Source organism: Gopherus evgoodei, chromosome 2 (genome assembly GCF_007399415.2).
Source record: "Gopherus evgoodei ecotype Sinaloan lineage chromosome 2, rGopEvg1_v1.p, whole genome shotgun sequence".
NCBI lineage: Eukaryota > Metazoa > Chordata > Testudines > Testudinidae > Gopherus > Gopherus evgoodei.
Window position 1 is genome coordinate 218,652,866 of NC_044323.1, and position 121,896 is coordinate 218,774,761.

Here is a 121,896-nt window from a genome sequence, read left to right on the forward strand (position 1 = left end):
ATGGAGTCTTTGTCACCCACCTACTACATGAAGGTGGGTTTGATATATAAAGAGTGCTAAATATCATAGCGAAATGAAAAGGTGTGTGTGTGTGTGTGAGCGTGAGAGAGAGAGAGAGATGGGAAGAGTCTGTCTGAAGATGGTAAAATATGTAGTGCTTTGAAACTACTTTCACACTCTTTCTTTGTGGCTTCAGTTTGATGGCACAAGAGAAATTAGATTGGGAGAGTCATTTTGTACAGACTCAGAATATTTTTGTGGTTTTAGTCCAACAATTCACACAACAGTTACTGAGCGAGCACTGCCAGATTAGGCAAGAAACTGCATGCAATGCCTTGGTTGCTGTCCAACTATCTAGTAGGCACCATATTTAAAAGAAGAGATTATATTCCCAGTAGTACATGGACATCAGGGCTCACTGCTGCCACCATGATACTCTACTCATGCTCACTGAGCCTCGGTGAGGCTAACAGACTAACATAACTGTTTCACTAGTGCTCTAATACATTTGGTCATTGCTCTGCAAGGCCAGTGTATGGGGTTTCCCTAACCCCCTCCAAGCAATGACATAGATTGAGCCATTGGAGCCATCTTAGTGCTGCAGTACAGTGGATTCAAATGGAATGAGCTGGGTGAATCTTTCTTTCTTTCTTTTTTCTTTCTCCCCAAAACAAGAGAGGCAGTTAGGGGACTAGGGACCTTTCCCACCAACTCAGGAGGCATTTGTGGAGACATGTCCTCTTCTGGACTAAATCTGTAGTTAGAGTTCTGCTGAATCCCACAGAGACAGCTTGGAAGAAGGTGTGCCCCTCTCTCACCAGACAGGCAGCGAGAGGTGGGAGGCCAGAGAGCCAGTCGGGCTCAGAGAAGGGGCTAGGCAGTCTCCTCCAAAACAGGTGTACAGGCGTGGAGGAGGGGGACATGTCATGGAAGCCAGCCTTGCTAAATGCTTACTGGTAATCTCACAAATGGCTCAATGCACATGTGTGAAGTACCATGGTAACACTGACACCTCATTACTGATATAGTACATATGTGCTATTGGGCACAGGGTGTTTAAACAGAACCCAATCGCAAAAGTGCCTTGCTTCTTTAAATCGTGAACATAAAGAGAGAGATGACTTCTTCCTTCAAGTATCAGAGGGTAGCCGTGTTAGTCTGGATCGGTAAGCAGCAAAGAATCCTGTGGCACCTTATAGACTAACAGACATTTAGGAGCATGAGCTTTCGTGGGTGAACACCCACTTCATCAGATGCATGTCTTCCCTCAGTTATCATCCAAAGCATGGAGTAAGTCAGCCATGCTGGCTGCCTGGTATCAATGCCACAGCTAAGGTGCAACCCTTCTCAGATCAGATGCCTTCTGCCAATGCAGCTGATTACCATTCCTGCACTGAATACCGGCCCATCTACCCATCCTTGTTCACAGAGTACAGGTCAACCGGCTCTCTAAGGCCTTTTAACTGCATTCTTTTCAAAAGGAACAGAAAATGTTTTAAAATAAATGGGGATTTGAATGCCATGCTCCAAATGCTTATGTGCATTTTTGCACTGAATTTTATAAGTCTGACTAACAACTGTGATCACCTACATGTTTAGGCACTGCAATCTTTTCAATTAAAAATCTATAGTCATGCAAATAGGAAGAAGTTGTTCCCTTAAACTTCTGTGAGTTTAGACATGCATTTGCTGGCCACATTTTCCCTTTAAGATCTGTGGAAAGTCCAGCAAGTTAAACATTTGAGGTTTATTATGGGCTCCCATGTAAAAGAAGTGATCCAATAATATTCTGCTAGTCTCATGAAGTTATGAATGTTCAAATCTGCAGGATGGATCCTGCCCTAGATCTCGCTGCTTACATGTATAGACCTAGGGCAGTATGTGTGTCTGCTTGTCCTCTGCCCATCGTGGCAGAACTCCAGAGGGGTGTGTGAAGTAGCAAAACCTTAAGATAATCATACATTACTACTGAAAGAGGTAGAACTTGGCTTGAGCCAGTATAGTGAATTTAAGTTATAATTGCTATTGGAAGGAAAATATATACTCTTTGGTCCACAGAGGTTTCTGTTGTTGCCCTAAGCATTGTAGGCTTGAAGCTTTTGGGTTTTTTTGTTGAATTTTTTGTATTATTATTTATATTTTAAACAGGGCTCCAAAGCTTCTACAGCTGCCGCAAAAGTCTGAAGAAAACAGAAAGGCGGTGATCTCTTTCCTGAAGCCTAGGAAGAGTTGTCTTCTTCATTTGCAAAGCTTAGAGAGTGAGTTAAGGGAGGCAGTGGTCCAGAAATAGAAGGGAACTGGATAGCTTTGCTCATAGCTGGGGTTCCTGCTCATGGAGAGGGATTGACCATTGTCAATAATATATAATATATGTAATATACTGGCTTGTGTGTGTTTCTCTTCAATGTGCTAGATGGAAGGAACTTCATTTTAGAGACAGGTCAAATCACTTTTACAAGCTTTGGGTAATATATTATCACCCTGCAGCAGTAGGGTAGCAGGAAAAAAGTTATGGCTCCATGAGATACAGTTCCTACCCTACACTGCCGCTAAGTATGGACTAAATCCCTGGGACATAATTATAGAATTGTAGGACTGGAAGGGACCTCGAGAGGTCATCTTGTCCTGGTCCCCTGCACTCATGGCAGGACTAAGTATTATTTAGATCAGTGCTTCTCAAAGTTGGACTGCCACTTGTTCAGGGAAAGCCCCTGGCAGTCTGGGCCGGTTTGTTTGCCTGCTGCATCCACAGAGTTGGGTCGATCGCAGATCTCACTGGCTGCAGTTTGACGTCCCAGGCCAATGGGAGCTGCAGGAAGTGGCATGGGCTGAAGGATGTGCTGGCCGCCCTTCCCGCAGCCTCCATTGGCCTGGAGTGGTGAACTGCAGCCAGTGGGAGCCGTGATCCACCGAACCTGTGGACGCAGCAGGTAAACAAACGGCCCGGACCACCAGGGGCTTTCCCTGAAGACGCGGCAGACCAGCTTTGAGAAGCACCAATCTAGATCATCCCTGACAGGTATTTGCCTAACCTGATCTTAAAAATCTCCACTGCTGGAGATTTCACTACTATAATCTTGACCATGTAATTGTGGATATGGTTTAGATTATTAAGTATCAGAGGGGTAGCCGTGTTAGTCTGGATCTGTAAAAGCAGCAAAGAGTCCTGTGGCACCTTATAGACTAACAGACATATTGGAGCATGAGCTTTCGTTGGTGAAAACCACTTCGTCAGATGCATGTAATGGTAATGCATCCGACGAAGTGGGTATTCACCCACAAAAGCTCATGCTTCAATAGGTCTGTTAGTCTATAAGGTGCCATAGGACACTTTACTGTTTAGATTATTAATATATCTGTGTACCTGATTTCTAGGCACATAGCAGTACTTTCCAGAGATATGCAGATGACATAAAGTGTGTCCACAAATAGTGGGAGCAAAAAGGGAAGACATGTTTGGAAACTCTCTGGTTTTGTTTGTTTTGTTTGTTTTTGTTTCTTTGGCTTTATTTTGCAAGAAAAAATGTTGACTTTAGATTGTAAAAGCCTATCTAAAACTGCAAATTCCTTTTCTCCATTGTAAACTCTTCAGGGCAGGGACTGTTTGTTAATACATGGTTTTACAGCACTTAGCATAATGGGACCTGATTGTGATGGTGGCCTCCAGGTGCTATTGCAACATAAATGTGTATGAATAATAATAACAACCTCAATTTGCTTTTGATGCTCATTATAATATTAAAAATATATTATTTTAAAAAATATTATTTATTGTAATACTAAAACAATAGAAGTATTTATTACAAGGCAGCTTTCAGAGCTCCTGATGCTCTCACTAACAATTTTGCCTCTGTAATCCTGACATTATTAATTTGCACCTTAGCTCTTATATTTTGGGCATAAACATTACAAAGACTAACTCTCTGAAAGCCTTTGCTAAGAGCAGTTGTTGATATAATACTGTCAAGGATTACAGTATTCTAATACCATTATCTTTATTTTCACAAAAACTCCGTTTCATCTTTTCTCAAATTGTAAGGTCTAATCCTATGAGAAGCTGAGTTTTCTCAACTCCTGTTGAAGTTGGACAAATGGGAGAGGTCCTTCAACCACAAACCCACTCACTAGTATGCAATACAATGGCTCAACTGCATACCTGGTATGACTCTGTCTTTTAAGGGGTTTATGGCAGGGATTGATTTAGCCCTTTGTCTTCAGCTATATATGAGAGTAGTAGCCCTGGCTGGATCACCTCCAGAAGATTTCAAAGTACTGACAGAGACTGCTGTGGAGATAGCACAATGTACCTACCTCACCACATCACAGAGCCGGTCAGGTAAGTTATGACAGTTTATCAAATGTCTTGATCCTTCAGCATAATATTGGAATAGGTGTAGCTGGCCCATATATTATCTGAATAACCAGGGTATACACTGCAAAACCATGAAAAAAACCTGCATTTATTTTGCACTCATATGTCCTCCATCCACTAGTCTAAATGTACCATGTCTGTTTTTCAGATTCCATCAAAACAGTTACTCTTTTTTTTTTAATAGAAAGGAAAATCACAAAAAACAATTATTTTCATGTGCAGCAGCCTAGATCTGTAACAGCACGGAATGAAACAGAAACTGTGCTCTGGGTTTTGCTATATTTAATCCTGGACAAGTAACTATTGTAAAGGCCAATTGGTATTGGGATCCATTAGGGATAGAAATTAAAATTGTATCCAGGGCAGATCATCCCAAGAGCTCCTTTGTGCCCTAAATTGTGTGTGCGTCCCACTCTTACATAGTTAACTTTTTAGATGCAAAGCTCCATTCTAGAGATCAAAGGCATACTTCAAAAGGCATGTTTTCATAAAGCTGGCTCTCTTAGCCTGCCTCTGTAGCTCCTCCCACTGGCTCAACTCTCATCTGCCCCACATCCACTTCACTCTGCACTCACTAGTAAACACACTAGTTCTGCCAGCTATTCCCTGACTCTCTGGCTCTTTGATGCTACAGCTGTTGCTTCCACACCTATCTGGCCCTCCTAAAATGGCATCCCCAAAATCACTACTGGCAGACCAGACCTCGTGAATCTGCTGACTAATGTGGACCTGGCTGCCATCACTGAGAATTCCAATTTTCCAGTGATATAATGCAATAGTTGGTAGCCTTGGTAGTTCATGAAATACTCGCTGCTGTTACCTGCCTCCTCTTCTTCTTGGTTTCACTAAGAACTCTCACCCCTGTTTGTAATGTATGAGAATGAGTCCTCCTGCAGCTCTCTCCTGGTTGGAACAGTGGACCAGTAACAAGAGACAGTTCACCTGCTAAAGACAAAAGTTCTTTCACCCGCTGCAGAAGCAATAGGATCAAAGAGGAGTGCAGACAAATACCAATAGCTCCCAGATAGCTGGGGATGCCCAGGATTAAGATTCCCAAACTCCAAGTTCTTACGAGTGGTTGTGAGCCAAGAATGTCACCTATAACATTCCTGGATACCAACCAATCAGAGTGGAAACAGACAGGCCATTCTGAACTGAGCAGATCTGAGTTCAGACGCCTGGTTTAATAGATTAGGCAGATCTGCAGGCACTGTCATTGTTTCCCCACCCCTATGCCTTATAAACTGACCGACCTCTGGACAGTTATCTGTGCCGTTGGATTTAAGGGGGATGCAACCACTCTTTCTATGTCCATCTCTTGTTATGGAGATCTTGGTTCAAATCCCAGCTTCACCTGCTGTTAGAATTTGGAGCTCCAGCTGTCTCTCTGCTACAGATCTTGCTTCTCTTTGCAGAACTTCTGCATTCAGCAATTGAGCTGCCTTCTGATGCCACTGCTCTGCTGCTGCCACCATGGGGGAGTTCCAAGGGGCTTGCCCTCATGTGTCAGCAGCAGCTGTTTTGTAGCTATGGATATGGGTGAAGTCCTGGCTATTGAAGTTAATGAGAGCTTTGTCAGTGACTTCAGTAGGGCCAGGATTTCAAGCCGTGGCATTATCTACAGTGAATCATGGCAGGAGCATTTAATATATCTGTACACTCTGCAGGAGAAAATCTGAACAGCTGGCTAGATGGTAAAGCCTTGAGTTAGCAAGCGAGGCTTCACCAAAGGGTAAAGTACCTTACCTATATATAATAGGGAAAGTTATAATGCATGTGGAAAAGGTCAAGGACATTCAGGAGACACCGTCCCAGAGGAAGAAGTAGCAGGCCATAGCTTCCTAGGGGCTGATATCAAACATATCTTACTTATTTTTCCTCCATCACTGCTTACTTCAGAGATGTGATAGTGAAGTAGGCGTCCTAAAATGAGTAACTGTGCGATCATATTGCTGTAACCCTTCTAATGCCTCACCCCTCCCTTTTGTTCATCACCTCCCATACATTGTCATGTTTGATTTCTGCAAGCTCTTTGGGGCGGGGACTGTGCCTTTCATTGTCTACTCAGAAACGCCTAACACACCTTCAGAAGCTGAAAAATTATTATTAATAATAATTATAATCAGCTGGAATGGAATGAGGCCTGCAAAGAATGTCTAGAAATTGAAAAACTGCCTGTGTGATGGCCCAGTCTTCAAAAACTCCATCAATAGTAGGATATGGGGGGTTTTTAACCCCAGGGGATATGAAGAAAAAACCTTCCTTTGCTTGAAGCTGTTTTGGTAGGCAGTAAATTGTGCTAAGGTTGAAAAGACTGACAATGAAATGGGCACTTGACAGCTGAACTATTGTCAGTTGGGCTAACTGTTCGCCCAAGAGAGATTATTGGGCACAGCGCAACTTTATTGAAACAATAGTGAGATTCACAACAACAAGGCAAAACATACCATGAACCATGCACCTCAAGTACTGCAAACTTTTCATGTGCCATAATGGTTAAATAATACTGAAGAGACCTGTAACTCCAGAGATGTAAAATAATGTGTACCAGAGGCCACTTTAATGGCAGATGTGCTACTTGCTATGTCCTTAAATGCAACAGAAAACTACAGTGAGGTGGTATTGCCTAGTAGTTAGAGCATGGGATTGCGCTTCAAGAGCCTGGGTTCTATTCCCTGGCTTTGCCACTGGTTTTCTTGGTGCCCTTAAGCAAGTCATTTCAGCTTGCTGTGCCTCAGTTTCCCCATCTGCAAAGTGGGGATACAGATGCTGATCTTTGTAAAGTGCTTTGAGAACTACGGATGAAAAGTGCTATGTAAGAACTAGGTGGCATTAGTGTTATTATTAAACCATCATATAGTTATGGTGTTCGTGATTTACCATATGTAGGGTTCCCTCAGATATGGCATTCACCATGGGTAACAGACTTCCTTCTGAGGCACTCTCATCAAGCAGTGATTAAGTTACTTTCATCTGTGTTTCTGAGTGCCTTCTTGCTCAAAGGTGATGCTTTAGGAATTTGTAAGGGTGGGATCTTGCACCACTGTGCTTTACCATTGACTTGAGTGAGAGGAGAACCAGGCCCTAAGTGCTGGTATGAGATATTTCCTGTTATCTAGAATGAGACATAAGAGCTGGTATACATCTTTCACAAATGGAAAGCCTGATTTTTATGGTGTCATATAAGACATGTCCTCCAGGGAGGACCCACAATCTGTTTGTTTGAAATTCTTCATCAGTACTGTTGGTTTGATCTTTACAATTATAGAACAATACATGAGCAGGCTGTAGATATGGTCAATCAACTTCCTCATGTGTCTACATCCCCTGAACTCTCTAAATGTGAAGAATTTGTTTTCAATGAGACCTGGGAGTCATTTTTACAAATTTGGAGACCTTTATAATGTATTCATTTTGCATTGAGCTACAGACGCCTCTCTTCATCCATGCCACATAAGCTTCCTAGAGAAACACTGGGGCAATTTGGATGTGTTACACAGATTATAGAATTGCCTATCTGGAGACCAAAGTCCATGGAGAAACCATGATTCTGCATTGTAATCACAATAAGTCTGCTGCTTTAATCACAGTCACTCAAAAATGTATTGCAAGTGATAGCCATAAGGCATAAGAATTCAAAGTATGTCCAGCTGGCCAGAGGAATAAGTCACCACTGCAGGGAGTCACAGAGTTCACTACATCTATTGCCTGCTAGAATAATTAAAGTTGAGACCATATTTATCCCTGATAGCAATACAAAATACTAACCAAAAATAAAGCCTGAAAGTGATATGGTGATATACTGGGCTAGTTTTTCAAACACTGAACTCATTTTTCCCCACCTAACATTTTCAGAGCGAGTTAGATCATTTAGATGTCTCATGTCTAAGTTTTCATTGTACCCACAAATCTTGTATTTAGATTTTTAAGGAGCCTAAATTGTGGATGTGAAGAATTATGAGTGCAAAATTGTGCCAGGCTGAATCCAGAGTGCAAATCTGTCTCTTTAAGTACAAATATTCAGAATATTTAGTTTTAGAAGGCTGTGAATTGGATCTCATTCTAAAATCCAATTATATTGAACAGATTATATAATGCTGATTTATATTGTGCTAGCAGATAGCCTTTGGTGCTTTCAAAAATTTTATGTCTACATTACAGAGCCTATCCTGGCATAACTCCTTAGAGTAGACACAGCCGGAGATTTTCTGATAGGATAGGAACACCACCTTCCCAGCTGGTGATAGCTATGTCAGCAGAAGCACTCTTCTGTCTGCAGTGGGGGGTGAGCTTGGCATGGCTGTCAATCTGAGGGCTGGGTTCTTTCACACCCTTAATCGACGTAGCTATGCCATTATAATTTTAAAATGTAGTCCAAGCCTAAATAATTTAGGAGCTTAAAATCCTATTGGAGGTCAACATGACTTAGGAACATTGAAACATTAACCTTAGTGATGGGAAAGACCTACAGCACTGGCTCTCTATGTGTGGGCCATAAACCACCAGTGGTCTGCATAGCCCTTTCTGGTGATAAACAGAAATAAATATTTTGAGATTCAAGGTGGGATTTGGAAGAGAGGTGCTCCCTGAGAACTGTACAGCCTTTCCTTAGTACATGCTCTACACAACAACTAAACAGATAGAGATTCACTGAACCACAGTAGCAAGTTACCCAGTCTGCCAACCTCAACTGGGCTTCCCTACATTTTGTTCTCTAGTGTTTTTTCCAGTCTAGTGTTAAATTTCTCTCTGCTGAATATCAGGAGACAATTTCTAATCATGAGGACTATTAAAAACTGCAGTAAGGCTCCAGGGGAGGTAATGGAAGTCCCAAAGAAGCATCCAAAGAAGTGGGCTGTAGCCCACGAAAGCTTATGCTCAAATAAATTTGTTAGTCTCTAAGGTGCCTGACAAACAAGTACTCCTGTTGTTTTCATGGATATAGACTAACCCGGCTGCTACTCTGAAACCGATCTTTAAAGTGAGCATAATAGGTAAAAATTTCAAAAGCATCTAAGTGCCTTAGAACCCTAAATTTTATTTTCAAAATGACTTAGGCCAGATTAAGAGGCAGATAGATGCCTATTTGGACTTTCAAAAGCATCTGAGCAGGTTAGGCATCAAACTCTCCTTGAAATCAGTAGGACTTAGGCTGCATAGAATATGGAATCGTAGGACGGGAAGGGACCTCAAGAGATTATCTAGTCCTGTCCCCTGCACTCATGGCAGGATTAAGTATTATCTAGACTATTCCTGACCAGGCGTTTGTCTAACCTGTTCTTAAAAATCTACAATGATGCAGATTCCACAGCATCCTTAGGCAATTTATTGTACTGCTTAACCAACCTGACAGTTAGGAAATTTTTTCCTAATGTCCAACCTAAACTGCCCTTGCTGCAATTTAAGCCTATTGCTTCTTGTTCTATCCTCAGAAGTCATGTTTTCTCAACCTTTAATCATTTTTGTTGTTCTTCTCTGGACTTTCTCCAATTTGTCCACATCTTTCCTGAAATGTGATGTCCAGAACTGGACACAATACTCCAGCTGAGGCCTAATCAATGTGGAGTACAGTAGAAGAATTATTTCTCATGTCTTGCTTACAACACTCCTACTAATATGTTTGCTTTTTTTTTTTTTTTTTTTTGCAACAGTGTTACACTGTTGACTCACATTTAGGTTGTGATCCACTGTGACCCCCAGATCCCTCAGTACTTCCTTGTAAAGCTCACTAGGCGCCTATCTGCATCTTTAGACATCTGAATATCTTTGTAAATCTGGCCCCAAGTCACTTTTAAAAATGAGACTTAGGCTTCTAAAACATTTGACCCAATGAGTATAATTCACTCATCAGCAAATATTCTGAGTTGCTATTGGTATAAAATATATATATGGCTAGTAAAACAATGAACTGATTACTGTTTTCTTCAATTAGAAATACAGTAACTCCTTACTTAAAGTTATCCGGGTTAACGTTGTTTCATTGTTACGTTGCTGATCAATTAGGGAACATGCTTGTTTAAAGTTGTGCAGTGCTCTCTTCTAATGTTGCTTGGCAGCCGCCTGCTTGCAGGAAGAGCATCCCATTGCAGCTAGCTGGTGGAGGCTTGTAATGTGAATGGACCCACAGCTCCCCTATCAGCTCTCCTATCAGCTCCCAGCTCCCCTAAGTTCCCTGTGCTGCAGCTGCCCAGCAGGCTATCAATTGCCAGGCAGTTCAGCTGTCCCTCCCTGCGCTGCCGTGTGCTGCTCCTGCCCTCTGCCTTGAAGCTGCTCCCTGGAGCCTCCTGCTTGCTGGGAGGGAGGAAGGGGAGGAGCTAATGTCAAAGTGTCCCCCTCCCCCCTGCTCCTACACCCCACTTACTCCTTCTCCATATAGAGCAGGGAGGGGACATGGACGGAGATAGACAGAGAGAGCTTGGGACAGCAGCTGCTGTCTCTACTTCCTGATCCACTTAAAAAGACAATGCACTTAAGAGTGGGTCAGCTTACTTAAAGGGGCAGTGTGCATCTCTCTCTCTCTTCTTCATACACAAGGTGTGTGTCTGTCTCTGTTTGCTGTGCTGTCTCCCTTCTCTCGCGTTCGTGCTGCCTTGTGTGAGAGGCTACAATAACAACGATGTGTTAACCCTTGAGGGCTCAGCCAAGTGCTAGTTCATCATTTAGTAGCAAGGCATTCCCTGGGAAGTATCCCTCCCTCTTCCACCCTCTAACTTCATCACCTAAACCAAGCTTCACAATCATCATAGCTGTGAACAGTATTATACTGTTTGTTTAAAATGTATACTGTGTGTAAATCTATATAATATGTATATTTTTTGTCTGGTGAAAAAATTTTCCCTAGAACCTAACCCCCCTATTTGCATTAATTCTTATGGGGAAGTTGCATTCACTTAACATCGTTTCACTTAAAGTCACATTTTTCAGGAACATAACTACAACGTTAAGTGAGGAGTTAATGTAAACCTAACAAGGAACCCCATGCAAGTTTGCCTTCAGTGAAAACACTCCACAAAGAGAAAGGAGTGTTTTGGTTTTTTTTACAGCAAGATAGTTTATACAAAAGTATTTGTATACATTATATTGGGGTCATTCCTGTGCTGGTGCACAAAGGACTGAGGCAGAAAGCATATGAAGCCTTTATTCCCTATGCACTGAACAGGATTAAATGCCTTTATAGCAGTAGTGGGCAATCTGAAGAAAATCTGGGACCTGCGGGCTGCACATGGCACATCAGGATAATCTGCTGGTGGGCTGCGAGACAGAATTTACATTGACCGTCCACAGGCATGGCTGCCCGCAGCTTCCAGTGGTCTCAGTTTGCCATTTCTGGCCAATGGGATCTGTGGGAATCAGCATCCAGGCCCCAGGTAGCCCGCCACTGCTGTATTGCACAAACAAGAGCACTAAGAGATGAGCCTGACTAAGTACATCAGCCTGTGCAACATGTCCCCAGGGGGTAGTGGTCAGTGAATTAGTGGTATGTCTATCCCAGCCCCTATCTCTTAGTGGATAGCAGGTATGCTGCAGTCAATAGCAAATGCTGGTTGACAGCAAGTAGGAACATAATTTGCTTTCGCTCTCGGGGCTTGTTTACATTACCACTTAAGTCGATGTCACTTAAATTGCTCATGACAAAGAGACACGGATTGACCCTTTTAGATACGGCCTACGTAGGAGGTGGTGTGGAGCAGCAGCGTCAGCATATAGTCCAAGCTATAGATTATGTAGTAATTATATTGATTACTTAAGAATTCCCAGTTATCACCTTTGAGTGTTGATGGTTCTTGTCCCAAGATTAGGCCCAGTATTATGTGCACAGTTGCAACACTCACACTATAGGAACCCTTCTATATTACGATAGTTTATTCCTACATTTAGCAAAATCACAAACACTCTAACTCAGTAAGGTAGATAGAGATAATACAGAATGTACATCTGAACATCTATATACTCACATGCAAATGTTAGCCACTGAAACCTGAAATGGTAGCCACTGTCTTCCTCATCACCATCACCTTCATCCTCATCAACAATGGCCATCATTCTAGCATCTGCTGGGGGCTACATCTCTCTACTCTCACAGCCAGGCTGGGATACAACTTTAATAATGTTACACTGATGCTGCTAGGTATAATGCATATTCTGTAGAGGTTTCTCCCCCTACTTCCTTATTTGTATTTCCTCACCCTAATAATGTTGGGTTGCCCTTACCCTGTAGGTTGGTATATGAATTCTCAACTTATTATCATATACATCAATTCATTGCCATGGCACTCTTGTGATCAGATATCTGCAGACGTTAGCTCATGTTCCTGGGATTGGCTGGTGTCATTATGGTAAACTCCAACAAAAATCCCCCCTTACATCCTCTATTCTCAGTTCCCCAAAACTTGAAAGTTTCTTTTGGGCTGTTTATCTGTGCCAGAGTTCACAGGCTTCAAGCCTGATGCTAACTGCTGTCTTATAGGGTACAGACCTGTAGGTTCCTTGCATTACTGCTGAATATAATAGAGAGAGACTATAATGAAGGCAAGACAGTAATATAATAAAGACAAGCTAGCCCTATGGGCTACAAGCAAGAGCATTCACTGGCACTGGGAGTGACTTCTACTGGTGCTGGGCAATTCCTGAGTGCTGAGCACTCTCAGTTCCCATTGAACTCATCTCAAAAGATTCTTAGCACATTGCAAATCAGGCCCATTGTGCCTCAGGGAGGCAGACTACTCCCAGAATTCCCCAAGTGCACAGGGGCACACCCATTGCACCTCCCTTAGAAAACTGGCTGGTTTGGGGATAAGTTGGGGCTATTACCCCACCTTCTTCCTGTCCATTTTGGGGTGGCTTGTGCACCTGGGGGTGAAATCTCTTCATTCTCTGTATTCTCAAGTGCAATTCTGGCCCATCCTAAATTGGGTGTAAAGAGAGGAAAGCTCCTTGAGGACTTCTTCTCTTATACACTTCTGCAAGGGCCACTCAGAGTCCGGCCCTAACTGAGTTCCACACCAGATCTCCTTGGTCTGCCATGAGAGATCTAATCATGGTCAGTAGGATTCCTGTTTCAGAAGATGTACTCTGCAGCATCTCTGCTTCCAGTTGGTAGCACCAAGGAAGAGTTGGCCCATGGCAGGAAAAAAGATAGTGTCAAAGCACAGCAGTTAATAGGATCATAAGGGCTTGGTTTCTTATCCTAGATACTTCTGATGTTTTTATAACCCAATAAATAAAGCTTTTTTATCAAAATATTGTGTGCTCTTGCTTGTGACAAGTTAGTTTATTCTTCCTAATCGCACATATTGTGTAAATGGGCCTGGGCTACATCTGACCCAGAAGACAGATATTGGTTTTACTCTTCTATAGGAAATGGATACGTATTTTCAGATGCACTACTCAGTTGTTAAAGTTCATTCTCTTTACAATAATATTCCTAAATTTAATTATGTGCCTTTAGTCTACTGGCAGTAAGGAGAAATCTTCTAACTGCATTTGAAGTGATCAGTTAACATTTTAAATATTTATCCTGCTGTAACTTATAATGCACTCGGTATCTTCCCAGTAAAGCTTGTCTTCTCTCTTTAAAATGGGCTCTTTGGTATCCAGCAAAGGGTTTTGTTGCAATAAGAATTAAGGTGTGTCTCTAAGCTTTTACCTGGGAGCAATAATGATGTTGTCAAGCGTTTCAGTTGCGACCAACCCAGGATTTTTGGGTGGGGAAACAGACTCTGTTATACACCATCTTCAGTGCTTCCTTCAGAGGGAAGCAGAACACCTCCAGAGCTAGAGTGTAAGAACATCTAGTGAGTGTCTTTTTACACGGACATCAAAGTGAGGGGGGAAAGGGAACAGCAGGGTAACCACAACTCACTTGGACTTGTATCTAAGAGTAATCAGATGCAATGGATTGGCTCCCCTTCAGAACAACTGCTGTTCTATTCGTTTTAATGGTAAGTAGAATTTTAAAACAGTATTTGTAAGCTCTTTTAATGTATGTCAAAATCCTTTTCTACAGATGATTACATTTACTGCTGCCTCTACTTTTAACTACATTGAAACTCATATTAATCAATAAGGCAATTTTAAACATTGTGCATTAGAAACTAACCATTGCTTGTTTTCAACTGAATCTTTTAAAAAGCTTCTGCAAAAACAGCCCGTCTTTAATTTTAATGTTATCAGAATTATTTCTTTTGAGTATAACTGTACCCATTGTACCATTCTGATTATTAATGCGTGATTTATTTATAATAATAAATACTTCTTAACAAGCTGCTTTCTTTCTTTATTATTATTATTATTATTTTATTTTATTTTTATTATTTGGTTGTACGTTTGTCTTCATTTGTGCAATGTATCAAGGAGGGGGAAATCCAGCATTCTTTAAAAAAGAATGGCTAAGATTACTTCACAATAGATCAAACCCTATAGTCTATTCAGGCAACCATCCCCACCTCCCATTTCATTAAATTCAGTGGAGGTTTTGACTGAGTAACAATTGCAGGATTTGGCCCATTATTTAATATTGCAAGGAACCATCACTACTTGGTACATTAACATAGTAGTATTAGTGTATAAAAGTAGAGAATAAAGAAATCCTTACATTGGAGGTGTTATTCTCTTACTGTGTTTTATATTATTGCAAAAAAAGGAAGCGGTGCTTGTAGTAAGGCAGAATAGTTGTGTAAGATGTAGGCATCAGGAAGCTGAAATTAACTAAAACCAGAGAGAGATAAAAGGAGATCACAGAGGATTCTGTGACAATCTGTTCTGGCATCATATTCTGTTTTATTGGTTTGGGATCTGTTTTTCATAGTTTATCTTGCTTTTCTAGAATTAAGGACACTTATAAGGCCCTAAAACCTAACAAGAGTAGATTCCCTGTACAATGGTTTGTTTTCTGGAGTTTGTTTCACACAATCTATATAATGAAGTGTACACCTATATTAACTTTTTTAAATAATACTAGTAACAATATCTAACAGATTATTGACATAGAATTAAAGAATACTGGGGCTTATTTTGGAAAGATTAAGCAAACCTTAACTCTTAGCTTTGCATTCAGTAAAGTAGAACTAATCGACATGGGCAGCGGCCAAGTAAATAATTTTAGGGCTTGGCAAAAACCAGACAAGGTTATAATTCAGATTAGTTTCTGCTTGTTTAATGCAACATACAGGTCTCTTCCACGTCTGGAATACTGTGTGTCATAATAACAATTTTAGCCTTTTATTCAACATTATCAGCATTAGGTAAGATGAGGTTTATTAAATCACATGGTAATAAGTATTCTTCATGTTTGGAACTTCAGTGAACATAAACTAGTACTGTACTATAAATTACTGTCCATTTGAGTGCACATTTTACTGTAGAAAAATAATCTCTTTCAACACTGTGGAACTTTAATTTAAAAAAAAAACACCATAAATGTCACCATAGTTTTGTGACTGAGTCAGGATTTCAGTTTCAACTAGGAGAAGTGAAAGCTTATATAAACACTAACCACATTTTGGCAGGTGTTAGCTGTATGGATGGTCATTATGCAAAGATATCAAGTACAGTCATTGGAATATGTTTTTCTCTTGTCACAGAAGGACTGGTCAAATGTTCATAGCTGGAATTTACCGGGATCTTATTTTAATTCAGTCTCCGTCCAAATGGCTAAGAAAAAGAGGCTTTTTTCTACATATAGAAGTAGAGAGATTACCATATATACTTGTTTATAAGTCAAATATTTTTGGTTAAAAAGTGACACATGAAAGAGCAGAGGTCAGTTTATAAAGGGTATACACCAAAATTTGATGATTTTAAACTATATTGACTCATTGAATTGAATATCTAATACATTGTCATTTTGTTTACCTGGAGCGTTCACAGGCACGGAGCCCCTCAGCTCCCAGTGTCTGTGGTTTGCCGTTCCCAGCCAATGGACCTGCGAGAAGTGCTTCCCGCAGCTCCCATTGGCTGGGAATGGCAAACTGCGGACACTGGGAGCTGAGGGGCTCCGTGCCTGTGAACGCTCCAGGTAAACAAAACGTCCAGACTCACTTAGCCTAACAGGCCAGGAGCCAAAGTTTGCCAACTCACCCAAAACTCACATTGATTTAGAGGTTAGGTTTTCCATCTCTTTTCTTCCTTTTTTAATGAAAGACACCTATGTGAGTGTATATTTGATGGTGGATTAGCATATTTTTAACAAATTAAGCTAAATAAAAATGCTATAGAAATATACTCCCTGTAGTATTCTGAATGCGTTCTGAAATGAAAACCTTATTTTACCAGAAACAGACTGTGCTCTGCAAGTATGAAACTTTTAGTGCACATTTCCCCATTCATGCAGCTGATTCTGCAACCCTTACTCATATGACTTCAAAGGCATTACTTGCATGAGTAGAGGGTGTAGAACTGGATTTTGTTTGTTGTACTTGTCCAGGCATGTTCTGTGGAAATTGTATGTTTGATTCAATATGACTCATCTCTTTCCAGATACCATGTGATGGTCAGTTTATAACAATCTTAAATTCACCACCTGTCTTGCTTGGCCACTTTTTTTCCATATATTTTCTTCACTTTCTCTTCTAATTGCAAAGATATGGGTTTCGTTGTCCACTCATAATTTGGTTGGATAATTACAATATGCTGCAGGGGCCAAACCCTCCCCTTGGATATGCCTGTAGAACACCCACTGACGCCAATGGAAGCTGCAACATGTATCTAAGGGAAGACTTTGGCTTTAGGTTAAGTACTTAAATCTATATTTAGTTTCCTAAATAAAAGTGGACAGATTTTCAGAGATGCTGAATGGAAGCTGTGGGTTGTAAGCACCGCTGGAAATCTGGAAAATTTTATTTAGGAGCCTAAATATGGATTTAAGTACCTAACTTACAAAATTGAAGTTTGAAAAACAATTGTCCTTAGATCCTTTACTTGGATTAGTTCTCCATTCATTTTTCGGATGGGTAATGTCAGTTAAGAAATGGAACCCCACAGAATTTCTATGGGATTTGGCCTGTATTATTTATCAGATAGAGGAGAACAAATCCTGATGACAAACTTGTTAAGGTGTTTAGTTCCATGAATACAAATGTTTAAAAGTGAATGAAGTTTTGGGCCTCATTCTGCTCTCATTGCAGTGGGGAGTATAACTTCCATTAACGTCAGTGGGACCAGGGTTGGGAAAACATAGCATGTATAAGTGTCACCTTCAGCTTCCAATATATCATGGAAAGCATCTGGCCATTTTAAAGTTAACATCATCAACAACATCTACCAGAAAAGTCATCGTACAAAGTTTTCGCTTAAAAATGAAACTGTTTGTTAATTACAGGACAATGAGTAAGCTAACGGCAATGAGAAATATGCTTTTCTGTTTTGATTTAGATGATATTATGTGGGTTAATTAAATATGTAGGGGGAAAGTGCAGTCCTAAGCTTCAACCCTATAGCTCAGTATTTAGCATGCAGTGGTTTGGTTTTGTTTGGGTTTTTTTTATGGTTGAGTTACAGAACTCTGGAAATAGAAATTCATGAAAGGAAGAGTTTGTTCTCACAGGTCTTTACTCAGTGAGAGTTTTGGCTGAGTAAGGAGTGCAGTATATGACCTAAAGTGCTGACACAAACATAACCACAGTGGCACAAGGATGACTAATATATTGAGTGTGAGTGCCCAATATTCCTCCCAACGAGATCAACAAATACTCCCCTTGACTTCAAAGAGAATAGAATCAAGCCCTTTAAGAATGATGTTGGGAAACAGGGCAAAAAAGGAGTTATGGGCATGTTCAGTCATTTGGATGTGAGTAGGTGGAGCAGGGAGGATTCCATAATTGCGTATTATAATATTGCTTGGCAGTCAGCTAGTGATTAGTTAATGTCTGTACACTGCTTTGAAGATGCAAAGCACTATATAAATGCTAAGGGCCAAATTCTGCTCCCAGTTACGTCAGTATAAATCTGGAGTCGCTCCAGTGACTTTAATGGTGTTATTCCAGATTTTTCTCCACTGCCAGTGGCACAGGTTTTTCATATTATCCAATTGAATTGCAAAGCTTTGAGACAGCCTAAACATAAACATGTTTAAGATTGTGCCAATAAAGATATTTTTTTCAGCCTCGCATCCCCCACCCCAATCTAGCAAATACTTCCCTCAAGTGCCTACTCGCTCTTCTATGGACTTCCCTTCAGCAGGAAGTCTCACACAGGCTCATGATCTGTGAAAGGACAAAAATCTTGATGGCACTCTGAAGGGAACCAAGGCTCAACCCCTGAGCCTTCCAGCAAAGCTATCAAATTTTCCCTTTAATCAACTTCCTACCTGCTCCAAAATTCCCCACACCTTGTACCCTTTCAGAGGTGTCTGTTGCTGAACATATAACAAAGCACTGGCTGAATAGATACTACAGCACTTAACTCTGTAGGTGTTTGGTGTAATAGACCAAATATTGATATCACCACAGACTTCCTGTGTGACCTTGGGTAAGTCATTTAGCCTCTCTGTGCCTGAGGTCCCCATCTGTAAAATGGTAATAATAGCACTTCCCTACCTCCCAGGATAAATATACTGTGAGGATAAATATACTAAAGACTGTGAAGTACTTTGAGATCTACTGATGAAAAGTGCTATACAAGAGAGCATCATTATTATTATATTGTATACAGACTTCACATTCATCAGCTCAATGTGTACTTGTAGCATGAGGACTCTTGACTCAAAAAATAAACATCTCCTAAGTAGGAGATCCTCCATTACCCACAAGTAGTGTCAGGGTTTTTTTTCTTCTGTAGAGCAGCCACTAGAGGACAGTGGTGAAGCTAATCTTCCCATTCACAAACTGTGAATATGGAGTTTAGTTGCGTGAAATCCTTCTCTTCCCCCCAACAGTTCCAAGCTGCACGTTCAGAATATTCCCAACTAGTTGGGGGCCCAAGAGCAAAGGAAAAATCTCAAGTGTAAAAGTTGTATCTGTCATGACTTGCCAGCTGTGTTATCTACAGGTCAGGCAAGGCTGAAAATAAAGATTTTATGAAGATTCATAACCTTAAAAATTAGTACTTAAGATTTCTTTAGTAGCACAATTATTGTGCAGTGGTAATACTGTATCCTTAACACAACCCTGTGATTATGCATTTTGAAGAAAGGAATTCCAATGAATAGCTTAGAGTATGTGAATATATGGAATATAAGTTACAGTGTTGTGTCTTATAATATACACCAATTAATACAGACACTGGACAAGATTCACTAACTCTTGTACACCTTTCTGGGCCAACAAGGTTGCTTGCATGCAGGAGGTGATTTCATCCTAAGGAAGGGGAAGCAGTGAGGCTACCAGCACTTTCTCTTAGGGTTCCATTTTAATTCCCAAATGGGGCTGCACAGGAGCTCTGCCAAAGGAAGCAACTCCTAATAGGAGCTGAATCAGTGCCATGTTTGGCAGGGTTTTTCCTCATGCCCTTTTCCTGGTGGTGGGTGTAATTTGCTTCAGACTCTCCCTGAGTTGGGTCAACTCTGCATTGCCATCGAAGCAGGCTTGTGCCTGTCAAGCAGACTGCAGCCCTTTGTGGGTAGAGTATCCTCTCCTTCTCTCTCTAAGTGGGTAATAATTATGCCTGAACTCAAATCCCATTTCATAGCTGAATGTTTAAATTGTCACCTAGTGTACATTTTTAGATTAAAAGCGAGGCTAAAACTACTAGCCCATCAGACCCATAGCTCTTTCTTTCTAAAGAGCCAATCCACATTTATAGTTATCCTTTCATGAGAAATACCTGTCTAGCCTATTTAGGTCTAGATTCTGCCCCCCCCCCCCACCACCTCACAGTGAATAGTATCTTATTCTGTGAGTAGTCGCTTTGATTTCAAGGCGCTATTCAGCTTAAATTCGGGTAGCAAAATCTGACCCATAATCAATTCTCATCATGTACTAATAAATTGGGGCTAGACTGTACAGCCTTACTCAGTGGTACGCGGTCACAAAGGCAACCCCACTGATTTCAGTGGGATTACTTGCGGTCCTATTACTTTTGTAACTGGCCCCCCACATTCATAAATGGTTCACAATATGGCCAATTAGAGTCCAGGGGACAAAACTGCCATTTGTGAACCTCATTGCCATTGGAGATGAGTGATTTTAAAAAATAAATAAATAAAGTGACCAGCTTCTGACAATACACTCATTCAGTAAATGGTTGGAGAAAAATGTTTACAGGAAGGATGCATGAGTTGAAGTTACCATGGGCTACATAGTAACTTCTGTGGCAACTACTATTTTTTATCTTCCACATTACTTGGCATAAAATCCATTTGTTTAAAATGCAGAGCAAATGAAACTGTGGTGACTTACTGCACAGTAGTACATACATATGTACACTGAGAAATGAGCTTGGTAGCAGGGCTTCAGGGAAGAGAAGGCTATAAAAGATAGCCAAGAATGGTGAGAAAAGAGAAGGTCCACAACTCCATTCAGCCACTCATATTTGTGGGCCTTTTCAATGCCGAATGGAAATCAGGCTCTGATCCTGTAATACTCACATTAGAAGTCCTTTTTCATGAAAAAATATGCAGAATCAGAGCCTAAATTCATAACTGATACTGTGAACTGATAATTTTACTGTATACATTGCACTTGTACACTATATTTAAGTGCATAGTTAATTTGTATTTCAAATTTTATTTTAAAAAATGGCTCTTTCCTCCTGAGCTTTTTGTCATCTTAAAGCAACTTTACATTGGATCTGATCCTGCAATCTTTACTCACATGAATATTTTCTTACTCAGTTAGGGCTTGATCCAAAGCCCACTAAACTCCATGGGAATCTTTCCATTTCCTTCCCTGGGCTTTCCATCCAGAGCTTAATCTCTTTGACTTCAATGGAAACATCCATATAAGTAAGAATTTCTCATATAGTTGGATATTAGGAAAAACTTTTTCACTAGGAGGGTGGTGAAGCACTGGAATGGGTTACCTAGGGAGGTGGTGGAATCTCCTTCCTTAGACGTTTTTAAGGTCAGGATTGACAAAACCTTGGCTGGGAAGATTTAGTTGGGGATTGGCCCTGCTTTGAGCAGGGGGTTGGACTAGATGACCTCCTGAGGTCCCTTCCAACCATGATATTCTGTGATTCTATGATATGAAGAGTGGCACAGAGTATATCCCCCTATACTTAAACCAAGCCAGTATATTGGCCTAGGTATAAACTTTGGAATGAATCTAGTAAGAACAATTGCAGCCTTTATACCAATAAATCTCTCTTATAATGAATCTGGGACCTTGTCTTGTAGTCCTTTCTTTGAGAAACCCACTCTGACAGAATCAGATCAGGTCAGATAATTTTTATTTAATTTTGTTTATGCACATTTAAAGAAGTGGTTTAAATGATGGTTCAGCACTTCTTTCTCACAACCTTAAAGTGGATCCAGGCAAGATAGAACCGTAAGTGACTTGTTCAAAGTCATACAAGACAGTAGTAATGCCAGGACTTGAACAGGGGTTGCCTTTACTCAGTCCTGTGTTTTTTACAAATACTGTAATTCACACCGCCCCTGTTATGACAAACATCTAAAACGTGATGAATTATTGAGAAAATTAAGATGGTCAGCTCCTTGTTTTTATTGTAAACTAAAGTTTATTTATCATATTTCTTAGCAGCACATTTTACAGAGTCGAGGTCACTAGACAGTTCCATTCATGCCTATTTATAAGTCAGTTATTACAATGTTGAAAACTTTTTTTTAATTTTAGAATCTGAAACTAAAAATCTGGTATTGTCCTATTTCTAGAAGAAATATTATGTCTAACCTACACAGTGTGTAAAAAAGTATTTTGATATATATTTGACATTTGATGGAACAGTCATTGTTTAGGTTATATAAACCCCAAATTATTTTAATATGTAAACATTGGTGAGTGATTAAGTTAGGTAAAGGACTGAAATAAAGATGTAAAGAAATGGAAAATATTAATTGTTGTGTTATATGTTTTATATGTGTGGTGGATTTAAGGCAAATTGATGCATCAGGAGGAGGGAGGCTTAGCATATCAGGCAAGTCCCATAATGATTTACGCCCTATATTACCCATAGATGTCAATGATGTTATAGAGGGTTTAAATCAGTGAAATGCTTGACCTTTGCTTTCTATTTTATCAGAACATCTTCCATAGTTAAGGGAAGAAAAGGAAGAACTTGTGCAACTCCTCCTTTTCCCTGCAAAAACCACCATGATCTATTGAAGGGATTCATTTCCCATACAGGAAATAAGCCATACTCGACTCTTTAATTTTTTTACAGAAAGAGACTTTGTTGAGGAGTTTCCTCTTGAAGGATGGAATAAACTGTCCTTTGCTTTTTCTTGTTATTCTCTGATAAGAAATGACTTCCTCAGATCAATTTAATTTCTTTGTTCCTCTTGGCTTTGTGTTCCTTTGATTATTTTTTTCAACAAAAAACCTAAGCCCAGAACATTGTTTGTAGCATTAGGACAAAATTATGCTCACCTTATCCAGCCAAATATCTCCACTGAAGTTCCTGTTCCAGTTGAAATAAATGGCAAATCTCCCATTGACTGAAATGGGGGCAGTGTTGGGCCATTGGTTGAATAGCTTCTCTGGCTACATCACAGTTCTTAACTGGAGTATTTACATTCTGAAAATATTACTATTTGTGAACAAAACATTTAACACATGCTCATAAGATATCTATTGTGAAATTGCTCCTTTAATCCAAACTTGAAAAGAAATCTGGGTAAAAGTCACACTGATGTGAGGACTAACATAAAGACTTCCATACCATTTAAGCTCCACATTGAAGCTGTACAAAAAGCACAGAAAGCAGTGATGGTAGCAGACAGGAGAGAGGGCATGTGTCAGGGGAATGCCCAAGCATTGATATCAAGTATCAGAGGGTAGCCGTGTTAGTCTGGATCTGTAAAAGTAGCAAAGAATCCTGTGGCACCTTATAGACTAACAGACGTTTTGGAGCATGAGCTTTCGTGGGTGAATACCCACTTCCTCAGATGCATGTAATGGAAATATCCAGGGGCAGGTATATATATGTGTGCTAGCAAGCAAGCTAGAGATAACGAGGTCAGATCAATCAGGGAGGATGAGGCCCTGTTCTAGCAGTTGAGGTGTGAAAACCAAGAGAGGAGAAACTGGTTCTGTAATTGGCAAGCCATTCACAGTATTGCTAAGCATTGATAGCAATTCAGCAGCCTCCTCACAAAGTGTCATGGGTAGCACATGAGGGATGGGCATTGCTGCAGCCCTGTGCCCTAATGGCACGTAGAGACTGCGTTTTGCTTTCTCAATCCCACATTTTACCCGCTTAAGATTATTCAGGCTTTTTATAGACAAAAGAAATTTCATCATCTGTGCACATCTCTTTTCAGGATATATCTACTTATTTCACACGCAGAACTCCTTGTGTGGAACACACAGATTGAGTGCCTAATATGGCTCAGTACATTTTTCTTAGATTTGTCAGTGAAAGATACCCAATCTTTGTATTTGACTAACTGTATTACTGTATTTGCAGGTGCTCTTGGATTTCAGCATTGGATTTCATGTAGAGGTAATATATTTATAAAAATAGTTATTATTAAAGAGCAGACTTTCTGAGCAATGAAAATGTAACTATCATTAAAAATGAAAGAAAAAATTGAAAGGTTTTTGTAAGCTAAGATATTTTTGGACCATAAAACCTGAAAAAAATACTTAAATGTTGACTTGCTAAGGAAAGAGATTTAGTCCTGCAAACTCCTAATTTTATTGAAGCCAGTGGACTACTCACATGAGCAAGAACTTGCAAGAGTAAGGATGTGCAGGCTTAGGCTCTGGGACTATAAGTTTTATAAACAGATCATTAGTCTATACTAATGTTCATACTGTTTACTATCCACTGTCTTCCATACTTTACACTGTTAAAATCCTACCAGTCTATATTCGTTACAACTGTATTCAGACTGCTTGTCATAGTGACCCTGGAACTCTTTCTACCTAAGGTGAAAGAATGGAATGAAAATGGTGTGGCGCAATGGAAAACCTTCAGAAGACAAAAACGGGAATGGATTAAATTTGCTGCAGCTTGTAGGGAAGGAGAAGATAATTCAAGGAGGAATCCAATTGCCAAAGTAAGTGTCGTTTATTGATTAGAAAGTATGTTGCAAAGAAAAACTGATAAAGCTAGAGACCTAACTGGTGGAGACTTGGAAATATAAATTTTGCCTAGAATGTCCAAAGAAAAAAGGTAGAATAGGAGAGGGAAGGTGCTCTAGATTCTATTGAGATTACCATACCCACATAAGATCAGAAAGTTGTGGACTAGACTGTGGTACTGAGTGTTCTTGGGGCAGTATGGAGGCCTCCTAGAGCACAAGTGAAGCATGAATGCTGCTTCATTTTTTGGGAAGGGCAGCATACATTCTGTCTGATGCCAGCTACACTATCACTTCATAATGGTTCTCTCTTTCCCCATCCACTTTGAGGAATCCCTGAGAGCAAGAATTGGGATAGTGTCTGACTAGTGTGCAGGGAGGCAATGGGGCAGAAGAGCAGGAGGGTCCCAAAGCCCAGGCTCCAGCCCAAGCCCAAACGTCTACACTGCACTTTTGTAGCCCTGCAGCCCAAGCCCCGCAAGTCTGAGTCATCTGATGCAGGTCAGCCATGGGTGTTTAATTGAAGTGTAGACATATCCTGAAAGAGCAGCACTGGAAAGCTCTCTAAGTGGCTACATTCAGCGCACCATGTTAAAGAGAATTGTGGCATAATGCAGTCTGCGGGGCCCATGAGGAGAGTAACTGAGAATTCTGTAAGACTTTGTGAGTGGAGAAGCCAGAACTTGTGTTCTCAGTAAACTGTGATAAACATAATATTTTCCTTTTGTTTATTGTTATAGATTCGATCAGATTGCGAAGAAAACCAACCAGTTATATACAGCATCTCTGGAATAGGGATTGATCAGCCACCTTATGGGATCTTTGTTGTTAATTCAAGAACTGGAGAAATTAATATAACATCAATAGTTGATCGAGAGGTGACCCCAGAATTTGTAGTAAGTGTTGTACAATCCATTTATTAGCACAGTATATTCTCCTTGCTTTTTCACTTCATACCTTCTTTTGATGAATGCTGACAGAGAGGGAAGCGAAGTTTCAATTAATAATTATTTTCAAAATTTGAGTTTTTCTTCTTCTTTTAAATTATATATATTTGTAACCCTCTTTATCCAGATTCGCTGCTTTGCTAAACATGCACTTACTGGTAGAGATTTAGAACTGCCTCTTGACCTTCGAGTCAGAGTTCTGGACATAAATGACAATCCGCCAATCTTTGCACAAACAGTGTTTGTCGGATCTATTGAAGAGAGCTCTATGGAGAGTAAGTAACTATTTTGTGCACATATTACAGCAATTGTCAGTAGCCTTAGCAATAGTGGAGACTGCAAGACATTTCTTTTCAGCTGCTCATAATGTTCTCAAACAAATTCTTTTCACATTTAGAAATTTTTAGGAAAATGGGTCCTTTTTTTTTCTTTTTAAGTTTGGTTACTTGTTTGTGGGGGTAAATATATGTATAAATAATACAATTTTCCCCATTTGTCTTGATCTGAAAATATGTGTTTGTATAACTAAAAATGTGGCTGACGTTGGCAACTGCAAAGTAACATCCTAATACGGCAAACCTTTTCTACTAAGTACAGAGCTTACTAACAAGAGAATTCCTTCTGACTTTACTCATTGAATAATCTTTGTACACATCAGTAGGATCATTGAACTGAATGGGATTATAAAGATTACTCACATAATTATACATTTGAAGATTCAAAGCCCTGACTTTGTGATAGCCAATACTGTGACTTAAAATCAAACTGATGAAAACCACTTACTACTTTTTAAATTAAGGACACTTATATTTGGCAGAGTCCAACTTTTATATTAGAAGAATTCCAAAACGTTTTTCTGTTAGTCCCTAATCCTGCAAGTTACTTCACGTGCCCTTAATTTGTAATGCTTTTTTAAGAAATCATTGTTTAAGAAGTAATTGCTTACCGTGACCAGGTTTAGCCATAAGTAGCTGATACAATGTTGACCACAACTTGTCCTTGTCTATATTGATCCCAATGTTATGGGAAGCATCATTTAGTTAGCTCAACTCTTCACAAGTCAGATTCTAACACAAGGCAATTTTGCAGTGAAGTCAAGCCCTGGAAGTCAATAAATGAAAGTAGGAGAGTCTGCTTCTTCTAGCATTCTCTCCCCTCTTATGAAAAAGGGACATATTGCCATATCTGTACCATGCACCAAGCAGGAAACTAGGGACACCTAATGGCTCTGTCAGTTCCCTTTCCCCTCCTTGCAATCCTTAAGTGGGTGAAGAGGATGGTTGAGGGCAAAGTGGTTGTTTCCCTTCACAGCTCCACACTATGTGTATAGGCCTGCTTAGGGACATGAATTCCTTTCAAATGCCCGATTCTTTTCCTCCTGCCTTGTCCCTTTGCACAAAACGATGCCATTTGTTTAACTATATGATATCAACATCCATGATAACATACAGCCACAAAATTAGTGAATTTCCCCTACTTATTGTCATATATTCATATTTTTAAAGGCTCGAATGAACCATTGTGATTATTTAGTCTGACTTCCTGCTTAACCCAGGTCATAGAATTTCAAAGTTCATCTACTTTAACCATTGAGACTAAAGGCAAAATTTTATCCCATGGAAACTTATAATATAGCTGTCCAGTTTAAAGCCTTATGAATAAAATTAACTCATTTGATAGATTCAAATATGGAAGCATGTTTTGGTGTACTTAATACTGCAAAGTAAAAATAATATACAAAATTCCAGGAAACCATCAACATAAATTACTGAATTACTGACGTTCTCCAAAAAAACTCAGCATGAAGTCTGATTTTCATGATTTCATTAAAACAAACTTTTAATTTGTTGTTACTATGTTATTCTAAACTTAAATAGATGTTTATTCAGCCTACATATATATGTGAGATCAGAATACAATTTTAAAAATATAGTGTGATTATATGTGCAGTATATCATCTTTAACAAACACGATACTTAATTCATTGTGAGGTTATTTGCTGGCATTTCAAAATACTAGAGTTGCCAACATATATCTTCATCTTTAAATAAAAATCACTTAATGTGGGAAAAATCATAAATAGTTACAATCCTGATTTTACCTTTTTAAAAATTCACTGATTATATCGGTTTCCAAACCCCTGCTTATCACATCTTGATAACCACTTCCATGGAGTGTGAATGATGTTCATGATCACAAATCTATAGATTTCACTTGGAATAAGTACAGCCACTCTTTTACTAAATTAAGTACTTTCTATTATTTTCTTAGTAAATGAAATTAAACATAGTTCCTTATAGGTAATATAATTCTTGTGTTTTGATGACTGCTTGTCTTGCTGAGTAGTTTAAATTAACAAAATAGGGCTCTTATTGCTGATTTAAGTGATATTGTCTTAATTCCTAGATACTCTGGTGATGAAAATAATTGCCATGGATGCAGATGAACCAAATCACTTGAATTCCAAAATTGCCTACAAGATAGAGAGTCAGGAACCTGCTGGTGCATCAATGTTTATTCTAAATAAACATACTGGAGAAGTTCACATAGCAAATTATCTTGACAGAGAGGTAAAAGCTTCAATATGTTAATATTCAGTCTGAAAGAATGTGTGTGTGTGAGAGAGGAGGGGAGAGAGAGTAATGTATTTAATGTTACAAAAGTGAAATAAAAGATTGAAAAGTCTTTATTTTTTAAAATACATTCATACATTATGGGTTTTTTACTGTACTATTGCAAATATTTGTATCTATAACAAATTGGTGTATTTGAAAAGAGCAGCAAGAAATTACTATTCATTATGTTTTAACTTGCAAATAATATGTTCATTTTTCTTTCTAATTTAGCAACATAGCAGCTACTCTCTTGTTGTGAGAGCCTCAGACCGCGATGGAGCTGCAGATGGAATCTCTTCCCTTTGTAATTGTAATATTAAAGTTCTTGATGTCAATGATAATTTCCCAACTCTTTCACAGAGTTCAGTAAGTTTTTTTTTTCCCCATCAAAAATAACATCACTAACATTTCTATGCCTAACATCACAGAGATAACCAGTGGAGCCCTTACTCATTCTCAGGAGAACTTTCTCCTATGAATAGTCCTATCACAAAGGTACTATTCACATGAACAAATGCTCACCAACATAGGTAAGCATTCCACAACCTGGCCAATGGTCTACAGCATAAGCACTGACTTCGTGGGTGCTCCGGGGTCAAGCACCCAGAGTTAAAAAGGAGTAGCTGCTCAGCACCCAGGAGTCAGAGCTTGAGTATGGAATGTGATGAGTTCTGTGCTGCTAACAACTTCTGCCCTTGGGGCAGGGAGTTTGTTTATAAACAGAGGCAGGGTGATTAAAATAACAAAAGGCTTGCCATTAAATTAAATTAAATTAAAGTAAGGATCATTAGATGATCCTGAAAGCATTCCCAGGCACTCCAGTTAAAACATAGGAAACAAAGGGTAGGAATAAATGGTCCATTTTCAGAATGGAGAGAAGTAAATAGAAGTTACAGCCTCCCCACCTCCCAGGGGCTTTTACTGGTCTGGGATCAGTGCTGTTCAACATATTCAAAAATGATCTGCAAAAAGAGGTAAACAGTGATGTGGCAAAGTTTGCAGATGATACAAAATTATTGAAGATAGTTAAGTCCAAAGCAGACTGCAAAGCATTACAAAGGGATCTCACAAAACGGGGTGACTTGGCAACAAAATGGCAGATGAAATTCAATGATAGGTGCAAAGTAATGCACATGGCAAAATATAATCCCAACTATACATACAAAACGATGTTGCCTAATTTACCTGTTACCCATCAAGAAAGAGATCTTGGAGTCATTTGCAGTACTCTGGAAGCACTGTTTCCAGAGTACTGCAAATTCATAAGAATCCTTTTCACTGTGCCTGTATAATCCTGAACTGTGGAATGCTCATTCTCCTACTTCAGAAGACTTAAAAATTATCTACAGTCATCGATGGATCAGACACAACAGAATAATGTAGCTGTCCTTAACATGTATCAAAATAATACCAGGGAACCTAGATGTAATTAAGATTGCTGACAGTTTCATCCAGAAAGCTATAGTAAAACATAACATCTTTAAACTGTTAGTGAAGACAGCTTGTAGGTGATTGCCATGATCTTAATATATGGTAAGTCATGGTAATGTAATTATGTAGTTCATAACAGTTGAATCATTATTAAAATAGTAAAGATACCAATGGTAGACACATTCAATAACTAGAATATGAAAGAAGTGTATAAATATGCTGAAAATAGCAACCCCCAACTTTCAGAGTGTCCCCCCAAACACACACACCTCTTCAAAAGCATCCACTAGCAAAAACAAAAGTCAGCACCTCTGGTTTACGCACACAATTCTGATGGCAAATGCACAGGTTCCTTTTGCATCTCATGAAACCAGCTGGGAGGGTGTTCATGCATATGAAGTGGAGGACAAATTATGTAGTCCATGTGCAGGATTTTTTCAGTCCTTATTCATGGAAAACACCCATTGACTTCATCCAGGATGATTTCACAGACATCTGAGGCAATACACACATTTGAATCAGCAATCAGAAATACACCCTATGTGGGGCACATGATATTTTCACAACTAGTATTGATTGTGAAGATAACATATTTCAGAAATGTAAAACCAACATATGCCTCTTTGTAGTGCTTCTTCATTACAAAATATCTTTTCAGTGCTTGTTAACAGAGTGTGCATCTGTCATTCTAGTATTCAGCAACTATTGTGGAAAATTCACTCAGTTCAGAACTGCTACGGATACAAGTTCTGGATGCTGATGAAGAGTTTTCGGACAATTGGTTGGCAGAATTTTACTTTTTATCTGGCAATGAAGACAACAACTTTGAATTCATAACAGATCCAGCAACTAACGAGGGTATTCTGAGGGTTATTAAGGTAAGGATGTCTAAGTATTATAATTCACAGATTTTAAAATGACATTTCCATAGCATTAAGGGCCAGATTCTGATGTATATAAAATGCAAGGGAATCCCAAATCATGCACTCCCTGTGTATAAATTGCAAGAGAATCTTATGCTGAGAGTAGAGCTGGATACTTTCTTTCTCCTAGCTGGAGAAGGGGCTATGGCCCCATAACCATCTCACACTGATTGACTGACTTTAAATTTCTTGGCTTGTATCATCACCCTAAGTGATAATACAAGCAGGCTGCAGATTCTTAAGGGGCAAGCTGCACTTGCTTACAGCTTGGAATTCCCAGGTATTCCATTCACCGGCTAAAGATCTCTTTAGCCTGGGTCCAGCACTACCTCCAGTTCAGTCTTCATTCCTCAGGTGTTTCCAGGAGTCTTCCTGGGTGAGGAGTCAATGAAGAACCAAGATGATGTCACTCCCCTACCTTATATAGCTTTTGCATGTGGTGGGAACCCTTTGTTTCAAAGCTTGCTTCCCATTCCCACCATCTCACACAAGGGATGCGCATGGTATGCCTCCATGGGAGAGCCTCTCATCAGGACTCTCCCTATAGTGCCAATGACTGTGTTCTCCTTGTCTTTACAGTTTGCTTTTGATGCCCCTATTCATGTTCCTTACCAGGGCTGTGGTTTACATAGCTACTGTATATTATTCATATAGCAGTACACATTGGCAAGAGCAAAGAAAATAAAAGTTAAGGCTAACGTTCCTTCCTGCCATTGTGGCAAAAACAAAGAGCTAAAAAGGGGATGTCAATTTTAACTTTATATTTCTTGGCTATTTTCAGCTTAATGTAAGTTTGTTTAAGCATAATATTTTGAATATGGATTTTTTCTTTAGATTCCCCCATTAATAGTTATATGTGCTTTGTCTTAAAGCATATGATATATCTATAAGAGCATAAATATTTTGTTAATTTGTTTTTAGAATTAGAAAACTAAATTTAGAGTGATACATAGAATACTAGTTTTCTGAGCAAAGCCCCGTATACTATGTGATTATGTGACTATGCAAATAGTCACATAATCCTCCTCTTTTGTAAAGCAGCCACATAAATCTCTCTTTTGTGGCACACAAAAGACCCACCAGACGCTTGGAGGAGTAGGATAGAAGAAACTAGAAGAGGAAGGAGGCTAAAGAAAAAAATATCAGCTGCAGAAAGAGACTTGAAGAGGGGTTCCTGCCCCTGTCAAGTCTGCTGGATCAGAACCCCTCAATCTCATAAAATGTAAGAGCTTTACAGAATAGGTACACGCCAACTCTCTCCTTCACAGTGTAAGGGTTCTACTGTCATGGAGCTGGAGCAAGCTGGCAGCAATGAGGCAAGCAGCCTGGCTTCTCCTGTTGACATCTTTGGAGTGCTGCAGCTGGGATTGTGTCTCCCCTGTTGGGTTCCTAAGATTTACTCTGGGCTGCGTTCTGGTGTAGTTTGAGTTCAGTGGGACAAGCATCTGGTCCTGGGATCTTGCTCAGCTTTAACTTTAATGGCTTCCTAGCTGTAGTCCCTTTCGCAGATCTCCCCCAGACAGCCTTGACTCTCAGAATACCTTCCCAGCTGAAGAGTAGGTGGCTTTCAAAAATCCTAGGCTTGCTTCAATAGACAAAAGAGGCCCTGCAGCAGTGAATCAGCTGGCCCCAACCACCTTTGCAGAGAACCAAAAGCAGGGGCAACCCCCATCCCTGTCATGCATGTGTTTTGGACTTCTCTCGTTCCCTGCTGTCCAGTCAAAGGACATCCCTTTCTAACAGCAGTAAGACAGAATCTAGTGGGAACAGAGGGGTGGGTGTGTTTTCATTCATCTAAAATTAATGAATCAACTGAGAGTTTATGGATTTGACTAAGTTCCTATTTCTTTGTTTCTAACATTTTTAGCCGCTGAATTATGAATACATGCAAAGTTATCCACTGAGTTTTGGTGTTAGAAACAAAGCTTCATTCCACCATTCAGTTGCTACTCAGTATCAAGTTATAGGAACGCCGCTAACAATAAAAGTGAAAAATGAGATAGAACCACCATGCTTTAGTCCATCTTCAATGAGCTTTTTTCTGCCAAGAACCTTATCAGTAGCTGCCATGTCTAATTACATGGTTGGAGTATATACAGCCACTGATGAGGAAACTGGAAAAACTGCATCAAATGTCAGGTAAGATTGTCTTTACTCTCTGTGAGTAACATCCTCTCCCCCGCATCCAGCTTGAATAATGATGTGAGCACCAGAGTACCCAGGGAGTGGAAGGAATCCTCTATTCTAGACCATGGAACAGAATCAGAGCCTGGGGCGAATGCACATTTCAAAACGAGAAAGATTTCAAAAACTAAATAAAGCAATAAATAACCATTTAAATAATTTGAAAATGTTTCATCATAACAGGTAACAGATACATTTTAAACAAAGCGCATAGGAAAGTCAGCAACAATATTGTCTCTTCATTTCTAAAAGATATTACACAGGAATGTATATTCCAAAGAGACAGTTTTGTATTCATCACATCCATGTATTGCCAAAGACGATTCAAATAGTTACATGAGTATGGGACCTTGCCCAGCCAATGTTTAGCTGGCTGGTCCTAATGAATATTAGCTGCTAGGGAAAAAAATGCTGCTAAATCAGTTTTAGTCACATGAGATTATCTGGTCTGATCTGATTGTTTGTCCTTTGAGGATTTATAATATATTACATTAAAAAACTACATTAAAAGAACATACATTCTGTGAAGTCAAGCACTCGAAAGTTAGAAAATGTCAGTGTTATGGTCACCTAGGAATCCTTAATTCTAGTTCCTTGTGCATTCAGTCTAGTCATTGAAGGAGGCTGGAGTCTTATGGGAAAAAAATTGTATGAGATCAGATAAAAACTGTATCATAACACATATGCACAAAGGGGTCAAAGTAAGTTTGCACAGGTGACCATGAATCTGGCATCTCCTAACTTTTGAGTGTTTGATTTTGCAATCTAAATAACTTTCTTTTTAAAAAGAGGCTTTTTTGTCATTTCCTTTTTAGAAAAATATAAAAACAAATTATTTTATGTGCAACTGAAACTGCCCAAGTCCCCTCAAGTATCATCAGCAGGTGAACCTTGGATTTTTATCTCTGCAGCACAGAATTCTACTACTTTAAACTACAAAAGGAAAAGACTTTTCCCCACATAATGTACTGTTGATTATATGCCCTGGATCCCAAGGGTGGTAATGGGGAACCCAGACAAATTTTTCTCACACATCCTGGAAAGTGAGAGGTGCCTTCCCCTTTCTGTGCCACAAGAAGGGCTGCTAGGGACATGTGCTGGGTCTGGAGCATGCAGTGGGGAATTTGGCAGAGGGGAGCCTATCTATACCAGGTATTCTTCCTACTTCCCTGTGCTTTGGCAGCTGCCAGGCATTCCCAGTGCATGCTTTGGTGGAAGCAAGGGCCTAGCTCTTTAGAATGTTCATGTTTAGTTACATGTTAATTTGCTAAACTGCCCAAATTTTCCTTAGACTTAAATCCAAAAGGGGGGAAATGCTAGTGCCTAACAGTTTATAACTGAGCTGAACCTGAATAGAAATTAATTAGACAATGAAAGTCTCTCATCTAGCCTTGGGTTTTCTCGCTGCCAAATTTGAAAGGTCTGCTGCAAACAATGTAGTTGTCAGTTTCTCAGTAATAATAATAAGAGGAAAAATTTTAAAATCACAATATATTTTTATAATGGAAAGTAAGAGTAGCTTAAATATAGAGGTCACTACCAGCTCATCCTATAATGTATTCCTATTGAAATCAGTGATAACTTTGCAATTTATTTCACTTTGTGTCTGTCTGTACATAGAGATTATCAACAGGATAATTTGCAGATGATTTCCATAGGAGCAGGATTAGTCCCTAGTGAATATATATTTATCTAAATACATACCAACTTACATATATAGGAAGAGAGAGTTTGAAAATTTTCCATAGAGCAGATGATAACATAAAAAGGCATATAACTATATGATGTGATTATCATACTGTTCAATGGGATTTCAGTGGTACTCACTGGTGTTAGGAAGGGTTTGCAGGATTAGGCCCTACATTACTATTAGAATGGGATGTCATGTTAACTACAGCATGGAGCTGGGGAAATATAGGGACAAATCTTCCAATCCATATTCAGATATTTTTCGGGCAATCTCCTTTTTGAAGCCAATGATATATTTGCCAGATTAAGGACTACAGAATTCACACTTTACTGTACATGGAAGTATCTTAAAGTGACACATATTTTAAAATTAACAAGTATGTAGCAATATATTACAATATAATGAGCTTATACTAGGGAATTCTGACGACAAATTGTATGAGGTCTGCTTGCAAGGTTTAAAATGTCACCAGATCTCCTGAATAAAATTATTCATGTATTACATGGCTGATTTTCTATCATGCTAATTCAAGGATCGGCAACCTTTGGCATGTGGCTCACCAGGATAATTACCCTGGCGAGCCGACCCTGTTTGTTTACCTGCCTCATCTGCAGGTTCGGCCGATTGCGGCTCCCACTGGTTGTGGTTCACCACTCCAGGCCAATGGGGGCTGCAGGAAGCAGCATGAGCCAAGGGATGTGCTGGCTGCTGCTTCCTACTGCCCCCATCAGTCTGGAGTGGCAAACCATGGCCAGTGGGAGCCGTGATCGGCTGAACCTGCAGACACGGCAGGTAAATGAATCAGCCTGGCTCACCAGGGGGCTTACCCTGGTGAGCCACGTGCCAAACGTTGCTGATCCCTGTGCTAATTATACTGAATAAAGGAAAGGTAGTGTGCTGGCTGCTGTAAGATATATTTTAAAGCTGTAATGAACATTGTACTCTTATGCAATGTCATAGTTTATAAAACCTGCTAGTATATTTGTATTTCTCCAACACATTAAACTTTATTTCAATATAAATGTTAAGTTAATAATTTTCTCATAAAAACAAAATTTGAGACCACATCCTCAGCTGATGGAAATTGCTGTATCTCCATTGAAACCAATGAAAGAATGCTAATTTATACCAGCTGAATATCTGGTACTATCTTGCTTGTAGTATTTTACATTAAACATAATCCTGAGCAGTTTTTGTAAACCAAAAACAGATATCGGATTGGACATGATCCAGGTGCCTGGTTTAGAGTCAACCCCACAACTGGTGAAATCTTTTTGAACAAAATTATTGATCGGGAGTCATCCTATGTAGTCAATGGGTTATACAGAGCAAAGTTGCTGGCTATTACAAGAGGTAAGAAAATAGATTTACCCTTTGTTATTTTGTATTTATTTATAGAACACTCCTGGCCCTATAATACTGGTCTCCTATCCTATTAAAGTGGCTATTTCTCTGAACAAAAAGTATAAGATGGAGCTGGCCCAAAGCCAAGTGTTTTCACATGGAAATCTTCCATAAAAAATGAAAACTGTAACTTTCATCAAAAAGTTTCAAGAAAAATTTTGCTTTTTAAACAGAAACTGGAAAACCAAAATAGTACTTTTAGTATTTGATAGGAGTTGAGGTTTGTTCCTTATGTCCTTTATTCCCTTCTATGGCTGGGATCCCCAGCTGTACTATATCTCCCAAAATGCATCATACTTCCCTTGTTGGTGAGAAGAAGCTGTCCATCATGGAGTCTCTGACTCTGATGCATTATGGGAGATGTCATCCAGCTGGGGATTCCCTCCCATAAAGAAGAATGGGGCATGAGGAGCAAACTACAACTACCCCAAGGCACTGCAACTCTCATTTTCAGCCATAAGTTTTCAGTTTTTGGCTGAAATATTTAATGGAAAAATTGAGATTTTTGCACTGAAAGCAGCCACTCTTTAGCTGAAAACCCAATTAGCCACTGAAAATCAGTTTAGATGAAAAATGTTGACTAGCCTTAATATAGGTCTGATTCTATAAACCATTATTCACTGGAGTATCTTCAATGGGATCACACATGAGTAAGATTAGCAGGCAATAGGCTGTTCTAAAAATTATGTAACTAGTTTCTTTCCCTCCAGTGTTAGTTGAGATCAAGTGTGACTAATACATATGAATCAATCACACCAGCCTTAAGCAGTCCTGAGCTCAGGCCTTCTAAGCTCAGGTAGTAGAGTGCTATTTATTCTTATGGCTGCCACCTTTGAAGACATGGAGGATTTTAGTGTTTTGAGAGCTCTGAAATAATAAACGATCATCATCATCATTTAAAGATTTAGAACCAGCAAGGATTCTAATGACAAAACATTGCCATAAAAAATGTGCATGTCTTGCAAATATACTACTGAACAGCCCAAAGCTCTAGCTTCTGGAGCAAATAATTGTAATGTAAGTTTGATTTGAGATATTAATGTGGCCTGTGTTTGTCAGTTGTGAACAATGAGTTGGAAAAATGTTGAAAATTTCCCATAATTAACAAAAAAATCAGAAACAAATGTCCATGCATTTTTCCTGTTGTTCAACCACCTTTAGTTGTGAAGCCAAATTCCGTTTTCATTTACATCCATGGAAATCCAAAGTGACGTCCATTCCTGCAAATCTTTACTTATGCATGCAACTAGTCCCACTGATTTCATTGAGACTTTAATGGGCACTAAATCAATTGAAGTCAATGGTGCTACTCTGGATTTACACCTGTGTAACTAAGAGCAGATTTGGACCTCTTCACTTAGCACACCATCAATGTGTGAACAAATAAAGTTAGGCTTGGGTTGAGTTAGAAATTTGATTCTTGAATTGTAATTTTAAGAAAATTGCTAGCATTATTTATCATGCTGTATTAGTATTTTAGACTATGATATAAAAGAGAAATAAATTTTGTGCACGTTTTGACAGGCATTTACAATCCCTTGAATACTTCTTTAACACCAATTATTGTTGACAGATGCTCCTGCAAAAACTTCCACTGGTACCATTGTGCTTGTAGTTGACGATTCCAATTATAACTGTCCAACTCTTAGTACTGAAATGAGAAAAGTATGTATGAGTTCTCCCACAGTTATTATCACAGCAAAAGATCTGGATGGTGATACATATAGTCCTCCCTTTACATTTACCATAGCTAATCAGCCTGCAAGAAGTTCATGGAGTATTAGACCAATAGATGGTGAGTGAAGTTAAATTTTTATAAAATAGTAAGTCATAGAAATAAAAACTCATTTAGGGTTTTCTTGCTTGCTTGTTTATGTGTAAGATTGACGACAATGATAATCAAGCGTCTAATAGAAATTAAGATGAACAATACAATTATTGGGCCTCATTGTGATCTCACTTACATAGTTTTTATATTGGTATAGTTCATCGACTAACTGGAATTGCTCCTGATTTTCAACTGTGTAAGATGACAAAGAGGCTCATTATTGCATTTTATCTAAAATTATTAGCTTTAAAATATAAACCTACATGAAGATTCCATGGGACAACTATGCTTTTGATTTTATTTTGTTGCACTGTAATTATGGTGTATAGGGTATATAGCTGAAGAGGGTCTAAAGCTAATCTAGTAAATATTTTGTTTTGTCAATTGCCCAAAGAGTTCTGAACATGTCATGAAAATCCCAGATGTATTAATTATATGATGTTATCCATGAATTTCTTGCTCAACAGAATACTTGATTTATGAAATGAGTATATTAAAATTGCAAATACAATTTGTATTACAATCTACAATCCTGAACCCATTGAAGTTTTTTGCCACTGACTTTAATGGAAGGAGTGTCCCCTACATTAGTTTAATACATTAGTTGCATAAATTATAATGTGCTTTTCAGATTCTATTTTAAGTTGTAATAGTCACAGATTACTCTTTCAGTTAGCTATGTAAGACATCCAACCAGGGATTTGAAACAATATCACACTACTTAAAGAGTGACTGTTAGCAAGTGGTGCTCCAACCATGCTGTAAATACAAGTCCACATATTTTGTATATAATAAAATCCCTTTTCTGGGGAGGGTGGTATTTATAAACAAGTCACTTCAAAATAATCTCCATATCCAATTCCCTAGATTTCTCATTCAGAGGAGTGCCTCATCTCCTTGTATCCAGGGTGGAGTTAATAAATCACACTTGCAACATAGTCAAGAAGGTTCACTAAGCATCTCCCAGAGTCAAAACCTGCCAAGAAGGTGGGTTGATAGGAGAACCTGCTACCATGTTACACCAGACAACACAGTGTAAATTTTGAATTGAATATACATTATTTTATTTATATTACAATAGCACCCAGAACCCCAACTGGGATCTAGGGTCCAATGTAATAGGAATTACACAAATATATAGTAAGAGTAATCATTGTCCTATCCTTTTCTGCTTTGTCCATTTAAACACAGACAAGTGAAGTGACTTGCCCAATATCACAGATCAGGTCAGCAGCAGAGCCAGGGCAGAAACACAGGCAGGTTCAGCATGAGAATATCATTTTATTCTCAGTCTTCTTATTCTGTATTGTAAACACCATAATGAATTGCCACAAAAGGTGTAGAAAACAGTAAATTTAAAGCAGAAGTCTTAATTTAAATAATTCTTTTATTTTTTTTCACAAGGTTACTCTGCAGAACTGAGAACTCAAAATATCGAGTTTTTCATTTATGACGTCTATGTCCATATGATGGATAATCAAGGCAGAAGATGTCAGCGACCACAGAGAATTCCTTTGCAAGCCTGTCTTTGTGATAGCCTCCTAATTTGTACTAGTGGTGCTACAGAAAAATTGTTTCCCGAAGACGTTACGGATAGTGTGACGATTGATGATCGTTTGGTCACTATTGGTGGTAGTATTGTTACATCTGCTGATACTGGGTTCGGTTATACTGATGTTTATGGATTTACTCGTCCTTATATAGGAGTCCGGCAGGGTGGAACAACTACACTTGGTGGTGCTGCTATTGCTCTAATGTTTCTTGGAGGCGTAATATTTGTGTGTAAGTATTCAATAAGGTATGCTATTTAATGATATCTCTGTGCAAAGAGTATTGTTTTACTCTTTCAAAATAATTATTTTTTTTTATTAAAACACAGAGGCGCAGAGTATCTCTATGGAAAAAAAGAAGCATCCTTTAAATAATATGAATTTTTGCATGTAGTTTATTCAGAAATTATTTTTTCTGTCCTTTTATATATAACTTTTTCCTAGAACACTATCCTTATCAGAATAAGTATCTTATTCTGCTCCCACTGAAGTCAATGGGAGTTTAGGCAGGACCAGAAAGAAGTGTGGAGGTTAGGATCAAGAGCCAGTAAAATCTGGGCAAAAGTAGGCTCTAAAACTTTACCACAACTTGCATTTATCTCAGTAACATAAATGAGCCTCCTTATTTCAAAACATTTCTAAAAAGTGCAGTCGATGCTAAACTGAAAATAAACCAAAAACTAATAAGAACCCAATCCTGGTTTCAGTAATGGCAGAACAAAAAATTTCATTGACTTCAATGGTAGCAAGATCAAGGCCCTAATATATGTCAATTTCTGAGCTGGTGATCATTATGCTCATGAAAATTAATAGACTAAACTACATCACTTATTTAAATATGTCCTAATTTTTCAAACTGGAAGTTGTGGTCTGGGGAGGAAAAGAATGAATTCATCCACACTGTCGTGTTTCAGCAATAAAAGTGGTATATGAACTTTAGAAATAACCTCCCATAATGCCAGAATCACAAATGATGACAATTTTCAGCAGTATGACCACTCTTAACATGCTGGTCAGAAATGAAGAGTATTCTGAATGTCCTTCTAACAACATTTTGAAATGGCCTGATTCACAAATATTGGTTACAACTACAGTAGGAATTTAATTTGTTTCCCATTTTAGTACTTTATTTTTAAATCTTTGATTACAATTGAGCAAATAAAAATAGGTGCAGATTTTCAAAGATAAAAATAGCTGTTAGGCACCCATTCACTTTCAGTGAAAGTTATGTGCCTAGCTGCCCCATTTTTGCCTTCTAAAACCACCTCCATAATCAATAGCTGCCAGGGTAAACCATGGCCTTAATTATGTAATGTGATATGTATGGGTAGACCTGCATGCATCACCTAGCTGCATTGGCCCATTGTTATAAGGCACTTTGTATAACCCACAGCCCACTCCCCTGTATTTTACTATTCCTCTTAAAGTCAGTAGAAATGACAAGTATCAGAGGGTAGCCGTGTTAGTCTGGATCTGTAAAAGCAGCAAAGAATCCTGTGGCACCTTATAGACTAACAGACGTTTTGGAGCATGAGCTTTCGTGGGTGAATACCCACTTCCTCAGATGCATGCATCTGAGGAAGTGGGTATTCACCCACGAAAGCTCATGCTCCAAAACGTCTGTTAGTCTATAAGGTGCCACAGGATTCTTTGCTGCTTTTATAGAAATGACAAGTTATTTATTTGTAGGTAATGGCCAAAGAAATCCCCCATCCCTAACTTGTCTGTTCCTTGGCTCTAAATATTCAATTTCCCAAACAGGACATGTATTTTCTTTTTTGTAGTTTTCAGTATAATCAATTTATTTATAAAGTATTCTTTCACCAAGATTCTTGGGGTACAATAATTCAATAAAGCACAATAAAAACATGTTGAAAACCATCCTATTCAAACATCAGGCCAACAGGACAAATCTATGAGAACCAAAAGTGGAAGAGAAGGTCATAAATGTGGGGCCAAATAGACTACATCTTATGTATCTTAGTCCCCAGGTTTTGAGATTTTCATGTGTCTTCTCAAATGCCTAAATTTCGCATACAAATCACTGATGAGGCTATTTATAATTATAAGAACCACCACAGAAACACCTATAGTTAAGGTAGTCTGACACTTTTTCCATTTTAAGACCCTGCTTATAATTTTGCCAAACTTAATCTCTTCAGGCTGAAATTTTCCATGCCAGGTTTCTGCCTCAGGCTGATTTATTTTTGTTGTCATTGAAAGTGTCAGCTAAAACAATTCAGCTGTTTCTGAGAATTAGGTTAAGGGAAATACACTGTTGTGCAGATATTAAAATATTCTTATAACTATTTGATTGAGAAGCTCTACATTTCCATGCTTTGTTGTCCCCATGAAAATCAGACCAAATTTAGCCAAGCAATAAGCCTCTGAAAATCAAATTTCTCACTTGCTCAGTAGAGATGTATAAGAGTTCGGTGGCTAAATTCTTCAGATTCCATCTCTGCTGGGCATGTTTCAGTCCAAGACTGCAGAGCCCGTAGCAGAACTTTTCCTGCAGTTTCACCTCTTGGCAGCTGAAGTCCACTATGTTCAGCTTCACGGGAACTCTCCTTTGCTCTCAGTGATCCCATGCTGGTGCTCAGGCAACAAAGAGGAAAAGAAAAAAGCAACCTGACTAGAATGTAGAGGGGTGAGGCACAATGAAGAGGAGAAAAGAAGAATAGGAGCTGTGGGAAAGAGAAAAGAGGGGGGAGGAGCTGGAGTAGATGGGGGAGGAGGATACGTTCAGAAGGGGCTGAAGGAAGGAGGCATGGTGGCAGGATGAACAGAGAGGAAGGGAGCAGGAGTGGAACAGAGTAGGAGAGAGGCAGGAGTATACAGGAGCAGAGATTGACAGACAAGAGCAAGAGGGGGAACATGTTGGAGGCACAGGGGCAGAAGGGTTTATAACCATTCCCCTCCAGAACCTGGAACTGAACCCATTATTCGTGAGTCTCAACATGGTGTCTAGCAAATAGCTGTGAAACCCACTGGCAAGTATGTATGTCATCCCCTTCTAGTGACTAGTCCACATAGAGGATAACCTACCACTGCAACCACTGACTTTGTTATCTCAAGTGGTAGAGGTATGTGCTGTGGTCTGAAGTGGTAGAGCTCTCTACCCTGTTGGTGTCTCATGTGGGGACCATATGATTCCACATAATGGAAATTTTCAGTTTGCTTTTTAAAAAACCTAGGAAATAACATTTTAAAAACTGCATTAAAAGAATGTTAAGGTTGCAAAGTCAAACTCGGACTTTAGGAAATGCCAGAAGTAAGTTTGCCTGTGAACATTTAATTTGGCCCTCTTGTTCATATACATTTATGCTACAGTCTTTAATTATGTGATCACATACTATTTTATCCACAGGACTTCTGCCTTGTTCAGTGCACAGTATTGTCAGGGTTAGAACATAAGAATGCCCGTACCGGGTCAGACCAAAGATCCATCTAGCCCAGTATCTGTCTATCAACAGTGGCCAATGCCAGCTGCCCCAGAGGGAGTGAACCTAACAGGCAATGATCAAGTGATCTCTCTCCTGCCATCCATCTCCATCCTCTGACAAACAGAGGCTAGGGACACCATTCCTTACCCATTCTGGCTAATAGCCATTTGTGGACATAACCATCGTGAATTTATCCAGTTCTCTTTTAAACGCTGTTATAGTCCTAGCCTTCACAACCTCCTCAGGTAAGGAGTTCCACAAGTTGACTGTGCGCTGTGTGAAGAACTTCCTTTTATTTGTTTTAAACCTGCTGCCTATTAATTTCATTTGGTGACCCCCTAGTTCTTGTATTATGGGAATAAGTAAATAACTTTTCCTTATCCATTTTCTCCACATCACTCATGATTTTATATACCTCTATCATATCCCCCCTTAGTCTCCTCTTTTCCAAGCTGAAGGGGCCTAGCCTCTTTAATCTTTCCTCATATGGGACCCTCTCCAAACTCCTAATCATTTTAGTTGCCCTTTTCTGAACCTTTTCTAGTGCCAGTATATCTTTTTTGAAGTGAGGAAACCACATCTGTATGCAGTATTTGAGATGTGGGCATACCATGGATTTATATAAGGGCAATAATTTATTCTCTATCCCCTTTTTAATGATTCCTAGCACCTTGTTTGCTTTTTTGACTGCCTGTGCACACTGTGTGGACATCTTCAGAGAACTATCCATGATGACTCCAAGATCTTTTTCTGACTTGTTGTAGCTAAATTAGCCCCCAGCATATTGTATGTACAGTTGGGGTTATTTTTTCCACTGTGCATTACTTTACATTTATCCACATTAAATTTCATTTGCTATTTGTTGCCCAATCACTTAGTTTTGTGAGATCTTTTTGAAGTTCTTCACAGTCTGCTTTGGTCTTAACTATCTTGAGCAGTTTAGTATCATCTGCAAACTTTGCTACCTCACTGTTTACCCCTTTCTCCACATCTTTTATGAATAAATTGAATAGGATTGGTCTGGGAACTGACCCTTGCAGAACACCACTAATTATCCCCTCCATTCTGAGAATTTACCATTAATTCCTACCCTTTGTTCCCTGTCTTTTAACCAGTTCTCAATCCATGTAACCAGTTGTGTCATGAATGAGTCTCTTATCTGTAGACTCTTGCCTCATGCATTTTAGAAGTTGGAAGGTATATAGTGAAGGAGACAGGAACTTCTAAGAAGAGAAAAGAGGGCCTCATAGTTAAGGCAGTTGAATGCTGCCCTGGAGAAGTGGATTATATCACGGTCTCTGCCATGGAGTTCCTACATGTTTCTGGCGTCAGTTGGAGCTATGCTTTGAACATATGAAATTGTTAAGTACTCTGAAAAATCAGGCCTGAGGGCTCTTCAAGTTGAGCACCCAAAAGCAATGGATATTTTGACCTTAATCTCTCTCTCTCTCTGCCTTAGTATTTCCAGTTGTAAAGCGGTGATAATACTTCCACCTCACCTCTCCATAATCTTTGTGATGTATTCAGATATAGCCATTTGGTGAATAAGGCAGGGTCTTTTGGAAACTATAGCATGTGATCGTGTAATTAACGATTGTCTCATAATGCATATACATAAGAGGTCTGAATTAATATTGCCAGGACAACCTTAATTTCTTTTTGCTTAGGTTCTGACAATGACTTCAGAGGTAAATGTCTGCTAATACATATAGATCCAAGTTACCCTGAACCTGCGTCTGCTTGGTTTTAAAGTGTTACTGATATAGCTGTATGGATCAAAATCTGTTCCCAGTTATACTGGAGTAAATCTGGATTAGTAACTCCACTCTGCTCCAGATTTACTCCATTGCAAGTGGGAGCAGAAGTTCTCCTGATGACAAAATAATATGTGCATTTTCAAAAAGTCACTAGTGATTCTGAGTGTCCCAGTTTTTGAGTTCCCAACTTGAAACATCTTAAGAAAATCAGATTTTCAGCAAGTGCTGATCACCAGCCCTCTGAGGAAAAAGACGTCTGAAGAACTAAATCTAGATGTAGATATATACTCAGAAATGGACATACATTTTAAAAGATAATTGCTTTACTTTTTTGGTTTTTTCTCCATTAGTGTTTCCAATTTTGATGGCAATGAGTGACTGTTGTGGTTATGGAGCGAGACCTGTAGGTGGCGTTGGGGCTGGATTTGAGCCTGTACCTGAATGCACAGAAGGAGCAATTCATTCATGGGGAATAGAAGGAGCACATCCTGAAGACATGGTCAGTCCACAGATTGTAAAAACACAGTTCTTTGTACTTAGAATTAATTCTATTGTAATGCCTAGAGTTGGGACAGTGATTGTGCTGCTGCATCTTTTTTTAAATGAAGGAATTGATAGTGCAAACTATTACGCATGCAAGTTTATTCATTGACTTACATAGAACTTAAGATGCTTGAGTGAATACCTGAGTAAAGTTGCAGGGATCAAGCCCAGAATTTGTAAAGTGTTACAGCTGACCTTTCCTTCTTGTAAATTACAAATTTAAAAAATGAACAAGGTAAAAAAAAGAGAAAAAAATGGAAATTCACCCCAAATGGTGATCTTAGTATATATTTAAATAGCTGAATTATTATTTTCCAGGCTATCACAGGCATCGGTGCACCACAACAAGTTGCCACTTCAGGTGACTTTGTTGACCGCTCTGGTAAGTAGACACTCAATTTCTCTAAATTTTGTAATGCAGAGAGCCATCTTTCAGCATGGAATGTCCTTTTGATATAAAAGGCCATTATCTGATTTAAAAGGTTTCCTTTTCCAAACAAGGGCCCAATCCTGGAACATTTACTCATACAAATAGTCTCATTGAAGTCAGTGGGATTTGTCATGTGAGTAAAGGGCTACTTGTGTGAGTACAGTTTAAGTCTTAGATACAGGTAGATTTGGGCCTTAGCGATGTGTTTAAGAAATAATTGTTTTGAAATAGTTGCCAGTGCTTTCAAGCCCAAATACATCTTGCTTTAACATTCCAGTTAGCAAATTATTTTTTCCTCATCAAAATCAACTATTTCAGGTACAGCATAAGAAATATAAGCAAAAATCATTTTCAGTATTGGAATAATGTAATTCTCAGTAATAGTCAAAGAGTTCAGTTCTTCCCTGACTTTAAGCAAAGTTTGGCATCAAGATGGGTAGGGACTGCCAGGGAGCTAGCTTCTGCTCCCTTATCCTTTGTCAGCCCAGACACAACATCCGCTAGAGCAGCCTTTGTGATGCTCTAATTTACACCTCTCCCTTAGAGATCTTATGCCAGTGGAGAATCAGTTTAACCACGGCTCTTCCTTCCCCCAGTACTCTCCTATGCCAAAGCATGAGGTGAGGCTGGCCGACACAGCAGCAACCTCCACTAGGTTGATGCCAGCAAGGAATTCCCTTCCACAAATTGTATTCTATGATGGCCCTTTATAGACAAAAATGTTGTGACCCTTAAGATAAATCAAAAGATGAAATCTTATGGTTCTGAGAATGGGAACTTCTATTCATTGATGTCAAGGGGAGCTTTGCCAGAATAATGACTATAGGATTAAGACATTTGCAACTTCATTCCAATCCTTCTCTTCAGTCCTCTTGCAAGAGCCTGTGGGCCAAACTCAAACATCAGTTAAGATCAACAAAGGTGACTGGGTATAAATGAGAGCAAAATTTGGCCTATGGGTATAACTTACCACAATCATAGTCAAGACAATAGTGACTGAGCAACTAATTGTTTTAGTACAAGTTGACATTTGAGACCAGTTCATTGATTGATCTCATATAAAGACTTCTGGAGAAAAGAAAATTCCACACAACATACAGAACTTTAAAAGGAGTTTTTCATTCTGCATTCGGAATACTATTTTTATATACTTTAGCTATTGCCTTTTGTTTCCCCCCTAGAAACACTGCTTTTGAACAATTATGCACAGCAAAGACAGAAGGGTCTTTCTATTCTTAACATCCACTAAACTTAGGGACGGATTTTCAGTAAGATTATAGGTGCACACTTATGCATGTCCATATATTAAAGTACAATATCAGACATACTCATGCAAGTCTCTGATATATGCACACACAACTACATAGTCACCTATCATGTGCATATGCAAATCAAGGATTTTTTCAAGCACATTCTGTATTGTGTATGCAAATACAGTCCCAGAATTTTACCGAAAATCAGGAAGATTGTACGTGTATATTTGCATGCATTTAATTTTCATTGCAATTCCACTACTTAGTACTATAGCATATGCCTGTGTGAATCTGTGATTGACACTAGCCCAAACTGGCCTTACTTGATGGCTTACTAGGGTTTTTTTAAATGTTTGTAGTAATCAAATGGTAAGCAATTAATTTCAGTGCAAGTTTTCTTCACCGTGTATTATAGGATAATATTGTTTTCTATTTTCAGACATTTATACAAATACATATGGAGAAGGAGGAGCAGTGGTAACTTCAGGACATGAGGAAACTAAAGGACTCGGAACAGCTGTAGGTTACGGAACAACTAGTGGCTATGGGGCAGCTACTGCCTATGGAACAATGGGGAAAAAAGAGTCAATTGGAGGGACATTAAGAGAATATAGAGAAGGAGGAGTAAATATGGCTTTCTTAGACAGCTACTTCTCGGAGGTAATTTATCTACCTGATTTTTAATATATTTGTCTATATAATGTCAGATTCTAATTGGATTTACACCTGTATAACTGACAAGTAACTTCAATGAAATCAAAAGAGTTACATAGTATAAAATGGTGTATCTGAGAGGACAATCAAGCCCACTGTGTACCTTGATAAGAAAAAAAGGAATGATAAATGAAATTGCTTTATATGTTGTTGATATCATAAATCTGAATGTTCAATGGCATTTTGCATTAAAGTCCCCTTGTTAAGGGATACAGTGAACATTTTCATTAATTGTCCAACTGGTTATTAATATGATTTATCATTGCCTTGGTTAGGATTAGAACTGACAACTCACAGCAATTCATGTATTTGATGAATGTCACCTTTTTTCTGTTTGTAATTTTTTTATGAATAGATCATGAAATTCTTGAATATATATTCAAAATTTCTCATGAATTTCTTCATCAAATAATGCATGGTTAGTGCATAGTTCATGAATTGTGAATATTATCACTTCACACTGTCTTGTTCTTTTCTTATTGTCTCTGTTCCCTGAATGGATGACTAAGGTAACTAACCAACACGTGTGAAATGCAAATTGTATATTCAAATGTAAAATTCAGTTTGCACAATGTTGATTAGTTACATAAGTTATTTAAATGTGGAACAGAAACAATATCATGGGACTATGTTGTTAGATAACAACATGACCTTTGAGTCTCAAATGTTAAACTAAATATGCTATCAAAATTCATTTTTGGTGGATATTTGAACTCAAATTTCATTCTTCATAAGTACTTGCCTGAGCAAAAGCTTGAGAGGTTAAATGTTCACAGAAAGCAAGCATAAAAGGGTGACAAATACTGATAAGTAGACATTTTATCAAAAATTCACACAAATATTTATGACTACATTTTCTCACTGCTTTTATCCACTTGTAGTTGTAATGACCTGTGTTATGTGGTATTATCACAGTAGGTCACATTCTTCCTGGGAGTTCATGCCCACTTGAAACATTACAGAGGCATAGCTCTGCAGCTCTTCTGCAAGAGGCACAATAGATGGAAGATAACGCACCATGACCAAAGGTTCAGGGGTCTACTTGTTAACAGGCAAATCACAATGATCCCTCCAATTATGCCTCAGATATTCAACATCTCTTCCTCCTGTTTTTGACACTAAACCATTAAATTCCTTGTGAAAATCACCAGTATAAAGATTGCTTATATTTGATCTCATCTGATCTAAAGAAAAAAGTCAGTCTAATTCTGTTTTCCCCTTTTCTCCTTCAGAAAGCATTTGCCTATGCAGATGAAGATGAAGGCCGACCAGCAAATGATTGTCTACTAATATATGATCATGAAGGAATAGGTACACCTGTTGGTTCTATTGGCTGCTGCAGTTTTATTGGAGAAGATATTGATGACACCTATTTAGATACGTTAGGACCAAAATTTAAGACCTTGGCAGAAATCTGTTTAGGCAAAGTCATCGAACCCATTCCAGGTGTTAGTGCTACCTTTCCCAATATTGAAAGTGATCTAAAGCTGCCACCACCTGGAACTACGATCATCGTTAATGAATCTTCATCTATGCCTCCCCCTGTTGGTAGTACAACAATTGTTACCGAAAACACTTACACATCTGGTTCTACCCTACAGCCTGCAAGGCCTGTACCTGATCCTTTGCTCCATGGTAATGTAATGGTGACTGAGACCTACACATCCGGCTCAACTTTTCAACCACCCACACTAAGTGTCGATCCTCTTCGTGCATCAAATGTTGTTGTAACAGAAAGAGTGCTTGCTCCTGCCTCTGCCTCTGATTTGCGCGGCATTCTAGATATTCCTGATCTAACAGATGGGGCAAATGTTGTAGTCACAGAAAGGGTAATTGCACCTGGTTCAAGGCTACCCCCTTCTTTGAGTATCCCTGATCTTGCAGATGCATCAAATGTAGTGGTGACAGAACGAGTGATTAGACCTGCCTCTGGTTTGCCAGGCAATTTAACTATTCCTTCTGAGCTATCAAATGCACATAATGTAGTTGTTACAGAGAGAGTAGTGTCTGGGCCTGGCATGGGGGGCGTGAGCAGCATGGGGGGCGTGAGCAGCATGACTGGTCAATTGCTTAGCGCTGACGCTCATCTTAGCCAGACAGTTGGCTCCGTCTCCCCTGGTACATCTCGAAGAAGGGTAACAAAATACAGCACAATACAGTATGCTAATCAGTAAGGCTTCTATCAATACATTTTTTGCAGAGATCATGATTTACATTGAAATTTTTAACTCTTACTAAATATACCAAAGTATATTTTTATTATTTATAACTAGCAAATAGTACTAAAATTCCTGTGATTCTTGTCTGAGTAAGAATCTCATAAAGCTCTCCAGTTTCAAAGTGAAACACAGAAACATTGTCAATGGGGGAAAGTTCAGGTAAGCAACTTTAAATATTTTTATTATTACAAATGCAGTGCTAAAAACAGATGGTGACTCCTCTTCCATAATGTGGCCTTTTGCGTATTGTCAGTGTTAAGAGTGAGAGTATTGTTCATTCAGATTACCTCTTAACATAGATTAGTCAGCGTGCTCTCTGTTTCCCTGCCATATTTCTCAGGCAATATGAAAATGGAACAGCAGCGGAGCTGTGTTGGAATATTTAGGATAAATTTGAACAGTTCCTTTAGTTCAGGACTAACTGACTTATGCAGAGTCTATCCAGAGCAAAAATTTCACATTGGAAATCCATTTCCAGTACTTACTCAGCTAAGGTAAAATGAGCTTAAAATTGGTCCAGGAGAAAGAGCTTAGTATCAGAATGTGTCAGTGAGAAGGGTTCACTGTATGTGTATAGTAATGAGCTGCCTGAATTTCAAATGGTGCCCATGCTGAGATATTTTATCCTATTATGACCTGTCATGATATTGTTGGCCTTTATTTAAATTGGGATTAAAGGCCTTTTACTGATTAACTGCCCCCAATCTGGTGTGGCAATAGTGCAGTGCTGTCTCGGGGAAAGGGTCATCGTTGTGACTTGTCAGTACAATGTTTAACTAATCACTTTCAAATGCATCAGATTTACATTGAATGTTGTCACTATAAGTTTTACAAAAAGTTACTTATCATAAATTATTCCCTTGCCACTAACATAATACAATGTATAGAAATAGTTACAAGCATAAAAATACAGTATATTCTCATTATTCACCACACCTCTCAGTAAATGCCAAGTATTCCTTCCATCCTGAAGGCTTTGACTCAAAACACACCACAGCTAGTCCATCTGATCTGGTAAGGATATGAAACTATTAGTCACATCTGTGGCTCCACTAAACTTACTACCATAGTCTAATCAGCCACGACTACTAGCCTCAGTGACTCAGAGGTTCTTAGTCAGGCTTGTTGCCATCTATTAACCAGAAGATAGTCTCTAATTTCTGAGTATATTCTGAGTATTATATTATGTCTTACTAGTTCCCTGCACTAACAAATCACAAGGAAAGATCATCTTAGCTTCGTGTTCTGTGGGTACAACTGCAGTTTAGTCAGTGTATAATTCTGATCTTGGCCATAGAAGTCTTTCGGGAGAAGAAAAGACAGCTTGGGAAAATATAGCTTTGCTAGCACACAGTACAGAGAATACATATTTCATATCATGTCTGTACTTTGCATTGTATTTCAAAAGTGAATTTGAATATGTTAAATGGGAAAACTATATGGAAGTCCTTATGGATTTTATCATCTAAATTAAATTGGGTTTTAGTTCCTATTTTTCCACAAGACGCCAGCTCAGCCAAAATCTCTATTTACTTGATACTAAATAAATACAAACAGTAAAAATTTGGCCCCAAATTTCAGCTGATACTTAACAAAAAGTTGGAAATTTTTTATCCATTGCTTAGTGCCTCTGTGGATAGCTTACTAATTGCATATATACATCACAGAATACATGAAGCTGAATGAACAAAATACTGAAATATAGTAGCTACTTTGTTTCAATTCTGTACCATATGTAAAGTATAGTAACTGTAGTGTACACAACAATACTTTAGTGTAAATACAATAAAATTATTCATGAGGCTTGTTTTGTCACTAAACAACAAAATCTCTATTTCTTTTCCCTCTTGCTTTGCTCCTTCAATGCTGATGGTAAGTTATTGAGGAGTTTACAAGAGTTGTATTAGGGTAATCACTTGATCTCTGACATCACTTCCCATGGGTTAAAAGGGAGGAGACTTAGTCACCTATTTAGATTGATTTATCTCATAAGGTCTGGACAAAGAGTTTCTGAGCCTGATGTCATTTAAAGGCTTTTCTAAAATATGCTTTCTGAAACGCAAATTGGTCCATTGTCAAAGACAATGTGCAGTGCCTTCTGCACTGACATTACAGCTTAAGATACCAATGGCTTCCTGAAGTTTATCATAAAGCCCAAGGCTGCCTCACAAAACAGTTCTCCCATGGTATTGTATCCAGCTTCAAACCTCTTATAAAGCCATTTGTTGTGCTACTAATTCTACACATTAATGCTGGTGTACAGTCTCTTATGACCTGATTCTGCAATCCTCACTCAAGTTGGGTATTACTTAGGTTTTATTGACTTAAATGAAATTTTTCTCAATAGTAAGTCCTATGTAGTGCGAGTAAGGATTGCAGGATTGTTCATTGAAGAAGGAAAACAGGTTACTACTGTACACAGGCTTATGGTTTCATGACTGAGTATTGCAAAGTATCAAGTTCAGTACAAAAATCAAATGTTGCCTTTTTCACTCATCAAAAAGCTTTTATTAACAAAAATGACTGATGTAAAAAAGGATTTTTGTGAAAAATATCAGTGTTGTGTAAGTATTTCTCTAATCATCTTATGCAAATCAAAAATATTCTCTCTTCTCCCCTCCCCCTCATGATATTCACTAGTTGTAAAATTAGGTTTCAGAAACGCTGTATTCTTTTTTCACCCTGTTGAACAGGAATGTTGTATGATGTATCAGTGTTTGAATTAGCTATAGTCTCTTGCATGTCTAGGAATAGAAATGGTTTTAAAAAAAAGGGAAAAATGTTTAAAAACCTGGATCTATTTTGATTATATGGTAGTTGCCTTTCTTTGTTAGTAATAATTTCTGCCAACTCTTTCTAAAGAACAGTAGTTTGATGTTTAGTGAAATGTCATGAAAGAATAATCTAGTGTAGTTTTTTAATACTTGATTTCTAGTGGATCAAGTAGCAACAACATTATTCGGTTTCAAACTGCACTTCCAATGCATTTCTGAATATTAATTTCTCTTGCTATGTAATTTCAGCTTTTTTAAAAAGTTTTCTTAGTAAGATATGGAAGTCTTTAGGTGACTACAAATTGTTGAACAAAAATGCATTTGGAAATGTAAGAAATTATTCAGTTTATTAAAAATTCTGTACAAACCCTTTTGCTAGACTTATTATTGCTGGAAATGGCATATAGTTTAATCCTCATTAAGAGATATTTAGTTTAATTTTGCTTTCCTTCAATTATTGTATAAAAGTATGGTTTCTGCCTTGGTTGTTTAATAATGAATGTTGTTTTATATGCAATGTAAGTGCTGTTCAAGTTAGAAGGGCAAAACTGAATGCGAATATATAGATTTCAATCCTGCTGCAAGCCTTTCCCACAAAGTATTCCCATTAAAGTGTGAAGGGCTTGGAGAAGCAGGTCCACAACTTTTATATTTGAGCCTGATCCTGCAATTTTACCGAGGATGAGCTAAATCCTCAACTGGTATAAATGGTGTAATGCCATTAAAGTCACTGGAGCTATGCAAATTTACACCAGCAGAGGATCTGGCCTGGTTACTTCAACAGGAGCACTACCTGTCTTGGAACTGCAAGATGTAACTCTTTGGTCTCATTCCTGCTTCTTTTGGAATAAATAGAATTTTTAATATTGGGAGTAAGATAGGGCCCATTATTCGTAACTCAAGAAGACTCATGCTTACAGTTTAAAAATGAAGAATATTATTAGAGAGTCTTCCTGTTTTGTCTGAGATAGTATATAACCATACTCTTGAAATACTTTCTGCTAATGAATTCCCAAACAGCATCATTTCTCTTTTATGTTTAAACTAAATTTTACTTGTAATAGCCAATGAATGGCACAGAAATAATAAGATAGAGACAAATATCCATTTACAATATGTCATACTTTTTAAAGAAGTGCTGGTCAGGAATTTTCAGCCAAAATGTCTTTTGACAAAAAACACAGTTTCAGCAAAATGTTCTGCAGAAAATTTCAATTATGCCAACATGTCTGGATTTTCAGTCAGAAAAATTGAAATGACCTATTTTATTTGGGGTCAGGTTAACCTTAATCAAAACATTTTGGTTTGTGTCAGTTCAACATTAATCTGTGTATGTTTGTGTTGATACAGTGCTTCACATGTCCTCATTTGCCTTTATAAGGCAAGCTCCCTTTCTGGATGATATTTCCTAGGATGCCCCCACAGTCTCCCTTCTGGCTGAACCATTGGATTGCATCTTGGGAGATTCAGGCCATGTAGGCTACCCCATACAAAAGAATAGGGGCATGAGGCACCTACACTACAACTCCCATGAGACATCGCAGCAACTCGGAAAGATATAGTTTAGTGTTGAATCAAGTCAAAATAAAACAATTCAGTTTGACAAGTGGAAACAAAACATTCTGACATTTCTGAATCAATCATTTTCTGAAATTTCCATTCTATGAAAAATTTTGATATTTCAACTTTTCAACTCAATTTGTGACAAAAACAAATTTTGAAACATTGGAATTTCCCATGAAACACAAATTCTGAATTTCAACCAGCACTACTTTTAAAATGTTTTATTTGCAAGTAGTATTTTTTTTTAGAAAAGTACATTTTTTAATTTTTAAAAATCTAATTTATCACTATATTTTGCTGTTAAATCTTGACATTCTTTCCTTCAGTACTTTATACAGCATTACAAACAATTGATTTAAATATCTGGGCATCAAGTTCTATCTTTTATTCATCATTCATCATTTGTAAATATATACTGATAATATAGTGACTTCCCTGGGAAGACTGCAATATAATACAAAGAGAAGTACTGGAAATGGCAACATTTCCCCTTCATTTTCAGTGTACTGAGAAGTCTCCCATTACTTTTCAGTGTAGAAGCAAAACAGAGGCAGAATAAAGGATCAGATATGCCCCTTTTCTGCCAAGCAACCCCCATGCAAATCTATGGGAGTTATGTGTACAGGTAAAGGATAGCCTATGGCCCTAAATAATAACATCATATTCCAATTGCACTGAAAACTTATGTAAAAGGAAACAATGACAAAAAACATACTTGTGATATTTTCAAAAAACAATCATATGACTATAAAAAAGTCACTTTCTTGTTGCCATTGATATTTAAAAGGCCATCAGAGGTATTCTTTGGAAGGAATATGAATTTCAAGATGCAGTTAAATGAAGTATAAAATGAAATAGTTTATCTAAGAAGCTAAATAAGTATTCTGAAGCTGTTTAAATGACATTTACCATGTAGACTGACTTTTGATATTGATTATGCATTAGCAGATTTATTTGCAAGTAAGTTTGTTTAGCTGATTTTATATGTATTGTCTATTGATTGGCTATATTTTTGTACTTTCTCAAAAGCCCTAATAAAGTGATAATAAATACACTGTATTTATTGCAGATTTCTTTTCAGCTTGTTCATTAAAGGTTTATTTAAAGTCATTCAAACTCTAGGTGTAACGGATGGTAATTTTACTCCCATAGGTCCCAATCCTACAATGACTCCATGTGTATGGTGCCCCCTTGGCTTCAATGTAGCTCTGCATTGGTGCATGGATATGTCTGTGTGGAGTTCATGGCCGGATCAGTGCTTTAGGAAGAAAGAGTGGTCTTGTGAGCCTGGACTGGGACTCAAGAGACTTGGCTATGCAATAGACTTCTTGTGGGACTCTGGCAAATCACTTAATTTCTCAGAACTCTCAGTACCTTGTCTGTAAAATGGGGATGAAAATTAATTCCCGGCCTCTTAGGTTATGACTACACTGCACTAAAAGGCCTGTGGGACTAAGTCTCAGACCCAGGGCACTTGACTCAGGCTTGTGGTGCTCAGGCTGCAAGGCTAAAAATAGCAGTGTAGACATTTGGGCTCAGGCTGAAACCCGGCAAGGTGGGAAGGTCTCAAAGCCTGGACTGCAGCCCAAGCCCAAATGTCTACATACCTATTTATAGCCCAGCAGCCCGAGCCCTGGAAGCCTGAATCAATTGACCTGGGCTCTGAGACTCAGCACTGTGGGTTTTCTTTGTAGTATAGACATACCCTTAAGGTATTGTGAGGATAAATTCATTAATGTTTGTGTGGTATTCAGATGCTATGGTGCCAGGCACCATATAAGTACCTAGATAGATTTTCCAACCATGTATCTTTCAGCATCTGATACTGTAGACTACTGAACACCTGGTGCAACCTTCAATGCTGAAAGCCTACCTTCAGCGTACATTAAAACCAAAGGAAGTTGAGGGCTGCCAGCACATTTTGGAATAATTTTGTTACATTCAATTTGCATTTGGTAGTTCTACTAGTTCAAGTTCAGAAATACAGTATTGAGCTAGCTTCTAAATTATTTCTGTGGAGTTGAAAGTTTGCCTCACATTGTTCAGTTAACATTACCAATACTCCAGTTCTGATGTAAGACAAAAGAACCTGCTGTATTTATATGAAGCAAAATCAGAATCAATTGATATATAATGGTGCCAAAAATTACTGAATATTAATGTTCTGCCAATATCATTATTTTGGGTATGTATTTTAGTACATTCATTTTGCTCCTTTAATATATTACTCCACGCGTGTTACTATCATTGCTAATACAATTTATTGAAACTTGAAATATAAACAAAAAGTCCAGCCCCGACATCTTTAATCAGGTAAAATTCCCAGTGAAGTTATGGACCTAAACTGTCAAAAATATTTAAATATCATAAAATAACAAATATGCAACAAAGTGCATGTTATCACTGATATTAACCAGAATAGCTTGCACTCTACAGCATACAAAGCTATGAAATCCTGAGTCTAGTGACTATGGGCCATGGTTCTGATCCTTTTCCCACTGAAAACACTAGAAGCTTTGCCACTAACTTCAGTGGGAACAGGGTGGGAGCCATTCTGGTTTTGGGTTGTGTTGTTTTCTTTATATTTACCATTTAAACCAGAATTTATTGTGCATTTCCATAAACCAATAAACAGATTGTGAGATAATGTATCCTGTAATCATTCCACACAGAGAATCTGGCATAAAAATACATGGCATGTTATGTCTGGCAGAACTGGCATCTTGCGACAGATATTATCTTGCTTCATAACTGTTCATGGTACATAAAAGAAAAGTAACCATTTTCATCAGTACAGTAATGTGATATTTCAAAAGGAATGACACTTCTAAGTATACATATGAATTATACACACACACACACAAATAATTTGGCATCTTTTAAAATATCATACCTCTGAGAAAAGCAATTGGGGTGAGTTCATTTTTTTTTTTTTTACTGGTTTGATAAAGCCATGTGTAACCAAAAATAGCAGGCTCAGTGTGAGTTGCAGCATTTTATGGCATATAGCAGTGGTTTCCAAACTTGTTCTGACGCTTGTGCAGGGAAAGCCCTTGGCAGGTTGGGCTGATTTGTTTACCTGCCGCATCCACAGGTTCGTCTGATCGTGGCTTCCAGTGGCCGCGGGTCACTGCTCCAGGCCAACGGGAGCTGCTGGAAGTAGTGGCCAGTACGTCCCTTGGCCCGTGCCACTTCCAGCAGCTCCCATTGGCATATAGTTTTCCACACACATGTTTTTCAGCTGTGATATGACACACACTACGTCATACCACAGACTAGCAGTATCATAGAAAAGACCCACTAAATCCTTCAAGCTTGAAAGTCCCCTTGACTTCATTAGACATTCTATTCATGAAGGATTGCACCACAGTCAGCATGTTCAGCAAAATGCATGGGGGGTGACAGGCCTCTCACTTTCTAGTCATGGATTACATAATAATACATTTTTTTTGCATAATGTTGTAATAATGTTGTAATCTGTAGCAATGTTGATTATTTATGGGGCAAGGCTCTTTTTCCCCAACTCGTTGTGTCTCCAAACCATACAGCTGCTGTTGAGTGTCTCACCAGTTTTCCTTCTCAAACAAAGGGCCTTTTTGGTGAGATAAATTGTAGATGAATCCGACATAATGGATTTCAGGCCCTATACAGAGTGATTTAGGTTTTCCCTTATGTATCCTTAAAAGGATTTATTTGTTCTTATATTTAATCCAGTCCAACTAAGAATTAGTTCTGCTACGTAGAGCACAAAACTGACCCCCCTCCAATACCCTAAAAGGCTTTTGTAGCATCATGGTATTCTCCTTCTACATGGTAAGAGTTAAAGCTCTTTTCAGAGTGCTATTTTTTTTCTCCTCAGTCTACTATTTCTCTGATCTAAATCCCTCTTTCTGGAGTGCAAAGTCAACCACATGAAGCTCCCAGCTACTGCTAGCATGAGGAATGTGGAATAAAGCTGAAATTCACCAAACACCAAATCATACTGAAACACATCAACAATATGGGTAAAGAACTAACAGTAAAACACAAAGATGTAGGTGACTATTCTTTCTGTGAATATCTGGTTTTTGTTACAGGCTTTAACTCCATGGAAGGAGAGAGAAACATGGGGCCTGATCCTAAGAAGTGCTGAGTACCCTGAGGTCCTCTCGACTGCAGCTCAGCATCCTGTATGGGTAGGCTCAAGCAAATTTTCAGTGCACATAAAGTAATACTTTCTAGGGGACAAAATGAGTAGCAACTTACTGTATGTGTAGCTTACGGTGTAAGATGCTGCTTAACAAGAGTAAAGAAATCTGGCCCTAGAGTAACAACAATATTGTGGTTTACCAATACCTGTAGTTTAAAGTTATTTTGTAGAAAAAAAAACAGAAAAACTTAGCAAGACAGGAGCCTGGATATTTTATATTTACTTTTAACTGATCATTATACATTACAGAGCTCAACATCATGCTGTCTTTATCTACAATTTCTCTGAAATCTTCTGGTAGTCATTAACTCATTATTCTAATGTTCATTCAGGGTCCAACATGCCACGCTTACTCTCACTGAGTAAGATTTTTCAAAAGCACTCAAGTGATTTAGGAGCATAACTCCCATTGAAAATTAATGGAATGTGCTCCAAAGTAACCTGGACCCTTGAAAAGCCCAATCATTGAGTAGGATGTTACTCACATGAGTAATCCCATCAAAGTTCACAGGAATACCCAGGGTGAGAAAGATTACTGAAAAAGACAGTGTAACTGGGTAATCAGTGAATTTGTCACCTAGGAAGTCCTGGCTACCACTCTGGCAGTTTTTTGTTCTTAACATATTTTTTATATTTCATGTGTTATATTTTTTCTAGCTCACTTCCATTCAATATTTGCCCAACTAGAGCAAACAGATCAGTTTGTGTTATAAATATGGCAAGAAAGAAAAGCATGTTGGACAGATGACAACAAAAGAATAATGTTGGACTCTGGTTTCACGCATCACCAGATGTAAGTTAACATTTCATTTCAAAGGTTGCACTGATGTAAAATGTGAAAAACAATAATGTTTAAAAGTAAAATTTAAACTTTAAAACTGATAGAATGAAATGCCGAGGTTTATGTAGATTTTGATTAGAGAGCATCTCCAGTACACAAAATCTGTCTGATGGCAGATGTCCTTTGATACAGGAATAAGAACCTCCCCACAATAACAGTTTTTCTCTCTCCTATCTAGATAATGACAGCATTTCTTTCCTTCATTTTCTAGTAAGATTCTAAAACTTGAAGCCCCAATTGTGCCTTCATATATGCAGTTCTTATTGTAACTGGTATTTCTAAGCACATAAATTGGTCAAATTGTATTTCTTATTCAAATTGCAGTGTAATCAAGTTATCTCAGATGAACTAGTGGGCAAAATCATCCCATGATTAAAAGTGCAAAAGGAAATCTCTTAATGGGTCACATCATGAAGATCCACCATGTCACTCTGTCAGGGTACTGGGAAGAGATCCCATTAGAAAAAGCCATGGAGTCTGCTGGCAAATCTGGCTGATCCCTAAAGATCTGCAAGGATTCTGACCTCCCAGTGGCTTTCAATGAAACCACACTATCAGGGACCCCTTCCAGTCATAGCTGTTCCCCGGGGGTGGGGTATGTAGAAAAGATAAAACAAACTTGAGCTGTATATGCTTTGCCTACAAATCTCTACAAGTTTGAAGGGAGGACAATGTGTGTGTTCCTCTAGCCCCTCTGTTCTCCCTCACTTTCCCCAAGGGTGGACTGAGACCCACAGAGGACATTCTATATGATCCAGAGACTGGGTGGAAAGTTGCCCTGGAGATAGATTAATTCCCCATTTTGCTTGGAAAAAAATAGATCCACACGTGGGAGCAATCCGGGCCATTATGGGGGATTGAGGTAAGAAAAAAGAATAAATTCAGATTAGCACAAGAGGTAAAAATTTCCTATTCTCTCTGAAAATATTTAGATAAAGGTCCAAATTCTACCCTAAAATTTTCACCACAGAATCAAGGCAAGAGGATAATTTGGGGTGATTTTGCAGCTCATAATAGTCTCAAGCAAAATCTTGATATGGCCACATTCTATCTGGCTGAAAGATAATGGATATCTCTGCCCTCCACATTTGTACTCTTCTATCCTTAAAAGGAGATAGGATTTTAGACAAACTGCACCACTTCCAATGCTATCCACCTTCAAACACTGTTCTTCGCCTACTATTCAAATATTCTGTCATAAACAGATAGTTAAGGGTTAATGTCTCTTTTACCTGTAAAGGGTTAAGAAGCTCAGTAAACCTGGCTGACACCTGACCAGAGGACCAACAGGGGAACAGGATACTTTCAAATCTTGGTGGAGGGAAGTCTTTGTTTGTGCTTTTTGTTTTGGGTGTTGTTTGCTCTTGCGACTAAGAGGGACCAGACATCCATCCAGGCTCTCCAAATCTTTCTGAATCAGTCTCTCATGTTTCAAAATTGTAAGTAGTAGCCAGGCAAGGCGGATTAGTTTTAATTTTGTTTTTCTCAACTTGTAAATTTCTCAACTTGTTTCTTTTTGCCGGAAGGATTTTACCTCTGTTTGCTGTAACTTTGAACCTAAGGCTAGGGGGGATCCCTCTGGTCTACAGGAATCTGATTACCCTGTAAATCATTTCCCATCCTGATTTTACAGAGATAACTTTTACCTTTTCTTTCTTTAATTAAAAGCTTTCTTTTTTAAGAACCTGACTGATTTTTTCCTTGTTTTAAGATCCAAGGGGACTGGATCTGGACTCACCAGGGATTGGTGGGGGAAAGGAGAGGTGATGGTAAATTTCACCTTGTTTTAAGATCCAAGGGGTTTGGATCTGTGTTCACCAGGGAACTGGTGAAGTCCCTCAAGGCAACCCAGGGAGGGGACAAAGTTTTGGGGGAACAGAGAGTGCCCCAGACACTGGAATTCTGGGTGGTGGCAGTATACCAGAGCTAAGCTAGTAATTAGACTTAGAAGTGTCCATGCAGATCCCCACGTTTGTACCCTAAAGTTCAGAGTGGGGAAAAAAAGAACCTTGACATATGCCTTTTGAAATGGACAGCTTGGTTTCTATAGTCCCTTCTGATGTGGAGCTACTGAGATATCTGAAGTTAGTAATGAAAAGCTTACCATGCAAATATCAGTATTTAATAGCTTTGGCATGGGACGTTACAGGGATTTTTGTTTCATCAACTAAATGCTAGCTATTATGTACTGCAGAGGAAAAGGGTGATCAACATTGGGCTCCTGTCTTCCCTTCAGACCACCTTTATTTCCTATCAATGGCTGTGTTCCCTAAGGAATAGCTTTCCTGTAGAGTTAACTCAGTTGATTGGCACCCATGTCTGAGCACCTGAGTTAACTTAGCCCAGGTGTGAGCAGCCACACTGCAAAGCCCTACCTGAGTTACTGTGTCCTTACTGATGCTGTATTCAACCATGTGTGTCACTAGGACTTTTGGGAGGCATATCCTGTGTTTCTTTTGTGCTGCAGTAAGCTGAGTCATTCTATAATTTTTTCCCAGTGAATTGTGGGAGACTTGTCTGACTTTCATGGCACATAGGGAGGAATTTGGAGAAAGTAATAGAAGACTATCAGCACCTAAGTGGTTTAGTGTACATCTTCACTACCAAGTGGACAGGTTACCAGCCCAGCTGAAAGTGGAACCCAAGTTCTTGCCTTCATCCTCAGCCACCTAAGTTAGGCTGTGTTGAAAGCACCAGTTACCTTGAGTGAGATATTTTTGTGTGTGGAACAGATGGGAGATAGGACCAACACCTGAGTAAGAACCTTGGCTAACTGCAGTGAAGACATACCCTAAGAGTTCAAGCAACTCCCAGGCTAATTAACTTGACACTATAAAATATGCCCTTTCATAATCTATGCAACACTTGCACAGATCTCATTTTTGACCAAAGCACTTCCTGGTCTGTTGTCTTACTGTGAAGAAGTAATCAGCACTTCTATGTCTCATTCAGAAGTAGACATGATTTTAATGCTGTCTTTCACTCAGGTGTCTTTCCCTTTTTCCTCTGCTCTGTTGCAAGAACACCAACTCTCTAACCTCTTGATTACTAATATTCTGTCTGTCTCTTCATCCCCCTTTTCCAAACTTACTATACAGTGAAAATATTATTGCTTGTTTCCAAGCCTTAGGCATTTTTTCCTGATCTCTAGGTTCAGTTTTTTCAAGTCCCATGACTTTGGCCAGGAATACACTAGAAAAGGATTTCTGATAAATCTATACTGGTATAACTACCAGCAAACACTCTGATTGTATGGCTACACTTGCAATTTCAAAGCGCTGCCACGGGAGCGCTCCCGCCGCAGCGCTTTGAAGTGCGAGTGTGGTCGCGATGCCAGCACTGGGAGAGAGCTCTCCCAGCACTGCAGGTACTCCACCTCCCCGTGAGGATTAGCTTACAGCGCTGGGAGCCACGTTCCCAGCACTGGGGCACTGTTTACACTAGCGCTTTACAGCGCTGTAACTTGCTGCGCTCAACGGGGTGTTTTTTCACACCCTGAGCAAGAAAGTTGCAGCGCTGTAAAGCACCAGTATAGCCAAAGCCTAAGTGTAAAGCAGTTTATACTGGTAAAAAGTGATCTAGAGTTTGGCTACACTTGCAGCTGTACAGCGCTGGGAGTTAAAGTTGTCTTCATACAGCTGTATAGGGAAAGCGCTGCAGTGTAGCCACACTGACAGCTACCAGCGCTGCTGTGTGGCCACATTTACAGCATTTGCAGCAGTGTTGGGAGTGGTGCATTATGGGCAGCTATCCCAGCATTCAAGTGGCTGCAACGTGCTTTTCAAAAGAGGGGGGTGGGATGGAGTGTGACAGGGAGCGTGGGGGAGAGAGAGAGTGGATTTTTGGAGCTAACACTGTTCTCAGCTCCCTGCCTTGCAAGTTCTAAGGACTTGAAGATACACAGCACCAACCTTCAATCATTTTAAAAGTTTGGACCCCTTCCCCCACCCCTCTCTCATTCACTAAATGCAAACAGCCTTCAGACCAGATAAGCAGCTGCTCCAAAATGGACCCCCTCTCCCCCACTCCTGGATGCTTCTCTCCTCAAGCAAACACTAGGGAATCCCCCTTCCCTGCCTCTACTGGAGCAAACACTAGCTGTGTTCGTTTTTTAGATAAGCAGCTCCAGGAGTCCCGAGTTCACAACAAAACAAAGAAAGGCATCACAACAAAACAAAGAGTGTTATCTTTCCTTAAAAAGCATTATGGGAAGGTTCCAGAGGTCAGTTACAGCGTAGTAAGATAATCACTGTTTACATTGGCACCCCAGCTCTGCAAGAGCAGCGCTATAGTCATTATTCCCCAGGTCGAGGTGGAGCACAGCCAGCGCTGTAGCCAGGGAGATACAGTGCTGTATGTGCCTTGCCAATGTGGATGGGGAGTAAGTTACAGCGCTGTAAAGCCACCACCAGCGCTGTAACTCTCAAGTGTAGCCAAGGTAGTATAGCTTATACAAGCCCTAACTTATACAGGTTCATTGACTGTAATAAGGTATACCAAGAATTTTATATCAGTATAATTGAGCCTATACATTCCTACAATTTGGCAGTGTAGGAATGTCACAAAATAATCACCCCCTCCCCCAATCAACATTGCTATACTGGCAAAAGTTTCTAGCATAGACATGGCCTTTAACACCAAGAGGGAAATCCTGCTTCAACAGGAGTCAATAGCAAAATTCCTACTGACTTCAATGCGAACAGTAATAATTTCCTCCCCTATTCAGGTTGCAATATGTTTGCAGAAGCTGTTTATTGAATAACTACAAAGAGTGAACTGATTTGTAAATATCAAAGTCTGTTTGTGAACAATTCACAAACAGAATAAAGGGACTGATTCATAACACATATGTTTATCAATAGCTTTAATTTAGCTTACTCCTTGCAATGTCTGGCTACCCTACCTGAGCTTGCCCAGAAAAAGCATCACTATGTACTTTAGATAACATACAAATCCATATCAAATGAGCTGCGCTGTTGTGCGGCTTGAAACAACAAATGAAATATTCTGCCATTCCCTTTTCTGTACAGTGTAAGGGCCTTTCTTTTTCAGACTTTGGTATGATGTCAGAAACCTGTGTTAAAGACAATAATTTTGTCAGGTTTTAACAGCTTTACTAAGCAAACAGGTCATCATGTTGAACACTGTTCAACATGCCAACTAGAATGTGTAATTAGAACTCACATAATTTAAATGAATTACACTCAAGCAGGGCCGGCGCTAGCATTTAGGCAGCCTAGGCAATCGCCTAGGGCGCCAGGATTATTCGGGGGGCGGTATTTTGCCGGGGGGGCGGCAGGCAGCTCCGGTTGACCTGCCGCAGTGGTGCCTGCGGAGGGTCCGTTGATCCGCGGCTCCGGTGGAGCTGCCACAGTCGTGGCTGCGGACAGTTGGCTGCTTGCGTGGCTCCAGTGGACCGCCCACAGGCATGCAGGAAGGAGCCGCGGGATCAGCGCGGGGGGTGGCGAAATGGCCGTGCACCTAGGGCGCGAGAAACCCTGGCGCCGGTCCTGCACTTAAGCAACTTTGCTGTACAATCAGTTATCTATTAACACTGCTGCAGAGGGACTGCACACTGTCTTTCCTATATCCATGCTGCCCAAGCAAAAGCCCAATTCAAAATTCGTTGAAATCAGTGGGAATCTTTCCAGTCGGCTTTGAATCATGCCATGAAAGCCAACTTCTGCATTTGGCATCCTGTCCTGTAGTATCTCCCTACAGCTTCTCCCTAAATTAGAGGTAAAATTTTCTAGAATCAGCAGCAGCATTCCCTTTGCAGCCTTCCATAATAACTGAGCCCAAAGGATCAGAGTATGGCACAGCTGCTGACATCTACTCTACTCCACTCTAGCCACTGGTGCCACAAAATACAAGGGTGACAAAGAAAAGGGTGAGGAAATGGACAGTAATTATAACAGACAGAACATAGAATAGGGATGGGAAGAAAGATAAGTGGGAAAGAAAAGAGAGAGAGATTGAGTTTGAGAAGAGGTAGAACAGAAGGAGAAGGGGAATTATTCTGGCCAGTGAAAGGGAAATAAACACCCTGAATTTATAAAAATGATCTGAACCGAGGAGACACAGAAAGGATCAATCAAATACAGTTTATGAACACAGAACAATTTTTGTACGTGTCCAACTATAATCTGTTTAGTAGAAAGTAATGACAGTGAACCACTCTTACCTGTCGGTACTTTATACTTCTCAACCAATATTCTCACATGGGCCCCAACCCTGTAAGCACTTAAGCACAGGTATAACTTTGTAATTAATGGGGTTACGTCTGCTTAAAGTTAAACATGCTTAATGGATCAGGGCCTTAATATGAAAAGTTTTTCTCCTAATCCTTGATGTCAATTATGCATTTAAAAACTGATAAGAAGAAGAAGCAGAAGAAGAAAAAGAATTAATTTTATACTTAGCCCTTATATACCATTTTCTATCAGTAACTCTCAAAGCACTTGACAAAGGAGATCAGTATCATTATCCCATTTTACAACTGGGGAATCTGAGGCACAGACATGTAATATTTAAAGTCAATAGGTGTTAAAATTAGTGATAGTTAGAAGTGAATTCTTGTGCAACACTGTGAAATCTGGACAATGTCCTTTAATTGCAAATTCTTGGACAGATCATTGACAATAGTCACAAGAATAGTGTGGTAAGAATTTTAAAACAATGGAGTGTGATTTTAAGACAATGTGATTTTAAGACAATGAAAAATATTCTCATGTTACCTTAATAAGACATACAATGAGCTTGGAGCATTTCATGACAGCTATACACTGGATTTCCTGCTGTAGCAGCACTTGTTAAATACTGTACCTGTTCCATTTAATTCAACAGCTTGATTTTAAAAAATCACAGATGATTGTCGAGTCTTTGCTTTCAACACTTTAAAGGCATTATAACAAATTTTCATCAATTTCATATGGAAGTGGGTTGGACCCTGGATGTTTTAATCTACCCCGCCCCTCCTTCTTCCCTATTGCCAAAAAAGAAATTACTCATACCCTAGAATTGTTACTGTAGCTTTACTCAGCATAAAAAGGGAGTGGCACTCATGGGTGATCACATGAAAATGTTTCACTGAAAGTACACAGGTTTCATTACTGTCACTCATAAGATGGCACTGGATGTGCTCATAATAAATAATACTGCGACTTATTACAAAAATAGTATTTTTATGACGTGCTTTTTTTTGTTAAATCCGTATCGGGAAAATTATATGGATGTTTAAACTTTTAGAAAAGAATAGCAATTTAGGGCCTGCTCCAATGCTCATCAAACTACAGTAGAACCTCAGAGTTACGAAAACCTCTGAAATGGAGGCTGTTTGTAACTTTGAAATGTTCATAACCCTGAATATTGACTTAATATCGCTTTGAAACTTTACTATGCAGATGAAAAATGCTGCTTTTAACCACATTAATTTAAATGGAACAAGCACAGAAACAATGTCCTTACCTTGTAAATCTTTTTTTCAAACTTTCTCTTTATCTTTTTAGTAGTTTGTTTAACACAGTACTGTACTGTATTTCCCTCTCTCCCCTTTTTTTTTTAGTCTGAGCTGCTGCTTGATTGTGTACTTACAGTTCCAAATGAGGTATGTGGTTGACTGGTGTGTTTGTTACTCTGCAGTTCTACTGTAATTTGAAAGATTTTCACTGTCTTCCATAGGCTATGGATGGGGCTTGGTCATTTGTAGATTTCAATAATGAACAAGGTGTTATGCAAAGGAACTCAGCCTGAGCTGAGCTCAGCTTTGGAGCTACTTCCTTATTGTTTTTTCAGCATGTTTGAACTCTGAGCCTATACCAGATAGCAGAAGGATACAAGCACCTGTATCCTTGTATAGTTTACCTGTATCATGTATAAACTGATTTCTGGGGCCATAACTGTAGACCAGTTTTAGGACTAATGTTAATAAAAGTGCTGAGATTCTATTTTAAACATTTGTCATTCTTGAATGGAAGAAGGAAAATAAGTGCAAATTATTATAATTTTTAAGGTGTATACCATGTCTTGGAGAACAGGACTGAAGCCCTTAATATTATCTGTATTTTTAATTGTGTGAGCTAAAAGGTAGATTCAAAGCTCTGGGTATATTATGATTGACAGCCTAAGAGCTCCAGCATCATTACAATGTAGATGAAAGTATCTCATTATGTCAAAGATATGTACAGAAAGCTGGGAGAGCTAGTTTACGGCATAAATCAGTGAAACTGAGTGGATGGTCATGTGGTGAAGAGACTAGGTTGGAAACAGATAGATGTGCATTCAGCTCCTTGATCTGCCAGATGTCAAATGTGAACTTGGGCAAGTTACCTCCATACAATAGGGATAATATTTCCCTATCTTAAAAGGAAGCTGATATACAGTTAAATTCATAAAAAATGTTTAGGTATGTCAATAATGAGTGCTATAAAAATGATAAACAAGAGATCAGAAAGCTCAGCATTATGGTAACTGAAAGTATTTGCAGGAGCTTTGACTGACCTATGTGAATGTTATAAGCATTACACGAGCAGGTCCAGCAGAGGGAAGTTTCCGGGAGCACAGCTTCTGCATACTCCCTGGCTCTATTGGCTGATCTTTCTCTGGCTGGACTCAGGGGGACAAGAGTTACTGCTACTTCCTGGCACCTCACTATTCCTGCATCTGGCCCTCCTCCTACAAATGCTCAAGCATGTGAAGTCAGTGAGATTAATAAAGTTACACACTTGCCTAAGCATTTGCAGGACTGGGGCCTCAATACTATACATGGATCTATTATTTTTAATTCATTTTAAATGGAAATGAAAAGGTTTCACTTTATTTTAACTTAGAAATTATTTTGATTAGTTGTAGAAATGTATTCCACTAACAAATGGCCCTAACAAATAATTAGCAGTTGCATCAAGGTTCTGCTTGGCTACATTAGAGAGAACAAAAAAATCACCAAAAAATTTTGTCATAGTCTATTATTCAGCAAATGAAAAAGCTTTCCTTACAGATCTTTGACATGAGACACATTCATTTACATTGTAATGATGCTGGAACTCTTAGGTCATCAGTCATAATATACCCAGAGCTTTGAATCTCAGTATAACTCACCCAATTAAAAATACTGTATATAGATCATATTAAGGACTTCAGTCCTATTCTCCACTGCAAATCTTAAAAATTATAAGAATTTCCACCTATATTACTTCTTTCATTCAAGAATTACAAAAGTTTAAAATAGGATCTCAGCACTTTTATTAACGTTAGGTAAGCCTCAAAGCATGTTTGTGAGGAACAAAACCATTTATACACCCATTCACAAGTAGCTAAACTTTGGCATAGAGAAGTTGTGTTCGTTGACAAGTGAGACTGTTACTCAGTGGCAGAACTAGGAATATAACACTGCATCTACTGCTCTTGGACGTGTAGTGTCACTGATTTTTTTTCTAAGTAGCAATATGATGTGCATAGAAAGGCAGCAGCAATTTCTATATCACTACTTCCCAAATCAACAAAAGTGAAGACATTCTGAGATAATGCTGGTTCTCTGGCCTCAACTTACCATTTTGTGTTTAGCTATTGCAGCTATTTCAAATTGAGTTATTTAGGAGATACTGCATGTATAATGCAAAATGCTCCTGGGTGACTATTCCTCTGAAAGAGTCCTAATTCTGTTCATGATATTACAATTGGTTGCTTCAGAAATGATGTGAAAAGATATTTATCACAGTTGAATCTGACCTGATCAACGCTAATTAATCAGCATCTATTAGCATAAAGGTGTTCCAAACCTTCTAAAAGTAGGAAGCATGGTTACCTTAATCTTTCCCCTTCATTGGGTATCATCCGATTCTGGACTAGTCAGTGCTAATTAATCAGGTGGTATTGAGCAGAGAGCAGTATCAGAAATGGATACAAAGGAAATAGCTTTCAGATTAGGAGTACCAACATTGGCAGGTTGTGTTGGAGCAATTCTTCTTTCTACTTTCCCATGAGTCCATGTTTTTCCTGGGAAGCCACATTACTCATTAATGAAGGCTACCTCTTTGTGAAAGGATTATCTGTAAAGCACACTCTGCTTGTTGTGACTTGTGGTGTTCTTTCATATGGTGAAAAAAAAATAATGGAGCAAGCCTTCCTTATATTTGAAATCCTCATACAAACGCACGTTCAGCCAAAACCTGCCCAGAGACAAAAGCGTGACTCTGTATGAAGAATCCTTTATGAAAGATACCCTGCAGCGACTGGACAAAATACTTGTGGTGTGAGAAGCAGATACACAAAACAATCAAAGATCCACATAGGGTATGGCTACACTCGCACTTCAAAGCGCTGCCGTGGGAGCGTGGTCGCGGTGCCAGCGCTGAGAGAGAGCTCTCCCATCGCTGCAGGTACTCCACCTCCCCGTGGGGATTAGCTTACAGCGCTGGGAGCCACGCTCCTAGGGCTGCGGCACTGTTTACACTGGCGCTTTACAGCGCTGTAACTTGCTATGCTCAGGGGGGTGTTTTTTCACACTCCTGAGCGAGAAAGTTGCAGCGCTGTAAAGCGCCCGTGTAGCCAAGGCCATAGAAAACAAGGAACATGGCCAGCTTTATTAGGGTACTGCTACACTTGCAGCTTTATTAGGGTCTGGCTCCAGCGGCAGCCCTTTGAAGTGCGAGTGTGGTCACTGCTCCAGCGCTGGGAGAGAGCTCTCCCAACGCTGCAGGTACTCCACCTCCTGGTGGGGATTAGTTTACAGCGCTGGGGCACTGTTTACACTGGCGCTTTACAGCGCTGTAATGTGCTGCACTCAGGGCATGTTTTTTCACACCCTTGTGCGAGAAAGTTGCAGCGCTGTAAAGCGCCAGTGTAGCCAAGGCCTTACTCAGTACTGAAGATAGTGAGGATTTTTTTGCCCAGATCCTAATTGGGGAAAAAAAAGTGGCTGCAACATTAAAAAAACTTATTCAAAGTTCTCATCCTAGAAAATCCAAAGAGCGACCAGACCTAGAGGATAAACGACTCCCCGACCCCTGTAAGTGGTCCCTCCAGGAGGAGACGGAGGTATTGCCAGTGCTGCTGCTGTTGGGTGAAGGAACAGAGTTGGTCGGTGTGCACGGCTGGCCAGCTCGCAGGTGTGTGTTGTAACAAACCGAGGAGCCCCCCGTGGAACGAGCCAGGGCTTGCTGGGACAGCAGGGCCTTCGCAGGTGAGCGGCTGCGTTGTGTGTGGCTGGCGCTTCCACCCAGGAACAAACCATCCCCTTCATTCTCGCTGTGGGGAACGAGGGGCAGCCGTGGCACGGCCAGTGTTTGAGTTCACAGCTGTAGCGCCGGCAGCTCGGACTTTGTCTCCCCCTACGTGTGTCTTCCCCCGGCAGAAGCCCGGGGAGCGGGGAAGGGAAACACGTTCCCACACGACGCTGCTGGCTCTTGAAGCAGCGGCGGCGGCTCCTGAGGGGTCCGGCTGCTTCCAGTCCCTGGCTCCGGTTCGTCCGCAGCCAGGAGGGAGGCAGGGCGGCCTCTGTCCCTCCCCTTTGCCGAAGGGACCTGGGAGATGTCACCCCCCCCTTCCAGCCCTGCCCCGGAGGAAGGCGGGATTCACCTGCCCCCTCCCCCAGGTGTACAAATGTCGGGCCAGCCTCCCGGCGCGGCACACTCCACCCCTCCGGGCTGCCTTCCCGGCCCCAGTGTGTCGGCTGCCGCGGGAAGGATCCCGCCCCGCACAGAGTCTCGCCCGGGGGCGGCTGGTTCGGGCACAGGGCAGCGGGCGCCGGGGGGAAGCGGGCGAGCCACTCGGCCATGGCGCGGATCCTGGGAGGGCTGGAGGCGCTGCTGCTCGTCACGGTGAGTCCCGGGCCCGCGGGGAGGCGGAGCGGGAGCTGGCTGCCGGAGGGTCGGCGGGGGTGTAGCTGCCGTGCGGTAAGAGCCTCGCAGGACTGCACGGGGCCGAGCGGGACTTGGGCCGCTTCCCTGCCGCCCCGCCCAGCCCGCAGCCGCACCTCGCCCCGCCGGGCTGTTCCTGGCTGCAGGCAGCGGCGGTGGGACTGGCGGGCGGGGCACAGCCGGGCGTGAGCCCCGCCGCGCGTGGGGCGCTCTCGGCGCTTCGCCCCGGGCGGGTTTGCGCGCGCGCTGAAGGGGGTTGAAACAAAACTAGTTGCCGGGGTGCGTGGGGAATGGGCCTGGCCGGCTGGAGCGGCGCTTTTACACCGTCTTCCAGCTGTTAAATGTGACCATTCCCACCACCCCCGGGCTGCTCTGTCTTCAGGGTTTGGGCAGGACTCTTAACCTAGTGAGGCTTCCGTAACCTTGCCAGTCCTGTTGGTTTTGTTTCCACCTATCTTGAGGGGATACTGCTAAGTTAAACAAAACTGTCCAAATAAAGAACTCCTTTACTGACATTATTAATATCTGTTTGTTTTTTTAAAAATCTCTTAATAAGCTAATATACTTTTCAGTGGATTTGCTGGCTGTTTATAGTCAAAGCTGGTTGGAAACATAATTTCCATCCTGTGGAAACTTTTGGGGAGGGGGAACTTGGGGGGCGGAGGATGGAAAATAATCCTGTATTGGGATGAAAAGTCAAAATTTCAAAAAATGTCGTGGGACTGCGCAGCTCATCAGGCGTGGAACTGGGTCAACTGGCTTCCCTGCCTGCCTGCCTTCCACTGAAAGTTTTGATGAAATTGACACATTCCCACTGAAATCTCTATTTTCAAATGCAAAACTGCTCAGCTGACATTTTTTTTGACCTACTCCATTTATAGTTTCCTAAGCTTCAGACAATAACAGCAAACCATAGGGATACCATCAACTTAAAAGTCACCTTAGTTGGAAAATGTTTTACTCACTGTTGTATGAGTTACAATAGGTGAACTTACACATTTTAACTGGTTTGAAGTTTTCGCCAGTTTTACCATTATTCTTGATCCTGCAAGATAGACCGTTGGCCTTTGCTAGACTAGGAAGAAGGTGCTTTTTCTCAGTTGTTAGCTCAAGCCTAGGCAGACCATAGGCTATAACTAGGGTGACTAGATGTCCCAATTTGGGGGACTTTTTCTTATATAGGTGCATATAGCTCCCCCACCCCCCTCCTGATTTTTTACACTTGCTATCTAGTCACCCTAGCTATAACCCAACTTGTTAAAATCAAGCTAATGGTGTTAAACAGTGCCTAAGTTAGTGTCAGATGAGATAGTCCATCAAATAAAGCTAGCTCGATTGAAAAAAGCACTTTTTTTCCTCATGGCCCATCTGAGCAAATCAGATTAGAAGATCAGCGTCATTTTATAATATTTTAAATTTATTATGTATCAAGAAGACATTGAAAGGTTTAGAAACAATAATATATATTTAAATTCTACATATCCTCTACCTTAGAAAGATCAGGAATGTGATCTCTCCTCTTCCCTGTGTTTGCTGAAGGTATCTTTGGAGAACTTGGCTCTTAGTGGAAGGGGCTGGTGTGTTGAATCTGTAACAAAGACAATCTTTTCTTTTCTTTCAACATTCTGTGTCTCATCTGAGTCAGTGAGTGCTAAACAAAAACAAAAATAAGAGTTTTAAGGAGTGGCTAAATTATGTTCCCAAAACATTTGTTCAAGTTTCACTTCCTTGATACCTCTGATGTCATGATTGTTAGAGACAACCAGTATCCATAGAAGAGTTTCTTTGTTTTACAAAAAACAGGATGACAAAATGTGAAAAACATTTGGTGGGGCACTTTTAGGCCTTCATACATCCCAAGGAAGCAAATATGGGCTCTTTCCTTCCCTGCCTTTTGTTTTGTTTTTGTTTGTTATAACTTTGCAGGGCAAAGTTAGTTTTGTAAAAGATAGTTTTTACAAATTTTGTATTTGGCCTCATGCTGTCTCTCTTGAATATATTACTTCCTGTCACAGTGACTTGTAATGGGAATAAAACATGGTGACGGGATTGTCCCCTTTGGTGATGAAAGCCATGAGAGGAAGCTATTTGCAAAGAAATCCTTGTGGTGATTTTTCCAACAGCATCCTGTCAGGAGGGCAGTGTTTTCTGCACAAACCCATAGAAAAGCATCTCGCAGCCTGATGGATTTCCCCAAGTTTTTCCCAGTTATGGAGTGGTATGTGTAGTGGAGTGTAAGCAGAGCCAAGGCTTCACACACTAGTCAGCAGAGCGTGCTAGCTTTGATTGAGCTAGCATGCTAAAACTAGAAGTCTAGATGCAGAGAGGTGGGCTAACCGCACAAGTAAGTACCTAGGGTTCCAAGTAGGATTGTACTCGGGCAGCTAGTCCATCCTATCACCTACGCTGCTATGGCCACACTTCTGTTTTAAGTGTACTAGTTGGATCAAAGGTAGTGTGCGTATTTCCACCTAAGCTAAAAATCACACTTTCAGCTCCAGACATGCTGTAAATGAGATCATACTCTGACTCATGGTGTTTAAATAGAGGGCTTTGTTACAAGGGTGGAGTGTACTCATTCTCATTCTTCTGAATAGGTAATTTTTCTGTTAGCAATTCCTCGGAAAATAATTCTGAGCTTCTGAGTCGTTTAAGTGAAAGGCTTTCAGGGGTTTCCCTAGAAAATATGCTTCTGTTAAAGAAATCTTAAAGTAACACTGAAGAGCCCTGTGTACTTTGATTTTAATTTTAGATGCTTATGTGAAATAAGAACAGTACAGTACATTTTTTACCACTGAAAAATCTTTACATTCTCCCTTGTGATGTATACAGTTTTCCTAATCCTCTGAAAGCCTTTAATGCAAAGCAATACATTGATGTGAAAACAGAAATTCAGAAGTCAATACCTATTTGGAAACATCACTGTTCACTAACAAAGGAAGTGCCAATATTAAATCAACAGCCCTTTAAAAGTTTCTACCAATAAAAAACAAACAAAAAAAAAACCAAAATATCAGTCAATCAGATCAAATCTGTGCTTTGGGCTCTTTAAATGAAAAGATGTCAATCCCACTTAGCATATTTAACTGTCTGTTTTGTGTCTATTTTACTGCAATCCATTGTTTTAAAAGTATCAAGAGAGGGCATAAGGTTATTCATACACTTCAGACATTTTATATAATACAATGATTTGCAAAGGTTCCCTGTCAGGGCACACCCTGCCCTGAGCCTCCAATCTAGTCAAAATCTACACAGGACTCAACTTATATTTTTAAGTGGGAGGTGAGATAAGAGCAGGGTAATGTCCCTCTTGACACCTATTTGTGATTTCCCTGGTAGGTTGCAACCTCCAGGGGGAAAACCAAATGGCCAGGTTCTGTTCTCAGTGGCATCCATGCAGTAAATATCGGTGGCATCCATGCATAAATAAACTTATTCAGTGAAGATGCAAAAAGTTAAGGAAGTAAATTGTCATACAGTTTAAGATTCCGTAGCTTCCATAATACGCATCCTTTATAGAACTTGTTCTCTCACTGCGCATAACCCCATTGGCATGAATGGTAGTGTGCTGACCTGTCTAGTTTCAGAATATACTTTTTAAATATATGTTAATATAAATGAACCATGACAGTTCACCTGAAATCAGAGTGACTAGTTCATTTGTGAATTAAAGCAGAGATGCTCTGGAGGAGCCCCTGGGGGTCTTTGTTAAAAGTTTGCCACCAAATGGAAGAGATTCTTTGGTTGAGTTCCCTACCTTTAATGAAGTTCATTCACCTTGTCTTTAGGTATGGCAAAATTACTCCTGCCATAGACGTTGCCCTATTACTTGAGTGCGGTTCTGAGAAAGTGATATTGTTTAAATGGAAATTAATAGTTTCTTCAGTCCTGCACTGCTGGGAAATAGGGTTAATCACAGGGAAATTTTGTGGGAGTCCTACATTAAAATATTGTATCACTAACTCAATGGAAATAACACAGGTATTTTAATCTGATATGAGAGATAATGTCGGCATTAGCAAACAAGAATGTGCAATGTATTTGGCTAGATTTCTTGCAAGATTTTTCATATTATCACTACAGATAATGACATGTTGCCTTTTTCTTTGAATTCTGCTACAGTACCTAATAGTCTGAATGGTAATGTTAGTATGTCATTCAAAGTCATTTTGTGAATAGTAAATTACAAACTAGAGCTCCAGTCCAGCATCAGACTTCATGCAGGCAGAGCTCCTGAACCCATGCAGATCCCACAGGCATAGGACTCCATTTGTACAGAACAAACTTCAGGATTGGGGCTTAAAATGGTCAGTATGTTGAATAAAAAATGTAATTGTAACAATAAAAGAATACTGAGAGTTCTGGAGATGAATTTCAAATATAGAATTTGGTTTCATTTTTTTTTTTATAAAAGTTGGCTTAATATTAGTGTTACTTGAAACAACACTTTTCTGTTTGTGATTGTGAAATAGGCAAATGGTGTCTGTGGAGGATTGTTTCCTGTAAAACAAAGATCCATCCTGGAACAGACACTTCCTTGGGGTGGATATGCGTCTTTCTTCAAACATGTTGAGGTTTGAGAGAGACAGTGGGTCCATGGACCCACGGACCATGGTGCTAAGTGCAGGGAGACCACAACGGAAAGTGCTTTTAGGTAATGTGTCAGCTTCCTTAAACAATAGCCTGTAACTAAGTCTTGGCCACTTAGGGAATATATACCCTGCATGTCCGCAGACTCATGCTAATGAAGCTCTCACTAGTGTGCTAGAAATAGCTGAGTAGATGACCCTTTGACATTGTGGCTTGGGTTCTGAAGGCCTCCCCCACCCAGCCTTCAGAGCCCAAACTCTAGTCCGAGCTGCAATGTCTACACAGCTATTTTTAGCATGTTAGTTGAAGCCCTGCTAGTACGAGTCTGTGGACGTGGGCTGGGAGGCTCATTCCCAGATGCAGTGTAGACCTACCCATAGGAGTATTTTTTGTAGTGACCTGCCAGATTTGATTTTAATTCTAATTTAATAAAAAATATTTGTTTAATCAGCTTTGGTTTTCTTTTGTCTTTTTTTTCCTCTGTGCTGCCAATAAAACCTGATCTAATTTGTAATGACTGGAATTGGATGTGGTGACAAATTCAAGACAGTGCCAGGTGGAGCACATCAGAGATAGAACGTGAAATCTGACTACCAGGGAGGCTGAAGACTTAGCTACATTTGAAGCGCAAAGTGTCATATTGTAGTCTGTATATCTACAATATGAACATTACCTACACCAATAGGAGGGTTTCCCATCAGCATAGGTAATCCACCTCCCCTAGAGACAGTAGCTAAGTTGACAAAAGAGTTCTTCTGTTGACCTAGCGTATCTATATGGGGACAAAGTTCAGCTTTACTATATTGCTCAGGATTGTGGATTTTTCACACCTCTGCGCAATGTAGTTGCGTCGGTCTAATTTTCTAGTGCAGATCAGCCCTGGGTCAGGAGTAGCATAACAATGTATATACCTACGCAAAGGTAGTAGAGGTGATGATCTCTGTCACCCAGCAGTGCCAAAAAGGGGCTTGTGTAAACCATCAGATTCACAGGGAGAACTGAACCTCTCTCTACACTCAGAAAACATCACCAAAACATTTAAAGTAGTAACAAAAATGAAAAAGTGTATGCTTTAAAAGGTTTATTAATGAAGAAATACATAAATGACTTAAGATTCTTAATCATTATTGGCTTGATTTACCTAGGTAGCAAGTGGCTTCAACTTTTCTACTGGTTTCAGTGGAAACTAAGTATGCAGCAATTCTCAGAATCCATCCTTGCACATACATGTGGGAAGATATAAACTTCACATTGACTTAAATGCAGTTTTAAAACAATCTATGCCCATTGGTATGAGAGCTTAAGCACATTTTACTTTTTATTTTATTTTTTTATTTTTACTTAATCTTTAAGATGTGTTGATTTAAAAAAATCCTGTGTTGGGGATATTCTCAACCCTTCCCCCATTCCAAAAACATAAAGGCCAAACTTTAAAAAAATAAGACATCTGAGGCAAATCTATGGTTATATATCTGGGTTGAGTTTCACTTTTCTTGCACAAAGCCCAAGCGTTCAGGCTCTATGGAAATAGGATATAAAGCACTTAGGGAGGAAAAAAATCACATCACGAGCACAGTGTGGATGGTCTGCTGCTCTGTGGCAGCTATGCCATGTGGCTGCAGCCCCTTTGTATCAGTTTTGCAGGGTACTGGAGCTACTGGAACACTGCAAGCTCACCTCTCTTCTTCATCCCCATTACAGCCAATGCAGAGACTCTGTCTACAGGGTGTAGGAGATGCCCTCAACCTGAGGAGTGCTCATTCAGCCCTTCATGGGGTTAGATTTTAGAAGGCCTGGCAATGGCCCTAAGTCAAGGGTTCTCAAACTGGGGGTCAGGACCCCTCAGGGGTTGTGAGCTGTCAGCCTCCACACCAACCCCGCTTTGCCTCCAGCATTTATAATGGTGTTAAATATATTTAAAAGTATGTTTAATTTATAAGAGGGGTCGAACTCAGAAGCTTGCTGTGTGAAAGGAGTCACTACTATAAAAGTTTGAGAATAACTGCCCGTAGTTGTATTTGTCAATTTTGTTATTAGTTGTTGTGATAGGATGAAAGCATCAGCAAATGGCTAGCTAGGCAGCTGATATGGAAATGCTTGCAAAATCTTATACATGGACCTCGAGCCTTCTTAAAAATAAAAAGTGGATCCAAAAGATTTTTTTCTGTTTATTATGCAATGGACAAGAAGAAGGTTAAATTTCTCATTTTAGTTCTTGGATAATCCCTTTACCAAAGGATTTTTACAGCCCCCCTCTTGGCACCATCCAATATGCTGACACATGGAGCACATATTTCACAGCACTAAGTAAAATCTTTTAAACACTTATGCATATGACTATCCTTATACGGCTAAATAGTCGCTTTGACTCTGATCCTGAGCCAAACCCCAGCGAAAGCAAGCCCTCCATGCACAAAGTTAAGAACATGTGTACATGTTTAGCATTATAGTAAAAAATGTTGACATGTAAGAAAGAGAATTTTTGTGTTTGGAAAGTTCTCTAATCACAATGAGATTTAACTTCATTATGTCACAAGCTTAATTTTCTCTCAGTGATACTTGTAACACAAAGCAAATTTTGAAATATCTAAGTTTTAGAAATGCTGGAATTCTAGATTAATTTAACTCAATAGGAGTTTTGCCACTGCGATCAATGGGACCAGGTTCTCCCCCATAAAGCAGTCATATTCTTCCCTTCAAACTGCTTCCTGGACAAAAAGCCAGTGATACGGCCTTTGATAATGGATGCTATTTGTACTGGAGATAGTCTAAAGGCTCCAGTTGAGGATCAGGATCCCACGATGCTAGGAACTCTACATACATACTGTAAAAATACAGTTTCTAACTCAAAAAGTTTACAGTCTAAACATGAGAGACAGATTTTTGGAGGCTTTGTATGCATGTTTAATAAAAGAAAATAAAGTCATGATTGAGGCACGCATTTAATTTTACTCTGTAACAGCCTACCAATGAATCCTTGCAAGTGTACATTTTCTACTCATTGGGTGAAATTGTGACCTTTCTGAAACCCATGGGAAAAACTCCCATTAACTTCACTGAGGCTAGATTTCATCCATCAAGTTTGTATGTATGTTTCATATTCTGTCAGTGAAGTTTTTTTTTTCTCTACTAAACATTATCTTGGATAGCTGATCAAGCTCCCCTTGAACACATTGGAAAGACTTCAGAATAACCAGATCAGGGTCTTATGGCTCCAGTCAACAGCCCTCTACATAACCAGAATGCTCTGTGTCTGCTGTGTGTAGTGACCAGGGAGAAAGGAAGTTACACCAAGGGGAACTCTGCATCTCCATCCCTGTCGCAGAACTGAGGCTCCACACCAACCTCTCTGTTGCAGTAAGGGATTAGTTGGGAGCATAGTAACATAGCCAATGTGTCCACAAGATGGTTGGATATGCTAGACAATATGTAGGGTGAGTTACAGCAGGCCTTTGTTGGCTACTCTAGTGCTATGGGCTCAGCTCAATTCATGTATAGTTCCCAGCTTTTATTCACTTTCAGTCTTTTCCTGTATTTAAAGTTTCTGTGGGGTTTTAAAGTGTAGGGAGATGTTCAGCTCTCTTTATAGGTCAGGGGTAAGCAATCTATGGCACGTGTGCTGCAGGAGGCACCCAAGCTGATTTTCAGTGGCACTCACACTGCCTGGGTTCTGGCCACTGGTCTAGGGGGCTCTGCATTTTAATTTAATTTTAAATGCAGTTTATTAAACATTTAAAAAACCTTATTTACTTTGCATACAACAATAGTTTAGTCATATATTATAGACTTATGGAAAGAGACCTTCTAAAAATGTTAAAATGTATTGTCATGTGAAACCTTAAATTAGAGTGAATAAATAAAGACTCAGCACACCACTTCTGAAAGGTTGCTGACCACTTCTATAGATCCTGCCAGCATTATTGTCACCATTCAGGTATTGCGATTGCATCTTCTGTTACCCTTTAATAAATGCATTGGTTGTTACACCTCTCCCGATATCAGACTTCAGGTTCTTTCTTGGGGTGGCCACCCTGAATTTATACCCAATTTATGTTTCTGCATCCAGTTCCAATTAGCACAAATTAAACCAGATTTCACTGGCAGAATTATTCTTCAGGATACGTATACCAGAAAAGACCTCTTCAGGAGCAGATTTTTGGTTCTCAACCTGAGACAATATTCAGTCCAATCTCCCGGCAGCACCCACTAAATAGTTTGGGGAAAGAAATAAAGCTTCCTGCAGAAGTTGAAAGACTGGTTGTAGAGCAACCAAGAGCAACTAATTCTGAGTCAGAGGAGAAGTGAACTTGCAGAGCTCAGTCACAGTCTAGATCCCAGTTGAAGAGAAGACAAAGAACTACTCACTGAATGACTTGAATCTGAAATCGCGCCTGAGATTGTCATGTCATGGGTACTAACAAACCAAAAATTATTCCAGGGTGCCAAATCTAGGGGGCTAGAGGAAAAGAGAGTTAAACTACTCTAATCTCCTTCTAAAAAACTCATTTTCAGGTTCCAAAATGTAAACAATCTCGCTGTCTCCAATAATTTAACTCCTTTGCCTTTTATTTCCAAATATCTAATATTGTTGCACCTTTTGATGACTTTTGATCTCAAAACCTTTGGGATGAGATAAATCTGGAAAATAGGGTCAGGTGAACATAAGGTTAGTGGTCTTTTTGACTTAATCTATTAACACCAGAAAAATATTCAGCTGTCTTCAGAAATGGAAGAAAAAAGTTGAGGTGCCACATCCACAGCTGCTATAAAACAGTGTAGCTCCATTCACTTCAGTTACTCCTCACTTAGTCATCCTAGTTAACATTGTTTCATTGCTGGTCAATTAGAGAACATGCTCATCTAATGTGGCGCAGTGCTCCCTTACAACGTTGTTTGGCAGCCACCGGCTTTGTCCACTGCTTGCAGGAAGAGCAGTCTGTTGGAGCGAGCTAGTGGGAGCTTGGAACCAGGGTGGACCAGCTGCCCCCTGTCAGCTCCCTGCTCCCCTGAGTTCCCTGTGTGGCAGCTGCCCAGCAGGCTCTCAGTTGCTGGGCATTTCAGCTCTCTCTCCCCTCACTGCCATATGCTGCTCCTTCCCGCTACCTTGGAACTGCTCCTGGGAGCCTCCTTCTTGCTGTGTGGTGAGGGGGGGGGGCTAATGTCAGGGTGTCCCCCTCCCTCTGCTCCTGCTCCCTGCTTCTGCCCCCTCTCTCCACAGAGCAGGGGGGATACACGAGAGAGCTCAGAACGGAGGGAGTTTGCTGGCAGCAGCTGCCGTCTCAACTTGCTGATCTACTTAAAAAGGCAGTGTACTTAGAATGGAGTCAGTGTACTTAAAGGGACAATGCGCAATATACACACACACTACTACCTCTCTCTGTCTGCCATGGAGTCTCCCTCCCTCTATTCCTGCTGTCATCGAGAACGTGGGGCTACATTAATAATGATGTGTTAACCCTTGAGGGCTTGGCTGAGTGCTAGTTCATCATTTAGCAGTAAGGCAGTCCCTGGAAAATATCTCACCCTCACCACCTCAACCAAACTTCACAATCACCATTGCAGTGTACAGTATTACATTGTTTGTTTAAAACTTCGTGTGTGTGTGAGTGTATAATATGTATGGATGTGTGTATATATCTATCTATGTATAGTCTTTTGTCTGGTGAAAAATATTTCCCTGGAACTTAACCCCGCTTGTTAATTCTTATGGGGAAATTAGATTAGCTAAACATCGTTTTGCTTAAAGTAGCATTTTTTCAGGAACATAACTACAACATTAAGCGAGGAGTTACTGTACAATAGCTCTTAAATAACACCCTACACCCAAGTGGGGCAATTTTCCCCAGGCCCTGCAGTGGCCATGCAAGCCCTGGCCTGGTGGCGGTCTGGGTCTTTGATGGCGTTTTGGCAGCAGGGGGCCCTACAGTGCTGCTGAAGACGCGGAGTGACTGAAGGCCCCCCTGCCGCTGAAATGCCACCAAAGACCCAGACTGCCGCCGGGTGAGTACAAGCGCCACAGCTCCCCCGCTTTGCCCCAGGCCTCCTGAATCCTCTGAGTGGCCCTGGGAGTGAGATATTGTCTGCTGATCACAGACAAGATCAAAGACTCAAGCTGTGTAAAGAAACAGCTGAACTTCCTGGCCTGGGTTCTTGTTCTAAATCTGAGACAGTTATGAACTTGCCAGAGGACGATGTGAAGGCCAAGACTATAACAGAGTTCAAAAAATAACTCAATAAATTCATGGAGGAGAGGTCTGTGACTGGTTTCCCCTGAGGTGCTACCTGGAATTGGGTTTACCACTGAGCCCTCTGACCCACCAGCCTGGGCTACCTTTAACACTGTACTGCTGTGACAAGCTACAAAGTCTTCCAGCCTGCACTTTCGCCAGCATACATACAGGTAGGCATACACCCAGCTGCAGTTACATGCAGATTCTCTGACCAGCCCCTGCATGGGAAGGCTCCAGCTAGAGTACTTCCCAGATCCTCAGTTACTTACCGCCTCTAGAGTATGAACCCAAAATTATACCATCTTGCACCGCACAGGGAACTGTACAGCCTAAGCTTATAAAGTTTGCCCCCTCCCTCAGTGTGGAGAGGTATATGCAACAAGCTTTCTGCCCTCCAGTTTGATTCCCCACACACTGGTTTAGATAAAGCAAAAACAAGTTTATTAACTACAAAGATAGATATTAAATGATTATAAGGGATAGCAAACAGATCAAAGTAGATTACCTAGCAAATAAAAAAGGCAAACTGATTTTAATATACTAAATAGATAGGGTGAGAATCTGCTATTCATAACCAAAGTGATGATACAAGTAGGCTGCAGATTCTTAAGGGGCAAGCTGTACTTGCTTACAGCTTGAAATCTCCAGGTGTTCCATTCACAGGCTAAAAATCCCTTTAGCCTGGGTCCAGCACTTCCCCCAGTTCAGTCTTTTGTTCCTCAGGTATTTCCAAGAGTCTTCTTGGGTGAGGAGTCAATGAAGAACCCAGATGATATCTCACCCTTGCTCTGTATAGCTTTTGCATATGATGGAAACCCTTTGTTTTAAATCTTGGTTCCCATGCCAGTCAGTGGAAAAATACTGACATCCCAAGATGGAGTCCAGCACCAGGTGAGCTGGTCACGTGTCCCTGTAGAGTAAGAGCAGCCATCCACCATGGGCTGTTTGGAGTGTTCACAGGAATGCACACCAGGTGGGAGCTAAGCTTCTCCTACCACCTATTATTTCTTTCTAATGGCTCATGAACCTAAATGGGCCCTTCCCAGCCAGCCATCTAGACTGAGAGCATTTTGCCTAGTGTTCACAGGAATAGCTACATGTGAAATAGATACATAGTCAATATTCATAACTTTCCCCCCAGGGTGCCACGTGGAACTAGGGTACCACTGAGCCCCCTGACCCACCAGCCTGGGCTCCCTTCACACTATACTGCTGTGACAAACTGTCCATCCCACATATAGGTAGGGACACACTCAGCGGCAGCTACATGCAGATGCTGTGACCAGCCTGCGTGGGAAGGCTCCAGCTAGGGAACTTCCCACCTCCTCAGGCACTCACCCCCTCTGGAGTGTAAACCCAAAATTATACCATCTTGTGTTGCACAGTGAACTGTACAGCGTAAGCTACTGAAATTCCCGCCCCCCCCCCAATGTGGAGAAGAATACATAACAGCTTTCTACCCTGAGTTATGACTCCCACACACTGGTTTTAAACAAAGCAAAAACAAGTGTATTAACTACAAAAGAGAGATTTTTAAGTGATAGCCAAACAGATCAAAGCAGATTACCTAGCAAATAAACAAAGACACAATATAAGCTTAATATACGACAGATCAGATATGAATAGCAAACCTTTACCCTAAGTGATGATACAAGCAGGCTGCAGATTCTTAAAGGGCAAGCTGCACTTGCTTACAGCTTGGAATCCCCAGGGTGTTCCATTCACAGGCTAAAAATCCTTTTAGCCTGTGTCCAGGACTTCCCCCAGTTCAGTCTTTGTTCCTCAGGTGTTTCCAGGAGTGTCTTTGGGTGGGGAGTCAGTGAAGACCCATGATGATGTCACTCCCCTGCCTTATATAGCTTTTGCATAGGACAGGAGCCCTTTGTTTTAAAGCTTGGTTCCCATGCCAGCCAGTGGAAAAATGCTAATATCCCAAGATGGAGTCCAGCACGAAGTGACCTAGTCACATGTCCCTGTAGTGTTATAGCAGCCATTACTTGGAGGTTGTCTGCAGCATCCTCAGAAAGGCCCCCAGGTGGGAGATAAGCTTCTTCTAAGGCCTATTGTTCTCCGTAATGGTTCATTAACTTGAATGGGCCCTTCCCAGTCAGTCATCTAGACTGAGAGCCTTTTGTCTAGTGGGCATTCCCTAGTATAAACACATTCATAATACAGATACATAGTCAATATTTCTAACTTCATATACAAAAATGATACATGCTTACTGTCATAAACAGATAGCTAAGGGTTAATGTCTCTTTCACCTGAAACACCTGACCAGAGAACCAATCAGGAAACCGGATTTTTTCAACTTTGGGTGGAGGGAAGTGGGTGTCTGAGTCTTTTGTCTGTCTGCCTGTTTCCTCTGAGCTTTGGAGAAGTACTTTCTACTTTCTAGTCTTCTGTTTCTAAGTGTAAGGACAAAGAGATCAGATAGTAAGTTCTATGGTTTCTTTTCTTTGGTATTTGCATGAATATGAGTGCTGGAGTGCTTTGATTTGTATTCTTTTTGAATAAGGCTGTTTATTCAATATTCTTTTAAGCAATTGACCCTGTGTTGTATCATCTTAATACAGAGAGAACATTTGTATTTTTTCTTTCTTTTTTATATAAAGTTTTCTTTTAAGACCTGTTGGAGTTTTTCTTTACTTCAGGGAAATTAAGTCTGTACTCACCAGGGAATTGGTGGGAGGAAGAAATCAGGGGAAAGCTGTGTGTTGGATTGCTAGCCTGATTTTGCATTTCCTCTGGGTGAAGAGGAAAGTGCTTTTGTTCCAGGATTGGGAACGGAGAGGGGGAATCACTCTGCGTAGTTTCACAGAGCTTGTGTCTGTGTATCTCTCCAGGAGCACCTGGAGGGGGGAAGGGGAAAAGGATTATTTCCCTTTGTTGTGAGACTCAAGGGATTTGGGTCTTGGGGTTCCCAGGGAAGGTTTTTCAGGGGGACCAGAGTGCCCCAAAACACTCTAATTTTTTGGGTGGTGGCAGCAGGTACCAGGTCCAAGCTGGTAACTAAGCTTGGAGGTTTCATGCTAACCCCCATATTTTGGACGCTAAGGTCCAGAATCTGGGACTAAGGTTATGTCACTTACAAATAAGATAATCATATTCAGCAAACCATAACCTTTCCAATGACACCTCATGTGCCTTATCTTGCATAAAATACATCATAATTATGATATAATATATCATTAATATCACTATGAAGAATAAGGGGTGCAGCATCACAAGGACCATAAATGGCTATTAGCCAGGATGGGCAGGGATGGTTTCCCTATCCTCTTTGCCAGAAGCTGGGAGTGGGCGACATTCCCTCTGGGGCACCTGACATTGGCCACGATTGGAAGACAGAATACTGAGCTAGACGAACCTTTGATCTGACCCAGTATGGCTGTTCTGTTCTCACAGACAAAACCCAGTTGTGGGGTTTGGAGAACTGACATCGACCACAGCCTGAGGTTTGAGATGGGGTGACCTCTGAGAAGCTTTTTAGCATGTATGTCATTTCTTTATTGTTTTTAAGATGTTTTCTCATCAATGCTTTCCTTTTAAGAAAAAATGTGTTTGCTTAGAAAGAGTTGTGTGGTGACATGTAACTGTGGGCAGTTATATTGTTCATAGCCTTCAGAAGAAAAGCAAGATGCTGGCGTGTTTAGGTAGTCTGACTTCCTTAGATTATCACAACATAATACAGGGAGCTGCCTTAAAAAAAACAGGAGGGAGAGAGATGGGGTCTTAACCCGAGAGGAGCTGGGAGTCTTCAGTAGGTGCTTTTAAGGGACCACAGAGGGAGAATGCAGGTGCAGTTCCCCTGAACTGTGTGCGCACTATTGACATAATGGAAAAAATATATAATACATTTTAGAGTATAGGATATGGAGTTAAAGGCTATTATTGTAAAGGTTTCTAGGGACAGAATTACCTCTTTCACTTCATAAGTATAAATGAAGAAGTTATTTTGATATATCCTTGCTTTAAGACATTACCTGAAACCTTTTTGATGCTTCTGTGTGATCCGTGGCCTAACAGGGCAGAGGTACTCCAGAAGAGACAAAGGTTCATCCTAATACTGCTGACCTCAGCATTATGGGCCTGATCCTACACCTGTCTGAGTCAATGGAAGGCTCCCATTGACTTATTGTTGAACCAAGAGGTGATCACTTATGCATAAGAAAAAGAGAATTAATGAATTTTTGCATGCTTCCTGCTTCTCTTAAAAGAAAGGCTTGCAAAGATCCTAACCTTGTTTAATTTTCTAATTATAAAATATTTGTATACTTCATAGACTGTGGGTAAAATTTTCAAAAGCACCTAAATGACTTGCAATCAGGATGGATACAAATCAATGATTTTTTTTTTAATTTTAAAAAATGATTTTTTAATTTAATTGGATCTTTTATATTTAAATAGGTTTTTCCTCAAAAAGCATTTCATCAAAAAAATCTAATCTAAAGATAGATACATTATAGCTCAAAGATATCTCAACATGGAATAGGGATTATAAATTCTAATTCTATAGTATGAGACAATATATTCATGTAATGTTTAAGAAAAGTTTTGTAAATGAGTTCTAATAGTTCATGGATTAGGGACCCAATCTTATGGAGCTCCAGGGGCTTCTGTATAGATTACTTAGGTTAATCTTTCTATCTACCAATGGATCTGTCTAGAAGATACCATCAGAGATGCTTAGTTTTGCAGTTCTCAAACTGTGGATTTGTGTCTGCAGAGATAACATGCTTGTTAACCGCAAAACTGTTTTAAAATAAATAATATATAGAGGTGAGAAATAAGACCTCAACCCTATTGTCCATATGCAAATTTGTGTACACAGAGTCAATCCCTTACCTCTCTCTAAAAGTGCAAAGTTTCAAAAAGTTCAGTGAATAGAAGATTGTTGGGAGTGGAATAGATCTGAACAAGGAGAAGTCTGGAGATAAATGTGAGAAGTGAGGGAAGGGCAGTAGAAACAAAAGTGAAACTGTTTGAGCAGTATATTCCAGAAGTCTTGAGGTCTTTCTGAGTGTAGCCTTCACTGATTTGAGATCTACCATACCATTCTCTCACTAGAAGGGAAAACCTATAATGGCAGCAGGCCGTAAAAGAGACCCAGTTTGGAAATATTTTAATGAAGTTCCTCTGCCTGTGGGTAAGACAGGCATGTGTGCAAAATGCAAACAGTGCAGCAAAGAAATGCAAAGCCTGGTTGCCCCAATGAAACAACATCATGAGAAGTGTTCCTTCTCGGGAGGAAACTGCATTGAAGATGATGAAAGGAACATATCTGAACATGCAGGATCTTCAGGTTAGTAAACCTTTTCATTTCATACTTTTTTCTTAAGGACTGCCTGTCTTCCTTCTGGACTATTCTTGAATTCTCAAGTTTGAGCAAAAAATATAGTTTTTACTCTATGGTACTATCATTTTAGATGCAGTTGTGATAAAAAAAAATAAATAGCTGAAATAGGCAGATCTTCCTTTTACAATTTGACTTTTAAAGTACTATTGAGTGTCAGTGGATGCAATGAGTAATACTAAATGAGCAGCATGGTAATAATAATTAAATAACTGCATTGACTTATTTTGTTTAGGAGACTCCATCCTCAACATACAGGATTCTGAAGACTATCTACCTTCAAGATCACCATCATTTTCTATAGTTTCAAAGTTATCTGCCAATTCTAGTGTTTCAATTACATCATGTATGTCACATAGCCACACTATATCAGCTGTGGCAAAAAGGAAAAAAAAACCTCCATTATCCAGAAAAAAACGTAGATACCTTTGTGATAAGAACTAGTAGATTACCAAAAAAAAAAAAAAAAAAAAAAAAAAGATGATTGATGAAGAAATTGCCTGGTTTTATGCAACAAACTCTCCTTTCTGTACGATTGAAAACACACTTCATTAACATGGTTCAATTATTAAGACCAGGATAGAGTCCACCCAACAGAGCAAATGTCGCAGGCAAATTGCTGGATAAAGTGTATAAAAGAGAAATTGAGCAATGTTCCAACGGTCTAGAGGGCAAAATTGGTAACCTGAGTCTTGATGGGTGGAGCAATGTCCATGATGATCCTGTTGTATGTGCTTGTGACAATAGAAGAGGGAATGTCTTCCTTGCAGAAATAATTGATGCATCAGGAAATGTGCACACCGCAGAATACTTACAAGAAGTAGCAGTAAAAGCTATAACAAACTGAAAAAAATTCAAATGTCTAGTATGCAGGTTGGTCACAGACAATGCTACAAATGTATCCAAGATAAGAAGAAATTATTTGGGAGTGAAGAGAGTCCCAAGCTAATAACATACGGTTGCAGTGTTCATTTGATGCACCTCCTAGCCAAAATCTTCAGTGTTCCAGAAATAAAGGCTAATTTTGTTGAAATTCCAAAATACTTCCGTAACAGCCACTTTGCAGCAGCAGCTGCTCTGAAAAAAGTGGGAGGAACCAAGCTAACGCTCCCACAAGACACACGCTGGAAGTCAGTAGTGAACTGTTTTGAGCACTGTATCAAGAACTGGCCTGATCTGATGACACTTTGTGAACAAAATAGTGAAAAAATAGATGGCACTGTCACAGCCAAAGTTCTCAACATTGGGCTTAAGAGAAATGTTGAACACATGCCGAATACCTTGAAGCCTATTTCTGTAGCCTTGAACAAAATGCAGGGAAATGGCTGTTTTATTGCTGACACTGTTGAAATTTGGGAGTAACTGAGTGAGATCTTAAAAAGAGAAACATGCAACGGCAGAGTTAAATTTCAAGCATTCAAAAAACGAATGGGACAAGCACTATCTCCAGCTCATTTTCTTGCAGATATTCTCAATACTCGGTACCAGTGTCAAACCTTAACTGCTGAAGAAAAGGAGTTGGCTATGACATGGACATCCAGCAATCAGCCCTCCACAATGCCAACTATAATAAACTTTAGAGCTAAGGGTAAAGCATTCAAGAAATATGTTTGCTGATGATATTTTAAAGAAAGTCACACCAGTGAATTGATGGAAGTCACTTAAGCACTTGGATTCAGACACTGTTGAAGTTATAATCTTACTTTTAACAGCAGTAGCTTCTTCTGCCGGTGTAGAAAAAATATTTTCTTCCTTTGGACTAATTCATTCCAAATTGCGAAATCGTTTGGGACCTGAAAAAGCAGGAAAGCTTGTTTTTCTATTCCAGATTATGAACAAACAGGAAATTGAAGATGAAGACAATGGAGTTAGCCGCAGAAGCCAATATTTTAAGTATCTCATGTTGACCTGGCTGACTTAGTCGATTTTTAATTTTTTTTTAATTTCATTTAACTATTTTAGTTAAAAACAAGTTTAACAAAAACAAACCTGATTTAAAAAAAACTTGAATGTTTAACTAATTTCAAACAAACATTCATATACTTCTTTTGTTAAAATATTATGTGTTTGCTGTAGAAGAAAAATACATAATGTTGTTGTTTTAAAACTATTTAAATGTTTGTGTGGTGATGTTCTCCTCCTAATACAGCATGGCAAGAAAATTTTCCAAATATGAATGATTAACCTGTTGAACTGGAAATAGTTCACTTCCCAATGACTTCATAAATAACTGCTTCAATTACCTTTTGGTAAATGAAATTACAAAACAATCATCCATTTTCTGATATAGCTGTAAAACTAATCTGAAAAGTTTTCAAAATAAATCACTTAAAATGTACAGTGTGTACCTTCTAAAAATGAAAGCTACATCTATCTCTGAGTTGTGAAAAATATGTATTAAGGTTATAACAACCAACAAGAATGCACTTTTATATAGAAGTCCATGATTAGTCTTCCGACTAGTGATTTAAATCCCGATTTAAATCAATTTGATTTAAATCAAATCCACCCTGCCTTGCAATATCATACTCTTACTTGTTTTTATATTTTGAAGTTTGTTTTGGGTGCAGTTGTATAAACTGTACCTTAGTGCCACCAAATGGATGCAGAATGAATAACGTTGACTGTGTCATTTATTTGACAGATCTGTTTGAACTTCGGAAATGGACTTCACCTAGAGGTAAGCAATGGCTGAGAAATAAATACAAATGTCCATCTGTAAAACAAGTTTTCTGAGCAAACAGTAAACAAGAAAAGACCACTTTACTTATAACTGGTAAATAGCTTGAGTTGCTTTGATGTAGACACAACACAAAAGTCATTATATCTACTGCTTACTGCAGCAATATAATTGAATAGGCCCAGTCCTAAACCTATCAACATTAATGCTATTTTCCATTGGGAGAAAACTTCCCTAGAATATTATGGTTGTGATGAATCAACTTTGAGATTCTCTGAGTTAATGTTAGTTTCTGGCTGGTATCAAGGTGAGATTCACAAGGTGGACTTAGGCACTGCACTACCACCATCTTTTGTGCAGTTTTAGGTATGCATAGAACATTCCTACTGCACTGGGCCCTGAAAGCACGACAATGGAGTAACACTTAGTCTGAGAGTCCCACTGGGGCTTAGGCATGAGTAAGGAACCAAACTGCTCAGCAGTGTCAAGTTAGGGAGCTGCCTTCATGCTCAGCAACCAAAATTTTAGCAGCTCTGGGATTTGAATGGAGGAAACGTAGGTGCCTAGGGAGTTTAAACACCTCCAGGAATAGGCAGTAGCTAAGCAGTGGTTTTGTGAATGCCAGTGGTGCCTGTATGTTGAATTTAGGCATCTAGTTGCCATTTTAGGCACCTAAGACTCCGTTATGAATCTCACCCAAAATCTGAATCTGGATACTGAAAGCCACTGCACTGAGTAAGCCAGGCAGTGGGAAAGAACAGGTGGGTCTCCGTGGGAAAGAGGATAAGGTAGTGGAAGCAAATAGTTCGCAAGTTTCTGGGGTTGACAAGATTATGGCATACAGGGGAATGATAAAGAGCCAGTGGGAGGATGAATGTGGAGGGCTCTGGCTCTATAGACAAGGTGGAAGGAGCAGCAAAAGAGAGAAGATGGAGGTTGTTTGATGGGGGTGAGAGAGAGTTTTGAGAGGAAGGCAAACAGAGAAATGTGAGAGGACTCAGATCTCTAAAATGGACTGCATAGATAACTTTCTCCTCCTGTCTGATAGCCACCACTTTAGTTCACAGCCATTCTGAGGCTTGGTCTACACTACGCATTTAAACCAATTTTAGCAGAGTTAAACCGATTTAACGCTGTACCCATCCACACTACGAGGCCCTTTATATCGCTATAAAGGGCTCTTTAAATCGGTTTCTGTACTCCTCCCCGACGAGAGGAGTAGTGCTAAAATCGGTATTACCATATCGGATTAAAAGTGTGGCCGCAAATCGACGGTATTGGCCTCCGGGCAGTATCCCACAGTGCACCACTGTGACCGCTCTGGACAGCAACCTCAACTCGGATGCAGGAAAAGCCCCGCGAAATTTTGATTTTCATTTCCTGTTTGCCCAGCGTGGAGCTCTGATCAGCACGGGTAGCGATGCAGTCCCAAATCCAAAAAGAGCTCCAGCATGGACCATACGGGAGATACTGAATCAGATCTCTGTATGGGGAAACAAATGTGTTCTATCAAAGCTCCGTTACAGAAAACGAAATGCCAAAGCGTTGGAAAAAAAATCTACAGTGCTGTGTGAGACTCAAATGGACGCTCATGGAGAGAGGGAGGGAGGGGGTACTAAGAACTCCAGCTATCCCACAGTCTCCAGCAGTCTCTGAAAAGTATTTGCATTCTTGGCTGAACTCCCAATGCCTGTAGGTTCAAACACATTGTCCGGCATGGTTCACGGAATAGCTTGTCAATTTACTCCCCCCGCCCTCCCCCACGTGAAAGAAAAGGGAAAGAAATAGTTTCTTGGCTTCTTTCAATGTCACCCTCTGTCTACTGAATGCTGCTGGTAGACGCGATGCTGCAGCAGTGAAGAGCAGTATCCACTCCTCTCCCCTCCCCGGTGGCAGAGGGTGCAGTAGGACCGGTAACCGTCCTTATCAACCCGCGAGTGCTCCTGGCTGGCTTCAGGTGAAGCTGGCTGGGGGCGCCTGGGTGAAAATAGGAATGATTCTCGGTCATTCCCAGTAGATGGTACAGAACGGCTGGTAACTGTCTTCATCATAGCAACTGGGGGCTGAGCTCCATCAGCCCCCTCCCTTTCCTGTGTAAAGAAAAGATTCTGTCCTGCCTGGATTTATCATAGCAACGGAATGCTGGGCTCCTCTCCCCTGCACCGCTTAATGTCCTGCCTGGACTGTCATAGCACCGGGAGGCTCCTCCCCCTCATTTTATCTCACTAACAAGTCACTATTTCTTATTCCTGCATTCTTTATAACTTCATGACACAAATGGGGGGGACACTGCCACGGTAGCCCAGGAGGGGAGGAGGGAAGCAACAGGTGAGGTTGTTGCAGAGGAAGCCCCCCCCCCCCCCCATGAATGGCATGTAGCTCATCATTTCTGCGGGATCTGACACGGAGCAGCTGTGCTCTCTGATACATTGCTTCTCTAGTACACTTGCCCCATATTCTAGGCAGGACTGACTCTGTTTTTAGAAACCATAAAGGAGGGATTGACTCGGGGAGTCATTCCCAATTTTGCTTTTGCGCTCCCGGCCGATCTCAGCCAGGGGCACCCATGATAGCAGCAGACAGTACAGAAGGACAGATAACCGTCATCTCATTGCCAATTTACACCAGCAGCAGACGGTACAGAACGACTGGTAACCGTCTCTGCTATCATGCAAAAGCAAATGAATGCTGCTGTGTAGCGCTGGAGTATCGCCTCTGTCAGCGGTATCCAGTACACATATGGTGACTGTGGAAAAAAAAAAAAAAAAAAAGCTGAACGGGCTCCATGGTTGCCATGCTATGGCATCTGCCAGGGCAATCCAGGGAAAAAGAGCATTAAATGATTGTCTGCCATTGCTTTCCCAGAGGAAGGAATGACTGACGACATTTACCCAGAACCACCCGCGACAATGATTTTTGCCCCATCAGCCTCTGGGCTCTCAACCCAGAATTCTAAGGGGCGAGGGAGACTGCGGGAACTATGGGATAGCTACAGAATAGCTACCCACAGTGCAACGCTCCGGAAATCGACGCTAGCCTCGGACCATGGATGCACACCGCCGAATTAATGTGCTTAGTGTGGCCGCGTGCACTCGACTTTATACAATCTGTTTTATAAAACCGGTTTATGTAAAATCGGAATAATCCTGTAGTGTAGACTTACCCTGAGAGATTTGACTAATTCCCAGTTGTCTCAATTTAATTTATTTATTTTAAACCTGGCCTTTTAAAGTGAGTGTTTAAAAAAAAAGACACATATTTCTTACGTGGGTTTTCAGGGAAGAGTCTGACCCTTATTAAAATAAACCATACTTATTAGAAAAAAAATCGAGGGTAAAATCAGAGTGCAAATTTAAACAATCAGCTTGTTTAATTAAAATTACATGCCGAAAATGACATCCAGAAGTTGTAGACACAGTAGTGGTCAATTGAGAAAAGTATTAGTGTTTAATGGCTAAAATGTAATGTTGGAATTTAAACCTGCTTTTTTCATAGGTTTTTAATCAAGCTGCCAAAAATGATCATCTGTCTAATCAGAATAGTAAAATCAGACAAAAGCGGGAATGGATTGTTCCACCAGCTATGATTTCGGAAGAGGATGACAGTTTGACGATAAATCCAATTGCTAGAGTAAGTCGAGAACAGCTGAAACACAGTAAGATGGGAAACGTTATTGGAAGTACAATGTTGCATGTAAAATATGGCTGGGGCCTACTCTAAACACACAAACTGTTAACACCCTTTAATTCTTTAAGACAGCAATTTAAAGAAAATGTTACTTTGGCAATGATCCCAACAATGGTATTTTGAGCATAAATGCTTTGCAGGATTAGGCCAACAGTAACTGTTGCTCTTATTATGCCTTACAAAATTGGGGTTTTCTTCACCAATGTATCTGTTCAAAAATGAATAATATGTAATACATTTATTTAACAGTTGCTGTAGGTTCTACGCAATATATGAACAAATTTATTTGTTCAGTACTTAGTATATGTGTCAAGTTCCTGTATTTTACAGTGTTTGAGTGGGTTTTTTTGTTTTGTTTTTTAAGAAAAGGTGTCTGTGGACACTGTTTAATGTTGGTTGGCCTTAATTTGCCCCTCTTGCCTTCTGTATATGCATTATGATACAGTATTTAATTACATGATCAGATACTATTTCTTTCCACATGACCCTGCCTCATTCAGTGCACAGGAATGATGGTGCTTTATTAATAAACTGTCTCTCTCTTCATTATTAAATGTGTGGCCTCAGGTCTTATTTACTGCACACTGTTCAAACTCTGTTCTGAAGAAGGAATTTTTAATTTTCCTTTTGAATTTTATATGGTACTCATCACTAGAGTATCTGAATGTATCACAAACATTAATTAATCTATCTTCATGACACTCTGTGTGGAGGGGTGATATTCCCATTTTACGGATGGGCTGCAGAGGCACACAGAGATTAAAACAAAAGCAGCAAAGAGTCCTGTGGTATCTTTTATAGACTAACAGACGTTTTGGAGCATGAGCTTTTGTGGGTGAATACCCACTTCGTCAGATGCGTGTCTGCATCCACGAAAGCTCATGCTCCAAAACGTCTGTTAGTCTATAAGGTGCCACAGGATTCTTTGCTGCTTTTACAGATCCAGACTAACACGGCTACCCCTCTGATATCAAAATAAAAGGTATTCATTATTTTGGGTGCTCCACTTAAGAACATAAGAATGGCCATACTGGGTCAGACCAAAGGTCAATCTAGCCCAGTATCCTGTCTGGGAATAGTGGCCAGTGCCAGGTGCCTTAGAGGGAATGAACAGGTAACAATCAAGTGATCTCTCTCCTGCCATCCATCTCCATCCTCTGACAAACCATTCCTTTGTCACCATTCCTTACCCATCCTGGCTAATAGCCATTAATAGACTTAACCTCCATTAATTTATCCAGTTCTCTTTTAAACTGTTATAGTCCTAGCCTTCACAACCTCCTCAGGCAAGGAGTTCCACAAGTTGACTCTGCGCTGTGTGAAGAAGAACTTCCTTTTATGTGTTTTAAACCTGCTGCCTATTCATTTCATTTGGTGGCCTCTAGTTCTTATATTATGGGAACAAGTAAATAACTTTTCCTTATTCACTTTCTCCACATGACTCATGATGCATAAGGCCTAATTTTTCAGAGTACTTAGTATTATATAGCAACCAACCCCTATTGACTTCAGTTACAACTGTCAGTGCTCAGCACTGCTGCAAATCAGAACCCACAGTGTCAAGTTGGGTACCCAGAAAATGAGGAATGCACAGTTAGTGACCACGAGTGAAAAACTTTAAGAGGTCCTGTGGAAAAAATATGATCATGTAATTAAATACTGTCATAATGTGTACACTTGGGGAGCATTTCCTGACTTCTGAGTGCTTGACTTTGCAGCCTTAACAGGTAATTTCTTAGGTTTTTAAAAAAGCAAACATCAGAAACAAAAATTCCATCATGTGGTATAATGACAACAGCAAGATTGGAATCTTTAGATTCACTGCACAGTTCTCTGGCACTTGAGCTAAAGGAGTAACTGATAGCAATAATTTTTCATCCTTTGTGTGGATCAGAACTACAAGGAAATGAAATGCACATTTGACAGTGGCATTCACAGATATTTGCTGACAGCAGAAGACTGCTGAGATTCCTCAGTCTTGGATTCCATTTTGGTCTCTCAAGGGTGGTGAATGTAGACCCTTCTTGTTTCCTTCCCTCCCCACTTGTCCTGTCTACTCAAACTTGTCTCTTTTCCACCCCAACCATGTCCTTATCCCAGTCTCCACTTACCAGGTTTCGCATTCCAATCTCTTTGCTCATTCACCCACTCCAGGCTCCTCATCTGAGTCCCAGTCTCCACCTCTCCTCCCAGTCTCAGTCTTCTTATCCAGCCAGTCCCAGACCTTCCCCTATTTCCCAGTTTTTCATTTGATCTTAGTGTTCCCCCACGCCCACCAACTGGCTTCCAGTCATCCTCTCACCAGCTCTCAGTCTCCTTGACCAAGCAGTTCCAGTCCCCCTGCCTCCTCCACCCACAACCAGGCTACCTCCCTAGCCAGCTCCCAGCCTTTCCTTCCCCACAACTTCTAGTCAGAGTTTCATTCCCTCACCCATGCCAGTCTCATCAGTTCCTTGTTCTGATCTACTCTAGTCCCTCCCCACTGGGTCTGGCTCTTGTCCACTCTGCATTTGAGTTAGGCAGCTTCCTCCATCGTGCTTCCTCAGTGCCAGCAGGTGATGGTCATTTGAAAGTACAGGAAAGCCAGGTTCTCTTCTCTCAGTTACAGTGCCCAGCATGATCCCAGCCCAGAGTATTAATTACAAGGGAAGTCTGACTTTGCCCTTTTAGCGCTGGGCTACCAGAGCATGCTCAGTCATTCTGTAGTGATGGCACATTATAATACTCCACTATACATAGGAACCGTGAGGGGATGAAGCATGCTCATTAAGTCTGGAATCTTCAGAAGATTCAGCTACTAAACTCTTACGAAGTATCTATTGAGCGTGGGCATGAACTGATATTTTTCAAAGGCTTTTCACTTGTCCAAATTTGGACAGATTTTCATAAGAACTGCAAAAGGCATATTCTTGACATAAAAACCCTTCATACAAAATTTTATGCCCCTGGTCCATAGCATGAGGGCATTAGATCCATTCAAAAATAGATCCTTAGAATATTTTAAATATTGCGAAGTATTTTCCCCAACCATGTTCTCAGAAATGGCTGAACTATTTTGGCTGAAACTTTAAAAAAAAGTCAACCTGATGAAAACACCCAACATGGAGAATTTTAGCCAAATGGGTTAAGTTTGGCAAAGCTATAAGCAATTGAAAAGAGATCTTATAATAGGAAGTGTTGGGCAATCTTAATAATAGATGATGCTGTCAGCCCTGCCTATAATGACATAAAGCTAAAATTTTAGGACCAGATTGTATAATTTGCATTGTAGGTGCAGCTCTGAGAAGGATTATGTCTCAGGCCTGGTCTACACTAGGGGGGGGCAAGCAAGCTAAGTCGGTCTAAGTTACACAACTTCAGCTACAAAAATAGCATAGCTGAAGTCAACATATTTAGAGCTACTTACTGCGGTGTCTTCACTGAGGTAAGTCAACTGCTGATGCTCCCCCATTGACTCTGCTTGTGCTTCTCACTCCGGTGGAGTACCGAAGTTGACAGGAGTGTGCTGGGCATTCGATTTGTCACGTCTTCACTAGCTGCAATAAATCAACACCTCCTGGATCGATCACTCCAGATGTAAGGGTAGACATGGAATCATAAACTATCAGGGTTGGAAGGGACCTCAGGAGGTCATCTAGTCCAATCCCCTTCTCAAAGCAGGACCAATTCCCAACTAAATCTTCCCAGCCAGGGCTTTGTCAAGCCTGATCTTAAAAGCCTCTAAGGAAGGAGATTCCACCATCTCCCTAGATAACCCATTCCAGTGCCTCACCACCCTCCTAGTGAAAAAAGGTTTTCCTAATATCCAACCTAAACCTCCCCCACTGCAACTTGAGACCGTTACTCTTTGTTCTGTCATCTGGTACCACTGAGAACAGTCTAGATCCATCCTTTTTGGAACCCCCTTTCAGGTAGTTGAAAGCAGCTATCAAATCCCCCCGCATTCTTCTCTTTTCTTCTGCAGACTAAACAATCCCAGTTCCTCAGCCTCTCCTCGTAAGTCATGTGCTCCACCCTCCTAATTATTTTTGTTGCCCTCCACTGGAATCTTTCCAATTTCCTGTGTCTGATCAGGAGTTGGGAGTTTTGGGGGGAACCCGGGCCCACCCTCTACTCTGGGTTCCAGCCCAGGGCCCTATGGATTTGCAGCTATCTATAGTGCCTCTTGTAACAGCTGTGTGACAGCTACACCTCCCAGGGCTACTTCCCCAAGGCCTCCTCCAAACACCTTCTTTACCCTCACCACAGGACCTTCCTCCTAGAGTCTGATAATGCTTGTACTCCTTAGTCCTCCAGTAGCACACCCTCTCAGTCTCAGCTCCTTGTACCTCTTGCTCCCAGCTCCTCACCCACACTTCCTCTCCTCTGGCTCCTCCCTATCTGACTGGAGGGAGCTCCTTTTAAAACCCAGGTACCCTGATTAACCTGCCTTGATTGGCTGCAGGTGTTCTAATCAGCTTGTCTGCCTTAATTGGTTCTAGCAAGTTCCTGATTACTCTAGTGCAGACCCTGCTCTGGTCACTCAGGGAACAGAAAACTACTCACCCAGTGACCAGTATATTTGCCCTCTACCAGACTTCTGCACCCTACTGTCCTGGGTCTGTCGCAACACCTTATAGTCCATTCATCCAGCCCATACTTCCTTAACTTGCTGGCAAGAATACTGTGGGAGACTGTATCAGAAACTTTGCTAAAGTCAAGGAATAACACATCCGCTGCTTTCCCCTCATCCACAGAGCCAGTTATCTCCTCGTGCCCTCAGGAGGCTCCCAGAAACACAGCAAAATGCACAACATTGCTACATTCCTAATGATGGTACAGTACATTCATTGTGGCATACTCGGTTAGTTCTGAGAATCACTACAGAGTGGTGGGAGAGGCCATGATTCTCCTCTTCCACGCCCCTTCTGGAGTGTTTGGTGCTTCCCAGGTTTGGTAGGAAGGAATAGTACCTGCACTCTGTCCTTGCACAGGACATGTGAGGTTCCAGCTCCTTGCAGCCTTCATTACTTCTTTGCACCCAAAAAAGGGCCAGGCAAAAGCTAGCCCTTAATTTTGTAGTTGCTCATATTTTTACAATAAATAACTGACGTCTTTTCTTGTCCTTTTTAAACATTTTTTTCCTGAAAATTAAAGAGAATGCACTGTAGCTTCCTCTACAGAGTTAGGGCATGTACCATAACTTGCTTGTTGTCCACAGTATGTTTATATATGTTTTTTAAAGAACTTCCATTTACTGAGTGCAATTACCTCTGTTAATTCTTGTTGTGTTCCTGTTAGATAACTTCTGATCATGCAGATGATCCAGGGGTGGTAATTACTTACACAATTTCTGGCCAAGGAGTGACGGAACCACCTTATGGATTGTTTGTTATCAATGGAAAAACTGGAGAACTGAACATAACAAGAAAAGTTGACCGAGAAAAGACTCCAATGTTCTATGTAAGTTGAATTAGTGGGCTATAACTTTCTTTTTTCTATATGTGCTCTCTCTTTAACTTTTCAAATTAATTGCCATCTCTTTTTGTTTTAATGTCTCTTGACTTTTTCTCCAGTGCAGAGTGATAATTAACAATTTCTATCAATGTGGCTATTTTTATTTTCCTGTTATTTATTTGTCTATTTCAGCTTAGAGGTTATGCACTTGATCAGAATGGGAAAAATGTGGAACAGCCAATAGACCTGAGAATTAAAGTTAAGGATATAAATGACAATTACCCAGTGTTTTCAGAGGAAATTTTTACTGGCTCTGTTGAAGAGTTAAGTGAATCAGGTAATTGTTTTTCTAATTGCATTAATAAATTAAATAATGGTACTATGTGGTCACTTAACCCCTCCTGCCGTTACTTTTTGGTAACAGTCCTGTATGGTATGCTTCTCACCACTTCCTAACTAGAACAGTATATGTGATTTTACTTATTCTCTCAGGAAAAAGACTCTTGAAAGTAAACAGACAAACTTTTTTTAGTGACAGTTAAGATTGTATCAGGACACACCCCACCAGTAAGCAGCACTGAATCAGGCCACTTGCTTAAGATGTTGAGAAATTCCAGGTCTATAAAATGTGCGAAGTGGAAAAGAGAGATATAGCATTGGAAGAATGGAGAAAGCAGCCTCTTCGTTTCTAAATGACACCCATCACAGATCTGTACTTCCACTTAGGAACAATTTTGCTAGGATCAAACTGACACATGAAAATGTGGGCTGTGCGAAGGCCTCAGGATATTCAGGTGGTGATTTGGGAAGGTGGCTGCAGAGCAAGTAAGCAGGGGAACTCCACTCACCCCTATGATGCTGCAGCTGGACTCTTCATGAGCATTGCATAGCCCAGCATATACAGCTGGGCAAGTAGGTAAATGGTCACTGAGTCTGACATTACCCATATCCAGTGATCACAAAACCCTATAAGGAGTGTGCAGGGATTGCAGCCCCATTCCAATTCAGCTTTCAGGAGTGGATCATATACCCTCATTCCCATTTCAGTTCATTAGGCAAAACATATTCACTTGCATATTTAACTGCGGGTTAGAGAGGAATATTTCACCCTTACCAAGTGCTGACCTCATTCAAAGCCCATTGAAGTCAATTACAATCTGTCTGTTGACTTTAGTGGTTTCAGATCAGGCTTCTGGGAGGTGAAAACATCTGTTGTCAGTAGTTAAGAAAGGAGTGTTTTGGGAAAACAGTTTGATAAATCCTTTACTCTGTATGCATTTCAGCCTGATGGTGATCATAAGGAAGAGGTTATTGAGGGTCTGCTCTTGTGAGGTGCTGAGCTCCCTCAATTCAAATGGGAGCTGTTTAGTGATCAGCTTGGAAAATCAGGTAGGGTTCAGGCAAAATTAGATATAGATTTAAGTGTCTAACTGGAGACCCCAGTTTGAACTAAGATCCGCCTTCTTCAAATGCACGGACTCCTGTCACTTGAGCAAAAAGAGACTTTCCATTATTTGCTAGCAGTATAACACCTACGGTATATAAACGAGTAGTTCTGACCATAGCCATCAGAGGGCAGTGGCACACATACATAATGGTCAAAGGACTGTTTTCAACAGGCAACCCATTTTAGAAAGTCAGGCATGGGAGATAGGGCAGATGATTTAAAAGGATTTTTTTGTCTCCGTTTTCTGTTTGTATTAAATTATACCCGTGCAGTTTCTATCATTTTTTTAAACTTTTAGTTAAAGACCACCCATATTAGGCCATTTGTCTTTTCTGATCTACTGAGGTTTAGTATAGAGGTGGGCAAACTATGGCCCATGGGCCACATCTGGCTTGTGAGATCCTCATGCCCGGCTACTGAGCTCCTGGCCTGGGAGGCTACCCACAGCCCCTTCCCTGCTGTTCCCCCACCCCTGCAGCCTCAGCGTGCCGTGCCGCCAGCGCAATACTCTGGGCGGCCAGGCAGCACAGTTGCAGAGCCGCGGCCTGACCCAGTGCTCTGGGTGGTGTGGCTGTAATGCCACCAGCCACTGGTGCTCTGTGCTGCGCAGTAAGGGAGGGGGGTGGATAGAGGGCAGAGGAGTTCGGGGAGGTGGTCAGGGGGTGGGGATGTGGATAGGGGTCGGGGTGGTGAGAGGGCAGGGAACAGGGGTTGGATGGTGCAGGGGGGCAGTCAGGAATGACGAGGGCAGGGGGTTGAATGGGGTGGCGGGGGGCAATCGGGTGGAGGGTCCGGGAGTGGTCAGGGGACAGGAAGCAGGGGGCAGGAGTCCCGGGGGAGCCAACAGGGAACAGGGGATTGGATGGGGCAGGAGTCCCGGGGGAGTGGTCATGGGGTGAGAAGCAGGGGGGTCAGATAGGAGGCAGGGACCAGGCCATGCCTGGCTGTCTGGGGAGACACAGCCTCCCCTAACCAGTCTTCCAAACAATTTTGGAAACCCGATGTGGCCCTCAGGCCAAAAAGTTTGCCCGCCCCTGCTTTAGTATGTATATCCATGATGTGCATTTGTTTGCTTGTACATGCTATCTAATGACACATTGGTTGAAAGTGTTAAAAAATAAAAGACATTTCTCTAACTCTTAATAAAAGCAGTAATTAGAAGTATAACACAAAACAGTTAAGTGGTTCTGAAAACTCTCCATTTTGTGTTCTGTAAATGATACTTGCCAATACATGAACAAGGGCAATGTAAATCTATCTATCTATCTTTTTTTTTCATTATTATTGTTATTTTTATTTCTCAGGTACACTTGTGATGAGGATAAATGCAACTGATGCAGATGAGCCGAATAATATAAATTCCAAAATTGCTTTCAAGATTCTTCAAAATCAGCCATCTTCATTCAGTATTAAAAAAAACACCGGCGAGGTTGTAACAGCAGCATTCTATCTTGACAGAGAGGTAAACTACACTCTTCTATAGCCTCTTTCCGAGAGTTTTAACAGCACTATATCAGCCCTCTTCCCTCATTGCTGCTTCATCCTGTTCACTGGATTAGGACTGGATACATAGATCTTCTGACCCACAACCTCCATCTCCCTGGCCCTCCTGGAGCTGAAGGCATAGCCCTTTTCCTAGATCAGCTTTCTCCTTTTCTGTCTGCTCAGCTCTGCTGGCTGGTGCATTTTTGGGGGATAAGAGTTAAGGCTCTGCTCATCCAGTTGTCCTCAACTGTACCGGAGGGGAGTATTGGCCCAGTGACAGTTTGTCTGTCCCCACTCCATTGTTGTCCACAGTATGAGTAGCAATCACAGGGGGGAGAAAGGTAGTCTCCTTATTCCATCATGTGAGCAAACTGCAAGCATCACGATCTGATTCTGTAAGACTGCTGATACATATAGCTGGCCCTAGAGTTTGTGGGTTTATATTGAAAATTAAGACATGGATTGCCAGAGGCAGACTTCTGTAACCCACTGTGAAAAGCTGCATGTTAAGGGTTAGCAACAACTTTATTCTAAGGACTGAATGGCTAGGCAGCAATATTGCAGAAAAGGACCTAAGGGTTAAAGTGGACGAGAAGCTGGATATGAGCCAACAGTGTGCCCTGTTGCCAACAAGGCTAATGACATTTTGGGCTGTATAAGTAGGGGCATTGCCATCAGATTGAGGGATATGATCATTCCCCTCTATTCGTCATTGGTGAGGCCTCATCTGGAGTACTGTGTCCAGTTTTGGGCCCCACACTACAAGACGGCTGTGGAATAATTGGAAAGAGTCCAGCGGAGGGCAATAAAAATGATTGGAGGGGTGAAGCACATGACTTATGAGGAGAGGCTGAGGGAACTGGGATTCTTTAGTCTGCAGAAGAAAAGAGAAGAATGAGGGGAGATTTGATAACCGCTTTCAACTACCTGAAAGGGGGTTCCAAAGAGGATGGATCTAGACTGTTCTCAGTGGTACCAGATGACAGAACAAGGAGAAATGGTCTCAAGTTGCAGTAGGGGAGCTTTAGGTTGGATATTAGGAAAAACTTTTTTCACTAGGAGGGTGATGAAGCACTGGAATGAGTTACCTAGGGAGGTGGTGGAATCTCCTTCCTTAGAGATTTTTAAGGTCAAGTGTCATGGTATAATTCCCCACTCTGAACCTTAGTGTCCAAAAGATGGGGTACCAGCATGAATTCCTCTAAGCTCAATTACCAGCTTAGTACTTGTAGTGCTGCCACCAAACAGGAATTCCAGGGCCTGGTACACTCTGGTCCCCCCAAAACCTTGTCCGGGGACCCCCAAGACCCAGTCCCTCTGGATCTTAACACAAGGAAAGTAAACCCTTTCCCTCACCGTTGCCTCTCCCAGGCTTCCCTTCCCTGGGTTACCCTGGAAGATCACTGTGATTCAAACTCCTTGAATCTTAAAACAGAGAGGAAAATTCACCTTCCCCCCTCCTACTCTCTCCCCCCCCAGACTCTCCCTGAGAGAGAAAGTAATCCTAACACAGAGATAAATTAACCTTTCTCTCCCCCTTCCCTCCTTTCTCCCCACCAATTCCCTGGTGAATCCAGACCCCGTCCCCTGGGATCTCACACCAGAATAAAAAAAAACAATCAGGTTTTTAAACAGGAAAAGCTTTTAATTAAAGAAATAAAAACAGTAAAAATTATCTTTGTAAATTTAAGATGGAATATGTTACAGGGTCTTTCAGCTATAGACACTGGGAATACCCTCCCAGCCTAAGTATACAAGTACAAATTAAAATCCTTTCAGGAAAATACACATTTGAACTCCTTCCAGCCAAATACACATTTGCAAATAAAGAAAACAAACATAAGCCTAACTCGCCTTATCTACCTAGTACTTACTATTCTGAGCACATAGAAGCCTGTATCAGGGAGATTGAAGAGAAACCTGGTTGCACGTCTGGTCGCTCTCAGAACCCAGAGAGAACAACAACCAAACCCTAACAGCACACACAAAAACTTCCCTCCCTCAAGATTTGAAAGTATCCTGTCCCCTGATTGGTCCTCTAGTCAGGTGACAGCCAGGCTCACTGATCTTGATAACCCTTTCCAGGCAAAAGAGATATGAAGTACTTCTGTTATTCTGTTTATGACATCAGGCTTGACAAAGCCCAGGCTGGATGACTTAGTTGGCAATTGGTCCTGCTTTGAGCAGGGGGTGGGACTAGATGACCTCCTGAGGTCCCTTCCAACCCTAATATTCTATGATTCTATGAACCTACTAACTTGTAGGTAATGCTGCATATTCTTATTGGCCAATAGATGGTGCTCCTTCCATTAGCTATCTACACGTATACAAACCTGTTGTCTTTATAGAGCACTTCATAACACCTACATTAGCATTCTGGTGGTGGGTGGATATGGCAGGAAAGTTTGTCATTAAGGGGATACACCTGTTGGAATGTTCTCAGCAGTTACAGAGAGTGCTTATTGTTACTGGGCGGGAGTGTCAACGGGGTTCTTCAGCTGTGAGGGATGGAGGACTTGTGAAATTCAGCCCCTCGGATCATCTTTCAGGATACATTGACAGAGTGATGGTGGGTCAGTTGGTAGACGTAGTCCTGGGTGATATTGGGAATTGATACTGACAGAGTGACATTACCACCTACACCACAGGAACTGTTTTTGTCACCCAGTCTGCAACTCCACATGCCCTCCACGGGTGATAGAAAGCGTGAGTGTACTAGCCATTTGCACTTTCTTTCACAGTAAACATGTTCTTATTACAAAACCATAGTAAGTACAGCATAGTACAGTTGTGTGAAAGCTGCCCTGCAGTTGCTTGGGCCCAGATCCATAAAATGGACATAGGCATTGTGATGCTGAGCATCACGGTGCCTAATTTCTAGGCACCTAGAAAATCACAGGGACAGCACTGAGATGCACAAAGCTGAGTTAAGTGTCTAGACTCCTACACAATAAATAGGGAGAGAGAGGAATCTTAGACTGTGATCCGTAAAGCCAGCATGGGAAGTGGGCAGCCACTTAAGCCAGCCAATATAAGATGCTAAGCCCCTCCCCTCTCCGAGTTCAGTACCCAAATCCAGACAGTAGAGAGGTATCTAGCTCTGCTTGTGATTCACAAACCAGGGGCAGATTGGCATTCAACTGCCTAAGTCATGGGTATAGGCACCTCCCGTATAATCTTTAACCCAGTGGTTAGAGCAGGAGTCGGCAACCTTTCAGAAGTGGTGTGCCGAGTCTTCATTTATTCACTCTAATTTAAGGTCTCGCGTGCCGGTAATACATTTTAACATTTTAGAAGGTCTCTTTCTATAAGTCTATATTCTATAACTAAACTATTGTATGTAAAGTAAACAAGGTTTTAAAATGTTTAAGAAGTGTCATTTAAAATTAAATTAAAATGCTGATCTTATGGTGCCAGCTTGCTTAGCTCGCTGCCAGCCTGGGGTTCTGTTCACCTAGGCCGGCACTGGGCTGAGCAAAGCCTGCGGCCGGGACCCTGGGACCCCAGACCTGGGGGGGTTCAGGGGTCAGGGCAGAGGGCTGGGGGATGGGGAGGTGTAGGGCAAAATGCTAGGTGTGTGGGGGGTCAGGGCAGAGGGCTGGGGTGCTCGGCTCGTGGGGGTGCTCCCAGCCCCCTGCCCTGAGCGGCTCATGGCAGGGGGCTGGAAAGGATGTGCTCTGTTCCACCCCCTTCCCCAAGGCCCCGACCCTACCTCTCTCTGCGTCCTGTAGGGAGCTGTGTGCACGCTGCCACTCTTTCCCCTCCCACCTCGCAAGGGCCATCAACTGATTGGCTCAGGGAAGGAGAGGGGGCGGGGCAGGAAAGCACCACACGGGGGGAGGAAGCGGGAGAGGGGAGAAGCTTGGCTGCCGCAGAACCAAGTTTCTGCCTCCTGCCCCCACAGAGGAGAGCAGTGGGCAAGGGGGCTGAGATAGGCTGGAGGCCGGGACGGCGACAGGCAGCTGCATGCCACTCGAAATCGGCTTGCGTGCCGTCTTTGGCACGCGTGCCATAGGTTGCCGACCCCTGGGTTAGAGTAATCACTCGGGCTGCGAGAGACCCCCCCCAGTCAAGTCCCCCCACTGCCTGATGAGGAGAAGGGATTTGAACAGGGATCTACCACATCTCTTAAATGCCCTAATCACTAGGCTATAATGTGATTCTAATTCTCTCTGGTTCATTTAATATTTAATTATTCAATTATTTTAAAGTTTCTTATTGAAGTTCCATTTTGAGGAAGCGCCACATCAGAATATTCCATAGGCCAGTGATTAGCGTGCTCCCCTGAGAGGTGGGACATCCCTATTCAATTCCCTTCACCTCATCAGGCAGAAGGGGGCTTGAATGGAGGGACTCCCACATCCTGGATGAGTACCCTAACCACTGGGCTAACGTTTATAAAGGAGGTCCTTCTCTTTTCCTTCCCCCATCTCTTTTGTGCAGAGTTAAGCAGGCTTTCAGCACGCCTACTGGATTAGGCCCCACGTACAATTCAGGTGGAAGAACATATGTATTTCCCTTCATCTGTGGATCACTCTAGGGCATAGGGGGGAGACAGGCACCTGGGTGCCTAGAATGAGGCAGCAGTGCACATGCCCAGAGGGAAATAACTAAACTATTAGTATAAATCTGTACTAATTATGTCTGTAATCTTTGTGTAATAATGTAACAATAATTATTTTATCATATATAGTATTCACTATAACTTTCCCTTTCCTCCACCTATGGAGGGACCATTTTCTAGCCCAAATTAAACAATGATAAAATTCCCAAAGCCCTTTGTGCTGGAGTTGTTACTCTTGTTTCTTTTATGTTTTGCAAATTCTTTCCACCCTCCATTTACTAAGTTATTTGGGAAAATGCTAAGTGCATTCCTGAGCTCAGGACTCTGGTGGAACAAGTCTATGATGAATGGTATTCAAAATTAATTAAACATACTGCCATAGTCGGCCATTGGGTATCAAAGAAAAAATAAAGATAATGTACCAGAGCAAAAAATGTTTTACATAGTTTTGTAAATGGTTTCTGTATAGATTTAAACACTTTTATTTTTAAATGTGACACAGGAACAAAGTAGCTACACTTTCACCGTAGAAGCAAGAGACAGAGATGGAGACAAAACTGGGCTAGCTACAACCTGTACTGTAAAAATCCAGATTTTGGATGTCAATGACAATATTCCTGTTCTTGAAAGGCAGACAGTAAGTATGTTTGTTTGTTAACAGTCTCAGTGTGTTCCTATGTCTGGTAATAACAGGTAATTTACTATCACATGGCACACAAAGGACTCATTTTGCCATAATGAAATACAGTAGACTTAACATTTTCTTAAAAGGTCTATTGTTTGATTGCAGTATGAAGGCAGTGTCGAAGAAAACAGAGCAAATGTGGAAGTTATGCGACTGCAAGTATCTGACAAAGATGAAAAATTCTCTGATAATTGGCTGGCAAACTTTACAATTGTCTCTGGGAATGAAGGGGGTTATTTCCGTGTAGAGACAGATGCTCAAACAAATGAAGGAGTTTTGACTCTTGTAAAGGTAAGTGTATACTGTAGAGTGTCCTTTTTTTTTTTAAAATCATAACGAGACTTTTTAAAATATTAGAATAAATTCCATAGGATATTAATTTTAACTAAAACTATTTACATTTTACCAGCATGTGAACAGCAAATAATTTACAGGTGGAACACTCCTCCATTTCTATATTTTACCTAGATGTACTGAGTATGTACATAATATAAAAACAAAGGAAAGCATGTTTCCCTTCAGTTTAGGAAACCTGGGTCCCATTCTTGACTCTGCCATTGATTCTGTGTGTAACATCAGGTAAATCATTTAGAGCCTGATTATGCAGGCTGCTGAACATCCTCAGTTTCCTCTAAAGTCAACATGAGTTGAGGATGCTCAGTAACTCTCAGCATATCAGGTCTTATATCTCTGTGCTTTGATTTCCCTTTCTTTAATTTGTGGGTAACAAAAGTGATTTAAGCCCTACAGATGAAAAGTACTTTCAGTGCTAAATATGATAATGATTAGAGGGCAAAAGCTAGAATATACGACAGCTAGTATGGAACTGATGCATTCTACCTCTTTTTTCCAATTGTGACGCATGGAGTGAGAGTCCATCCCCAAGGCCAGAAGATAGTGTTCCCTCCAAAGTCAGCTACCTGAAGCTATTAGTTTGAATTTATCCATATAAATGACAAGATATTGTATCCTTATGCTATACTATTTGATATACATGACATTATATATTAAAGGAAGTCTTGACAAGTTTAAATAACACTTATTTTTTTCTGGTACTGTCAATCAGGCACCTTTAGCCAGCCTTAATCCATTCCTTTTTTTTTTTCCCAGCAAAGAAAATGTTTTTAAAGATTGAACTTTTAAACATTATTTAGATGTCAAATTCTATGTTTATATTTTGAGTGAAGTTTCGGTTTTTTTGTGTGTGTGTGTGCTTGTTGCAGGAGATCAATTATGAGGAAATGCAAAGCATGAACTTGAGTGTTGTCGTTACAAATAAAGCAGCATTTCACAAATCAATTAGTAATAACTACAAAGTAAAACCAGTTCCAGTCACAATTAAGGTGAAAAATGTGCTAGAGGGCCCTGTATTCAAACCCCACACAATGGTGATTAAGACAAATGAGACTATGATGATAAACCAGATTATTGGGAGATATCAAGCCTTTGATGAAGACACTTCAAAAGTAGCAGAACATATCACGTAAGCCTCATCTTTTTATTAATTAGCAACATTGCCATTTATAGAATGTCACATTAAATCCTTGTATCAAACAAACACTAGGTTGACATTATTTCATAGTCATGCTGTTTGATAGACATGTCTAATTATTACCGTATAAATGAGATGGATATTCTTTAGGGTTTTATATAGAATGTATAGACTTTTTATTTTTTAAATAATTTGCTTTTGTGTTAGATCATATGATGAAAAGTGCATCTCCCTACAGAAACAGTCTGTATTGATGCATCCATTTAGTAAATCTACAAGTATACCAATGCACGCCACTTTTGGTTTCAGACAGTGGACTTAGCTTTAGAATGAAACCTGTAGAAATCCCATGAAAATGGAGATCCAGTGGTGTAGAGCAAATATTTGATATGTGTGTGTGTGTGCAAAGCAGCTTCAGCTTCAGCCCCCATGGTTGTCTTGCTCATTATAATTTGATTTTTTTTTAAATTTCTAACAGATATGTAAAAAAAAATGATAACGATAATTGGATCATGATCGATTCTTCTACAGCTGAAATCAAGCTAATAAAAATACCTGATTATGAGTCATCTTATGTAATTAATGGTACCTACACTGCCAACATTCTGGCCATAACTAATGGTAAGTTGTGAGGCATTAGGTTTCATGTCATATGCATTCATAAGCCTTTCTTTACAAACATTCTCTATTGCTGAGGCCTGAACCTAATGTTGCACTGAAAGAGAGCAGTCTTACCATCTGATCAGTACCCATTTAGGGCTAAATATTGCAGCCTTCTGTTGATGAGCACTCCCATCAAAATGAAAGCAAGTGCTCACCAACATAAGCTTTATAGTCTAATCCTTAATAGTGTAAAAGTCAAGTTCTCTAGCATAAGCAGGCAGGGCTTCTTTGGCTGCAGTGTCTGTGTATATTATAGTCACTTACTTGTTCAATTTGAAGTCCTTATGCATTCTGGAAATGTATCTGGAAGAAGTTTTTGCTGTCATTTTTAAAACCACATATAAATATAAAAAGATTTCTAAATTCTGTACATTGTTTTATTTCAAAATTTTGATTGTTTCCTTTTTGTAGTTGTTTTGCAAGATGATTAGATTAACGCGTGAGATTCCCACCCCACTCTGATCCTGTATGCTAGGTAAAAGCTAGGAGCAGCGAAAAGGAGCTCAGAAAGTCACAGTTCCAACTGGGGAGAATTCTCCTGGCACAAAAATTGTGGAAAACCCCCTTGCAAGTACTGGCCTGAGGTGGGGGTGGGGCCACAGCACATACCACTGCAAAAATTCTACACCTGTAGACAGCCAGGAACAGGTTGCCATAACACAGACTGTTCCCCAAGACTGTTTAAATTATGCTGGGGGCTGAAGTATAGAAGTGGCTTAAAGCCAAATAACTCTTCCTCCCACTGGGCTGCAAGTTACGTGCTGTGCCTCTGAAAGGTGTGGCTAACCACAAATGATAGCGTGATTGTAGCACAGGTAGGCCATACCAGTTTTTAATCTGGCTAGCACAGATAACAATAGCAGTGAAGATACGGCAGTATGAATATAAATAATAATATATGGAGATATACCTATCTCATAGAACTGGAAGGGGCCCCAAAGGGTCATCGAGTCCAGCCCCCTGCCTTCATTAGCAGGACCAAATACTGATTTTGCCCCAGATCCCTAAGTGGCCCCCTCCAGGATTGAGCTCACAACCCTGGGTTTAGCAGGTCAGTGCTCAGACCACTGAGCTCAGGCCAGCAACAGATGTACCTAACCAGGCAGGCTTCTTTTTGGGAAACTAGCTCATGCCACCACATCCTCAGTACCACTGTTACCCGTGCCCACTAGATTAAAGATAGTGGAGGCATGCCTACTGGGCTGCATTCATACCTTCAATTGCATCTCAGAATCTGACCTAAAGGCTTTGTTGACAGTGTAGAATTTGGTTTTTAGTCTGGTTGGTTGGTTGTTTTGTTTTTGAACCAGTCTCTTAATCCTAAACTCTTTCTTTGCTTAGGGGCTATTACCCATTTATTGATAGGACTACATTGCAAGAAATGTTTGTGTCCAGAACAGGCTTAATTGAAATACAGCTTGTCAAAATGGAAGTGTTGAAATCTCTCAGTAAAATGAGTAGAAGATCTGAAAAATCTCAATAGTCCTATCCTGTTTGAATACAATGCAAAAAGAACTCTCAACTACATGGTCTTTCTCATTTGTTGTTTGTAACGGTACTTTTGAACTATAGTTCTGTTTTACTTAGTTTTTAAAATGTATTATATTCAGAAAGTATAACCTTGCATATATTTCTGTAAATATTCAGAGTTAAATCTTGACCCCATTAAAATCAAAGGCAAAACTACCTTTGGCTTCAATAGAAGCAGGATCGGATCCTAAATTCATATTACTGCTTTTTATAATCCTGGAAAAAGTATGAAATATTTTCTTAAAAGCAAAATTTGTTGCACACGCAAAAGAATTTAAGCTTTCATGTTTATATTTGCAGATTATTCTAAGAAAACAGCCACTGGTACCATTGTAATTCAGGTTACGGATGCCAATGATAATTGTCCAATCATTGTGACTCCAGTACAGATGGTGTGTTCAGATGCAAAGTTCTTCAGTTTTACAGCTACAGATCGAGATGCTTATCCAAATAGTGCTCCCTTCACTTTTACTGTCATTGATGAGCCTGAAGGGATGGCAAAGAAATGGGTAATTGGAGACACAAATGGTAAGAAAAAATCAATTCTGACGTATAATAAACATTTTTGTAAAATCATTTTCAGTTCTTTGCAGTTCAGCATTTATGTCACATTTTGTTAACTCTGGTCAGATCAGTCTTAGGGCTTGATCCAGCCAAAAAGGATTGCACATCTGCTGTGCCACACCAAGAGAAGCATCAAGAGTTTGAAGTTTGTCTCCTCACTCCTTCATTTCTAATGGCCATAGAATACAAAATTATGTATTTTGGAGTTGAAGTGGTTCTGTGTAACCTGACCACCTGTGTATTGTAATTGGGCTCTTGCGAATGATGTTGGGACTAAGACCCCTTCTTTCCCCCTGTCCCCACAGCATTCAGGTGACAGATGTTCCTCTCTGTGTGACTGAATTTGCAGCCATATAGCTGCAGTCAGCTGCAGGGGTCACATTCCTGAATGGCAGTTCAGTTCAGGAGCTGAGCTAGGGAGAAATAGGAAATTGCCATGCACCCTGCACATCAACTAGATTCTTAATCAGTTATCCAAGGTACTCCAGTACTTTAGGAGAAGGAAGAGGACTCTCACAAGAATGTCCTCCTGGGTGGGGAGTCCTACTCTGCAAGAATATATTTGCAATATGAAATCATGTCCGTACTTGGATTTGGGTGAGGCAGGAGCTCCCCCATTCACAGTCTATTTTCTTTAACCACATCACAATGTGATGAGCAAGGCAGCCTCCCACTGCACACTGCCACACCCAAATACCTGTGCAGGTACTTAGAAGAAGTGCTCCAAGTAAATCAAAGAGCTCTTTTGCTCAGCTGCTGATCCTCCACTTCCTAGGCAGCTCTACAATTCACCATTACAAAGCTTTGCCAGAGGGCTGCCACAGCAGAGGAACACCTCTTCAGAACAGATTAGCTTGCTTGCTGCCTAACTAGCATTTACAGCCTTCACAGTTGCTGCAGCCCAGATAGTGGCAGCTACATTGTTTTGGATGGTATGTTAAACATGTCCATATTATCCAGAATCAGCCCTGCAGTGCCCAGCCTAAATAATACACGATCTCCATGAGGGCCTGGCTGGGGAGAAATCCTCCAAGCACTTGTGCTCACACATAACCAGAGAATGAGGGAGAATCCTTTGATTCCCGAACTCATTTCAAAAAATTAATGCACACAGACATGTTGCAGAGCTGTTCTTCACTATACCTATAGGGATACTCCTAGCAACCTGCTCCCACCTCAGCACAATTGCAGTGTTTCCATTATGTCAGGGTCCTTCTTACCTTCTGAAAGTGGGAGAGAACTAGACAACTGTAACTTGTCACAAAGACAAATGGTATTTTGGGGGTTCATACAGACAATTCAACTTTGAATAAGGCTTTTCCATAGTCTGTAGAAATTAGAAATAAACACTGGTTATATTTTGCCAGAGTGTGAACTATATGATGAAAATAGCAATTAGTTGTGTATTAAAGGCAATTCTGTTGCATTGGTAGAATTCTTTTTTGTTTTTCTTTAGTAAGAGACAGTGATTTCTAACTTTCTCTCTACCCAATTCTTGTTTCACTGATTATGTTTTTTCTTTCTTTCTTTTCTGTCCCTACAAAGCAACAACCATGCAGCTGTTACTACCACAAGATGTAAAGCCCAGCACAAATCAAGTTCAAATTTTAGTGAAAGATATGCAAGGTTTAAGCTGTGCTGAAAAGCAGATCCTTACATTGAGAGTTTGTACATGTGTGAATGGGGGTTCCTGCCAAGACAGACTAAGCGACTCTTCAGTTGGGCTAGGAGCTGGAGCAATTGCACTAATTATCTTAGCAATTTTATTGTTGCTACGTAAGTAACCGTTTTATGTTATTTCTTAAGCACTGCATGTTCTATGCAATACAAGATACCAAAGAAGAAATGGTCCCTACCCCAAAGGGTTTATAATCTAGGTATACTTTGTGGGTAAAATCCTGAGTCCACTGGAGTCAATGGCACCATTCCCATTGACTTTCAATGGGGCCAGGATTTCACCCTGGAAGTATTAGAACTAGTATGTGGCAACAGGTAACTGTTTCAGTCTTTCCAGTGGCTTTTAAACAAACAGTTAACATTTGCTTATGCTATACTAAAGGATAGATGATAAAGCATTGAGAAATCCTTTTGGTTTTTCTTAGGGCTCCTCTTATGGTCCAATGAATCACCACCATGCCCTTCCCATTCCCTTCAGATAATGTCACCATGGCTGCCCCCTCCACTACTCTGGCCCATCTTCAGAGTGTCAACTCTGTTTCCTTATTCCAGTAACCAGCTGAAAACACAGCCCGACTGAGGTGAAATCCTCTACTTTGGGATGTTGTGTATAGTGAGTCAGCTATTTATAGCAAAAAACAAAACAAAATGAGGAGGTGAACTTAATGGTATTTATGGCTCAGCGTGGCATGATGGTGACTTTAGTGGGACTACTTATATATACATAGTTAAGCACATGCATGAGTGTTTGCGAAATCAGAGCCATAGTACACATTCATTATCTATTGACCATAACTAAATAAACTCTGCATTATATTCCTGAATTTCTAGAAAACTTGCACCTACCCTGTGTGCATGCTCACATAGTCCAGATGTTTATTACCTAACTTAACTACAGACAGTTACCCAGGAGCGGCGCCAGGATTTTTGGCGTCCTAGGCGGTGGTCCTTCCATGCTCCCAGTCGGCGGCGGCAGTTCTGCGGCGGGGGGGGGGGTCCTTCCGCGCTCCCGGTCTTCGGGGCACTTCAGCGGCGGGTCCCGGAGCGAGTGGAGGACCCGCCGCAGAATTGCCGCCGAAGACCCAGAGCACGGAAGGACCCACTGCTGCCGAATTGCCACCCCTCCAAATCCTGGCGCCCTAGGCGACCGTCTAGGTTGCCTAAATGGAAGCGCCAGCCCTGCAGTTACCTAAACATGATTTGAGCTCTAGTTGTCAGACACTTAATGATGCATTGTGTTTTCCTACAGTTGTGCCACTCTTACTGCTGTTTTGCAACTGTGGATCAGGTGCTAAAGGATTCACAGCAATACCTGACAGTAGTGAAGAGATGTTACGTAAATGGAACAGTGAAGGGGCAGCACCTGAAGACAAGGCAAGTGTACCTTAGCCCAATATCATCTTTGTTTTTCTTTTAACTATTTCAGTTTCTCACTTGGTGTCAGTTTTAGATTGTGGGTTGAGATTTCAAAGCAGTGCAGGAGATTTAGCCACACGTTAAAATTAATTAACTAAAAAAATGTGTGGCTAAATTCCATACACCATTCTAGAAATATCTACCAAAGTGTCTAAATTGCAGAGGAAAAGAAGAGTGAAATAATCAAGCAAATAGTGATTCTCACTGTTCACGACAATTGCACCTGTATTTCCTCCTCGTGGTCCATCAATGGCACCTGCTCTTGGGCTTATGGCTCCCCATCCATCATGTCTCCTGGGTGGAGACCTGTGTCTCCCTCCCTCCCTCCCTCTTAACAGAGTTTTTTCTAAGCTGCATAGTTTCCCGCCTACACTGTGAGTGCTCCAGCAAGCTAGACTGCCTAACAAGATTGTGTCCATCTTTTGCTTTCTCCCCAAAGGCTATGACCAGTTGCAATGGCCCAGTTATAAGTTACCACAAGCTTTTCCTAAGCATGCACATGTATTCTTAAGGTGAAAATATTCCAGGTTCTTTTATTGATTTTACTAATAAGTTTACCAGAGTTCACCATCCCCTCTCCCCAACAACTCCAGTAGTAGCCAGGGGTGAAATTAATTTACAGGACTTACTGGTATTGCTGGAATCCTGAGGGGGACGTGGCCTCATCTGGAAGAAGTGTGGCCTATCAAGATTTAAAGGCCCTGGGGCGCCAGCTGTGGCTGGGAGACCCAGGGGCTCCCAGCTAAAGAGGTGGCTGGGAGCCCTCCCCGGGGCTCAGGGGCAAATTAAAGGGCCCGGGGCTCCAGCTGCCAGGGGAAACCCCAAGCTTTGCAGGGCTGAGGCATGAATTTAAAGGGCCCAGAGCTCCTGCCGCTGAGGGGAGCCCCGAGCCCTTTAAATCCCAGCTGCGGCCAGGATTCAAAGGGTTCTGGGCTGCCCGCAGCCGCGGGGAGCTCTGAGCCCTTTAAATCCCGGCCCCAGACTGGCCACCAGAGCCGTGGCCAGGATTGAAAGGGGTCTGGGCTGCCCACAGCCGCAGGGAGCTCTAACCCCTTTTACTCTTGGCAGTGGCTGAGATTCAAAGGCCTCTAGGCTGCCCGCAGCCGTGGGGAGCTCTGACCCCTTTCAATCCCCACCGTGGAAGCCAGTGCGGTCCAGCACGGCATACTGGCTCTTGCTGGTATGCCAGACCGGACCGGACCAGCTTACTTTCACCTCTGGTAATAGCTCTGGTAAAAGTCATTCCTTCAAATCCTTCCACAAGGATTGGGCGCCCTCTCCCTCCTACCTGACCACCCTGGACAAAGGTCATGTCTGTTTGCTGGATCAGAAAGAAGGTCCTGAGAGTGTAAACTCAGGCTATTTATTCAAAAGCCTTTTCTTTGTTGGTTTTTGGGGAATCCAGTTTGAACCAGTATATGTGAGTCTTTGCAGATGTTGGTACTTCTAGGGAGGTGTTACAACGTGAGTGAATTTGCTGAATCATCCCTCACTGTTCCTTATTCCTGGAAGAGCTGTGATCAGCCTGTCCCATGGAATTACATACAATCCTGGGCCCACAATGACACCCTTAGGGGATTTAAATTTATGTATTGCAGGAAATTGCTACATCTGCCATGACGATACTATTTTTCTGAGTGGAAAGTGAGGAAGGGGAGTGTGGGAGAAATACTGGTATGTCCAGTACCTGAACCACCAAAGAGTTTAAATATTTGCATTCACAAGGGAAGAACTGTCAATTACAATCAGTGGGTATATTAATTCAGCAGAAAAATGGTGGAATGGAAAGCCTCTTAATTTAAAGTCTGAAGGCTGTATCCCAAGTAAGTGCCCAGTGCTCCCTTTCAGTGAGGTACGGAGGAGAGCAAATATGATTTAACTAGATCAGAAATGGCTGCAAGGAGAAGAAACTGAGGAGAATAGTGAATACTTAGCATGCTGTCTGCCCCACAAAGCCCTAGTGTGTCTACTGCATAAGGCTAAGGCTCAGGTAGGGTCTGTGCAGGATGGGTGAGTAATTACTAACATTGGCATCCTCTCTCTTGACTCTGGTAAATATCCAGGTGGAATCAGTGGGGCATTAGCTTTTCCTTAGAGCCTGCATTCCCGTTGGAAAAGCTGCTGGTGAAAGAGAAAGTGGCAATATGGCCAAGCTGCCATGAGAGAGAAGAAGGGCAGGCAGCATCACAGAAGGGCCAGCAGACCCTGCAGAGGCTCTAGGATCTGAGGGTTTAGAGTGCGGCATGAGATCATATACCTTTCTCACTGAAAGGAGCTGTCATAAACAGATAGTTAAGGGTTAATGCCTCTTTTAACTGTAAAGGGTTAAGAAGTTCACCTAGCCTAGCTGACACCTGACCAGAGGAACCAATGGGGGAACAAGATGTTTCAAAAGGAAAGAGAGAAGTTTGCTTTGTTTAGTTAGTTTTCAGTTTTCAGCCGGAGTGAAAAAGATCAAGGAACCAGCCTCTTATCAGAGTAGTAAGTTTTAGTGAAGGAAATAAATAGGTTTATGTTTATTTCTTTGTAACCTGTCTTGTGCAATTAGAGGAAGAATCAAATTGGGTATTTGGGTATTTTCATTGGTGTAATTAAGTTTTTGCCCAGAGCAACATCCTCTGTGTTTTGAATCTGTTGTCTGTGAGAGTAGCTGGTATGCTAATCTCTCCCAGAGGGTTTTCTTTTACCTTTCTTTTCTTTAATTAAAAGCCTTTTTTTTTTAAATAATCTGATTGATTTTTCCTTTGTTTTAGATCCAAGGGGGTTGGATCTGGATCCACCAGGAGTTGGTGGGAGAAAGGAGGGGGGATGGCTAATTGCTCCTTGTTTTAAGATCCAAAGGTTTTGGATCTGTGTTCACCAGGAAATTGGTGAAGTCTCTCAAGGCTACCCAGGGAAGGGAGTGCTTGGAAGTGGTGGCAGCCAGACAAGATCTAAGCTGTTAATTGAGCTTAGAGCTTCTCATGCAGGTCCCCCCACATCTCTACCCTAAAGTTCAGAGTGGGGAAGGAACCCTGACAGGAGCATTTGGAAAAATTTTGCCAGGTGAACTCACTGGAGTATCCTGATTTTTCTTACTTGCCCTCTCATTGGTTTTAACAGGGGATGATACAGTGTCGCTCTAAAATGGCTTTTGTGAGCTTCCTTGGCTACACAATCATAAAGACTGCACCCTTTTCCAGGGCACACTTTGCTCTTTGTAACAGCACGTCTAACACCAGATCAAACAATCATGCCAACCACGTCCCTCCTGGACTCCACTCAGCCCAACTGCTTAGAGAATTCCACATGCAACACAGAGCACGTTTCATATTGTATTTTAATTGTTGTTTTAGGCAATGCTAACCATCATCACTCCCACTGCGCTGGACAACTCAGCAGCAAATGTGCGCAGTGGAGCAGCAGCAGCAATGGGTGCAGAGGCAGCTGCTACAGGAGGAGGCAGTTCTCAGTCCCATATTGAAGGACGCTATGGTAATGCTAATATGAGCAATGGCAGATGGGAAGAACAAAGACATCTTCTTTCTGGTGCAAAATATGGGGCCATGGCAGCTGGTGGGGCCATGGCAGCTGGCGGAGCCATGGCAGCCGGGGGGGCCATGACAATGGGAGCTGGAACGACCATGATGATGGGAGCTGGACGGGCCAGAACGGCAGGACCTGAAGTGGGCATAGATGAAGAATTTTTGAGAGACTACTTCAATGAGGTAAGAGTCTTGCTTGAGAATATCAATATATTCATGGTTTTTGTTTTTTTTAAATAAAGTAAATCGTGTGGAAACAAGTTGTTAAAGGCCATTAATTCTATTTCAAATCTAAAAATATTTTATCAGGATTGCTTTATGATATATTATTTGTTTTAAAAGAAAATTTGTCTTCACAATCTGCCATGTTTTCCTTATGCCCAATCCAGCAAAAACATAACCCTGTGCCTAGCTTTATTTTGGCTTCAATAGGATGATTGCCATGAGTAAAGTTACACACATTAAGTCTTCACAGGATCAGGGCTTTAGTGTTACACAAATGCTACACATTTAAAACAGAATGCACTGTTTTCCAGTTCCAGCTATTACACCTTGTATGAACTGAATTATTTGAATACATCATAGAAATTATTGATGAAAAGCACCAGTTAAGTTTTCTAACCCATCTCCAAAAGAATGGATGCATTTTTGAGGAGATGAGGGAAGGAAAAGCATAAATGGACACCATTGTAATAATAGTGATTTGCTCCAAAAAAAGTGAAATATTTTTAAGGGCACTGTCAATTTTAAATCACTCTCTAGTGAGTGCAAACTGGTGTTAGCTACAGTCTCTGAATCTTGCTGATAATTTTATGGGATATAGTCAAATTTTTCCTATTTGCTTTGCGTTTTTTTTTCTCCACACCATCAGTTGCTGTGTGAAATATTCACTTAACAAAGAGGAATCAGCAAACTGACTGACACCAACTGCTGCCATCTACACAAATTGAAAGACAGAAATCTTTTTTCTGTTGGCTTTCAGTTATAGTATGTTAAGGATAAGTCTGTACTACAAGATAGGGCTATGATTCCCCTCCTCATGCATACATACTTGTACTAGCTCTCCCCAAGGTCAGATGAAAATAAATAGCAGCATAGCCGGGATTGCATGGGTAGCAGCAATGGAGGCAAGTATAAACCCACCAGTTTCAGGCGGGCTTGTAATCAGTACAGCTTGTGGCTCTGCTGTCACCATCTTTGCTACCATGGCTACACTACGATTTATACTCCTCCTAGAACACTGAGAGCTAGTGCAAATATGTATGTATTAGCAGGGCAATCACACCCCTAGCTCATAGTTTAGACGTGGCCTTAGATGTTACTTATAACAATAGTGAGTAAAAAATGTTCCAACAAAAATGCAGTTGTTTTTTTTTAAATTTGGTAATGACCCTTTAAAGTTTTGAAACAACATTTGTTAAACAGTTTGTTTGCTTTTGTTTCCTCTATTTTAGAAAGCTGACACTTTTGCTGACGAAGATGAAGCTCAAGTAGCAAAAGACTGTCTCTTGCTTTACTGTCAGGAAGAAGCAGGCTCCTCACATGGTTCCATTGGGTGCTGCAGCTTTATTGAAGATGACTTGGATGACCATTTTCTGGATGATTTAGGAGATAAATTTAAGACCCTAGCAGATATCTGTCTGGGCAAACATGCAGAAGTGGAAGTCGGCCAATGTAGTTCCCATGTGTTGAAAGACAGGAATGCTAGTCCAGCCATGAATGAGTCAAGCTTGTGTCTTAATGATGCATTGCCACAGTTCTTAGATCAGCAAAATGCTTTCAGTTCAGAACATACCTATTCTTTAGGCACCAGCTTCCAACCACCCAAGCCTGTGCATAGAGTAAATGGCATAGGTTCAGAAACTATGACACGGGAGGTGGTCACTGAAACATCCTATGCCTCTAGGCCTGGCCTGCAACAAGCTAGGCCTCTTGTTGATCCCTTGGCTAACAGCAATATTATAGTGACAGAAACATCCTCTGTTGCTGGCCCTACGGTGCGACCCACCACAGGTGTTCTTGATCCGCAGTTCCTTGTAACAGAAAGAGTGCTCGCCCCAGCATCTGGGTTGCAGGAGATGTTAGAAATCCCTGACTTGCCAAATGGACATAATGTTAGGGTAACCGAAAGGCTGATTAGGTCAGATGACACTATGCCTGGAGTCTTAAAAGTTCATGACTTCCCTGATTCACAGTATGTTGTTGTGAGGGAGAGGGAGAGGCTGCTTGTACCTAGTTCAGATCTAAAGACCTCGCTAAGCATTCCCAATTTATCAGAAAGGCAGAATGTGGTGATAACTGAAAGAGTGGTTACACCCACCTCAGGGCTGCAGGCTAGTTACACAACTCCAGCTGAGGTTTTAGGGATGCAAAGCATAAGAGGGCAGACCACCATTTCTGGATCTGGAAGGCAGGAGCGTATACTAATCACAGACCCCCTCTCTAACCAAACAGGCTTAGGTTCGGAGGATTCTTCTACCATAAGTAAGTCTTCAAATATCAGAAAATACAGCACTGTACAGTATACTCGCTCATAAAATATATATCCCTCAGACAACTCTGCTAGGCATCATTTATAGCTCTACCAGCAACACTGGCAATTTTTTAGTGTGTCAAGATCTCAACTTTCTTGTACTTTTAAAAATGGCATGAATTTTCTTACAGTAGTTTCTGTAAATAAGAAATATGACCAGGGAAAAAAGCAGCTGACTTTACAGTGTTTTATAGCAATGCTTTCAAGATGGACAATGAATAGGAATTTTTCCTTGTTTTTTCCTTCTACTACTGTATAGTTCATCACATATAAGATAATGATGGTGAAGACTAAACCCATCACTCACATGCAGAAAACGATATAATTAGAAAGCCAGAAAAGTCTTGAAATAAATTGTAATGACCAACAAAAAATGTTGTTAAACTAAATTTCTATGAACTGTTTGTCTCCTATGTTCTAATGTGTCTTGCAAGGAGCTCTGGAACTTAGTCATCAATTTCATTCCCTCTCATCTAAAAGGGCCAGAAACAACTTTTCTCCACAGAGATGGGGCTGTCTGTATATGCAATATACCAGGCTCCAGAGATTTACGAATGGAAGAATTTGTCAGAATTTCATAAATAATTTGAGTCAGATAATGATCTCTAGCTGTGAGGTGCACACTGCCTCAGAGCTAGGAAAACCTGTTCCTGAGAATGCACCCCAAAGAGAAGTAGGTTTGCTGGTGTTCAACACATGTTCCCTCACACAGGAGGACCAGATCTTTCGACATCTAATCTGAATTTTGATTTCTGCCCCATCTTTCCGTTACATATTTACCTTTTTAAGGAACACTTTAATATCATAGCCTTGAAAATAACTAAACTTGAAAAAGATAAAACTGTTTAACATGTTACCTTGAAAAATTAATTTCCATTGGGCAGGGATGGTCTCCGTAGCCTCTGTTTGTCAGAAGCTGGGAAGGGATGATGGGATGGATCACTTGGTGATTACCTGTTCTGTTCATTCCCTCTGGGGCACCTGGCATTGGCCACTGTAGGAGGATAGGATACTGGGCTAGATGGACCTTTGGTCTGACCCAATATGGTGGTTCTTCTGTTCTTATCTCTTCTCTGTGAATTTTGGTTATCGTTATAGTTTAATGCTTACATAATAAAATTAAAAGGAATTTTTTCCTGCACTGATTCCAGTCCAGGCACCAAGAAGAATGTGCCTTTATATATGAAAATTTGTGTTGCAATATTTCCTCAAGACTCCTAAATAATTTGCAGATCTTGTCTGTGAAGGTCTTCTGTCTCTTTCCACACTGTGCCAAAATAAATGTGCCACACCGTAAGCCAAAATAAAAGTAAAATAGAGGGGCACAGTCCTGCTGAGAAGCCAAGCAGCCAAAATTGTTATGTTCCCAGAAATGCTGTGTATGGGACTCACAGGAGTGATAACCAGAAGCTGTGAAATCAGCATTTCCTGTCATTCAAAGCAATGCTTGCACCTTGGCAGGTAGTTTGGAGAGAAAGTAGCAAGAAGTTAAGCTGTCTGCAGACCACTGAATACTGAAGAAAGTCAGTTACTTTTGACGTATTGTACTAGCTTTGATATAATGCACATAAGCATTTTAACCTTCCATATTTTTGCTTTCTTTTATTGGTCATTAAATAACACATGAAGCAAACCTAGTTCTCCCTCTTCTTTCCACCACTGTGAG

General features: G+C 40.6%; 2 protein-coding genes across 2 annotated transcripts; both read left to right on the top strand.

The window, feature by feature from the left end:
* Nucleotides 1-4,224: 4,224 nt before the first annotated feature.
* On the top strand, nucleotides 4,225-49,489 carry LOC115645039 (desmoglein-1-gamma-like). Its single transcript, XM_030549445.1, has 15 exons — nucleotides 4,225-4,336; nucleotides 24,337-24,491; nucleotides 25,256-25,411; nucleotides 25,590-25,737; nucleotides 27,869-28,032; nucleotides 28,309-28,443; nucleotides 30,201-30,386; nucleotides 32,299-32,570; nucleotides 35,516-35,658; nucleotides 37,283-37,504; nucleotides 38,942-39,319; nucleotides 44,641-44,789; nucleotides 45,152-45,215; nucleotides 46,956-47,176; nucleotides 48,463-49,489. Exons 1-15 carry the CDS (start codon nucleotides 4,225-4,227, stop codon nucleotides 49,402-49,404), a joined length of 3,447 nt encoding a protein of 1,148 aa, XP_030405305.1. The 3' UTR covers nucleotides 49,405-49,489.
* Nucleotides 49,490-70,457: 20,968 nt separating this feature from the next.
* On the top strand, nucleotides 70,458-121,177 carry DSG2 (desmoglein 2). The gene is made up of 15 exons (XM_030552971.1): nucleotides 70,458-70,632; nucleotides 89,492-89,527; nucleotides 93,023-93,157; nucleotides 98,495-98,656; nucleotides 98,843-98,987; nucleotides 101,402-101,559; nucleotides 106,649-106,783; nucleotides 106,937-107,122; nucleotides 108,055-108,314; nucleotides 108,802-108,944; nucleotides 110,817-111,044; nucleotides 112,626-112,856; nucleotides 114,007-114,131; nucleotides 117,509-117,880; nucleotides 119,152-121,177. The coding sequence occupies exons 1-15, from the start codon at nucleotides 70,588-70,590 to the stop codon at nucleotides 120,232-120,234; spliced, it is 3,444 nt and encodes a 1,147-aa protein (XP_030408831.1). The 5' UTR covers nucleotides 70,458-70,587; the 3' UTR covers nucleotides 120,235-121,177.
* The last annotated feature ends 719 nt before the right edge of the window (nucleotides 121,178-121,896 follow it).

Excerpts from the sequence above, each read along its gene's own strand:
- DSG2 (XM_030552971.1), top strand. The coding sequence starts at position 70,588 with ATGGCGCGGATCCTGGGAGGGCTGGAGGCGCTGCTGCTCGTCACG. Across the intron at positions 98,988-101,401 it reads TGAAGAGTTAAGTGAATCAG|GTACACTTGTGATGAGGATA; the intron begins GTAATTGTTTTT and ends TTTATTTCTCAG. Across the intron at positions 101,560-106,648 it reads CATTCTATCTTGACAGAGAG|GAACAAAGTAGCTACACTTT; the intron begins GTAAACTACACT and ends AATGTGACACAG.
- LOC115645039 (XM_030549445.1), top strand. The coding sequence starts at position 4,225 with ATGAGAGTAGTAGCCCTGGCTGGATCACCTCCAGAAGATTTCAAAGTA. Across the intron at positions 39,320-44,640 it reads TGGAGGCGTAATATTTGTGT|TGTTTCCAATTTTGATGGCA; the intron begins GTAAGTATTCAA and ends TTTCTCCATTAG. Across the intron at positions 47,177-48,462 it reads TAGACAGCTACTTCTCGGAG|AAAGCATTTGCCTATGCAGA; the intron begins GTAATTTATCTA and ends TTTCTCCTTCAG.